We start from the raw sequence: 144,179 nt of genomic DNA on the forward strand, positions 1-144,179 counted from the left end.
CTTGCTGGGCTGAGCCGTAATTGCAGCTGTCATCTCAAAGTTGCAGTTTAGGTGATTTATATAACAGATTCATCACAAACAATTTTTTCATGGTTTGCACTAAGCATCTGCCATATCAGAGGTACAGGCAAACACATCCTGTGATCACCTCCTGCACATTAAGGGTGCATGCACACCACATTTTTGGTATACAGTTCCCGTATATGGTTTTAAGTTAAAAACTGTATGGAACTGTATAGAAAACTGAATGCATTGACTTAACATTGTAAACCCTATGTCAAACGCATCATCCAGTTTAGTCTGTTTGCATCGTATACGGTTTTGTCCTGTTTTTTACCCGTACCCAAAACCGTAGTCTACCACGTTTTTTGGTCCGGGTGAAAAACTGTATTAAACTGTATAATTTTTTTTTTTAACATTGGGGTCAAGGGGAACCGTACTTTTACTTTTTTTCTTAGAAAACGGATGCAACCGGACATCATTTTTCAAACTGGATATGGTTTTTAACTGTATGAGTTTAAATTTGTATACACGTTTTGATACAATTTAGTCAGGTTTTGAGGAATCTGTTTTTCTTCAAAAACCTGATACGAGAACTGTATTGCAAAAACGTGGTGTGCATGCACCCTAAGCAGAGTAGCAACAAATGTCGGTATTCTGTTAAATGTAACCTCATAAAAATAACCAAACCAACAACAACAGCCTACTTATGGTCTCCAATGAACAACAGTCATAATAAAAGTACAACCAAAACATCCTGCACATCAAGTTAATGTTGATGGTTTCCAGTATACATCAGCCATAATAAAGGGGCTGCCAAACATATTATGGCTGATGAGAAGACTTTGCCTTTTAAAGTGGCCCAAATCAACCCAATGGCCCATTTAAGGTAAAGTATGTATTTTTTTTTATATTGATTTTAACATAGAAGTAATTTACAAATCTGTGTAACTTTCTGGCACCTGTTGATCTTTTTTTTTTCTCTGGAATACCCCTTTAAGCAAAAACAGAAATGCAGCCTAAGGCCATGTTCACACGGCAGAATTTTCGAGTTGAATTCCATGGGATTTGGCCTTAGCAGTGTAAAATATAATTAAAGTAGTGTTGGGCGCGAATATTCGCATTTCGAATTTTTATCGCGAATATCGCAAATTCGCTATATATTCGAAATTGCGACTATTTGCTTTTTTCGCATAATCGCATATCCCTTCTTTTCACTTGTGGGCCAATTAGAATGATGCAAATACACTTGTCAGAGATCATCAACAACATCCCTAGCAACCAATAGGAAAGTTGCCCACCCCATCACTCTTTTCTTCCTCGAATATGTGAATATAACGAATACGCAATATTCACGAATATAGGATGAATATTCGTCTATATATTCACAAAATATCGCAAATTCGAATATAGGCAATGCTGCTCATGACTAAATTAAAGGGGTACTCCACTGACCAGTGTATGGAAATAAATGTTCCGAATGCTATTTTCGCTCTGTGGTGTTCGGACAGCCCCTTGTGATACTACGGCCACGCCCCCTCAATGCAAGTCTATGGGAAAGAGCGTGACAATCAGGCCCCCTCCAATAGAATTGCATTAAGGGGGGCGTAGTCATGACATCACAAGGGGCGTGTCCGACCCCCCGCAGCGCGAAAACAGCGTTTGGAACATTTAGTTCCGAACGCTGCCAGTGGAGTACCCTTTTAAGATATAAGGAGAGTGTGTATAGCCTGCTTGCTGACAATTTTCAGGTAGCGACCAGTTTTTTGCAGCAGCAATGAAGCAAAACCGATAAGTGCAGACGGCGCCAAATTATTGAAGAAATCCGTCAATAATGCTGGGTATGTGATTTACCGCCGGTAGAGTCCATGTTAGTCAGCGCCGGGGCTTTACAGGTGCCTTTACTTTTATGAATACTCTCTCAATCATGAAATCTATTAGGTTTTATTTGATCTTTGGTGCTTCATATATGGAAATGTTCGTCTTTTTGCATTATTGCGTTTGTTAAAGTCATTTTGTTTGCAGTGCACTGAGGTTTGCAGGAAATATTTGCGCGGCGCAGGTCCATAAATCTCCCTCCACTCTCCAGCGTTTTTTAGTATGCACGGTATGAGCGCTCGCCGTCTCTTCGCCCCTCATCTCCACCGGAGATTGCCTCCTGATCCCCTCGCTGAGCCAGACTGACAGTCCCGGGTAATTTATAGGGCAGATAGGAAGCTGATAGTTTTTCGGAAAGTGCCTTTATGATGTGTTATTTCTCAGCCGCGCTCCCCGCATCTCCCTAACCTGGTTATCCGTTTTGTATATAAAGACTTATGGCCGCCACTCAACGGCGTAATACGGTTATAAAGTATCACTACAGATTATTTCCATCTCTTTGCTTAGAACAATCCCTCAGCAGGACGTGAACCATGGTCCCATAAAACACGGCTCGGTAATATACGCACCTTCCGGGTTATTTGTCACCTGGTTTGCGAGGAGCGAATGACGTTAAATTATTCCGTATAATAAGGGATTTTTTTTTATAAAGATTCATTTCTCATTTTGCAATCACAAAAAGTTTGCTATGTAATTCATCTCATATTATCAGTTTGTAACCTCAGTTTGCGCCATTTTAATACGGTTTTCGCATGAATGAATGAGCAGTTGTTTAGATATCTGTTCATTAAAGGAGTTGTGTGCTCTGAACAATTCCCTTTGTTGTGAAGTTCTCTCTATGGGATCAGGATAGATAGTAGTTATACACCTCCCCTCCAGCTGTCTGTATACTGCTGCTATCTCTATAGGATCAGGATATATAGTAGTTATACACCTCGCCTCCAGCTCTATCTGTATACTGCTGCTGTTATCTCTATGGGATCAGGATATATAGTAGTTATACACCTCGCCTCCAGCTCTATCTGTATACTGCTGCTGTTATCTCTATGGGATCAGGATATATAGTAGTTATACACCTCTCCTCCAGCTCTATCTGTATACTGCTGCTGTTATCTCTATGGGATCAGGATATATAGCAGTTATACACCTCCCCTCCAGCTCTATCTGTATACTGCTGCTGTTATCTTTATGGGATCAAGATATACAGTAGCTATACCCTTACTCTCCAACACTATTTGTATACTGCTGCTGCTATCTCTATGGTATCAGGATATATATGCTAATTATACAGCTCCCCTCCAGCTCTATCTGTATACTGCTGCTATCTTTAGAAGTTATACACCTCCCCTCCAGCTCTATCTGTATACTGCTGCTGCTATCTCTATGGGATCAGGATATGTAGTAAGCAATCATACACCTCCCACCAGCTTTATCTGTATACTGCTGCGGCTATCACTATGGGATCAAGGTAAATAATAGTTATACACCTCCCCTCCCATCTATATCTGTATTCTGCTGCTGCTATCTCTATGGAATAAGGATATATAGTATATATACACCTCCCTTCCAGCTCTGTCTGTATACTGCTGCTCTCTCTATTGGATCAGAATATATAGTAGTTATACACCTTCCTTCCAAGCTCTATCTGTATACTGCTGCTGCTCTCTATATGCAAACATTTAGTAGTTATGCAAACATTTAGTAGTTATATACCTTCCCAAAGGACTAATGAAAAATACAAAATATTAAACATAACAAAGAATAAAATAATCAACAGTAAATGCTATAAATATGGAATTACAATACGAATATATAATGTGATACATTCTATAGTATAAGAAGATGTATAGTAGACACATTGTAGCATCTGGAGTCTCCTTGGATGGATTCCCTCTGAGATGATGGCGTGGAGTCGGACGCACTTGCTGATCCGATGGTCTTAGATAATATTAGAATTTTTGTAGCTCTTTGTTGAGTTTTGTTGCTTTCAGCAAATCCCTGGCAGGTTCTATTGATTTTTTTTTTTCACCTGAACGTCTCATATTCCGCTCGGTGAATGTTGAATGGTTTCCAGTCTGCACGGGCTGAGCGCTCCCACAGCCCGATCAATCAGGGTCGGCTCATTGTCATTGTCGCTGTTAAATGGAGACAACGGAAAAGGATTAAGATGTGATTCCGAACAATGAGATATTTCTCCATGTGCTGGACTGTGAGATCCACTCCAAGATTACTAACCCCGGGATAAAGGAAGGAACGACGCATCTCGCTAAACCTGAAGAGCACATGACAACACTTCCACTTCCCATAGAAAAAAAAAATATATTGTTACTTTTTATTTTTTGACTTTTGTATTTATTCAATTACAATATATATATATATATATATATATATATATATATATATATATATAAATAAATATATATATATATATATATATATATATATATATATATATATATGAAAAAAAGGTCGTCCAGCACTTGACTCACGGAACAAATACTTTATTTAGATGCCATGGAGAACGAACAGGTACATTAAAACATGTAACGCGTTTCGGCTCAAGTCACTAAGCCTTAGTCATACTTTGGTATGACTAAGGCTAAGTGACTTGAGCCGAAACGCGTCACATGTTTTAATGTACCTGTTCGTTCTCCATGGCATCTAAATAAAGAATTTGTTCCGTGAGTCAAGCGCTGGACGACCTTCCTTCAACTTCTATCTCATGGGGCGGAGTCCACGCCTGGTCCGTGCGCCTGTTACGAGGGTGAGCTGTTGCAAACTTTGCTCAAATAAATATATATATCCTGCCTGATGAAAGGGCCATCCCGGCCCTGAAACGCGTTGCATGTCTCAATAAAGTTTTTGATCACATTAAGTTTTTGCTCTTACCTCATCTTGGGGAGAATTGGCAGCGCAGGAAGATTTCCCAACCACCGCAGTGTGCTTGTCCTGTTATCCAAAGTAGAGTGATGGGGTTGGAGGTAAATGATGTGTCCTTGTTTTATGATATGGTGGAACTTACTGAGGATGCTAGCACAGAGGAGGTCCATTTACACAGTTACACAAGAAAAGCCCCAGACCAGCTCCCATCGAGGATTATAGTAACATCGATGTATTCTTGGAAGTGGTTACGAAAGCCCTAAGGTCCCTTGATACAAAAATTGACGAGCCCCAAAGTCTTACCAAAGCAGAGAGACAAGCGTTGGTATCTCTCAAACAAGATTCATTCCTGGTCATCAAATCTTCGGACAAAAGAGGAAATATTGTGTTAATGGCCAGGGAGGAATATAGAAAGATGTGCCTGCATATCCTTGATGACAGGCAATGCTATGAACGCCTGACAGAAAAGCCCACAAGGAAATTTAGTATAGAATAGTTACAGATCCTGGATTAAGCCAAACGTGTGAAGCTGATAAGTAATGTTGAATATGAGTATCTTAAAGGGGTTATCCAGGAAAAAACTTTTTTTTTATAGATCAACTGGCTCCAGAAAGTTAAACAGATTTGTAAATTACTTCTATATTTTTTTAATCCTTTCAGTACTTATGAGCTGCTGAAGTTGAGTTGTTCTTTTCTGTCTAAGTGCTCTCTGATGACACCTGTCTTGGGAACCGTCCAGTTTAGAAGCAAATCCCCATAGCAAATCTCTTCTACTTTGTGCAGTTCCCAAGACAAGCAGAGATGTCAGCAGAGAGCACTGTTGCCAGACAGAAAGCAACAACTCAACTTCAGCAGCTGATAAGTGCTGAAAGGATTAAGATTTTTTAATAGAAGTAATATACAAATCTGTTTAACTTTCTGGAGCCAGTTGAGATATAAAAAAAAAAAAAAAAAAAAAAAGTTTTTATCCTGGAATACCCCTTTAAACTAGACATTCCGAGAATAGCATGTTTTTATGCAATCTCGAAGATCCACAAAGGGTTCCCCCAGTTAAGGGGCTATCCAATCGTATCAGGGGTAGACACTTTAACACAGGCCCCTAGCCAATATACATATAGATCAAGTCTTGAGACCCGTCGTGTATTCTCTACCATCCTTTGTTAGGGATACAACGGATGTGTTAAAGGGGTTATCCAGGAAAAAGTTTGAGCAGTTTGTACAGAAATTAAATAATAACACTCTAAATCTGAAATGTACTCATACTCTCAACAAGCACGAGATTTAATTATTGAACCTTAAAGGGGTACTCCGGCGCTAAATATCTTATCCCCTATCAAAAGGATAGGGGATAAGATGTCAGATAGCAGGGGTCCTGCCGCTGGGAACCCCCGGGATCTCCGCTGCTGCACCCCGCTATCATTACTGCACAGAACAAACTTGCTCTGTGCGTAATGACCGGCGATACAGGGGCAAGAGCATCGTGACGTCACAGCCCGCCCCCTCAATACAAGTCTATGGGAGGGGGGGTGGCGGCCATCATGCCTCCTCCCATAGACTTGCATTGAGGGAGCGGGCCGTAACGTAACGAGGGGGCGGAGCCACGACGTAACAATGCACCGGCCCCTGTATCACCGGTCATTACGCAAAGAGCGAGTTTGCTCTGTGCAGTAATGATAGCGGGGCGCTGCAGCAGAAATCCCGGGGGTCCCGCCGCTGGCTGACATCTTATCCCCTATGTTTTTTTTTTATAGGGGATAAGATGCTAGGGACGGAGTACCCCTATAAGGTGAGTTTAATGCCAGATTATACGATTCAAACTACTTTACACAGAAAAGAAAGTGCTCCACCCTCACGGAATTCGAGAATAAGGCATAGGAACTGAGACACCGATTGAGAGAAAGAGGTTACCCCAATAAGGTCCTAAAGAGAGCCTATCACAGAACCCTAAAAAGTCCCAGGGAACAATTGTTAAGCCCTAAACCAAAAATGAGGGGGGGGGGGGGGAGAAGTCATTTGAAAAGGTAGTTTTATCCTTTTACATGTTGTATGACTAAGAGCATTTGACGCTTGAAATGCGTAACAACCTTTTGTTCCTGTTTAGTCCTCAATAAATGGATTTTATTTGCATCTAGAGCTGGATCCTACCTTTCTTGTTTTTCTTCATTGCTCGGTGTTGTCCAGCACCTGGATCCGTGCTCCATCAGTTCCGGGCGGGGTGAGCTGGCTGGAGTTTTCTCCTTCCCTTCCCCTAGTTCACATGAGAGATCTGGCAAATTGCAATACTAGAGGAGTTGTATATCCGCTGGGTGGCTCCTGTCCTGTCAATTATGTGGGTAAAACCTACAGGACACTTAAAGGGGTACTCCACTGCTCAGCATTTGGAACAAACTGTTCCGAGCGCTGGAGCTGGGAGCTTGTGACGTCATAGCCCCGCCCCCCTCATGACGTCACGCCCCGCTCCCTCAATGCAAGTCTATGGGTGGGGGCGTGACAGCCGTCATGCCCCTGCCCATAGACTTGCATTGAGGGGGCGGGACGTGACATCATAAGGGGGAGGGGATATGATGTCACAAGCTCCCAGCCCCAGCTTTTATTTTTTTATTTGACATGTGTCCCTTTAAATGGTAATAATTTTAGAACGCTTTTTCTTTATATAAGTGGTGCATTTTTGTTGACACATGCAGCAATTTTTGTGAAAAACTCCAAAATATTGTGAAAAACTGGAACATTTCTGGCATTTTTTATTTTTTTATGGTGTACACTGTGCGTTAAAAGTGATGTTCTATTTATTCTTTGGGTCGGTACGATTATGGCGATACCCATTTTATATCGCTTTCTATGTTCTTTTTCCTTTTCTGAGCAAAATTCTTTTTCTGCCATTCATTTTCTAACAGCCACAACTTTTTTTTATTTTTCGTCTGATGCCATTGAGTGAGGGCTTATTTTTTGCGGGATGAGCTGTACTTTTCATTGGTATCATTTTTGCGATATTTGGTACCTTTTGATCTTTTTTATTCCACACTTTGTACCAAAATTGGTGAATTTGGGCTTTTCTGTTGTTTTTTTACGGCGTTCACCGTACGGGATAATTTGCATTATAGTTTTATAATACATGTCATTACGGAAGTGGCAATAACTATTATGTATATGATTTGTGTTTTTGATCTTTTTTGGTGATAATACAGGCTTTTATTGGGAAAGGGGCTTGAAACCACAGGGCCCCGGTGCAAAAAAATTTCCTGGCCCCCTCACCCCCACCCAACCCCCAGACGACCCCCAACCTCGAACGACCTCCTTCCCCAACCACACAAAGATATTAGTTACTACAGCACTGATGGGACACAGCCAGAAGAATATAAAATGATATAAGTGATTCACAGACAGGGCTGGACTGGGACCTATTTAAGCAGACCATTTTTTTTTGTGTGGGGGTCCTACTGCTGGGACCCCCAGTGATCACATCGGTTCAAGTGGCTCTCCAGCTGTTAGAAAGCTACAACTCCCATCATGTCTGGAGAGCCTCGGACATTATGGGAGTTGGAGTTTTGTAACAGCTGTAGAGCCTCAGATTGGGGTAAAGTTTCACACATCATCCCTCTGAATATAATACTGCCACACACTGTACCCTCTAAATATAATACTGCCAATCACTGTACCCTCTGAATATAATACTGCCACACACTGTACCCTCTGAATATAATACTGCCAGTCACTGTACCCTCTTAATATAATACTGCCCCACACTGTACCCTCTGAATATAATACTACCACTCACTGTACCCTCTGAATATAATACTGCCAGTCACTGTACCCTCTGAATATAATACTGTCCCACACTGTACCCACTGAATATAATACTGCCACACACTGTACCCCCTGAATAAAATACTACCACTCACTGTACCCTCTGAATATAATACTGCCACACATTGTACCCTCTGAATATAATACTGCCAGTCACTGTACCATCTGAATATAATACTGCCACACACTGTACCCTCTAAATATAATACTGCCAATCACTGTACCCTCTGAATATAATACTGCCACACACTGTACCCTCTGAATATAATACTGCCAGTCACTGCACCCTCTTAATATAATACTGCCCCACCCTGTACCCTCTGAATAAAATACTACCACTCACTGTACCCTCTGAATATAATACTGTCCCACACTGTACCCACTGAATATAATACTGCCACACACTGTACCCCCTGAATAAAATACTACCACTCACTGTACCCTCTGAATATAATACTGCCACACATTGTACCCTCTGAATATAATACTGCCAGTCACTGTACCGTCTGAATATGATACTGCCACACACTGTACCCCCTAAATATAATACTGCCAGTCACTGTACCCTCTGAATATAATACTGCCACACACTGTACCCTCTGAATATAATACTGCCAGTCACTGCACCCTCTGAATATAATACTGCCCCACACTGTACCCTCTGAATATAATACTACCACTCACTGTATCCTCTGAATATAATACTGCCAGTCACTGTACCCTCTGAATATAATACTGTCCCACACTGTACCCACTGAATATGATACTGCCACACACTGTACCCCCTGAATATAATACTACCACTCACTGTACCCTCTGAATATAATACTGCCACACACTGAACCCCCTGAATATAATACTGCCACACACTGTACCCTCTGAATATAGTACTGCCACACATTGTACCCTCTGAATATAATACTGCCACACACTGTACCCTCTGAATATAATACTAGTACTCACTGTACCCTCTGAATATAATACTGCCAGTCACTGTACCCTATGAATATAATACTGTCCCACACTGTACCCACTGAATGATACTGCCACACACTTTACCCCTGAACATAATACTGCCACACACTGTACCCTCTTAATATAATACTGCCACACATTGTACCCTCTGAATATAATACTACCACACACTGTACCCTCTGAATATGATACTGCCACACACTGTATCCTCTGAATATAATACTGCCACACACTGTATCCTCTGAATATAATACTGCCACACACTGTACCCTCTGAATATAATACTGCCACACACTGTACCCTCTGAATATAATACTGCCAGTCACTGCACCCTCTGAATATAATACTGCCCCACACTGTACCCTCTGAATATAATACTACCACTCACTGTACCCTCTGAATATAATACTGCCAGTCACTGTACCCTCTGAATATAATACTGTCCCACACCTTACCCACTGAATATAATACTACCACTCACTGTACCCTCTGAATATAATACTGCCACACACTGAACCCTCTGAATATAATACTGCCACACATTGTACCCTCTGAATATAATACTACCACACACTGTACCCTCTGACTATAATACTGCCAGCCACTGCACCCTCTGAATATAATACTGTCCCACACTGTACCCACTGAATATAATACTAGTACTCACTGTACCCTCTGAATATAATACTGCCAGTCACTGTACCCTATGAATATAATACTGTCCCACACTGTACCCACTGAATGATACTGCCACACACTGTACCCCCTGAATATAATATTGCCACACACTGTACCACCTAAATATAATACTGCCACACATTGTGCCCTCTGAATATAATACTACCACACACTGTGCCCTCTGAATATAATACTACCACACACTGTACACTCTAAATATGATACTGCCACAGACTGTACCCCTGAATATAATACTACCACACACTGTACCCTCTGAATATGATACTGCCACATGCTGTATCCTCTGAATATAATACTGCCACACACTGTACCCTCTGAATATAATACTGCCACACACTGTACCCTCTGAATATGATACTGCCACACACTGTACCCTCTGCATATAATACTGCCACACACTGTACCCTCTGAATATTAAACTACCACACGCTGTACCCTCTGAATACAATACTGCCACACACTGTACCCTCTGAATATAATACTACGACACACTGTACCCTCTGAATATACTACTACCACACTCTATCCTCTGAAAATAATGCTATCACACACTGTACCCTCTGAATAAAATAATACCACACACTGTAACCTCTGAATATATTACTACAACACACTCTATCCTCTGAAAATAATCCTGCCACACACTGTACCCTCTGAATATAATAATACCACACACTGTACCCTCTGAATATAATACTACAACACTCTCTATCCTCTGAAAATAATGCTACCATGCAATGTACCCTCTGAATATAATAATACCACACACTGTGCCCTCTGAATATAATACTGTCACACACTGTTTCTTCTCAGTTCAGCTAAATCCCACCCTGCACTGTCCTCCTCCAGGGTCCTCTGTTTCCCCAGATCCCTAAGTCTTCCTCTCGGCTCCTCTATTCCACACCCCACCCTAAACAAGCCCCCCAAGACCCCTAAGTCCTCTTCCATGCTCCTCTGCCCCTCCATGGACCCCTAAGTCCTTTATGCTCCTCTGCCCCTTCCGTGGACACCTAAGTCCTCTTTCATGCTCCTCTGACCCCTACCCAGACCCCTTAGTCCTGCTCCAGAAAGCTGTCAGAACATGGTAGGAGTTTTAGTTGTGCAACAGCTGAAGAGCAACAGACTGGATAACACCAATCTAAGCCAATATTCCCCAACCCATCAGTGGTGTATTCTAGTTTTGTACTGCCCTAGGTCGACCCATACCCCATCACCCCCTGGCCCCCATCCCTCCGCATTGATGTACAGTATATGTATGATAGATGTGTGTATGTATGATAGGTGTGTATATGTATGACAGGTGTGTATATGTATGATTCATGTGTGTATATATATATATCTATATATATATATATATGATAGATGTATGTATGATAGATAAGCGTGTGTGTATATATATATATATATATATATATATATATATATATATATATATGTATGATAGATTTGTGTATGTATGATAGATGTGTATATGTATGATAGATGTATGTATGAAACATTTGTGTATGTATGATACACACATCATGCATACACACATCCATCATACATACTCACACATCCATCATGCATACACACAAATCAATCATACACAAAAATCAGTCATACATACACATCCATCATACATAAACATATCCATCCACAAATCCATCAATCATTCATACACACACAAATCCATCATTCATACACACACAACCATCATACATACACAAATCCATCATACACACATTCATCATACACATACACATCCCACTACCTCCCCCATACACACATCCATCATACACATCCCGCTGTGAGGAGCCCACCCAAACCCTCACCTCCATCCTCACTATAGATGCCATGATCAGCATTAATCATGGCATCTATAGAGTAAATGGCGGATATCAGCATGTTTTTTTCAATAGCTGGAGGGCCACAGTTTGGAGACCACTGCTTTATGGGAATAATACTTTAATCCATACAATATATTTTATCATAAATCTTTTAATTGTGAGTTTCCATAACTTTTTTCTATAAATTAATCTGTGGTACATGTTTGCTGTTGCAAAACTACACCTCTCAGCATGCCCAGACAGCAAAAGAATGTCTGGCCATGCTGGGAGTTGTAGTTTTAGAACAGCTGGAGGCACCCTGGTTGGGAAACACTGCATGTCACTTTGCGGCAAGGACTATAAAGTGAGCACAACTTCATAGTCATACCATGAATGTACGGCGCTGTGTGCGGTGACACCCTAGCACCGTACGTTAAGGGCGCAGTGTCTAAGGCAGTGTCATACCGGACGCGGGCACCGCAGGCTGGTCAGGGAAACATTTGCCCGGATGAAGTGTCGGCAGTATAGGCGGCTTCGGACAGGGCTTCCTGGACGGGACTTGTGTGTGCCCCACCCTCCTCCTCCTCTCCACTCACAAAGCAGCAAGGCAAGGGTGGGACAGGGCATGATGATTCCTCTGTCCTGTCCCCACCCATCCTGAGATATGTCAGGAGCCCGGGCCCTCATCTGGACTCCGCTGCTGCAGTACGGGAACATTTGGCCGCAGTGGCCGTGCTTGGACTTGAAGAATGTCCCACCAGGGCAATAACTTAAGTACTGATGGTGGCGGCCGGCCATCATGTAAATGTAGAAAGGGGGGCCCGGCAGGCCATGGCGATCCTTGCAACCTCTATAGCTAAGCCACTGGTAATAGCTGAGTAGTAGATCAGCTGTCCTGTGTGAACAAGGACTGAAACATACCAGGGAGTGGAGTCTAAGGTTCCCCTGGTTTACACCAGAACCCGCTGCAAAGTGGCATGGACTTACTGCGGCAGGCGACACCAAGGTCACCACCAGTGGCACAATCCATTCACACAGGATGCCCAGGTGAAACATAGCACAGATGATGAAGCATAGTCAGACAAAGCACGGGTCAGAAGGCAGGCAGCAAAGAAGTGTAGTAAGGCCACAGGCACAAGGTCAGAAAGCTAGCAGCAAAGGAGCGATGGTCAGGTCACAGGCACAAGGTCAGGAGGCAGGCGGCAAAGGAGCAAGGTCAGGTCACAAGCAGGAGGTCTGAAACACTAATTAGGCACACACAAGATAACGCTTTCTCTAGGATGAAAGCACAAAGATCTGGCACCATAATAGGGAGGTTCCGGATTAATATAAGATATGCCCAACAGTGGACCACGATGACGTCACGCCCCGCCCCTTCAATGCAAGTCAATGAGAGGGGGCGTGACGGCTGTCCCTGACAGTCCCTGACATGGAAAGTGGTGGCAGCAGAGAGCACTGTGGTCAGACTGGAAAGAACTACACAACTTCACGTAGAGCATCCAGCAGCTGATAAGTACTGGAAGGGTTAAGATTTTTAAATATAAACAATTTACAAATCTGTTACTGGCACCAGTTGAATAAAAAAAAAGATATTGTTTTCCACTTAGGTACCCCTTTAACTTTGTATTACATAAAGGAGAACAACCATAACATAAAGTATAGTATGGCACAAAAACAAACAAATACCTACGACCAATCCTAAATAGGGCTAGGACAGAGATTAGGGTTGGTCGTAGGTATTTGTCTGTTTTTTGTGTCATACTATATTTTATGTTATGGTTGTATATATATATATATATATATATATATATATATATATATATCATTTTTTTTTCCAGCCTTCTAATAATAAAACGAAAGCGATTTTCTGATTAAAATTCTGTCCCACATTTTCTACAGGAAGCAACAGGTCCCTGACACAGAACAAACCAACTGGGGTTATTATCAGGTTCATGGAAATAGACAGTGTAACGTAGAATATTTTCCTAATTGAAATGAAGCCTTGACCGAGGTTAATAACAACGGGAACTCGCAAATGAATTTAATTAGAAACTGATTGGGGAGCGACAAGAAAATAGCAAATCCATTCCCAATTAAACAAAAAAAAAAAAAAACAATAATAAAGGACCGTAGTCACCAAATGATACTGTAATATCACGTTTATTCTTAAACCAATTCACTTAAAGGGGAACTCCAATGGAAACAGCAATCCCCATGAGACAGTATTTCATAAAAAATGTGCCTCCAGCTGTTGCAAAACTATAACTCAGTTGTAGTTTTGCAACAGCTGGAGGCCCACTCCCTAAGTAATCTGGTTCTGCTTTTTTAATCAGCTTTTACCTATACAGATAGTTATTTATTATGTATAGAGTCCTTCTTACCCTTCTTCTCGGTTCCATACTGCCCATATGTTACTTATATATGTATGTTACTTATATGTTACATATATATTGTTCCATATGGCCGGACTTCCAGGGGCAGGCAGAGCAGGATCTGAATTTTCACCCCCGCCCCTGCCCTGTGATTCACCGATCAGTCCTGACCGGCCAATGGCAGGGGATAGGAGGAGATGGCACCCCTGACACCTCACTCCTATCCTTTAGGATGATCGGGGCTGTCTCTGACATCTCCTATCATCCCTATTTTCTGGTAGATCGGGTGATTTGCTGATCACCCCCTAGGGGTTTGCACAGGGTGCCTGCTAAATGATTTCAGCAGGCATCCTGGTCCTGTCCCTGCCCGGTGGGCGGCAAGGACCGGAATTCCCACAGGTGTACAGGTACGCCCTTGGTCCTTAAGTACCAGGACATCCGGGTGTACCTACAGAGCTTTTTGGTAAAGCACATCATTCTACTGTCACGCCCCCTCCCATAGACTTGCATTGAGGGGGCGGGACGTAACATCATGAGGGGCGGGGCTATGATGTCACAAGCTCCTGACGCTGGCTCAAGCGTTCGGAACAGTTTGTTCCAAACACTGAGCAGCAGAGAACCCCTTTGAAGCTGTGTTCAGTCATTGAGTTTAGATTCATATCTGCAACTGCAAATCCTGCGCATCAAATACGTCCAGGATGCTGGAGTGTGAATTTACCCCTAAGGAGTATCTCGAAGCTTCTTGGCCACAATGCAAAATCCATAATAGGGCCTCCGATCCGTCATGTGCCATCGAGAACAATTGGGTTTTTGGGGATTTTAAGCTATCATGCGTGATACTGTCTGTTGAGCCATTGTATCTAAGCCTATCATAATTGATATTGTCTGCTGAGTTTTTGTATTTAACTCTATCATTTGTAATATGGTGTATCAGCTGTATCTAAGCTTATCATATTATGTAACACTATGCTGATGAGTCAGTGTATCTAAAAATATGTTGTCTGTCTCAGGGCTGGTATTAGGCATACCATGGCCCTAGGCAAAATCCAAAGTGGGGCCCCAAAAGTCATAATAGTGCACTAACCAGATTTGCAAATTTTTGGTCACTTCAAATACCATAAAAATATCTAAAAAGCAATTGAAGAGTCCCATCAAAACAAAAATGGTACCAATAAAAACCACAAATCAAAGCGCAAAAAATGACCCTCACACATCCCCATATACAGGAAAATAAAAGAGGTATAGGGATCAGAATAGTACAATTTTATATTTTTGTATAGTTCCCCCGCAATAGGTGCAGTATAGTTTCCCCCCATTAGGGTTGGCAGTATAGTTCCCCCACATTAGGTAGGCAGTATAGTTCCCCCACATTAGGTTGGCAGTATAGTTCCCCACATTAGGTTGGCAGTATAGTTCCCCCACATTAGGTTGGCAGTATAGTTCCCCCACATTAGGTTGGCAGTATAGTTCCCCCCATGTTAGATTGGCAGTATAGTGCCCCCCACATTAGGTTGGCAGTATAGTTCCCCCACATTAGGTTGGCAGTATAGTTCCCCCACATTAGGTGCAGTATAGTTCCCCCACATTAGGTGCAGTACAGTTCCCCCATAGACATACAGCCTTCAGCCATATACAGTGTATGGCTGGAGGCTGTATGTCTGTGTACTGCCCCACTTCAGTGTTCCAACCACCGCTCCTTTGGTCCGGGATCATGATCTACTGCTATGGCCTATAGACCATAGCAGTAGGTCCCGGAATCGGAGGAGCGGTGGTCAGAACACCGAAGATGACGTGTGGCCAGCACGTGCTGGTGACCTACCATGCCGGCCGGCGCGTCCTCCTCATCGATGCTCCGCTCCTTTGTTGCTATGGGAGCACGCCCGGCGGCCCCTGCATTTTTAAAGTTAATGCGGGGGCCGCTGCAGAAAGGTAACTGAGACATCCTTGTGTCCCAAAAAGATCTTTTGGGACACAGGGATGTCCAGAATGTGACAGAGGCCCCCTGCGGGCTGCTCACAGTGGCGGCCACGGAACCCCCCCCCCCCCCCCCCGGGCTAAATTAGCACCCTGTGTGCATGCCTATGCTGAGCAGCCGGCAGGGGGCCCCCTGGGGGATGGGGGCCCTAGGCAATTGCCTGGTTTGCCCCGCCCCAACGCTGGCCCTGGTCTGCCTCAAATTCTGTTTGCTGAATGGCTGTTTCAGAGGCTATCATGTGTTCTAATGTTTACTGAGCCTCTGTATCTAAGCCTATTACATGATACTGTATCCTGGATCCCTGGATCTAAGCTTATCATATGATACTGTCTGCTAGACATAGGTAAATAGCCTATTATGGGATACTGTCTGCTAATCCTCTGTATCTAAGTCTATCATGTGATACTTCCTGCTGTGCCTCTGTATTTAACCTACCACATGATACACTGTACTGGACCTCTGTATCTAAGCTAATCTTGTGGTATACTGTCAGCTGACTATTACGTGTGATACTGACTGTGGATATAGTGTATCTAAGCCTGTTATATGTAATTATGTTTCATAAACTGCTGTTTCCAAGATGATCATGTCTGATATTGTCTGCTGATCTGCTGCAACTAAGCCTATTATATAATGCTGTTTACAAAACTGCTGTATCTAAGCCTGTCATGTTTGGTACTGTTGTCCGAACTGCTGTATCTAATACTATTAGAGTGATTCTGAACTGCTTTATCTAATCTTATCATGTGTGATACTTTTGTACTTGTATATCTAAGCTTAATGTGTGATACTTCCTTCTAAACTGCTGTATCTATTCCCACCCTAGACGAAAGCTAATTTTGCCACCCCTTGACCCCACCCACAGGCTCTGCCCTTTGACATGCCCCGATTGGGGTGACGTACTGTAACAAACCTCCTCCTCATGTAATCTCCTTACTACTGGGGTGACACACTGTAACAAACCTCCTCCTCATGTAATCTCCTTACTACTGTGGTGACACACTGTAACAAACATCCTCCTCATATAATCTCTTTACTACTGGGGTGACACACTGTAACAAACCTCCTCCTCAGGTAATCTCCTTACTACTGGGGTGACACACTGTAACAAACCACCTCCTCATGTAATCTCCTTACTACTGGGGTGACACTGTAACAAACCCCCTCCTCATGTAATCTCCTTACTACTGGGGTGACACACTGTAACAAACCTCCTCCTCATTTTAATCTCCTTACTACTGGGGTGACACACTGTAACAAACCTCCTCCTCATGTAATCTCCTTACTACTGGGGTGACACACTGTAACAAACCTCCTCCTCATGTAATCTCCTTACTACTGGAGGGACACACTGTGACAAACCTCCTCCTGATGTAATCTCCCTACTACTTGGGTGACACACTGTAACAAACCTCCTCCTCCTCATGTAATCTCCTTACTACTGCGGTGACACACTGTAACAAACCTCCTCCTCATGTAATCTCCTTACAACTGTGGTGGCAGGGTTTAGCTGGATGGGTGGGTGCTTCGGATGCTGGCTAACTTTATTGCGGTTGGCAGAGCGACGTTTCCCCCTATTTTGCCTATAGGTAGAACCTGCCCTGTCGATCATATAATGTTCCTAAATTTCATTCTAAAACCTTTTTTATTCCCTATTTTGCCGTTTTGTGATATTTAACCCTATGTATCCCAGAGTCATTTCTCGCGTCAGTCGGACTTTTTCTTCTGAATATTCGGTGGGATAAGATTCTGCTGCTGTGCGCTTTACATTCTATTTGTTTTCGGAGCTTTTTTTGGACGGGACATACGGGAGCCTGGACGCTTTTCATGACTGAGCAGGTTTTGCTTTTTGTATTGTAATGCAGAACACAAGGTGAACGCGCTCCGCACGGAACACTTCTTGCCGGGTCATTTCCACTCAGCCTGCACTGTGTATAGGATCTATCTATGTGACCGACCATAGACATTAGAGGGAAGCCGGCAGGTGGTTAGTTTCACGTAAAACAAATTAGTAACAATGTAGAAGGACAGTGCAATAGGCAATTTCTCCCATTATCCTCAATAGGGGAGCAACATGTAGTGTAAGTTTTCTCCATTATTATAGTGGGTCTTGTCCTTAAAGGAGTACTCCACTGCCCCAGCGATCGGAACATATAGTTCAGAACGCTGGGTGTGAGCTGTGGGGGTCGTTATGTCAGCCACACCCCTCGTGATGTCATGTCAAACACCCCTAATGCAAGTCAATGGGAGGGGGCGTGGCGACCACCACGCCCCCTCCCATTGACTTGCATTGAGTGGGGCGTGACATGACATCACGAGGGGCGTGGCATGACATCCTGACCCCCCTCTAATATACTTTAATTAAAAAAAAAGTGATTTTAAACCAGTTTAAAATCACTTTTAAATTCGGGGTCGCCCTCCTAGACTAGGGGTCGCCCTCCTAGTGGCCGAATGCATTCGGCAGTGATGTCACTACAGAATTTCGACTAATTTAAGCCTGGCAAAGAGTCGAAATTCAGTCACTGCGGTGCTCGCTCCCGCCTGTCAATCAGACAGGCGGGAGCGAGGGCTTTGAAGGAAGTGGATGCGCGCAGGCTCTCGGGGACAAGGTAAAGTGTTATGCCGGGGGGGGGGGGGGGGGGTGTTCACCTATACAGTATGCCTCCAGTTTCCCCACTACAACTCCCAGCATGCCCTGCAACATCTGGAGGTCCGCAGGTTGAAGACCACTGGTAGAGGAAGTTATACTCACCTGTCCCCGCCACTCCGGACCGTCACCGCTCGTCACCGCTGCCCTGAATGTCGCCTTCCATCGTTGTTGCCGCGTCCCCGGGGGTGTCCCCGATGCTCCGGCAAGGCCTCTGCTTCCCCGGCATCCCTGCTCTACGTCGCCGCCATCACGTTGTTACGCACGCCGCTCCTATTGGATGACGGGACGGTGTGCACAGCAATTTGATGACGACGATGGAGAGCGCTGACGATGCAGGGGATCCCGAAGAGGACGCGCCGGAGCCCCGAGGACAGGTAAGTGCCCCGAGGACAGGTAAGTGATCGTCAGCGGACCACACGGGGCACCGTAAACGGCTATCCGGGGGCAGCTGAAGCAGTCTGCACTGCCTGATAGCTGTTTACGCGATGGCCCCGACATACAAAAGCATCGTATGTTGATGCTGCCTCTGAGAGTGATCGTATGCTGAAATGATCGTATGTCGGGGCCATCGTAGGTCGGGGGGTCACTGTATCTGTTAGATGTGGACTTGTACAGCCAATAGATGTCAGGGCAAGCTGGGAGTTGTAGTGGTAAAACAGCTGGAGGCGCCCTGTATAGGTGAACTACGGGCGGAAGTGTCGGCCCCAGCAGGCATCAGTGACGTAGTGCCTGCTGGAGAGGTCTGCCTGGTAGTGAGCACACTACCAGGCAGACAAAAAGGCATTTTTAATATGTAAAAAAAATGTAAAGGCAGGGAGGGGGTTAGGGATAGATGGGCAATAGGCAGGGACAGAAAAAGAAAAAAAGTGATGGTGGGAGGTACCCTTTAAGATCTTCTGCTTCGTGTACTGGTAATGAAGTAGCACCATTGTGGTTTGGCACTGGAGCCCCATCTTCTCTGTGTATATCTTAGGACAAGTGTCATCACCGATGGAGCCACAATCTTCTATCTTCAGGCAGTTTAGCATGATAAGAATTTTACATAAACTTTATAGAATGGTCATAAATTTAGGTTTATGTTTAAACTCGATAGATTTAAAAGATGAATCAGATAAGAGGGAGGATTGATCATGCCTGGGAAGTGGGAAAAACTTGTGCAGAGCAACATCAATCATTATATTTCGGGAAGTTTTCCCTTTGCTGCCATTAACAGGCCTTTGCGATGTGCTGACAGATCGAGGAAGAACTTCAAGGTGTCTGCCCCCTAATGGAAAATCTGTAACACCCCCTCCACCCACCTATCATGTGCCATTTATAATACTAGTGTCTTAATATTTTGGACAGGGGTACCTAAAACAACAGGGCCTTTATGTAAATAGATACATCCCAGTTGTAGTATTTTCACAGGAGTGTACCATATAATGGACCTCCAAAGGGGTGGGGCATATATGCATAAAATGGGGCCTTTCTGAAAGTTTTGGTGATTGTTATTGTTTCAGGACGGACCACCCCGTAGAGCAAGGATCATAAATTTTGGCTGTTGCCAGCCTAATAATACCAGCAGGCTTGACTAAACCTGATTTTGCACGATAGCTCTGGTGCCCCTTTAAGGGGGTAGTCCGCCTCTAGACATCTTATCTCCTATCCAAAGGATAGGGGATAAGATGTTCAAATATTTAGAAAAAAAAGACCTCACTGAATTACAGTAGCACACCAAAAAAGAATCAAGTATCAATTTCATTAGCACAAATGAAAAAAACAGGCAAATTGCACAAGCGGTAATTATCAATAAATGACAAACCACATTAAAACCATTTAAAAATCTGGTTCACTAAAACCAGTACACAACCTAGGGGAGGGGCCATGAACCCCCTCACCTAAACTGACACCCGTCCTCAAATGTTGTAAATACGTATACCAATATAAACCCGGTCTAAATGTGCAATGACACAATGCTGACACAATTACTGGCGATCACGGGGACAGAGCATAGTGACATCACGGCTCCTCCCCCGTGTTATGTCAATCTCCGCCCCCTCAATGCAAGCCTATGGAAGGGGGCGTGACAGCTGTCACATGCGTCACTATGCTCCGTCCCCGTGATCGCCGGTAATCAGACCCGGAGCGAGCACGCTCCAGGGGGGTTAATTCTAACGGGGTGCGGCAGGGAAGATCATGGGGGTCCGCAGCGGCGGGACCCCCGCGATCAGGCATCGTAGGGGATAAGATGTCTTAGCGCCAGAGTACCCCTTTAATGAAATTTGGGAGGACACATCTTTGTCTCTTTATATGTTTAGACTTCCCCTTAAACTGTAATCTTTTTTTGTTGTGTTGAGCTAAATATAGGGAATGTCCCCATTGGAGATGAGCAAACTTAAAAAAAAATTGGTTTGGTAGCTTTAGCCAAACCTGAACCTTTAGATAGGGGATAAGTGTCTTAGCGCCGGAGTACCCCTTTAAGAACTCAGATTTTTCAGTATTTAGAAAAAAAAAAACCCTGTCAAGCTGCAACTTAAAGGGGTATTCCAGGCCAAAACTTTTTTTATATATATATATATATATATATATATATATATATATATATATCAACTGGCTCTGGAAAGTTAAACAGATTTGTAAATTACTTCTATTATAAATCTTAATCCTTGCAATAGTTATTAGCTTCTGAAGTTGAGCTGTTTTTTTCTGTCTAACTGCTTTCTGATGACTCATGTCTCGGGAGCTGTGCAGTTCCTATGGGGATATTCTCCCAGCATGCACAGCTCCCGGGTCGTGACATCATCATTGAGCAGTTAGACAGAAAACTTCAGAAGCTAATAACTATTGGAAGGATTAAGATTTTTTAATAGAAGTAATTTACAAATCTGTTTAACTTTCCGGAGCCAGTTGATATATATACATATATATATATATATATATATATATATATATATATATATATATATATATATAAAAAGTTTTTGCCTGGAATACCCCTTTAAATATGGATACATACAGCACAAGCAACTCCTGAACAGAGGTTAGCGGCACTAACAATAACCTTGCCCAAAACTGGATCTATTGGATCATTTGGATCATCTATTGATTAGTATAGTCTGTCCAAATTAGTTCAAAGTGCTCTGGTTGCCCAGAAAAGATAAACACTGTCCTGGGAGACCTCAGATTGTCACCTTGGACTTTTCGGGGCAACCGGAGCACTTTGAACTGATTTAGCCAGTCTAAACTAATCAACGGCCGATCTACTAGATTCAGTTTCAGGCAAGGTTACTGTAGTTTTTCTCTCCTATGCTCCTGACAGAGGTTTTAAAAATTGTTTTATTTATTTTATTATTTTATTTATTTTTTGGTAAAGTTAGTTATTTTCCACCACTTGTCTCGGGAAAGAGAGATGAACAAGTACGAAGCTGATAATGGGGAAAATGGACGAATGTGGACTCAAAGAGGATCAAAAGAAGTGGGAGGCCTCTCAGAGCTAAATATCAAGTTTCATAGTGAAATTTTAGCTTTTCCTTTGTTAAAAGTTTCTAAAATTCAGTTTTTACATTTTCATTATGGGGTATTGAGTGCAGAATGATGGTGGGGGGAAAAAAAAATTTTTAGAATTTTTTTTATCACAAGCGCAACATAACAAAATGTGGAAAAAAAAGCGAAAGAGTCTGAAGACTTTCCGATTGCTTTGAATAAAGCAAGTTTTTAGACAGTTTCTATAAATGTGTAATGAAGGCTGCGCAGTACAGTTATATGCCGCTCCGATCAGCAAATTACAGTGGTCCCTCAACATACGATGGTAATCCGCTCCAAATGGACCATTGTTTGTTGAAACCATCGTATGTTGAGGGATCCGTGCAATGTAAAGTATAGGACAGTGGTCTACAATCTGCGGACCTCCAGATGTTGCAAAACTACAACACCCAGCATGCCCGGACAGCCAACGGCTGTCCGGGCATGCTGGGAGTTGTAGTTTTGCAACATCTGGAGGTCCGCAGGTTGAAGACCGCTGGTAGAGGAAGTTATACTCACCCGTCCCCGCCGCTCCGGACCGTCACCGCTCGTCACCGCTGCCCTGGATGTCGCCTTCCATCGTTTTTGCCGCGTCCCCGAGGGTGTCCCCGATGCTCCGGCAAGGCCTCTGCTTCCCAGGCATCCGCGCTCTCTGTCTCCGCCATCACGTTGTTACGCACGCCGCTCCTATTGGATGACGGGACGGCGTGCGCAGCGATGTGATGACGACGATGAAGAGCGCCGACGATGCATGGGATCCCGAAGAGGACGTGCCGGAGCCCCGAGGACATGTAAGTGATCGTCAGCGGACCACACGGGGCACCGTAAACGGCTATCCGGGGGCAGCTGAAGCAGTCTGCGCTGCCGGATAGACGTTTATGCGATGGCCCCGACATACAAAAGCATCGTATGTTGATGCTGCCTCTGAGAGTGATCGTATGCTGAAATGATCGTATGTCGGGGCCATCGTAGGTCGGGGGGGTCACTGTATCTGTTAGATGTGGACTTGTATGGGAAAGTAGCAAGACAAGTAAGGATAATAGTGTAAGCTTCAAAAACATCACAGCGTCTCAGCTCAAGAGGTAACGTTCGTGCCAGGACGAGCAAAACAAATTGGTTGTTAAATTCTTCTGGCATCTATACCAGTCTTGGCTGAACTGTATCCCCCTGCTTGCATCTGTCAAGGGCGTTTCATCCATGCATCCACATAGCAGTGCCCAGCCATATTGGTGTGAAGGTCGCCCCCCCCCCCCCCCCCCCCATTACCTCCAGTGTCCTCTAGGGAAATCTGTGTGCCCAGTCCAGTTAATTACACTAAAAACCGTGCAGATTCCATTGCCTTGGTGCTCTCTCTCCTGATGGATATCTGAGCGCTGTCCTCACAAGAGGATGTTAATGGTATTTTTATTAACTGATGACCTGTTGACTGGTATTAGAATATAGATTGCCGTAGTAAACCAGGTCATGGTATCGAAGATATAATTAAGGTGCAATTACTTTCCGAGCCTTCTTGGCTTTTAATCAGGCCGGGCCGAGACATGTCGTGAGGCCAAACTATTTGGAAAGAGAAAAATAAAGATGGAAACATTAAAGCGATCTTATTGGTCTCGGGAACCCTGGTTGTTTACCAGTTGCGTTTGTGCATTTTAAGACTCTTTTTATAAGGCGTCATCTCAAATGACTGATGTGTTTTTGTTTTTCTCTAGTTCAATAATCCTTTTGGGGTCGCGTTTGAAAAACTTTTAATATGTTTGAAAAGTTTGGGTCAGTCAGACCCCGAGTGGTCATAAGATTAGTGCATTCTCTGCCTGCTATGTGTCGTGTGTCAGAGATGGTCACATAATATAAGTCAATGGGTCCGTCCTAGGGCCCATTCAGTTTTATATTTAGTCTGTGGCACTGACTTACTGCCTGTTACATATAACAACTAAACTCACTATTACTTATGAAGACCAGAATTCCATCTGCCTTGACTTACTGAATGTTACCAATTATGTCCAAAGTCTGCTTGTCTTGACCTACTGCCTTTTGCATATAACTAGTAAAGTTTTCCTGCTTTGACTGAAGGACTGAACTGCACCTGCCCTGACATACTTCCTGTTACCCATCAGAATCAAACTGCACCTGCCCTGACCTACTTCCTGTTTCCATCATGATCGAACTGCACCGGCCCTGACCTACTTCCTGTTACCCATCATGATCGAACTGCACCTGCCCTGACCTACTTCCTGTTTCCATCATGATCGAACTGCACCGGCCCTGACCTACTTCCTGTTACCCATCATGATCGAACTGCACCTGCCCTGACCTACTTCCTGTTTCCATCAGGATCGAACTGCACCTGCCCTGACCTACTTCCTGTTACCCATCATGATCAAACTGTACCTGCCCTGACCTACTTCCTGTTACCCATCATGATCAAACTGCACCTGCCCTGACCTACTTCCTGTTACCCATCATGATTGAACTGCACCTGCCCTGACCTACTTCATGTTACCCATCATGATCAAACTGCACCTGCCCTGACCTACTTCCTGTTACCCATCATGATCGAACTGCACCTGCCCTGACCTACTTCCTGTTACCCATCATGATTGAACTGCACCTGCCCTGACCTACTTCCTGTTACCCATCAGGATCGAACTGTGCCTGCCATGACCTATTACCTATAATGACCAAACTCTCCCTGCTAGAACTTGCTGCCTGTCACCTTTATTTACCAAGCTAAGCCTGCCCTTTTGCCTGTTATTCTTGACAACTCCACCTGCCATGACTTTTACTTGTACGACTACACCTCCTGTCTACCCCTCTCACATCTCCTTCGTTGAAAAGTCCACGCCTTCTTCACGGAAAAGTCCACACCTTATAGAAACAGAAGGTGCCTGCAGATAAGAACTTTTTTAGCCCATCTAGTCTGCCCAATAATCTGAGTACTTCTTAGGAAAGTCCACACCTCCTTAAAGGGGTACTCCACTGGCCAGCTATCGGAACATTTGGTTCTGAACGCTTTTTGTGTTGTGGGGGTAGACCACGCCCCCTCAATGCAAGTCTACGGGAGGGGGCATGGCGGCCACCACGCCCCCTCCCATAGACTTGCATTGATGGGCATGTCTGACATCACGAGGGGGCGTGCTAGACCCCCGCATCGTGCACACAGCATTCGGAAATAAATGTTCCGAATGCTGGCCAGTGGAGTACCTCTTTAATGGGAAAGTCCATACCTCCTTTATGGGAAAGTCCACACTTCCTGCCTGATGAAGCAGCTGTGCTGTGAAACGCGTTGCATTATGGGTGAATAAACGTTTTTATTCTGTTACCTGGTGGTTGAGCGCCCGTGTATCCTGTCTATACCTGGGGGATTTTATTGTTAATTTACTACATTTGATGAGACGTGGAGTGGCTGCCGACACCTCAATTATACCTTACATCCTGATCCATTGTTGCACTTGGTGGAGTGTAACCCTTTGTTATCCACCTGTATGACCTTTTTTGTGTAACAAACGGTATCACACTATGGAGCGCTGTCCACACCTCCTTCATGAAAAAGTCCACACCTGCCTCATGGAAAAGTTCATACCTCCTTTATGGGAAAGTCCACACCTCCTTCATGGGAAAGTCAACACCTCCTTTATGGGAAAGTCCACACCTCGTTCATGGGAAAGTCAACACCTCCTTTATGGGAAAGTCCACACCTCCTTCATGGGAAAGTCAACACCTCCTTTATGGTAAAGTCCACACCTCGTTCATGGGAAAGTCAACACCTCCTTTATGGGAAAGTCCACACCTTCTTCATGGGAAAGTTCACACCTTATTCATGGGAAAGTCAACACCTCCTTTATGGGAAAGTCAACACCTCCTTCATGGGAAAGTCAACACCTCCTTTATGGGAAAATCCACACCTCCTTCATGGGAAAGTCAACACCTCCTTCATGGGAAAGTCAACACCTCCTTCATGGGAAAGTCCACACCTCCTTCATGGGAAAGTCAACACCTCCTTCATGGGAAAGTCAACACCTCCTTCATGGGAAAGTCAACACCTCCTTTATGGGAAAATCCACACCTCCATCATGGGAAAGTCAACACCTCCTTTATGGGAAAGTCCACACCTCCTTCATGGAAAAGTCCACACCTGCCTCATGGAAAAGTTCATACCTCCTTTATGGGAAAGTCCAGACCTCCTTCATGGCAAAGTCAACACCTCCTTTATGGGAAAGTCCACACCTCCTTCATGGAAAAGTCCACACCTGCCTCATGGAAAAGTTCATACCTCCTTTATGGGAAAGTCCAGACCTCCTTCATGGCGAAGTCAACACCTCCTTTATGGGAAAGTCCACACCTCCTTCATGAAAAAGTCCACACCTGCCTCATGGAAAAGTTCATACCTCCTTTATAGGAAAGTCCACACCTCCTTCATGGAAAAGTCAACACCTCCTTCTCGAGAAAGTCCACACCAGCTTTCTGGGAAAGTCCACACCTCCTTCTTGGGAAAGTTCACTCCGGTTTTCTGGGAAAGTCCACACCTCCTTCTTGGGAAAGTTCACTCCGGCTTTCTGGGAAAGTCCACACCTCCTTCTTGGGAAAGTCCACTCCTTTGGGGGCTCCCCAATGTAACCCTATGCTAAATCAAAAGGAACCAAGCAGATTTACCAGACCTGACAGGTAGGCTTTATGTCACCAGTAGTTCCTACTTGTTCCCTATAGTATATTAACCTTCAAACTTTGCCCTGGAGGGCAGATCTCCTTCCACTTGTGAAACCAGTGCTAATGCTTTCTGCACAAAACAACTCTCTCAACCTGTTCTTACGTACCTAGCTAGACCCGGTAGTCCCACACTTCAGTCTACCGCACTACTTGATCTCAATAACATCCGGTAATTAGCGCTAATTCTTATTATCTCATTAAGGCGTTATCATTAGCCAAACACAACAACACTCGGGGCAAAAATCCAACTTCTCCAATTAACCCGTCTATTGCTTAACCTCAACTTAAAGTCTTGTTTTCTCGACAGACATAAATGCAAAACATTTCTTTGAATTACTTTGTCGCCGAGATAACTCTAATTATTTTATTTTCATAATGGTGACATTCATTTTATCATTAGGAGAAAATCCTGATTCGGTACGACAATGACCTTGGTCTGGAAAACACAAAAATGTAACAAAATTGACGGTATTGTTATAAAACTACATTGTGAAGATCCTTCCCCTCCCCCCGTGTTATTATCTTGTGTTTATTAATAATTAATAGGAGAATTCCTGCAAGAAGTGACTCAGGGTGCATGGGCCGGCTAACGGTAAATTCATTCCAGACATGGACATTAATCTATTAGTTGTCTCTTAGAGCAATTTGCAACAGTCCGCACAGTTTTTTACCTGTCTGCCGTCCATCTCATCTGTCTTATTTTATTCTGAGATGTTTTAATGTAGTTTAATGTAGCCTTAATCTCATTATCTCCTAAAGTCACCGGATGCACGAAACCAGAATCAACCTCATAACAAAGATCTACACTCCAATAAGAAATGGCAGTTTTTTGTGTTTTATCTTTTATTCTTTAACCATTTTGAGTCCTTGAACTTTTTATGCTAGGTACCCAGAGCTCTTTGCACCCCCCCCCCCCCCCAGCTGTGAGTGACAGCCCTAACCCTCACTTGCCATGATGATGCTTAGAAAATAAAATATTTTTTTAGGTCATGCAGCTTGTATGACTAGAACCTTAGGTATATATATATATATATATATATATATATATATATATATATATATATGTATATATATATATATATATATATATATATATATATATATATTGGTTAATGAAGTGTTTTTACTACTTTGTTGCGGTCTTTCATGCTCTCCGCTTTTAATGCAACCTGACTGCTCTTTCAGCCCTTCCTGTCTGGTGTACATCATCTAAGACACTTTATTTTTCTTCGTACACTCTAGCCAGGAATTCAGCCAACTCTATCTTTCTCCCACTATCCTGGAGGGGTTTAAGTACAGAGTTGACTGAATTCCAAACTAGAGTGAACACAGGAAAAGGAAGCCTAGAATAGGATGTAAGTTAGCATGTAGTTTGCATTGAAAGTGAAAGGAAAACATGGACAGAAAGGTTGTAAAATACATTTATTTACCAATTGTTACGCCGAGCGCTCCGGGTCCCTGCTCCTCCCCGGAGCACTCGCGGCATTCTCCTCTCTGCAGCGCCCCGGTCAGACAAGCTGACCGGGAGCGCTGCACTGTCACTACCGGTGGGGATGCGATCCGCGTAGCTGGACGCGCCCGCTCGCGGGTCTCATCCCAATCTACTCACCTGTCCCGTTCCCCGGCTGTCACGTCCTGGCGCGCGCGGCTTCGCTCTCTAGGGTGCGCGCGCGTCGGCTCTCTAAGATTTAAAGGGCCAGTGCACCACTAATTGGTGCCTGGCCCAATCAGTGTAATTCCATCTGCTCCAGGCTTATTTAAACCCACTTCCCCTTCCTGTCCTTGCTGGATCTTGTTGCCTCAGTGCCTAGTGAAAGCGTTTTTGTGTAAGCCCTTACCAGTGTTACCAAACCTTCTGCTGTTGCCCTTGACTACGAACCTTGCCGCCTGCCCTGACCTTCTGCTACGTCTGACCTCGCCTCTGTCTAGTCCTCCTGTCCCACGCCACTCTCAGCAGTCAGTGAGGTTGAGCCATTACCGGAGGATACGACCTGGTTGCTACCGCCGCAGCAAGACCATCCCGCTTTGCAGCGGGCTCTGGTGAAAACCAGTAGCAACTTAGAACCGGTCCACCGGTACGGTCCACGCCAATCCCTCTCTGACACAGAGGATCCACCTCCAGCCTGCCGAATCCTGACACCAATATATGTTCATTACTATGACAGGTAAAGAAGGCTTTATCAGTGAACAACATATCAAATTTCTAGAAAAAATGTCATGCTCTCTGGCTCCCCCTATGTATACTGGTCATATGAAGATCTAGCCATGAAACTCATACACACCTGGAAAATGACCTGAACATAGTCACTTTCTAACTACATTAGGGTCAATAAATTGAATGGGACCAGGGCTGATCTGAGCACAAATACTTTGGAGGTCAATGTTCAGATTTTGCCAACGTATCCATGCCTTGAGGCACACATTATGATGTGAATGCAGCCTTAGATAGATAAACTCTGCAAGGCTATCTTCAACAGTCCCATATCATATTAAGGAGTGGTGACAGACTTGGTGTACACTCTAGCCAGGAATTCAGCATAACAAATATGAAAAAAGGGAAAATGTCTGAAAACTTGTCAATGTGATCACCCACTGGTCATGATATGAATTGCAGTCGGTTGAGGGTGTTGTTATGATGTGTTGAATTTGTATTGAGCCCTTAAAGGGGTAAACTGCCACTAGACATCTTATCCCCTATCCAAGGGATAGGGGATAAGATGTCTGATTGCAGGGGTCCCTCTGCTGGCACCCCCTGAGATCTCGGCACAACACCCCACGTTCGGAACGAACACAAGGTTTCGGCGGCAGTGGTCATGATGTCACGCCACACCCCCTTGTGATGTCATGTCACGCCCCCCTCCATAACAGCCGTCACGACCCCTCCCATAGACATGCATGGACGGGGTTTGGTGTTACGACCACTGCCGTCGGAACCCAGCATTCGTTCAGAACGCCGGGTGCTGTGCGGAGATCGCGAGGTCCCAGCATTGTGTTGAAATTAAGGGTGGGAACACTTGTAAAATCACTTAGGTCTGTTGGAGAAGTGCCACAAAAATATCGGAAAGCGAGGTATCATAGTAAAAGCGCAATAAAACTGCAAAAAATCTATTGTTTTGAAAGCCACGTAAAATGTAGTAGGACAACAGTAAGAGTTGCGATGGCGCTCGCAACACCGTTGTAGCTTTAAATCACTATCTGGATCATTGAACCTCGGCATTCGAGTCGAAAAGAAAAACAGGGAAGTTGATGAAGGTCAAAAGCTCGGAGCCCTCTCTTAATTTACTAAGTAATAACTTCTCATGACTAATTACAGAGACGGTGGCATACATTTAATAGCATCATATCATAAATATTCATGGCCAACACAGAATTATTTTTTACCATATATTATAATAATTTATATTTAGAGCCCGTTGACAGGTCGCCGGCGCGGCAGAAAGGACAATTTAGTTGTGCATTGACCTTAGGATTAGACTTGAGGCGCTCTAAGCACAGAAAGGTGAAGACGGATAGGACTCTTACCCGGGGATCAATGCTCCCGCACTCACAAGAGCATAAATAACCGCGACCGCCGAGATTCTGTAATTGGATTGATCAAAAAATATTTTGGAAACTAATTAAATCCTGAGGAACTGTGAATTAGCTGTGGAGAATGTTCCCGATACCGTTCCATCTAAAGTGTGAGGTTTATTTAAAAGAAATTCAATGGACATCAATTCTCTGGAGACATTTGTCCTATGTGTGCGCTGTAGCTTTAAGTCAGAAATATATTGTAAAAATTAGGGGTAGAAGCCTATAGGGAAGGCGGAGCCATCTGTACATTGTGTCTATATAGGAAGTACGAGTAACTCAGGATCAGTACAGGATAAGTAATGTGCCTGCCCACGGGTCACATCCCGTTCTGCTCACCTGCCCCGTCCTCCTTCCGCCCCATCCCGGCGCGCGTGCGCCGGCTCTCTGAAATTTAAAGGGCCAGTGCACCACTAATTGGTGCCTGGTCCAATCAAGTGCAATCACCTCCATTTCCTATATAAACCCACTTCCCCTTCCTGTCCTCGCCGGATCTTGTTGCCCTAGTGTCCTGAGAAAGCGTTTTGTGTATCCATAGCCTGTGTATCCAGACCCTTGCCGTTGCCCCTGACTACGACTCTTTGCTGCCTGCCCTGACCTTTTGCTACGTCCGACCTTGCTCTTGCCTTGTCCCTGTGTACCGCGCCTGTCTCAGCTGTTAGTGGGGTTGAGTCGCTATCGGGTGGAACGACCTGAGGGTTACCTGCTGCTGCAAGTCTATCCCGCTTTGCGGCGGGCTCTGGTGAAAACCAGTAACCTCTTAGATTCCGTTCCCCTGGTACAGCCCACGCCATCACCTCACTGACACAGAGGATCCACCTCCAGTGTCCTCTCTGCATTCCAGTCCAAATCCTGACAAGTTTTACTGGATTTTTTTTCTACCGAGAGCTGGATACCCCTTTCTACTACTTTACAATATAACTCAGGATCAGTACAGGATAAGTAATGTAATGTATGAACACAGTGACCTCACCAGCAGAATAGTGAGTACAGTTCTGGAGTATAATACAGGATATAACTCAGGGTCAGTGCAGGATGAGTAATGTAATGTATGTACACAGTGACCTCACCAGCAGAATAGTGAGTGCAGCTCTAGAGTATAATACAGGATATAACTCAGGATCAGTACAGAATAAGTAATGTAATGTATGTACACAGTGACCTCACCAGCAGAATAGTGGGTGCAGCTCTGGAGTATAATACAGGATATAACTCAGGATCAGTACAGGATAAGTAATGTAATGTATGTACACAGTGACCTCACCAGCAGAATAGTGAGTACAGCTCTGGAGTATAATACAGGATATAACTCAGGATCAGTACAGGATAAGTAATGTAATGTATATACACAGTGACCTCACCAGCAGAATAGTGAGTGCAGCTCTGGGGTATTACACATTATATAACTCAGGATCAGTACAGGATAAGTAATGTAATGTATGTACACAGTGACCCCGCTAGCAGAATAGTGAGTCCAGCTCTGGAGTTTTATGCAGGATGTATTTCATGATGATCAGTACAAGATGGACACACAATTTTGGGTAGTATTTGACATTGCAGCTCGTCATCAGCCAGAGAACTATTGCGGCACTGTCTTGTAAGATTTTACTATGTTTTTCTAATCCTAGACCCCCCTTTAATTTTCCCTAATCTTGGTACAATGACATAAATCCTGCACACAAAGACTCTGCTGGTCGAAGTACAGTACCAGAGGGGCACGCTCGCTTCCCAGGTGGTAGATTGACATTTAGGCTCCGGGCACCAGCGCTGTCTGTCTTGTCTGTACTCGGCTTTACCCTGCACCGCGCCAACCATCTGATAACACTGCAGAGAATCTGCAAATATGAGGCGGCGCTCTCCAGAGCCCACTTGTTCTGACAGGTACGGTATAAGAATACGATGATGAAAAGACAAGGAGCAAGAAAAGTGAGAAGGGAAGGAAATGTGATTTGCAGCCGGACACCGGTGTGAGAGAGAGAGGTCCTCCAACTATAAAGATCCCTTTATGTAGAGGCTAAGATACCACCGTAACAACTCTGCCTGCAATGAGGTGTATGATTACCCTGAGCTACACAATGCCAAACCTGGCACTATAGACTGGCACAATATACAGGGCTACAGGTCAGCCTGAAAGCGGCTGCAGCAATTTGTATTCCCAGGCTAACAAGGCTCGTCCGCTCGGTGACCGCCTATTGAAGCAGATGCAATGGCATCTTTTATGCTGACTGGCTGGAGCTGCCAGGGAACATGTTTCCACCTATCACTTTGAGCATAGACTGGGATTTAAAGGGGTATTCCGCCTTTAGACATCTTATGCCCTATCCAAAGGATAGGAGATAAGATGTCTGATCACAGTGGACCCGCTGCTGGAGACCCCACCATCTCCCTGCTGCACCCCGCGTTCATTTAGAGCGTCGGGTGCAGTGCCGCAGGCTCGTGATGGCCACGCCCCACTAGCGACATCACAGCCACGCCCCCTCAGTGCAAGTCTATGGAAGGGAGCACAGCGGGGTGTGACTGTGACATTGCAAGGCTCCAGCCTGCATCGCCAGTCATCCGGCACGGAGCGAAGTTCACTCCGTGCACTGGATGTCTGGGGTGCCGTAGCCGAGATTGCAGGGGTCCCCAGCAGAGGGACTGCCGTGATCAGACATCTTATCCCCTATCCTTTGGATAGTGGATAAGATGTCTAGGGGCGGAGTACTTCTTTAAAGGGGTACTCCGGTGCTTAAACATCTTATCCCCTATCCAAAGGATAGGGGATAAGATGCCTGATCGCGGGAGTCCCGCAGCTGGGGACCCCCGGGATCATGCACACGGCACCCCGTTTGTAATCAGTACCCGGAGCATGTTCGCTCTGGGACTGATTACCGGCGACCGCAGGGCCGGCGGGGTGTGACGTCACGCCTCTGCCCCCGTGTGACGTCACGCTCTGCCCCTCAATGCAAGCCACCGGGAGGGGGCGTGATAGCCCCCTCCCGTCGGCTTGCATTGAGGGGCAGAGCGTGACACATTGCATACACAACACCAGACAGAGCATCACAAAATCACAAGGAATGGTAAGGAAGGGCACATATTTATTATTGTATATTAGAACCCTAAAGTTTATAACCCTCAGTCAACGCTCCATTGAAATTAACATGTAGGCATTTTTGGGTTTCACCTTGGTATCCTGGACTATCAGGTGCCGGATGGATGTGTATTGCATTACCAGAAGTGACACTTTTTACAATACATCATTGACATTGTTTAGAAAGGATTAATTGACAGATTTCTTTGAATTTCGAAATTAAATTTTGCAGACTGTAATAAAAACCCCACACCACGGTGAGAGAATTGCTCACTTCAAACGCGAAACATCTGACAAATGTTAACACAACTGTGGGCTGTGTCATTTCCGATTAATATTCAAAAGCGCAAGAGACAAACTCTTTGGTTTCTGAACCAATTAGATAACTAAGATAATTAGATTGTTAAATTCTTTTCAAAAGGCTGTCCTTGCTGTTTGCCTGAAATCTGTGATTACGCTTTAATTATACCAGGCGCTGATTATTCTTCTTCGTTTGAGGCGCTTGACATTTCCTTAGCTCTTCCCAGCGCCAAGAATACCCAGGACTGCTGCACTGCATAAATAGTGTTTTTCGTGAGTGAAACAGCTGAGCAAGAAAGTAGAGATCTACTCAGAGAGGATGTGGCGGCCACTACTGGTGGTTCTTTGCAATTGCATCTTAGAAAGTTCAGTTCTTAGAATTCTTTGGAGCACCAAATTGTGGGCAAAAAATATGAGATTTGCTCTACAGTTATATTTTTTGGTTGAAGGTTTGTGGACACCAGACCATCAAATTTGATCTATAATCAAAATTGAGGTGGGATAGAGCTGGAAGGGTATAACTGAAGCAGATGGGGGAGAGATATTCTCCCAAAAAAAGGTGTCTTCTATGGCGCTCTCCTTCAGAAGGTCTGTATCTGGGTATAGGCAATTAACCGACCAAATGCGGACTTATGAAATAAAAAAATATTTATTGTAAGCATGCAGATGAAATGACGCGTTTCGAGGGGCGGGACCCCCTCTTCGTCAGGTTTTCAGGAGACTGATGACATCACGTTCACACCCTGCTCGTGACGTTACTCCCCCTCCCATAGACTTGCATTGATGGGGCATGGCCGTGATGTCACGAGCGAGGCGTGGTCATGACATCACGAGCCTCCTCCCAGCATCACCCGCCATCTGGCACAGAGCAAAGTTTGCTCCGTGCACCAGATGTCTGGGGTGCTGCAGCTGAGATGGCGGGGGTCCCCAGCTGCGGGACCCCCGCAATCAGACATCTTATCCTCTATCCTTTGGATAGGGGATAAGATGTCTAGGGGTGGAGTACCCCTTTAAGTAAAAGGTAAAGCAGAGGTAAAGGTGGACACATGTGTAGCTCATCCATGACCTAGTTTATAGCAGGCTGTCCCAGAGAGGGGTGGTCGGTGACTAATTCCCTCCATGTATCCATATATCTTGTTTTGGGTTCTTGGGAACCCGTAATGAGACTTGCTGAGTCGTCATTAGTCGAAACTCTAGAACCGACTTTGCCGGCTCCAGAAAATGTAAATAGGAAGGGGCCAGAAGTGAGTCTAGACAGATTGCCGTGAAATTGTACCAAATAAGCCAAATAACCGGCTGGATTTATGTCCCTGATTTCTCATTTTCTCCCATGTAGGGATCATAAATAAGAGGCATTGGGAGAAGCATAGTATTTGCTTGTTCAGCACGGCTAATTCTGTTGAAGCATGAAGCGGCGAGCGTGTGGGCAGCCGAGAGACATTAGAGAGATGATTCTGTCCTCGGCTCCTTAATGCCGTCTCTTAGGTAAAGTGACCATCTCTATATTTCAAATTACCTGAATGTGTCCAATTTTATCTACACAACACTAAAGCGTAATGCCTGTTCCCTGACAACAGCAAATTATCATTTGTAACCAATGAACCTCGGGTCACCGCTCGTCTGTGGACACAACCGCCGGCCGCTCTCCGCCTCCTCCTCCGGTTTGACTGTATCACGTAATGCTTGAGATTGTTCTTCAAATAACAAGAAAAGGCTGAGTATAGAAAGATTTCTATTCATGGTTTTAGTTGGGTCAGTAAAATGAACTGGCATCTGAACCTTTCACTTGGTGGAGCAGCACTTTCTACTCCAGAGCTGCCCTTCCTACTGTAAGTTCATTTACATATCCAGCAATTCCAAGCTACACAAAATTAATAAGGGGTTGCACCATTGTCCAATTCATAGGCATACATTTTTGGCACTGGATTTGCCAACTTGCTGGATCAAAAAAAAATATATATATATATATAAATAAATAAATAAAAGCCTGGAAACTAAGCCAGATTTAAAGGGGTACTCCACTGGCCAGCGTAAGGAAGTAAATGTTCCAAATGCTTTTTTCGCACTGCGGGGGTTGGCCATGCCCATTCGTGTCATCACGGCCATGCCCCCTCAATGCAAGTCTATGGGAGGGGCCGTGAGGTGCATTGAGGGGGCATGGCAGTTTACCTCCCCCCCCCCTCAAAAGTCCATCATCTCCATTAAAGGGGTATTGCTGTGGATTTGTTTTTGTTGTTGTTGTAAATCAACTGGTGCCAGGAAGTTAAACAGATTTGTAAATTACTTCCTTTTTAAAAATCTTAATCCTTCCAGTACTTATCAGCTGCTGTATGCTCCAGAGGAGGAATTTGTGTAGTTCTTTACAGTCTGACCACAGACTGCTGACACCTCTGTTCATGTCAGGAACTGTCCAGAACAGGAGAGGTTTTCTATGGGGAATTGTTCCTACTCTGGACAGTTCCTGACATGGACAGAGGTGTCAGCAGAGATCACTGTGGTCAGACAGAATAGAAATCCAAAATTAAAAGAACTTTCTCTGTATTATACAGCAGCTGATAAGTACTGGAAAGATTAAGATTTTTAAATAGAAGTCATTTAAAATCTGCTAAACTTTCTGGCACCAGTTGATTAAAAAAAAAAAATGTTTTCCACCTGAGTACCCCTTTAAAGGGGTACTCCACTGGCTAGTGTTCGGAAGTAAATGTTCAGAACTCTGTTTTCGTGCTGCAGGGGTCGGCCACGCCCCTCATGACATTGTGGCCACGCCCCATCAATGCAAGTCTATTGGTGAGCTGAACATTCATGTGTATGAAAAAGTCAAGACAGCTGTTGGCCAATCTAATGTCTAAGGGTAGCCTTAGAGGCCCCAAAGCAAAATCCACAGCCTAATGTCTAAGAATAGACTTAGAGGCCCCCTCAGGTATCAGGGCCTGATTGCTACTGCAGCCTACGCACTCCATATAGTTATGCCTCTAGTAGCTGTATTGGACATACAGTCATAGCTACACTTTTTTCCACCTAATGCACAAGTAAAATACACCTCTCCCGCCTTTGATCTCAGTATTCTTACCAATGTAGAGTACCATCTTGCCTCTTCCCATGTTAATGCACTCGAAGCATCAAGGCTGTTGGGATTATACCAATATACAGTATGACCATGTGGCTCCCACATTTTGAAATAACCAGTTTGGCACTTTGCTGCACTGGCAGCATCTCTAAGACCACTATATATTGAGTTATTCTTTAACCCCTTAAGGACCAAGGATGTAAAAAATTAGCCCTCATACCCCCCCATACGTGGTAAAATAAAAAAGTTATAGGGGTCAGAAGATGACAATTTTAAACATATAAATTTTCCTGCATGTAGTTATGATTTTTTTCAGAAGTACGACAAAATCAAACTGATATAAGTAGGGTATCAATTTAATCGTATAAAGATTACAGAATAAATAGAATGTGTCATTTTAACCGAAAATTTTACTGCGTAGAAACAGAAGCCCCCAAAAGTTACAAAACGGCGTTTTTTTTATTTTTTATTTTGTCTCACAAAGATTTTTTTTTTCCGTTTTGCCGTAGATTTTTGGGTAAAATGACTGATGTCACTGCAAAGTAGAATTGGTGGCGCAAAAAAAAGCCATAATATGGATTTTTAGGTGCAAAATTGAAATTTTTTAAAGGTAAGGAGGAAAAAACTAAAGTGCAAAAACGGAAAAAAAAACCTGGTCCTTAAGGGGTTAAACAATATTGAAAAACAAATACAAATATAACAAATTTACAATAATTTACAATGATAATAATAATAATAATAATATGTATTATTATTTAATAATTATTAAGTAATTATAATTATTTTATAATTATATAATAATAATTATTAATAAATACCGTATTTATCGGGGTATACCACGCACCGGCCTATAACACGCACCCTCATTTTACCAAGGATATTTGGGTAAAAAAAGTTTTTTACCCAAATATCCATGATAAAATGAGGGTGCGTGTGTGCGCGTGTATACCCCGATATACCCCCAGGAAAGGCAGGGGGAGAGAGGCCGTCGCTGCCCGCTTCTCTCCCCCTGCCTTTCCTGGGGTCTAGAGCGCTGCTGTCGGCCCTTTTCACCCCCTGGTTATCGGCGCCGCTGCCCGTTCTGTCCCCCTGACTATCGGTGCCGGCGCCGATAGCCAGGGGGAGAGAAGCGGCGCCGACAGCCAGGGGGAGAGAAGGGGCAGCGGCACCCATTGCCGGCGCCGCTGCCCCGTTGCCTCCCCCCATCCCCGGTGACATAATTACCTGAGTCGGGTCCGCGCTGCTCCAGGCCTCCGTCGTGCGTCCCCGGCGTCATTGCTATGCGCTGAACGGCGCGGCGCTCTGACGTCATGCGCCGCGTCGTTCAGCGCATAGCAATGACGCCGGGGACGCACGACGGAGGCCTGGAGCAGCGCGGACCCGACTCAGGTAATTATGCCACCGGGGATGGGGGGAGGCAACGGGGCAGCGGCGCCGGCAATGGGTGCCGCTGCCCCTTCTCTCCCCCTGGCTGACGGAGCCGCTTCTCTCCCCCTGGCTATCGGCGCCGGCACCGATAGTCAGGGGGACAGAACGGGCAGCGGCGCCGATAACCAGGGGGTGAAAAGGGCCGACAGCAGCGCTCAAGACCCCAGGAAAGGCAGGGGGAGAGAAGCGGGCAGCGACGGCCTCTCTCCCCCTGCCTTTCCTGGGGGTGTATCGGCGTATAACACGCACACAGACTTTAGGCTAAAAATTTTAGCCTAAAAAGTGCGTGTTATACGCCGATAAATACGGTATATATAGTTTTAAATATATTTAATATATAATAAATGTAATACATATAATAATAATTATTTAATTCTTATTATTTAATAGTTATGTAATTATTATTTATTATTATTATTATTATTATTATTATTATTTACAATAGCAAACTGCAAAAATAATCTATATTGCGGCCTCTGGAGTATGGGGTTTTAGACTTCTTTAAAGCTATTGGCAAACGTTAAACCAAAGGCAGTACCTATAAGACAGCAGCCTTGGATTTACAATATACAAAAGCATGCAAAAAACATAGATATTGTTCTGCTAAATAGTTATTTTTATTAAAAGTTTTAATAAAAAGGCAGCACAAAGTAAAAAACTTAAACTGAAAAAAATAGTTAGACAAAAATAATTACAAAACATATTAACAACAATTATATTATACAACAAACATGAAAAAAAACACATTACACCCCCTCAGAAATACAAAATAAATAGACAACAAAGTGAAAAAATTACAAATACATCCAAAACATGCACAAATAAAATGTGTGTAGAATGTAGAAAAAAAACAAAAAAAACCTTTAGTTCCTGCTTGCTCTTTTACATTGGATAAATTACCCATCATTCCCTACTCAGCAGTTTGAATAATTTTCTGTGCTATTTCTTCCTATATAATGAGAGAGCGCCAATTCCTGGGCAAGGTTCAGTTTTTGTATATTTTTTTCCTCAGTTGAAGACAATGGTTTCAGAAATCTGGATCAATTCCTTCAGTGTTTTGACATTTTCTTTTCATAATATCAAGTGTTCACGTAAAGGAGCAAAAAGATTTTGATCTGGAGGAGATAAAATGAGGAAAAACTTTCCGAAGACATATCTGAGGAAAACAAAAAGTCTATGAGGATAAAAAAAAAAATCCAAATAAAAAGTTGACTTACAGATTGCATTAGACTCCAGAGCTGCATTCAAAATTCTGCAAGCTTCAGGGCTAAAATTGATGTGTGTGTGCGACTGGGTAACAGCTAAATTGCCCTGGGTATTCAGGCACTGCCTGTTTCTTTTAGGGGATTTCAGACTATCAATTGGTGGCAATAGTGCTGTGAAAGTCAGTCAAATTATGTCTATAGTTTACACATAATGTACTACATAGAAGAAAAATTCTGTCTATCCTTATATACATAAATTCACATCTAGAAGTTGTTCACAGAAGGGCCAACCACATAGGAAATACATCGTCTACGTATCAGCACCAATACAAAATCAACGCAAAACTGTCCAAAAATAGTGGGAAGCAATGACATATGACTCTTACAGTAGATCTATTGACATATGTGAGTGCAATTATTGTGCTTATTGTTGTCCTTTTAGAGTAACAACAAAACCTTATGACATTCCAAGAAAAGAAAAAGATTCAAGAGCTCTTGAACTGTAGGAAGCACACTACCAGTATAAAAGGAGAACTCCAGAACAACATAACTTATCCCTTATCCAAAATATAGGGGACAAATTATAGATCGCGTGGGGTCCAAGCGCTGGGTCCCCCGGGATCTCCTGGATGGGGTTGCGGCAGTCTGCAGGAAGTGAAGTTTTGTCCCCAGCAGAAAGCAGACACGCCCCCTCCATGTATCTCTATGGGGTACATGGAGGGAGCGTGTCGGCCGCCACGTCATGCGGGGATGGCACGCCCCCTTTCCAGCCTACTGCCGCGGCCCCGTTCATGTCTAACTATCTCATATCTATCTATCTATCTCATATCTATCTTTATATCTATCTTTCTCATATCTATATATCTCCTATCTATCTATCTATCTCATATCTATATCTATATCTATATCCATATCTATATATATATATTGTGACGATCCGTCTTGGGGATTAGCTCTGGGATAGTCCTGGACCACGCCACAGGATGCGTTTCTTCTCAATAAACCAGCAAACAAATGCTTATAATGCAAATCTGGCACCTTGCCAGTTTTATTAGACAGGTTGCAGGGAAATAAATAAACAAAAAGCAGGAACAAAACAAAATCCTAGACCGTCTGGTCACTGACTAAACAGATCAGCTTGTCCTGACTAACAACCGCTGAGCTTCCCTCAGCCGGTTAAACTTATGTCCCCTGCAACCTTCTACTCACAATTATGGCAGTCTCTTTGAGCCCCTCATAGCTCGGGCTGTGTACTCCTCAGCAGGCTCTGTCTCTTCCCTACAGCCCACATGCTGTCTCCTAGGAAGAGCCTAGATTAGACTGAGTCTCCATCTCATATACACTTCCCTTCCTTCCTGCCTCATTACTTAAGAAGCAGGTGAGAGCTTCTGCAGGGTGAGCCAAGGAAATACACCCTTTCCTTGCCACACTGCCACATATCCCCCCCCCCCCTTTGCTCAGACCACCGGGAAGGAGTACATGTATTTGAAAGGCAGAATCCATCTGCCTTTCCTTTCTCTTGGACAACTTTTGTCCCACAGTCTCTGAAGTCCATGACTTTTTTCTTCCGGACTTTTACCAGCCACCAATTGCAAGTCAATCGGTCACACCTCTCCAGTACCAGGTTCTTCACCCTGGTGTGGGCAGGGCTCTTGAAATTAAGGAGTGAGAGGACCGATGCTTCTAACCTTTGTTTTCTTCTGGCTTGCCGGACCTCTGCTTCTGCTTTAGAGAATCTTTCGGCCTCAGAGGCTTTACCAACCACTGTCTTGTTCTCTGTACCGTCAGAGCACCTCTGACACGGGTCCATCTCAGTTTCAACTTTAGAGGACTTCCCACCTGGTTTCAACTTAGTCTTGACTTCAGTGGATTTCTCGCGTGGTTTCACCTCATCCCTTCCAGCTTTCTCTTCAGGGGCACCAGCTTCCTCAGGTTTGGCTTCAGAGTCTTTGGCTCCTTCAGATTCTTGTGTAGAATCAGCTTCTACTACTGCAGCTTCTTCAGGCTTACTCTTCTCTTCACCTGTAGCTTCAGTTGTGCCATTCTCTTTACTCACAGCTTTTGAGGTTGACTCTGGTTTAGCTTCTGCTTCAGAGGATTTCTCTGCCTCAGCATTACCTTCAGAATTTTTGGTCTGCTCAGGTTCAGAGGATTTCCCACCTCTCTTCTCCTTAGTCTTCACTTCAGAGGATTTCCCACCAGGTTTCAGCTCAGTCCTAGCTTCAGGAGACTTCTTACAGGACTTCACCACAATCTTAGCTTTAGAGGACTTTTTCGCAATCAGAGAAAGCATAACTGTATCCTGTAACTTCAGCCCCAGAAGCCTTTCTTGAGCCAATTCCGCCATAGCTTGGTCTCTGCTCTCTTTTAGGACTTCCTGGTCCTCTTCCTTTTTCTCACATTTTCGCAGCTTACACTGGAGCTTAGCGGACTTCATCCTCTCACTGTCAAGTAACTCTGTCAAGTCCCTGACAGTATCTTCCGAAGACAGCAATTGTTTCCTCAATTGTTCATTGTCCGCCAGCACAGCCACCTGCTCGTAGAGTTGCGCTCCCAGCAAAACCAAGGCAGCTACGTGGGACCTTCTGCGCGTTTCGTTCTGCGCTTCCAGGCTCTCTTTTAAGATCTTCATGTCATCTTCCAGCTTTATATATCTCAGCTGCTCACTCTTGAGTTGTGCGGAGATCATCTTCTCACTGTCCAACAACTGTTTCTTGGACTTCACTAACTCATTGATAGATTTTCCACTCTCACTAATCAGTTGAGATAGATCTGAGATCTCCTGTTGCAAGTTCTTGTTTTCATGTTGCAGAGTCTCAACTTGTTCCAGAGCCTCCTCATACTGCTCACGGAGCAAGACATTGTCATGACGAGCAGATTGAAGAGCATGTGCAAGGGCATTCTTCACCTTGACTTCCTCCTCAAGTTGTCTCTTAGCTTTAGAGACACTCTCCAGATTGCTGGCAAGAGCCCCAGCTTCCATCCTCACTTCATTCTTCTCCTTCTCTATTTTTTCCATGGCTACCAGGCTAGCCTTGTGATCACTCTGCAGAGCCTGATATGCACCATGTAGAAGACTCACTTCTTCCTGGAATGACATCCGCTGGGCCAGACTCTGCACTTCACACTCCATGCTGGTCACAAGACCCTGGGAGCGGGACAGTTCATCCTGCAGAGCCACAAACTCACTTCTGTGATGCTCCATGACTTTTTCCAGCTGAAGCCTCACTTCTTGCTCTTTTTTAAAGTCAGCAAGTGATTTGTCCATCTCCTCTGTCAAGCGATGTACCTCTTTTTCTTTCTCCAACAACTTCACAGAAACCATCTGCAGGGTTTCTTCCAGATTCTGGATCTGCTCCAGTTTTTTCCCAAGGCCAGCTCGTCTTTTCCGAGACCTTTTACTGACAGCGGTCTCCTCACTCTCGCTGTTAGACCTTGAGACATCCTCTGGTCCTCTGTCAGACACTCGACCCAGCTCTTCTCCCTCTCTAGATGAAGTCTCCCCCTTTTCCGGGGTTGCGGCCACTTGTGCCTCATTATTATCATCCACAACAGGTGCCACTGACACCTGGCACTCTTCCTCTCCCACCACGTTGGCAACTCTGGAGACTCTCGCTAAACACTCCCGTCGGACCGGCAATCCCTTGGCGGTAAGTTTGTTGCCCCTAGCAACAACTTCAATGGCTCTTGGCACCAGCGAGTCAGGGATATTCCTGATCAGTTCCTCTGAACTGTCTCTCGGCTTCTTGGCAGACTTTTCTTTTGTCTTATCACAGTCTCCTTCACTTAGGACTCTGTCTGTGACCGTAAGTGCAGCCCCCAGCTCCACTGGTACTCTTTTCTGGAGTTTTGGTTTTTCCACAGCCATCTCTGGAGCTTCTATTCCAGTCACCACTTTAACTTGACTCGCGGACTGTTCTTCAGCTCCCCTAGTGGTCTGGCACACTCCCACCTGACATATAGCTAGGGTCTGCTGACACTCCCTGTCCTCAGCTGAGTTACTGTCCCCTGCTATGTGGTGAAAACCAAGTGTTGTGAGCCTATCAGGTGTTCCTGCTCTAGTCACCTGACTATCTTCCCACAACTGCTGAAAAAACGGAAAATCCTTCCCCAGCACTACTTCATACTCTAAGGTAGGCTCTATTGCAACCTTGTGACTTATGGTACCATAGGGAGTAGAAATACACACATTGACTGTTTTATAACCCCAAATACCGGCTTGTATAGACACTATAGCGGGGTCTGGTGTTCTGCTGCTGGTCTTTACCAGACTTATTACACATTTTGGATCTAACAAAACAGTCATCTTTTTACCTTCTATTTCCAGCTCACACAGGTTTTCTTTTGTCCTGAGAGCGGTGGGAATAGAACTCTTTACATCAGAACACATTAACATAAGTGTTTCAAGAAAAACCTTATCAGCCTGCGTGGGTTCACAATATACAGCACCATTCACACAGTCCAGTAGAGACCCCCCAGTCCTCACTCCTTCCGGAACCTTTGTGTGCGAACTCTCAGGTGCACTCTCAGCATCCCACAGCTGCCAGAAATACGGAAAGTCTCTGCCTAGTACAATTTCCACTGTAAGTTCCGCACATACCTCCATCATATGGCTTACTGTCCCAAAACATGTATCAAAGGTAATTTGAACAGTCTTACCGGGCTCCGGGCGGGACTTCACAAATGGAATTATTTCTGACATAATCCGAGATACAGTCTGGCAACAATCCAAGTCCACCCACAGTGGGATTCCGCCCACCGACAACTCACTGGACCTCGGCTTCTTCTTGGCGACCACCGGTTGTGGCCCACGTCGGTTGCTCCCAGCAACAGCCTTTCGAGGTTGTCCCATTTTCTTGAAAAAAAATTCTTGATCCGTTGCCCCTAGCAATGCTCCTCCACAGACACCAAACTGTGCTTGAACTCCTCTGCTGGGCTCCTTTGACTTGCAATCTTGCAGGGGGTTGCTCCTAGCAACAGCTCCTCTCCAATTCGCTTGTTGGTTGCCCTTGGCAACGGCGTGCCCGCATCCTCCACCAAAATGTGACGATCCGTCTTGGGGATTAGCTCTGGGATCGTCCTGGACCACGCCACAGGATGCGTTTCTTCTCAATAAACCAGCAAACAAATGCTTATAATGCAAATCTGGCACCTTGCCAGTTTTATTAGACAGGTTGCAGGGAAAGAAATAAACAAAAAGCAGGAACAAAACAAAATCGTAGACCGTCTGGTCACTGACTAAACAGATCAGCTTGTCCTGACTAACAACCGCTGAGCTTCCCTCAGCCGGTTAAACTTATGTCCCCTGCAACCTTCTACTCACAATTCATGGCAGTCTCTTTGAGCCCCTCATAGCTCGGGCTGTGTCCTCCTCAGCAGGCTCTGTCTCTTCCCCACAGCCCACATGCTGTCTCCTAGGAAGAGCCTAGATTAGACTGAGTCTCCATCTCATATACACTTCCCTTCCTTCCTGCCTCATTACTTAAGAAGCAGGTGAGAGCTTCTGCAGGGTGAGCCAAGGAAATACACCCTTTCCTTGCCACACTGCCACAATATATATATATATATATATATATATATATATATATATATATATATATATATATATATATATATATATCATATCTATCTATCTCATATCTATCTCATATCTATCTATTCAATATCCATCAATCTATTTATCTTTTTAAAGGGGTACTCCGCTGCTCAGGGTTTGGAGCAAACTGTTCTGAACGCTGGAGTCGGCGCCGGGAGCTTGTGATGTCATCGCCCCGCTCCTCATGATGTCACGCCCCACCCTCTCAATGCAAGTCTATGGGGGGGGGGGGGGGGGCGTGACAGCTGTCACATCCCCTCCCATAAACTTGCATTGAGGGGGTGGGGTGTGACATCATGAGGGGGTGGGGTTATGATGTCACGAGCTCCCGACGCCAACTCCAGCGTTCGGAACAGTTTGTTCCAAACACTGAGCAGCAGAGTACCCCTTTAAAAGGATAAATAGATTGATGGATATTGGATAGATAGATGGATATGAGATGATAGATAGATAGATATGAGATAGATAGATAGATAGATAGATATGAGATAGATTAGATAGATAGATATGAGATAGATACATAGACAGACAGATAGATAGATAGATTCTGTCTCTCCATTGCTCCTTTGTTGTATGGCTGCCGGTGATCACAGATATACATGTATGGCTGTATGGCTGCCGGTGATCACAGATATACATGTCCTCACATCCTTTACCTTATTATCTATGCTGTTTACTTCCCCAGCAGATAGTGGCATGGCTCCAGGGGCTCAGTGGGTATTGCATAGATGTCAGTGGACGTCAGGCAGGGAATATACAGCTCAGGCTTGGCATATTTTATTTTCCGTTTCCAAATGTTATAACATTGACTACTGGCACACAGGGTCTCATCCATCAAGAGAAAGTTCACAACTGGAGACACCGAGAAACTTCACTGAAGACTCCCTCCTCCCTGTATAATCCCCCTGGGCCATCAGAGATAAATCACACCACAGACCTGAGAAACAAACACAACAAGGCTCTGTACACAATGGCCAAACCACACACATATATAAAGAAAGAACAACAGTCCAGAAAGACACGCAATACTGACCCTGAGTTATACTCTATACTCACTATTCTGCTGGTGAGGTCACTGTGCACATACATTATATTACTTATCCTGCACTGATCCTGAGTTATATCCTGTATTATACTCCAGAGCTGTACTCACTATTCTGCTGGTGAGGTCACTGTGTACATACATTACATTACTTATCCTGTACTGATCCTGAGTTATATCCTGTACTATACTCCAGAGCTGTACTCACTATTCTGCTGGTGAGGTCACTGTGCACATACATTATATTACTTATCCTGCACTGATCCTGAGTTATATCCTGTATTATACTCCAGAGCTGTACTCACTATTCTGCTGGTGAGGTCACTGTGTACATACATTACATTACTTACCCTGCACTGATCCTGAGTTATATCCTGTATTATACTCCAGAGCTGTACTCACTATTCTGCTGGTGAGATCACTGTGTGCATACATTACATTACTTATCCTGTACTGATCCTGAGTTATATCCTGTATTATACCCTAGAGCTGTACTCAATATTCTGCTGGTGAGGTCACTGTGTACATACATTACATTACTTATCCTGGACTGATCCCGAGTTATATCCTGTATTATACTCCAGAGCTGTACTCACTATTCTGCTGGTGAGGTCACTGTGTACATACATTACATTACTTATCCTGTACTGATCCTGAGTTATATCCTGCATTATACTCCAGAGCTGTACTCATTATTCTGCTGGTGAGGTCACTGTGCACATACATTACATTACTTATCCTGTACTGATCCTGAGTTATATCCTGTATTATACTCCAGAGCTGCACTCGCTATTCTGCTGGTGGGGTCACTGTGTACATATATTACATTACTTATCCTGTACTGATCCTGAGTTATATCCTGCATTATACTCCAGAGCTGTACTCATTATTCTGCTGGTGAGGTTACTGTGCACATACATTACATTACTTATCCTGTACTGATCCTGGGTTATATCCTGTATTATACTCCAGAGCTGTACTCACTATTCTGCTGGTGAGGTCACTGTGTACATACATTACATTACTTATCCTGTACTAATCCTGAGTTATATCCTGTATTATACTCCAGAGCTGTACTCGCTATTCTGCTGGTGGGGTCACTGTGTACATATATTACATTACTTATCCTGTACTGATCCTGAGTTATATCCTGTGTTATACTCCAGAGCTGTACTCACTATTCTGCTGGTGAGGTCACTGTGTACATACATTACATTACTTATCCTGTACTGATCCTGAGTTATATCCTGTATTATACTCCAGAGCTGTACTCACTATTCTGTGTACATACATTCTGTGTACATACATTACATTACTTATCCTACACCGATCCACTCTGTTTTGTGGAACTACTAGTCCCAGCATATCCTATTTTCCTTTGTCTTTAGCTGTACCCCATCCTGGGGATGTCTCGGTCTCCTATGATTGTACATGGAGGGTGCTGGGCACTATTTGACCCCCACACACATAGTGAGGATCCTAATCTCCCTTCCTGACGGTTTTCCTCAGATGTTTCTTACTGCCATTCTATAAGCAGAATATTGGGCGATGGTTGGCGCGGGGAGCGCAGGGGGTGTGATTATTTTATAATCAAGCAGCTTAACTTCTGCTCTCTGTTAATCTTCCGACCACGGATATTTAATGCTGTTGTTCTCCAAACACTGAGTTATAAAGCAGAACTGAACAACTCTGCTCAGTATGGAAGGAAATGTGTAGGTTTGAAGAAGCACTCAATGAAATTACGTTTTTTCCTATGTAGTGCAGCACAGGCTATTATTAGAGAATAATGGAGAGGTTCTTGTGCGTACCTTGTACTTACCTGTTTTAGCTGATGTGGCAGGCATGAGGTTTTTAGCCATACTGATTTTAGTTCCATCACTGAAATGATTTCCTAATGTTGCCTTCATTTTCCATGAATCATCCAACTTTACTGAAAGAGGGGGTGGAGTCTGATCACTGCTAGTGTTGAGCGGCATAGGCCACATTCAAATTCACGATATTTCGCGAATAAATGGACGAATATTCGTCATATATTTGCTAAATTTGCATATTCGTAATATTCACGTTTATTTTCGCATATTCGAAAATGCACATATGTGAAAATGACCATATGCGAAAATTAGCTTAAACGAAAATTAGCATATGCTAATTTTCACATATGCGAGAATTTGTACGCCATTCTCACACAGTAGAATTAGAGCCTTCTTTACACCACACAAGCTGGAAGCAGAGAGGGATGATCACTGTTATGTGTACTGTGAAAAAAAAAATACGAATATTCGTAATTGCGAATATATAATGCTATATTCGCCGATATTCGCAAATAAAATTAGCATTGCGAATATTTGCGAGCAACACTAATCACTGCATCTGGTTATCTCATTAAGCTGCTGGTCCTGGAGGTCACCAAGGTGAACTGTCTTAACTCATAAGTGGGTTGAGGTCAGTTCACATTATGAGCAGTTTTGATGCTTTTTCTTATTTACATTGACATTTTTGTATAGAAATATTACAATGAGGCAAAAGTAATTTGACCTATAATAACAGTCATGTATTTTAGGAAAATTATGAAAACTTTTTCTGCATTGTTTCAAACACTTTTACATCATTTTGGATGTTTTTGCTATGGTGTTCTTAAATTTCAGTGAATGCTACATATTATACCTTGATTTGCACAATATCTGCAAAATAGCACTATTTTTTGAACAATTTTAATAAAATCACAGCAAAACCAATAATGGTGTTTAACTATTACATATCCTGATCCCATAGAGATTGAAGCAGTATACAGATAGAGCTGGGAGGTGTATAACTACTATATATCCAGATCCCATATAGATAACAGCAGTAAACAGATTGAGCTGGGAGGTTTATAACTACTATGCATTCTGATCCCATAGAGATAGCAGCAATATACAGATATAGCTGGAGTTGAGGTGTAGTATACAGATATAGCTGGAGGGGAGGTGCATAACTACTATAGATATCTTGATCCCATAGAGCTAGGGGGATGGGATGGGGGACGGGATTGGAGGGATAGGATGAAGAGACGGGATGGGGGACAGGATAAGGGGATGGGGGGACGGGATGAGTGAACGGGATGGGATGGGGGACAGGATCGAAGAGATGGGATGGGGATGGGTGACAGGATAGGGGGGATGGGATGGGGACAGGATCAAAAGGACAGGATGGGGAACGGGATGGGGGACAGGATGGGGAACGGGATGGGGGGACGGGATAGGGGGTCAGGATGAGTGACAGGATGAGGGACGGGACGGGGGATGGGATAGGGGGATGGGATGGGGGGATGGGATGGGGGGATGGGATGGGGGACGGGATTGGAGGGATGGGATTGGGGGAAGGGTGACTGGATATGGGGACAGGATGGGGGGACGGGATTAGTAAATGGGATGGGGATGGGATGGGGGACAAAGTCGAAGAGATGGGGATGGGATGGGGGACAGGATCAAAGGGGCATGATGGGCAACGGGATGGGGGGACAGGATGGGGAACGGGATGGGGGGACGGGATGGGGGGACAGGATGGAGGACGGGATGGTCCACTTGTGCTAATGGTTATTGAACCACATGGTTCCCTGGCATCTTTTCTTACAGTTGTCCTGTTCTTCATTAGGAATATACCAAAATAATCCGGGGCACCAGGGACCCGCCGGCCCTGTCACCTCCATTACTCTTATAATTATTTATTGATGGTTTTTGGAAACAATGGATACTCACTTCCCTTTTCTGTATACAGATAAAAAGTCAGTCCTGAAATCCATCTCACCAACCTGTAACCCCGCGCAATCTATAACAGTGTTTTGCTTTTATTTTGCCATGTCATTTAAAGGGGTAATCCACTGCCCCAGCATTTGGAACATTTTGCTCCAAGTTCTTGAAGTGGGTGGTGTGGTCGTGACATCATGGCCGTGCCCACTTGTGACGCCACGTCCCCTCAATGCAAGTCTATGGGAGGGGGTGTGGCATCCTCCCATAGACTTGCATTGTGGGGGGATGTGATGTGACGTCACAAAGGGGCGTGGCCGTGAGGTCTCTACCACATCCTTTGGATAGAGGATAAGATATCTAGGGGCAGGGTACCCCTTTAATAGTCAACCATGTTTATGGCAGAAGTCGCTGACTGCACATAGAAGCTTCCTCATCTACATGTCCCATCATACCTTGCCAAGGAATTATTTGCAGATGTTATTTAATAGCTACTGTATTTACCCCGGCCATTTAAAAAGAAATTAAACACATCATAGATACGTGCTAATCAGTAGTATGAAATGGGGGAAGCATGCAATAATGCGCTTCACTCCTCAGCTCACAGCAATCTTATAACAGGGTCACTGATCAGAGATTACATGGAGTCGGGGAGTGAAGCTGCCAAATATGTCTCCTTGCTCATCCTCCTGATTGGTGGAGGTCTCAGCACTGAGACCTAGACTAATCAAAAACTTTTGACATGTCAAAGTATTTTTTTTTTATAAATTACATTATTATTTTAACCCCTTAAAAGCTTTTAAAGGCCTTATAAATAAAATGTAATTATGTATTCATTCATTCATTCATTAATTCATTGCATACATAATGTGTTAGCTTTATTTAAATTATTTATTTATTTATAGGAAACAGGATAAACATAAATAAAAAATTATGCCATTGACTTTTTAATTAATTTATTAAATCATTCATTAATTAATTTGTTGATTACGTTACTGAGCTAAAGTGATACTGTGGAGAAAAAAATATATTAACTTAAAAATTGGACATATTATTAACTTACTTCTATTTAAAAATCTTAACCCTTCCAGTACTCATCAGTCGCTGTATACTGCAGAGGAAGTTATGCAGTTCTTTCCAGTCTAACACAGTCTCACACATTTTTGCTGCCACCTCTGTCTATGTCAGGATCTGTCAGGAAGTTGTCTCTAATATGTGGACGTCCACATGTTGTAAAACCAAAGCATGTCATTGGCTGTCTGGGTATGATGGGAGTTGTAGCTTTGCAACATCTATAGATCCACAGTTTAAAACTACACAACTTCCTCCAGAGTATAACTTCCTGGCACCAGTTGATTGGATTTTTTTTTCCATATGGGATAAACAACTTGATAATTAAGTAAAATTATAAATGATTAAATAAATAAATCAATAATATATAATATATATATTTTTTATGCTTATTATTTTTTAACCCCTTAAGGATCATGTTTTTTTTTTTTGTTTTTTTTTTCCATTTTTGCCCTTTTGTTTTTTCCTCCTCATCTTCTAAAAATCATAACGCTTTCAGTTTTCCACCTACAAACCCATATAAGGGCTTGTTTTATGCGCTACCAATTTTACTTTGTAATGACATCAATCAGCTCACCACAAAATCTAAAACAAAACAAAAAACAAAAATAATTTGTGGGACAAAATTGAAAGATTTAACAATGCCCTTTTGTAATTTTTGGGGGGCTTCTGTTTCTACGCAGTGCACTTTTTGGTAGAAACTACACCTTATCTTTATTCTGTTGGTCCATTCGAGTAAACTGATTCCCAATTTACATAGGTTTGATTTTGTTTGACTTCTGTTAACCCCTTAAGTACTCAGCCCATTTGGCTGACATAACTCTTTATATTTTCATCCACAGACTAGTATGAGGGCTTGTTTTTTGAGCGACCAGTTGTCCGTTGTAATGCCATCACTCACTTTACCATAAAATGTATGGCGCAACCAAAAAAATACTACTTGTGTGGGGAAATTAAAAAGAAAACCGCAATTTTGCAAATTTTGGAAGGTTTTGTTTTCACGCAGTACAATTTATGGTAAAAATGACATGTGTTCTTTATTCTTTGGGTCAATACGATTAAAATGATATCCATGATTACATACTTTTCTATTATTGTTGCGCTTAAAAAAAAATCGCAAACTGTTTAACCAAATTAGTACGTTCAAAATCCCCCTATTTTGAAGACCTATAACTTTTTCATTTTTCCATATAAGCGGAGGTATGAGGGCTCATTTTTGTGCCATGTTCTGTACTTTTTATTAATACCATATTTGCTCATATAAAACTTTTATAAATTTTTTATACATTTTTTGGAATAAAATGTTATAAAAAAGCAGCTATTTTGGATTTTTTTTTTACGTTAAATTGTTCACCATACGGTATCATTAACATTTTATTTGAATAGTTCGGATATTTACACACACAGTGATACCAAATATGTATATACATTTTTTTTTACACTTTTTGGGGGTGAAATAGAGAAAATGGGACAATTTACGTTTTTATTGGGGGAGGGGGGTTTTCAAATTTTTTTACTTTTTAAAAAAAACTTTTTTTACTTTTATTTTTACACTCTAATAGTCGACTATTTATAGCAATAATTTGATTGCTAATACTGTTCAGTGCTATGTATAGGACATAGCACTGATCAGTATTATCGGTCATCTTCTTCTCTGGTCTGCGGGAAGGCAGATCAGAGCAGGAGACACCGGGAAGGCAGCGGAGGCTGCCATTCTGGATGATCGGAGTGTCGACATCAAAAGGCATAACAATGATAACATCGGTAAAGTGTCTCCATGATCACATTGTCTCCCAGGGAAGTCACTACTATTCGGAAGGGCTTTATGTGTTGTCCCAGTTAGTGGACCCTAAGAACCACACGAAGTCCACACGGATGGGGGGAAATCAGATGTGTGTGAACAACCTAGTCTATTGCATAGGTCCGTATGGACAAGGTAAAGTCCAGTGGAGGACCGTTCAGGTCTGCGAATGGTCTACGCACCCTAGGAAGCTTTCACGGGTAGGTGATGGCAGACCGTGAAGAAGATAATATTCTCCTTGGGCTTCAGTAGGGGGGGGACCTACCCACAATAGAGCAATGTTAATAAGATGTGCGAAGGGTTAAGGCAGGAAAAAAAACATGCGGAGGAGAAAACAGCAAGATAGAGGGAAAGAAAGGACGAGGAAGGTGGGAGGGAGAGAGGACAAGAATAAAGCAATGTATATATTCAACGTTCTGAGGGAAAACTCAATCCGGATACGGACTCCAGCATCACCCGGGCATCTTGTCGAGGGGATCGGTGCAAACACCGAATTCTAGTAGGCAACGGCAGCAGGCAGTATATCATGGAGCTACATACAGATTTTCAAAACCATGTGAGGACATTAACTCTCACCAGGGTCTCCAGATACAATAAAAGCTGTCTAAGTGATTACAGGAATCTGCCACAAGTTCTTCCATCCTATGCGAGATGGGAGACTTCTTTAAGCCAGTCCGAGACTGAAGGAGGCACACGGGATCGCCATAGGCGAGGGATTACAGTCCTAGCAGCTAATAGGAGGAAATGGAGTAGTCTGGAGGTAGGTTTGTGTAATTGTTCCGGAAAAATGGACAGTAAGATCATCTTGGGTTCCTTAGTTACCCAAGATGCTGTCAACCTGGATACAATGTCCAAGGTCTGATCCCAAAAGGACGCCAGAGCAGGGCAGTTGAGCCAGATATGGGTCATGGTGCCACCGGGTTCATATGCTTATTTTTATTATGTTTACATATTTATTTATTTTTTAAATGGGAAAAGGGGGGTGATCCAAACTTTTATTAGGGAAGGGGTAATTGACATTTAATAACTTTTGTTTTTACACTGATTTTTAGTCCGAATAGTGGGCTATAAAATACAATTGTTGGATTTCACACACTGTTCAATGCTTTGCCATAGCATAGCATTGATCAGTGTTATCAGTGCTCCATTGCATCAGCCTGCCATGGCTGACTGGAGCTCCAGAGCGCCGATCGGACGGTGAGGAGGCAGGTAAGGGCCCTCCCGCCATCCACTTAGCCGATCGGGATACCGTGGTTTTACGGCAATGGTCCTGATCAGCTCCTCTGAGCTGCCTGGACTGTTTAACTTTCATTTTAATTGCTGCAATAAACTTTGATCGCAACATCTCAGGGGTTAATGCCGGCAATCACTGTGATTGGTGATGTCCGGCATTAGACACGGGTCCAAGCGGCTAATATCCTCAGGGACCACCCTGCTATAATGCTGGATCTGCTCCTGAGCCCGTGTCAAGGAAGGGGAGCGGGTGCAGGGTTGACAGATACACCCTGCGTCCTTAAGGAGATAGATTAGGTATTTTTGATGGTAACTTTGATGGAAACTTTTTGTTTAATTAACCTACTCTACACATCATACCACATGCTACACTAACATTCCTACACATACTGAAAAACAAAGTAAAAAAAAAAAACAACACATTGCAGACAGTGATAGGGGATGGGGGTTAAAGAAAGACAGGGCATGCTGGGGGCTGTAGTATTGCAACAGTTGGAGGCACACTGGATGCCCTACACTATACATCATACCACCTGCTACACAAACAGTCATGCAGCACACATTGCAAAACAAGGTAAAATAATAAAGCATTGCAGACAGTCATGGTGGATAGGGGTTAATGAAAAACGGGAGCACGCTGGGGGTTATAGTTTTGCAACAGTTAGAGGAACACTGGTTTAGAAACTCTTCTTTTCGCTTTCATCATACCACATGCTACACTAACATTCCTGCACACATTTCAAAACAAAGTAAAATAATAAAGCATTGCAGACAATCATAGTGGATGGGGGTTAAGGAAAAACAGGAGCATTCTGGGAGTTGTAGTTTAGCAACAGCTGGAGGTACACTGGTTGGAAAACACTGCCCTACACTAAACATCATACCACATGCTACACTAACATTTCTGCACACATTACAAAGCAAAGTAAAACAACAAAAGATTGCAGACAATGATAGAGGATGCAGAAAGACCGGGGTGTGCTGGGAGTTTTAGTTTAGCAACAGCTGGAGGCACCCTGGTTGAGAAACTCTGCCCTACATTAAATATCATACCACATGCTATATTAGATTCTTATCCTGGTTGAAAAACTCTGCAGTATAGAATAGCAAAAGATTTCAACATTTCCCCCGGTCTGGATGATACTTTCTACCATCTGATGCTTCAAACAAATATTTTTAAACACTTTTAAAATAAGTTGTAAAGATTTAAGTCTTGGCAGAATTTTCCTGAGATGGCGATAATATTAATATTTTTCCATGGGGATTGCTAGTTTAAACCATGTTGTTCTTCTTTACCGTATATTGCCTATTAAAACCATCCGTCTCCCCCGTTATGACGCATTTAATCTATATTCAATTATGACTTTATTTGTTAATTACATTGCTGCTGCGGCTGGCAGCGTTCGTGCGCGGGGAACACCGTGCGCAACATTAATATGCGTCCTCCCCATCACCGAGAGTAAAATTGTCGTGTAAAATGAAAGGCAATGTATAAGGAAAATCTGCATTGCAAAAAAATGTTAATGAGAGCAGAGGCCTCCAGGAAATCTCTACGGTGACACGCTTTGATCAATGGCGCCTCTGACTTTTTCACTTAATTATCAGATTCTTTGGTAAATGGTTGGTGGATAGGTGGGATGGGTGGGAGCGGGGGATGGGAGTAGTCACAGTCCAGTCCATATAGTTTATCAGAAGATATAATGTACTGACTTGGCGGCTCCGGCTGTCGACATAATAAGATCAAATGGAAATTGCGGGTAATAAATCGGATATAGTCCATGATTAATTCATGCCTCGCTGACATTCAGATTGATAAGTAAGGACTGTTTAATCTCCTCGTACAATTAAGGCTTCATTGTGGGACTTTTGTTCGAGATGAGATGGAGATGGTGGAAAAATTTTGTCGCCTTAAAGGGGAAAATGTAACTTGGGCTGTGCACCCTATGGCAGTATCAACCTGCATAAACAGTGGCATCAGTTGAATCTTTGAGCTCTGATGGTTCCTATGACTGGTGAACTGGGTACTTGTGCCCCCGATCCTGCACTTTATGTCAGAACTGATAGGACACAGATATGTTGGTAAGATTAGTAATTATTAGTCAATTCACAGTTGCCCATGGAAAAATGCTTTATCATTTTGGGCTCTATATATTATCTGGACACTATATCATTGTGTTGGGCTCTATATATCATCTGGACACTATATCATTGTGTAGGGCTCTATATATTATCTGGATACTATATCATTGTGTTGGGCTCTATATATTATCTGGGCACTATATCATTGTGTTGGGCTCTATATCTTATCTGGATACTATATCATTGTGTTGGTCTCTATATATTATCTGGACACTATATCATTGTGTAGGGCTCTATATATTATCTGGACACTATATCATTGTGTTGGTCTCTATATCTTATCTGGACACTATATCATTGTGTTGGGCTCTATATATTATCTGGGCAATAAATCATTGTGTTGGGCTCTATATATTATCTGGATACTATATCATTGTGTTGGTCTCTATATCTTATCTGGATACTATATCATTGTGTTGGTCTCTATATATTATCTGGACACTATATCATTGTGTAGGGCTCTATATATTATCTGGACACTATATCATTGTCTTGGTCTCTATATCTTATCTGGACACTATATCATTGTGTTGGGCTCTATATATTATCTGGGCAATAAATCATTGTGTTGGGCTCTATATATTATCTGGATACTATATCATTGTGTTGGGCTCTATATATTATCTGGACACTATATCATTGTGTTGGGCTCTATATATTATCTGGGCAATAAATCATTGTGTTGGGCTCTATATATTATCTGGACACGATATCATTGTGTTGGGCTCTAAATATTATCTGGATACTATATCATTGTGTTGGGCTCTATATATTATCTGGACACTATATCATTGTGTTGGACTCTATATATTATCTGGCCACTATATCATTGTGTCGGGCTCTATATATTATCTGGACACTATATCATTGTGTTGGACTCTATATATTATCTGGGCACTATATTATTGTGTTGGGCTCTATATATTATCTGGACACTATATCATTGTGTTGGACTCTATATATTATCTGGCCACTATATCATTGTGTCGGGCTCTATATATTATCTGGACACTATATCATTGTGTTGGGCTCTATATATTATCTGGACACTATATCATTGTGTTGGACTCTATATATTATCTGTGCACTATATCATTGTGTTGGGCTCTATATATTATCTGGACACTACATCATTGTGTTGGACTCTATATATTATCTGGGCACTATATCATTGTGTTGGGCTCTATATATTATCTGGATACTATATCATTGTGTTGGACTCTATATATTATCTGGGCACTATATCATTGTGTTGGGCTCTATATATTATCTGGACACTATATCATTGTGTTGGGCTCTATATATTATCTGGACACTATATCATTGTGTTGGACTCTATATATTATCTGGGCACTATATCATTGTGTTGGGCTCTATATATTATCTGGACACTATATCATTGTGTTGGGCTCTATATATTATCTGGGCACTATATCATTGTGTTGGGCTCTATATATTATCTGGATACTATATCATTGTTTTGGGCTCTATATATTATCTGGACACTATATCATTGTGTTGGGCTCTATATATTATCTGGACACTATATCATTGTGTTGGGCTCTATATATATTATCTGGACACTATATCATTGTGTAGGGCTCTATATATTAACTGGACACTATATCATTGTGTTGAGCTCTATATATTATCTGGATACTATATCATTGTGTTGGGCTCTATATATTTTCTGGACACTATATAATTGTGTAGGGCTCTATATATTATCTGGACACTATATCATTGTGTTGGTCTCTATATATTATCTGGGCACTATATCATTGTGTTGGGCTCTATATATTATCTGGACACTATATCATTGTGTTGAGCTCTATATATTATCTGGATACTATATCATTGTGTTGGGCTCTATATATTATCTGGGCACTATATCATTGTGTTGGACTCTATATATTATCTGGGCACTATATCATTGTGTTGGGCTCTATATATTATCTGGGCACTATATCATTGTGTTGGGCTCTATATATTATCTGGGCACTATATCATTGTGTTGGGCTCTATATATTATCTGGGCACTATATCATTGTGTTGGGCTCTATATATTATCTGGACACTATATCATTGTGTTGGGCTCTATATATTATCTGGACACTATATCATTGTGTTGGGCTCTCTATATTTTCTGGACACTATATCATTGTGTTGGGCTCTATATATTATCTGGATACTATATCATTGTGTTGGGCTCTGTATATTATCTGGACACTATATCATTGTGTTGGGCTCTATATATTATCTGGATACTATATCATTGTGTTTGGCTCTGTATATTATCTGGACACTATATCATTGTGTTGGGCTCTATATGTTATCTGGGCACTATATCATTGTGTTGGGCTCTATATATTATCTGGGCACTATATCATTGTGTTGGGCTCTGTATGTTATCTGGATACTATATCATTGTGTTTGGCTCTATATATTATCTGGACACTATATCATTGTGTTGGGCTCTATATATTATCTGGACACTATATCATTGTGTTGGGATCTATATATTATCTGGATACTATATCATTGTGTTGGGCTCTGTATATTATCTGGACACTATATCATTGTGTTGGGCTCTATATATTATCTGGACACTATATCATTGTGTTGGGCTATATATATTATCTGGACACTATATCATTGTGTTGGGCTCTAGATGTTATCTGGACACTATATCATTGTATTGGGCTCTATATATTATCTGGACACTATATCATTGTGTTGGGCTCTATATATTATCTGGACACTATCATTGTGTTGGGCTCTATATATTATCTGGACACTATATCATTGTGTTGGGCTCTATTTATTATCTGGACACTATATCATTGTGTTGGGCTCTATATATTATCTGGGCACTATATCATTGTGTTGGGCTCTATATATTATCTGGACACTATATCATTGTGTTGAGCTCTATATATTATCTGGACACTATATTATTGTGTTGGGCTCTATATATTATCTGGATACTATATCATTGTGTTGGGCTCTGTATATTATCTGGACACTATATCATTGTGTTGGGCTCTATATGTTATCTGGGCACTATATCATTGTGTTGGGCTCTATATATTATCTGGACACTATATCATTGTGTTGGGCTCTGTATATTATCTGGATACTATATCATTGTGTTGGGCTCTATATATTATCTGGGCACTATATCATTGTGTTGGGCTCTATATATTATCTGGACACTATATCATTGTGTTGGGCTCTATGTATTATCTGGGCACTATATCATTGTGTTGGGCTCTGTATATTATCTGGACACTATATCATTGTGTTGGGCTCTATATATTATCTGGGCACTATATCATTGTGTTGGGCTCTATATATTATCTGGACACTATATCATTGTGTTGGGCTCTATATATTATCTGGATACTATATCATTGTGTTGGGCTCTGTATATTATCTGGATACTATATGATTGTGTTGGGCTCTATATATTATCTGGACACTATATCATTGTGTTGGGCTCTATATATTATCTGGGCACTATATCATTGTGTTGGGCTCTATATATTATCTGGGCACTATATCATTGTGTTTGGCTCTATATATTTTCTGGGCACTATATCATTGTGTTGGGCTCTATATATTATCTGGGCACTATATCATTGTTTAGGGCTCTATATATTATCTGGACACTATATCATTGTGTAGGACTCTATATATTATCTGGGCACTATATCATTGTGTTGGGCTCTATATATTATCTGGGCACTATATCATCGTGTTGGGCTCTATATATTATCTGGGCACTATATCATTGTGTTGGGCTCTATATATTATCTGGACACTATCATTGTGTTGGGCTCTATATATTATCTGGACACTATATCATTGTGTTGGGCTCTATATATTATCTGGGCACTATATCATTGTGTTGGGCTCTATATATTATCTGGGCACTATATCATTGTGTTGGGCTCTATATATTATCTGGACACTATATCATTGTTTAGAGCTCTATATATTATCTGGACACTATACCATTGTGTTGGGCTCTATATATTATCTGGACACTATATCATTGTGTTGGGCTCTATATATTATCTGGGCACTATATCATTGTGTTGGGCTCTATATATTATCTGGGCACTATATCATTGTGTTGGGCTCTATATATTATCTGGATACTATAGCATTGTGTTGGGCTCTATATATATTATCTGGACACTATATCATTGTGTTGGGCTCTATATATTATCTGGGCACTATATCATTGTGTTGGGCTCTATATATTATCTGGACACTATCATTATGTTGGGCTCTATATATTATCTGGACACTATATCATTGTGTTGGGCTCTATATATTATCTGGGCACTATATCATTGTGTTGGGCTCTATATATTATCTGGGCATTATATCATTGTTTTGGGCTCTATATATTATCTGGGCAATAAATCATTTAGTTGGGCTCTATATATTATCTGGGCACTATATCATTGTGTTGGGCTCTATATATTATCTGGGCACTATATCATTGTGTTGGGCTCTATATATTATCTGGGCACTATATCATTGTGTTGGGCTCTATATATTATCTGGACACTATATCATTGTGTTGGGCTCTATATATTATCTGGGCACTATATCATTGTGTTGGGCTCTATATATAATCTGGACACTATATCATTGTGTTGGGCTCTATATATTATCTGGGCACTATATCATTGTTTTGGGCTCTATATATTATCTGGGCAATAAATCATTGTGTTGGGCTCTATATATTATCTGGGCACTCCATATGCGGGATTCTGTGAGAGGAGATTCCAGTCATAATCCGTAGTGTGAACATACCCTTAACGTTAACGCAGGGCCGCAGAAAAGTAACTGGGACATGCTTGTGTCCCGAAAAGATCTTTCGGGACACAGGGATGCCCTGAATGTGAGGGGTGGAAATAATCTTGAGGGGGGAGGGGGGGGAATCGCCCCGTCAACCCCCCCCCCCCCTTCCTTGATCCGACACGGCCTTGGACTTGTGGTAATTTTGGGAGAAGCGCCATCCAGAGATAATTTATTTATGTATAGATCCAACATATCCCAGTGATTGGTACGAGCCTGAGATTTAGTTTGGATGGATCTATAAAATCACATATCTCCAATCCTCCATCCTGAGCCCAACTCTTCTGTGCAATGGATCCAGTATTGAGGGACCTTATAATTCACAATCATAAAGTCCTGGAAAGGAAGGAGGAGAAGGGTCGAGGCTGAGGAGTCGTCTCATGTGATGTAAGGATATAACATACAAGATGATCCTCCTCCTTATGTCCTTGTCATATACAGATCATTATTCAGAGCCCTGAGAAATATATTCTGTGCCAGCGCTCATCCATAATACCAGAGATGTCCTGGCACAGAGGTGCCCACTGTCCCATTTGCCAGCTTTCCCCTGGTGCTCCATCTGCCCATTGTTCACCTTCCTCTGCCAGATCAAACTTTACATCACCAAGTTTTTAAAATAAAGTTTGACCTTCCATGTATTCCATAAATGAATGCTTATGATAACTCCAGTTATTATACAGTATAAAACAAGCTGAATGGCTGTGTACTTACATTACTGATCCTGTACTGATCCTGAGTTATATCCTGTATTATACTCCAGAGCTGCACTCACTATTCTGCTGGTGGGGTCATTGTGTACATACATTACTTATCCTGTACTGATCCTGACTAATATCCTGTATTATATTCCAGAGCTGTACTCACTATTCTGCTGGTGAGGTCACTGTGTACATACATTTCATTACTTATCCTGTACTGATTCCAAGTTATACCCTGTATTATACACCAGAGCTGTACTCACTATCCTGCTGGCGAGGTCACTGTGTACATACATTACATTACTTATCCTGTACTGATTCCAAGTTATACCCTGTTTTATACACCAGAGCTGTACTCACTATTCTGCTGGTGGGGTCACTGTGCACATACATTACATTACTTATCCTGTACTGATCCTGAGTTATGTCCTGTGTTATACTCCAGAGCTGTACTCACTAATCTGCTGGTGAGGTCACTGTGTACATACATTACATTACTTATCCTGTACTGATCCTGAGTTATATCCTGTATCATACTCCAGAGCTGTACTCACTAATCTGCTGGTGAGGTCACTGTGTACATACATTACATTACTTATCCTCTACTGATCCTGAGTTATATCCTTTATTATACTCCAGAGCTGTACTCACTATTCTGCTGGTGAGGTCACTGTGTACATACATTACATTACTTATCCTGTACTGATCCTGAGATATATCCTGTATTATACTCCAGAGCTGTACTCACTATTCTGCTGGTGAGATCACTGTATACATACATTACATTACTTATCCTGTACTGATCCTGAGTTATATCCTGTATTATACTCCAGAGCTGTACTCACTATTCTGCTGGTGAGGTCACTGTGTAGATACTTATCCTGTAGTGAATCTCAGTGTTACTGTGCTGTTGTTGTCTCAGGTATATGAGATTTTCCTTATATAAGAATAGAAGTTTTCTAAAAACTTTGCACCATTAATAAATCGCTTGTCGTTAACCCATTACAGTCCCTGATTTTCTGCCGACACCTTGACAGTGAGGACAATGGTAATTTCACACTTGAGGAGATGTTAACAGAAGAAAAAAACCTTCCAATGAAGAAATAGACGGAGAGAATAGAATTTTCTCGTGGAATATATTCTAGCCGGGACCAGATAACAGAATTTCTAAACCAATTGATTTTATGGCATAAAAGATGAGGCTGATAGCGACGGCTGCGGCTCCTCGTGATCAGTATCGTCACCTGAGAAGCAGAATGTCCTATCTGCTGATGTAAGAAGCTGCAGCTCTGTCTTTAATGCAGAGAATAAGGAGGACAGGGGGAAAGATTTCATTCTCTTTCTCCTAATAGCCCAAAATAGGATTCACTCAGTGACACAAAGTATCCACGCCTGCACCGCAACAATATGGGGAGGATAAGAAAAATGTGAATTGTTTCCTTCTGAGCAGAACTTTCACTTTACAATGTACAAAGAGATATATTTTTGTACATAGGAGACAGTAATATAGAAGTTATATTCTTTATATAAGAGCAGTATTATAGTAGTTATATTCTTGTATATAGGAGCAGTATTATAGTAGTTATATTCTTATATATAGGAGCAGTATTATAGTAGTTATATTCTTGTATATAGGAGGCAGTATTATAGTAGTTTTATTCTTGTATATAGGAGCAGTATTATAGTAGTTATATTCTTGTATATAGGAGCAGTATTATAGTAGTTATATTCTTATATATAGGAGCAGTATTATAGTAGTTATATTCTTGTATATAGGAGCAGTATTATAGTAGTTATATTCTTGTATATAGGGGCAGTATTATAGTAGTTGTATTTTTGTATATAGGGGCAGTATTATAGTAGTTATATTCTTGTTTATAGGAGTAGTATTATAGTAGTTATATTCTTGTATATAGGAGCAGTATTATTGTACTTATATTCTTGTATATAGGAGCAGTATTATAGTAGTTATATTCTTGTATATAGGATCAGTATTATAGTAGTTATATTCTTGTATATAGGAGCAGTATTATAGTAGTTATATTCTTGTATATAGGAGCAGTATTATAGAAGTTATATTCTTGTATATAAGAGCAGTATTATAGTAATTATATTCTTGTATATAGGAGCAGTATTATAGTAGCTATAGTCTTGTATATAGGAGCAGTATTATAGTAGTTATATTCTTGTATATAGGAGCAGTATTATAGTAGTTATATTCTTGTATATAGGAGCAGTATTAAAGTAGTTATATTCTTGTATATAGGAGCAGTATTATAGTAGTTATATTCTTGTATATAGGAGCAGTATTATAGTAGTTATATTCTTGTATATAGGAGCAGTATTATAGTAGTTATATTCTTGTATATAGGGGCAGTATTATAGTAGTTGTATTTTTGTATATAGGGGCAGTATTATAGTAGTTATATTCTTGTATATAGGAGTAGTATTATAGTAGTTATATTCTTGTATATATGAGCAGTATTATTGTACTTATATTCTTGTATATAGGAGCAGTATTATAGTAGTTATATTCTTGGACATAGGATATAGTGGTATAGTAGTTATTTTCTAGCACATAGAGACAAGTACTGAATCAGTTGTCGCTGATGTAGATACAAGTGTTTAGCTTAACCTTCATGGTAATATATTTTACTTATTAGTGTTTACCGTCTGTACTGATATTGTTATGAATAGTTACCGCCATCTACTCTTACAATCCTACCTGCTCTAGTTATAACCTGAGCTTCTCGCTGTCTGTCCCTATTCCTATTATTTCCAGTACAGATTATTCAATCCTCAATCCTTCTCTCTTGTAACTCGGTAAAAGTTGCATGAAGGTGGAGGATACTCCCCCATACATCACCTTCTATTAGAATATGTATTTTCCAGATGACTCTCTTAATACCTGTCTGAACGCTCGGCATCTCTTCAGCAAATTTGCACATGAAAACTGTTCTGCTGCATTATACATTCTGCCTGTTAAAGCGCCTAATCCTGACTTTAGAAAGCGTTGGCGAGGCCTCCTGCCGCCGCTCGTCTTGTATCTGGACTGACAGCGCTATAGATGAGGCTGATGCGCTCACCTGCCTACCCCATACACTCCTATGCATCAACCTGGCGGTGAAGCTCTCCGGCACGGACGGCTCCTCACGGTAAGTGGAAAAGGATATCGGAGGCTCATGTGACCTGGAAAGGCCAGTAATCATCTCCCTCTGTGCTTTTTTACTGCAATCTTTTTTACTAAATGATTATATAGATCCGACATTACAGGTCAGAGGTATTTATTACATCTCCAGCTGGTGCCAAATTTCCCAATTCAGGAGCACAACACGGAGCTGGTGCACCTTGATGATTTAGGATGGGATTTATTTCGGAGCCTGGATGTGGTTCATTGTGTCGTTTCAATGGAGCTAAATTGCAATCTGTAGTAGTTAAATTATTATAATTTTTTTATTTAATTTTTTTTTTTTTATTGAATTTTTGTTTTGTTCTATATAATGAGAAAACCACGAATAATAAAACAATAAATAATAAAACTAGCTGATTTCTTCCAGAAATAGTGCCACACCTTTCCATGTATTTTTGGACTGAGCTGCACCATGTGTGGCACCATGTCTTAACATCCTTGTTTTTCTTGTCCCCTTTCCATACTCCTAATAAGAAGATGCAACAAACAAGTGAGTGACCCAGCTCACCTTCCCTGATGTACGGTGCTCGGACCGGTGCCTGGCAAGGTATCCAATATTGAAGAAAGAAAGTATGGAGGGTCCAGCACTTTGTTGCAAGCAGCTTTATTGAAGATACATCACACCATAAAAACGACAGTCAGTCAGACATGTTTTGTGCGCAAGCACTCTTCCTCGGTCACCGAGGAAGAGAGCTTGCACTCGAAACATGTCTGACTGACTGTCTTTTTTATGGTGTGATGTATGTTCAATAAAGCTGCTTGCAACAAAGTGCTGGACCCTCCATACTTTCTTTCCTAATAAGAAGACCTGACAAAGTGAGGGTTACTCCTCGCGAAACACGTTGTCTAGAATTTTATACACTAAAAAGTATTTTTAATTTACTATCCCTGCAGAGAATCTGTTTTGTTCCCAATGGGACAATGGGCACCTCAGGTGCTATTACTGCATCCTATTTTAAGGACCACATGGGATCCCCACCTAAACTTGCACTCTTACAATAAAGCATGTAGACATCTTGAACCCTCTGGGACATCCTTGTGCCCATATGGTCAAGCTTACCAAAAATTTAGCACCAAATGCTTTATGAAATTGGTATGCATGGTGGATACCCTCCACCCAAGTCTAAGACCAGTATGCTCAATGCCAGGTTTCCCCTGGAGGGTTGTAAAGCCCATCATTACTTGACTGGAGCATAGGCAACGTGCTCTAAAGTGGTGAACCACCTCTTCTGATGGTAGATGACTTTGGGTTTGGCAGATGTCCGAAAAATAATCTACAGGAGACCATTAAAGGGCTTTCCAAGGTCTAAAATGTGTAGGATGAGGTGAAAGGGGTATTTCACCAATGTAATGCTATCCCCTATGCACAGGTGAACATTGACAAGTGCTGCTACACAAACAATATGTGGAGCACTGGCCGCATATGTGTGGGCTGCATCTTTTATTGCCGGGGACATTTTTCCCACCATTAAAGTTTAAGATCGTGGGGGGTCTGACAGCTGGGATCCCCTGCAATATCCCGTATGGGGCTCTGGCTCTCCGGCCAAAGCGGTGGCCGACACATCCCCTCAATGCAGGAGATTGCCGAATGCAACGCTCCGGCTCTCCTATAGAGTTGTATTGAGGGGGAGTGTCAACCGCCGCTTCGTATGGGGGTCGAACACGCCCCCTTTCTGAAGACTGTCAGGGCCCATATGGGAGATCGCAGGGGGTCCCAGTGGTCGGACCCCCCCCGCGATCTGATACTTATCCCCTATCCTTATGATAGGGAATACATTTTCATAAAAAGGAGTATTCCTTTAATGCTTCCTCTCTGCTCTGCTACCATCATAGACAGAGGTGTCCTTCCTTATGTTTCCTCTTGGCCTCGCATACTCTGTTGGGAGTTGTTTATGATTGTTTCACACTCCAGTCTTACGTAGACCTCTGCCAACTTGAATTATCAGTAGTAGACTGATGTGCCTGTTTCCTTTCATCATTTTGAAATCCTTCATAAAAACATATTTAAAAAATCTAATTCAGATTCTTCCGAATTTCTGGTAAATTGTTGGGAAATTTTTTATATTTCAGGATCACTTTGCTCATCACTAGTCCTAAGGCAATGTGTACTGGAAAAAAGATAGTCCGGCACTACAGAGCTATGGTTGAAGTGAGACAGGTGACTGACGTGGGAAGCATAAGGATTCCCAGGTAATAATGTAGGATACGGCGGTGCATAAATCCACTAAGATGCAAGAACAATGTTACAAAGAAGACAAGGACGGCACTCACCGTTCATACAGCGTTTACTGGTGTTTGTCAGGCATAACAAGCTGGTGCAAGAGCGGAGGCGGGGGACGTTACGTCCCCCGCCTCCGCTCTTGCACCAGCTTGTTATGCCTGACAAAGTCCAATAAACGCTGTATGAACGGTGAGTGCCGTCCTTGTCTTCTTTGTAACACTAGACCTAAGGCTTCTTCTCTCTTTCCTACCATAGAGATAAAGGGTTTGCCTTGAGCAAAGTAATATCCAGGTAAATCTTGATCTAAAGAAAATTGGAAGGAAAATGGAAAATTCCAACATTATATGTGATACCGTGTGTTATTCTTTTTACCAAGGATGAGGAGACAAGGATCGGACTCTTCCGCCCTTTATGGCTCGTGCTCCTTTTTACACATCATTTTAGGAGACAATGGAGTCTGTATTCTGTAGAGATCTTCCGTACGATACAATAAGATCGTATTTGGATCTTGATGGTACTTTCTGCGCCTACCATGGTGACCACGGGTAACGGGGAATCAGGGTTCGACTCCGGAGAGGGAGCCTGAGAAACAGCTACCACATCCAAGGAAGACAGCAGGCGATACAATAAGAGTAAATCAGTGGTACTTAAAGGGGTTATCCAGGAAAAAAACATTTTTTTTTTATATATCAACTGGCTCCAGAAAGTTAAATAGATTTGTAAATTACTTCTATTAAAAAATCTTAAAGGAGTAGTCCAGTGGTGAACCCAGTGGTGAACAACTTCTCCCCTATCCTAAGGATAGGGGATAAGTTTGAGATCGCGGGGGGTCTGACCGCTGGGGCCCCCTGTGATCTCCTGTACGGAGCCCCAACAGCCCGCGGGAAGAGGGCGTGTCGACCTCCACACGAAGCGGCGGCCGACACGCCCCCTCAATACAACTCTATGGCAGAGCCAAAGCGCTGCCTTTGGCAATCTCCGGCTCTGCCATAGAGATGTATTGAGGGGGCGTGTCGACCGCCGCTTCGTGCGGAGGTCGACACCCGCAATCTGGCCGGAGAGCCTGGCCCCCGTACAGAGAGATTGCAGGGGGCCCCAGCGGTCGGACCCCCCGCAATCTCAAACTTTTTCACCACAGGACTACCCCTTTAATCATTTCAGTACTTATAAGCTTCTGAAGTTAAGGTTGTTCTTTTCTGTCTAAGTGCTCTCTGATGACACGTGTCTCGGAATATGCCCAGTTTAGAAGATTTGGCGATTTGCTTCTAAACTGGGCGGTTCCCGAGACATGTGTCATCATAGAGCACTTAGACAGAAAAGAACAACCTTGACTTCAGAAGCTAATAAGTACTGAAAGGATTAAGATTTTTTAATAGAAGTAATTTACAAATCTGTTTAACTTTCTGGAGCCAGTTGATATATATAAAAAAAAGTTTTTTTCCTGGATAACCCCTTTAATGTGATGGATACTTCTTAATTCTCAAAATGACTCTGAAGACATGTCCAGCCTGTTATGTCCATCCATATATATATATATATATATATATATATATATATATATATATATATACATATATATATATATATATATATATATATATATATATATATATGATACTGTTACGGTGTAATATTAATAACATTGACAATTAGTCACAAGATGTAGAGGGGCTCATACATGAATAGTGATGAGCAGCATTGCCCATATTCAAATTCACGATATTTCGCGAATATATAGACGAATATTTGTCTTATATTCGCGAATTTCGCGTATTCGTTATATTCGCATATCCACATATTTGAGGGAGAAAACCGTGAGGGGGTGGGCAACTTTAGTATTGGTTGTTAGGGATGTTGTTGATGATCTCTGACAAGTGTATCTGCATCATTCTAATTGGCCCACAAGTGAAAAGAAGGAATATGCGAATATTCACATATGCTAATACTCACATATGTAAAGTGAATATTCATATCACAATATCCGCAAATTTTCGATATTTGCGATAAAAATTTGAATATTCGCGCCCAACACTATACAGTGGTCGCTCAACATACGATGGTAATCCATTCCAAATGGACCATCGTATGTTGAAACCATCTTATGTTGAGGCATCCGTGCAATGTAAAGTATAGGACAGTGGTCTACAACCTGCGGACCTCCAAATGTTGCAAAACTACAACTCCCAGCATGCCCGGACAGCCAACGGCTGTAGTTTCCTGTGGATAGGAGATAAGTTTTTGAATGCTGGAGAACCCCTTTAAGACTCTTGCACTTGTTAACCCCTTAAGGACCAAGGGCGTACAGGTACGCCTTTGCTCCCTGGTACTTAAGGACCAAGGGCGTACCTGTACGCCCGTGGGAATTTCGGTCCCCGCCGCGCGCCGGGCAGGGATCGGGCCGGGGTGACTGCTGATATCTATCAGTAGGCACCCCGCGCAAATGCCCAGGGGGGTCATTAGACCCCCCCATGTCGGCGATCGGCGCAAATCACAAGTGAATTCACACTTGCGATTTGCGCCGATTCCGGGTCATACGGGTCTATGGTGACCCGGTGACCCGGAATAGAAGGGGGATCGCGGGTGTCCTAGACACCCACGATCCCCCTGTAGCGATAGGAGTGAGGTGGCAGGGTTGCCACCCCTCCTATTTCTGCTTTTGGTGGTCTAGACCCGACCACCAATAGCAGATCGGGGGCGGAGGGGTTTACTTTCGGTTTCCCCATCCTGCCCACCCACAATAGGCGGGGCAGGACGGGGAAACCGACAGGGACCGGCGCCGAAGATCCACTTACCCATCGGCGACGGCAGCGGGCGACGATCAGCGACGGCAGCGGGCGACGATCGGCGTAAGAAGAGGACCGCGACGCAGCTCCCTGGATCCAACGGAAGCCGGTAAGTTACTTAGCAACATCTGGAGGGCTACAGTCTGAGACCATTATAGTGGTCTCTAAACTGTAACTCCCCAGATGTTGCAAAACTACAACTCCCAGCATGCCCAGAGAGCTGTTTAGGCTTGCTGGGAGTTGCAGTTTTGCAACAGCTGTAGGTCTACAGTTTGAGACCACTGCAAAGTGATCTCTATACTGTGCACCTCCAGATCTTGCAAAACTACAACTCCCAGCATGCCCAGACAGCAGTTTGCTGTCTGGGCATGCTGAGAGTTGTAGTTTTGCAACATCTGGAGGTCCACAGTTTGGAGACCACTGTGCAGTGGTCTCTAAACTATAGCTCTCCAGATGTTGTAAAACTGCAACTCCCAGCATGCTTAAACAGAAAACAGCTGTCTCTGCATGCTGGGAGTTGTAGTTGTGATCCCTCCAGCTGTTGCATAACTACATCTCCCAGCATGCCTTTCGGCGATCAGTACATGCTGGGAGTTGAAGTTTTGCAACAGCTGGAGGCACACTGGTTGGAAAATACTGAGTTAGGTAACAGAACCTAACTGAAGGTTTTCCAACCAGTGTGCCTCCAGCTGTTGCAAAAGTACAACTCCCAGCATGCACGGTCTGTCAGTACATGCTGGGAGTTGTAGTTTTGAAACAGCTGGAGGTTTGCCCCCCCCATGTGAACGTACAGGGTACATTGATACTGGCGGGTTTACAGTAAGTTTTCTGCTTCAAGTATGAGCTGTGGCAAATTTTTCACCGCAGCGCAAACTCCTAGCGGTAGTTGGGGTCTACACCAGCCTGTTAGTGTAAAAACTAAAAAAAAAATTTACACTAACATGCTGGTGTTGTCCTTTACTTTTTATTTTCACGGGAGGTAAAAGGAAAAAAAGACCCCCAAAATTTGTAACGCAATTTCTCCTGAGTAAAATGCTCTGCGGACGCACAACAAGGCTCAGGAGTGAGAGCGCACCATGTACATTTGAGGCCTAAATTGGTGATTTGCACAGGGGTGGCTGATTTTACAGCGGTTCTGACATAAACCCCAAAAAATAAATACCCACATGTGACCCCATTTTGGAAACGACACCCCTCACGGAACGTAACAAGGGGTATAGTGAGCCTGAACACCCCACAGGTGTTTGACAAATTTTCATTAAAGTTGGATGGGAAAATGAAAAAAAAAAAATAGTTTTCACTAAAATAGTTTTCACTAAATTTTTCATTTTCACAAGGGAAAATAAAAAAAAGCCCCCCAAAATTTGTAACCCAATTTCTTCTGAGTAAGAGCATACCCCATATGTGGATGTAAAGTGCTCTATGGGTGCACTACAATGCTCAGAAGAGAAGGAGCGCCATTGGGATTTTGAAGAGAAAATTTGTCCGGAATTGAAGGCCACTTGTGTTTACAAAGCCCCCATGGTACCAGAACAATGGACCCCCCCCCATATGTGACCCCATTTTGGAAACTACACCCCTCATGTAATGTAATAAGGGGTACAGTGAGCATTTACGCCCCACAGGTGTCTGACAGATTTTTGGAACAGTGATCCGTGAAAATGAAAAATTAAATTTTCCATTTGCACAGCCCACTGTTCCAAAGATCTGTCAAACGCCAGTGGGGTGTAAATGCTCACTGCACCACCTATTAAATTCTGTGAGGGGTGTAGTTTCCAAAATGGGGTCACATGTGGGGGGGGTCCACTGTTCTGGCACCACGGGGGGCTTTGTAAATGCACATGGCCCCTGTCACGATTCGGCTTACAGGTAGAGGATCCTCTGTGTCAGCGAGGGATTGGCATGGACCGTGCTGGTGGACCGGTTCTAAGAGGCTACTGGTGTTCACCAGAGCCCGCCGCAAAGCGGGATGGTCTTGCTGCGGCAGTAGCAACCAGGTCGTATCCACTAGCAACGGCTCAACCTCGCTGACTGCTGAGAAGGCGTGGGACAGAAGGACTAGGCAGAGGCAAGGTCAGACGTAGCAGAAGGTCGGGGCAGGCGGCAAGGTTCGTAGTCAAGATGGATAGCAGGAGTTCAGGTAACACAGGCTTTGGACAACACTAAACGCTTTCACTGGCACAAGGCAACAAGATCCGGCAAGGGAGTGCAGGGGAAGTGATGTGATATAGCCAGGGAGCAGGTGGAAGCCAATTAAGCTAATTGGGCCAGGCACCAATCATTGGTGCACTGGCCCTTTAAGTCTCAGAGAGCTGGCGCGCGCGCGCCCTAGAGAGCGGAGCCGCGCGCGCCAGCACATGACAGCAGGGGACCGGGACGGGTAAGTGACTTGGGATGCGATTCGCGAGCGGGCACGTCCCGCTGTGCGAATCGCATCCCCGACGGCCATATCAGTGCAGCGCTCCCGGTCAGCGGGACCGACCGGGGCGCTGCAGGGAGAGAGACGCCGTGAGCGCTCCGGGGAGGAGCAGGGACCCGGAGCGCTCGGCGTAACAGTACCCCCCCCCCTTAGGTCTCCCCCTTTTTTTGTCCGACAACTGCTTTACCTGGGACGAGGACACCGGGAAAGAATGGAGGGTTTCCTCAACGGCAGGCAGTACAGCAGGAGTGGGAATGGGGAGGGAGGGCAGAGGGTGAAGCTTGGCACGGGGCAGGGTGACACCAGGACGGGGGCCATGAGGAGGCACTGGGGCTTGCCTGACGGGACTGGGAGGGGGGGAGAGGCATTTCTTGTGGCAAGCAGAGTTCCAGTTCTTGATCTCCCCGGTGGTCCAGTCAAGGGTGGGAGAATGAAGCTGGAGCCATGGCAGACCGAGGAGGACCTCAGAGGTGCAGTTGGGGAGGACGAAAAATTCAATCCTTTCGTGGTGGGGTCCAATGCACATTAAGAGGGGTTTTGTGCGGTAACGCACGGTACAATCCAATCTAACTCCGTTGACCACGGAAATGTAGAGCGGCTTGACGAGACGAGTCACTGGGATGCAGAACTTATTCACCAAAGACTCCAAAATGAAATTCCCAGAGGCACCAGAGTCCAAGCAGGCCACGGCTGAGAGGGAGGAATTGGCTGAAGGAGAAATCCGCACGGGCACCGTGAGACGTGGAGAAGCAGACTTTGAACCAAGAGACGCCACACCCACGTGAGCTGGGTGCGTGCGTTTCCCAGACGTGGAGGACGAATAGGGCAATCCACCAAGAAATGCTCAGTACTGGCACAGTACAGACAAAGATTTTCTTCCCTACGGCGATTCCTCTCTTCCTGGGTCAGGCGAGACCGATCCACTTGCATGGCCTCCTCGGCGGGAGGCCCAGGCGTAGATTGCAAAGGATGCTGTGGGAGAGGTGCCCAGAGATCTAAGTCTTTTTCCTGGCGGAGCTCCTGATGTCTCTCAGAAAAACGCATGTCAATGCGGGTGGCCAAATGGATAAGTTCTTGCAGGTTGGCAGGAATCTCTCGTGCGGTCAGCACATCCTTGATGCTACTGGATAGGCCTTTTTTAAAGGTCGCGCAGAGAGCCTCGTTATTCCAAGATAATTCGGAAGCAAGAGTACGAAATTGGATGGCGTACTCGCCCACTGAAGAATTACCCTGGACCAGGTTCAGCAGGGCAGTCTCGGCAGAAGAAGCTCGGGCTGGTTCCTCGAAGACACTACGGACTTCAGCGAAGAAGGACTGGACTGTGGCTGTGGCAGGATCATTGCGGTCCCAGAGCGGTGTGGCCCAAGACAAGGCCTTTCCTGAAAGAAGGCTCTTTACGAACGCCACCTTAGACCGTTCTGTAGGAAACAAGTCCGACAACATCTCCATATGCAGGGAACATTGAGACAGAAATCCACGGCAGAGTCTAGAGTCCCCATCAAATTTGTCCGGCAGTGACAAGCGGAGGCTAGGAGCGGCCACTCGCTGCGGAGGAGGTGCAGGAGCTGGCGGAGGAGATGGTTGCTGCTGTAGCAGAGGCAGAAGTTGCTGTAACGTGGCGGTCAACTGCGACAGCTGCTGTCCTTGTTGGGCAATTTGCTGCGATTGCTGAGCGACCACCATGGTAAGGTCAGCGAGACTTGGCAGCGGCACCTCAGCGGGATCCATGGCCGGATCTACTGTCACGATTCGGCTTACAGGTAGTGGATCCTCTGTGTCAGCGAGGGATTGGCGTGGACCGTGCTGGTGGACCGGTTCTAAGAGGCTACTGGTGTTCACCAGAGCCCGCCGCAAAGCGGGATGGTCTTGCTGCGGCGGTAGCAACCAGGTCGTATCCACTAGCAACGGCTCAACCTCGCTGACTGCTGAGAAGGCGTGGGACAGAAGGACTAGGCAGAGGCAAGGTCAGACGTAGCAGAAGGTAGGGGCAGGCGGCAAGGTTCGTAGTCAAGATGGATAGCAGGAGTTCAGGTAACACAGGCTTTGGACAACACTAAACGCTTTCACTGGCACAAGGCAACAAGATCCGGCAAGGGAGTGCAAGGGAGGAGATCAGATATAGCCAGGGAGCAGGTGGAAGCCAATTAAGCTAATTGGGCCAGGCACCAATCATTGGTGCACTGGCCCTTTAAGTCTCAGAGAGCTGGCGCGCGCGCGCCCTAGAGAGCGGAGCCGCGCGCGCCAGCACATGACAGCAGGGGACCGGGACGGGTAAGTGACTTGGGATGCGATTCGCGAGCGGGCACGTCCCGCTGTGCGAATCGCATCCCCGACGGCCATATCAGTGCAGCGCTCCCGGTCAGCGGGACCGACCGGGGCGCTGCAGGGAGAGAGACGCCGTGAGCGCTCCGGGGAGGAGCAGGGACCCGGAGCGCTCGGCGTAACAGCCCCTGACTACCATTCCAAACAAATTCTCTTTCCAAAAGCTCAATGGTGCTCCTCCTCTTCTGAGCATTGTAGTTCGCCCGTAGTGCACTTCAGGTCCACTTATGGGGTACCTCCATACTCAGAAGAGATGGGGTTACAAATTTTGGGGGGTATTTTCTGCTATTAACCCTTGCAAAAATGTGAAATTTGGGGGGAAACACACATTTTAGTGAAAAAAAATATATATTTTTTTACATATGCAAAAGTCGTGAAACCCGTGTGGGGTATTAAGGCTCACTTTATTCCTTGTTACGTTCCTCAAGGGGTCTAGTTTCCAAAATGGTATGCCATGTGTTTTTTTTTTTTTTTTTGCTTTTCTTGCACCATAGGGGCTTCCTAAATGCGACATGCCCCCCGAGCAAAATTTGCTCTCAAAAAGTCAAATATCACCCCTTCTCTTCAGAGCATTGTAGTTCGCCCGTAATGAACTTCATGCCAACTTATGCACTTCATGCCAACTTATACTCAGAAGAGATGGGGTTACAAATTTTGGGGGGTATTTTCTGCTATTAACCCTTGCAAAAATGTGAAATTTGGGGGGAAACACACATTTTAGTGAATTTTTTTAAATTTTTTTTTACATATGCAAAAGTCGTGAAACACCTGTGGGGTATTAAGGCTCACTTTATTCCTTGTTACGTTTTCCAAGGGGTCTAGTTTCCAAAATGGTATGCCATGTGGGTTATTTTTGCTGTTCTGGCACCATAGGGGCTTCCTAAATGCAACATGCCCCCCAAAAACCATTTCTGAAAAAAGGACTCTCCAAAATCCCCTTGTCGCTCCTTCACTTCTGAGCCCTCTACTGCGCCCGCCGAACACTTTACATAGACATATGAGGTATGTGCTTACTCGAGAGAAATTGGTCTACAAATATAAGTATACATTTTCTCCTTTTACCCCTTGTAAAAATTAAAAAATTGTGTTTACAAGAACATGTGAGTGTAAAAAATAAAGATTGTGAATTTTCTCCTTCACTTTGCTGCTATTCCTGTGAAACTCCTAAAGGGTTAAAACACTTACTGATTGTCATTTTGAATACTTTGGGGGGTTAGTTTTTATAATGGGGTCATTTGTGGGGTATTTCTAATGGGAAGACCCTTCAAATCCACTTCAAACCTGAACTGGTCTCTGAAAAAAAGCGAGGTTCAAAATTTTGTGAAAAATTGGAAAATTGATGCTAAACTTTGAAGCCCTCTGGTGTCTTCCAAAAGTAAAAACACGTCAATTTTATGATGCAAACATAAAGTAGACATATTGGAAATGTGAATTAAAAAATATATATATTTTGAATATCCATTTTCCTTACAAGCAGAAAGCTTCAAAGTTAGAAAAATGCAAAATTTTCTAATTTTTCATCAAATTTTGAGATTTTTCACCAAGAGAGGATGCAAGTTACCACAAAGTTTTACCACTATGTTAAAGTAGAATATGTCACGAAAAAACAATCTCGGAATCAGATTGATCACTAAAAGCATTCCAGAGTTATTAATGTTTAAAGTGACAGTGGTCATATGTGCAAAAAACGCTCTGGTCCTAAGGTGTAAAATGGCCTGGTCCTTAAGGGGTTAAAGAGACAGTGCACAGTAAACAAGTTGACACCACATTTTTGGCACAGTGTTTCTTTCACTCAGTTACCCCTGTAATAGATATACTCATCCCCGTCTCTCCTCCCGGTTTCGTCTGGCATCATACGATTAGAAATCCTTCCAGCTCCCTTAGTTATGCAGACAAACCCTCTTAATCCTAAATGAATATTAATTGAGGCTTTTTTCCCTTTTTTTTCTTACCACCCAAGCGATTAATCTCTCCCCTGCAAAAGCTGCTCCTCATCTGCAAAACAGGCCCAGGAGGAGGAATGAGCGAAGCCGCAGCCATCTGAGCTGACAAACATAGTGTGACAAGCCCCGCAGACTGAGCCGGCCTCGTACGTGGAGATGACACCATGGAGCACTTCACGCATTTTCCCCCGTCTTTCTCCTGCACAGAATTGTTCTTTCTACCAGTCCTAATCCCTGAGGTGGCTAAAGCTGGATCAGACCCGCAGCCCCTCAAACCTGAGCCTCTGTAGCCCCCCTTATATAAACAGCAGACACTATGCTCATAATGAGGCTTATAATGTAATCCTTTGATTTTGGTTTCTAACAGTGTGTTAATGTTGATAATCTGTGCAGAGGCCGGCTGTCATGTATGGGCAGGGATACAATGCTCTCTAGTTTTCACCCAGAACCCCTGTCCCTGCCTATTGCATAGTCGCCCTAAATGTGACTCCACAAAGTGGAAGACGATCCCTACTCTGTATAAGTGCAGGGTCGTCACAGGTCAAAACAACAAACTATAGCAAAACAGTAAGGTCAGGGTAAACTGTCAGAACACAATAGGATAAAATGCCCAAAATACAATACTAACAAGGACAAAAACAAACAGAAAGGATGACCAGCAGGCCGGATCAGAAAGCCGAGAGGACAACAAGAGTACCGGATTGAGTATCAAAGGGAATCCAATAAACAAAACCGAAGTCACAAAACCTGAATGCAGGATCAGATACAGGTAAATGATAGCTTCAGAGTGAACCTCTTTCCCAGACAAAGTCTGAGACAACTGAGAGCTTAAAGGGGTATTCCAGTGAAACACTTTTTTTTTTTTTAAATCAACTGGGGCCAGAAAGTTAAACAGATTTGTTGATTACTTCTATTAAAAAATCTTTATCCTTCTAGTACTTATTAGCTGCTGAATACTACAGTGGAAATAATTTTCCGATTGAAACACAGAGCTCTGCTGACATCACGAGCACAGTGCTCTCTGCTGACATCTCTGTCCATTTTAGGAACTGTTCAGTGTAGGAGAAAATCCCCATAACAAACATATGCTGCTCTGGACAGTCATGATATAAAAAGTTACCAAAAATGCACTATTTTGGACTTTAGAATTTTTTTGTGCGTACGCCATTGACAGTGCGGTTTAATTAACGATATATATTTTTTATAATTCGGACATTTCCACATGCGGCGATACCACATATGTTTATTTTTATTTACACTGTTTTTTTATGGGAAAAGGGGGGTGATTCAAACTTTTATTAGGGAAGGGGTTAAATGATCTTTTATTCAATTTTTTTCCCACTTTTTTTTTTGCAATGTTATAGCTCCCATAGGGACCTATAACACTGCACACACTGATCTTTTATACTGATCATTGTTATACCATAGGTGGGCTATAACACTGCACCCACTGGTCTTTTACATTGATCATTGTTATCCCATAGGGACCTATAACACTGCACACACTGTTTTTTATACTGATCATTGTTATACCATAGGTGGGCTATAACACTGCACCCACTGGTCTTTTATATTGATCATTATTATCCCATAGGGGACTATAACACTGCACACACTGATCTTTTATACTGATCAATGTTATCCCATAGGGGGCTATAACACTGCACACACTGATCTTTTACATTGATCAATGGTTTCTCATAAGAGACCACTGATCGATGATTCTGCCACTTGACTGCTCATGCCTGGATCTCCGGCACTGAGCAATCATTCGGCGATCGGACAGCGAGGAGGCAGGTAGGTATCCTCTGGCTGTCATGTAAGCTGTTCGGGATCGCGGCATCCCTGAGATAACCAGCATGGTTTTACTTTCACTTTAGACACGGCGTTCAACTTTGAACGCCGCGTCTAAAGGGATAATACCGTGCGGCACCACGATCAGTGCTTTGCGCTATTAGCCACAGGTCCCGGCCAGGCCCAATCCGCTATGATGCGGGGCCACGCCGTACCGGTAAGTCATGGGTCCTTAAGGGGTTAAGGTGATGCCTGATACAATGACCACAATTACATTACCTGTGAAACACTAAGGAAATCCTGAAAACATGACCTGTTGGGGGGACTTGAGGACTGCACTTGTAAACACTGATTTTATTGGACCCCAAAAAAAATTCAGGAAATTTGCTAATCTCTACCTATTACCAATGGAGAAGAAGGATGGAGCAACTCAGTTTTGCTCTCGTCCCTTTATAAGCCTCATAGTAGCCATCTTGGCTGTCTTTATAGAAGATTTGTCACAATTATATCCAATCCTCTGTACAGTAACCTCACCGGCAGCCTAATTCTCTTTTATTGGATACAATGTTTCAGAACAAGTGGGATTGTGGGATTATTAAGCCTGAAAACAGTAATAATAACAGTTTCTATAAAGACAGCAAAGGTGGCCTTTTTGAGAATCATAAAGGGAGGAAGCCAAAAATGAATTTCACCATCCTTCTTCTCCATTGGTAAAGGTTAGAGATGAGCACACTTTTTTAAAGTTTGGTTCTGCCAATTCGCCAAACTCTGGCAAAAAGTTCTGGTTCTGACCTAATTAGTTCTGTCAAGAATTTTCAACAGGTTTGGGTTTCTAGTATGTGCCCAAAAGAGGCACAAAACCCTTTATGCAGCTTTAGCACCTTAACCTCTTCAGGACATAGGGCGTATGGATACGCCCTGCATCCCGAGTCCTTAAGGACCGAGGGCGTATCCATACGCCCGTGGGAATTCCGGCCCCCACCGCTAGCCGGTTGGGGACCGGAGCCGGATGCCTGCTGAAATCGTTCAGCAGGCATCGGGGCATATCGCCCGGGGGGGTCATTATGCCCCCCCATGTCGGCGATCGCCGCAGATCGCTGGACAATTCAGTCCAGCGATCTGCGGCGATTCCGGGTCAATCGGGTCTCCGGTGACCCGGTGACCCGGAATTACTGGCTGTTCGGGGCCGTCTCTGATGGCCCCGAACAGCCAGAGCCTGCAGGGGTGAGGTGGCACTGGTGCCACCTCACGATCGCCCTGATTCGTCGGCCGGATTACCGGCCGACCAATCAGGGCGCCTGCTGCGGGTGTCACTCCCGCACCCGCTCCGCCCCTCTTCTGGAGGACGTGAGCGGGTGCGGGAAGACGACCCCCGGTGCTGGGGACCCCGATCCCCGGCGCCCCTGTTGGGATCGGGGCCCCAGGAGCAGCTGCGGCGGCGGGACTGACCTGCAGCGTCTGGATCGTTGGAGGTGAGTGACAGCCTCCTGCTGTTGCTTAGCAACAGCTCCCAGCATGCAAAAAGGGCATGCTGGGAGCTGTAGTTATGCAACAGCAGGAGGCAGACCACCACAACTCCCAGCATTCCCTTATGGGCATGCTGGGACTTATGGTTTTGCAACAGCTGGAGGCACATTCTTTCTATGGAAAAGTGTACCTTCAGCTGTTGTATAACTACAACTCCCAGCTTGCACAAACAGCTAAAGTGCATGCTGGGAGTTGTAGTGGTGCATCTGCTGGTTGCATAACTACAACTCCCAGCATGCCCGTTGGCTGTCGGTGACTGCTGAGAGTTGTAGTTTTGCAACAGCTGAAGGCACACTGGTTGTGAAACTCAGTGTTTTTTTTTACCTAACTCAGTGTTTCACGACCGGTGTGCCTCCAGCTGTTGCAAACTACAACTCTCAGCAGTCACCGTACACCATGCACCATACATGCTGGGAGTTGTAGTTTTGCAACAGCTGGAGGCACACTGGTTGTGAAACACTGAGTTAGGTCACAAACTCAGTGATACATAACCAGTGTGCCTACAGTTGTTGCAAAACTGCAACTCTCAGCAGTCACCGACAGCCAACGGGCATGCTGGGAGTTGTAGTTATGCAACAGCTGGATGTTCCCACCCCCCCAATGTGAACGTACAGGGTACACTCACATGGGCGGAGGATTACAGTAAGTATCTGGCTGCAAATTTGAGCTGCCGCAAACTTTCTGCTGCAGCTCAAATTGCCAGCGAGAAACTACTGTGAACCCCCGCTTGTGTTACTGTACCCTAAAAACACTACACTACACTAACACAAAAAATAAAATAAAAAGTAAAAAACACTACATAAACACATACCCCTACACAGCCCCCCTCCCCTCCTCAATAAAAATGAAAAACGTCTGGTACACCACTGTTTCCAGAACGGAGCCTCCAGCTGTTGCAAAACAACTCCCAGTATTGTCGGACAGCCGTTGACTGTCCAGGCATGCTGGGAGTTTTGCAACAGCTGGAGGAACCCTGTTTGGGAATCACTGGCGTAGAATACCCCTATGTCCACCCCTATGCAATCCCTAATTTAGGCCTCAAATGCGCATGGCGCTCTCACTTTGGAGCCCTGTCGTATTTCAAGGCAACAGTTTAGGGTCACATATGGGGTATCGCCGTACTCGGGAGAAATTGTGTTACAAATTTTGGGGGGTATTTTCTGCTTTTACCCTTTTTAAAAATGTAAAATTTTTGGGAAAACAAGCATTTTAGGTAAAAAAAAAAAATAATTTTTTACATATGCAAAAGTCGTGAAACACCTGTGGGGTATAAAGGTTCACTTAACCCCTTGTTACGTTCCCCGAGGGGTCTAGTTTCCAAAATGGTATGCCATGTGGTTTTTTTTTGCTATCCTGGCACCATAGGGGCTTCCTAAATGCGGCATGCCCCCAGAGAAAAATTTGCGTTCAAAAAGCCAAATGTGACTCCTTCTCTTCCGAGACCCGTAGTGCACCAGCAGAGCACTTTTCACCCCCATATGGGGTGTTTTCTGAATCGGGAGAAATTGGGCTTCAAATTTTTAGGGGTATTTTCTGCTATTACCCTTTTTAAAAATAAAATTTTTTGGGGAAAACAAGCATTTTAGGTAAAATTTTTTATTTTTTTTTTACATTTGCAAAAGTCGTGAAACACCTGTGGGGTATTAAGGTTCACTTTATCCCATGTTACATTCCCCGAGGGGTCTAGTTTCCAAAATGGTATGCCATGTGGGTTTTTTTTTGCTGTTCTGGCACCATAAGGGCTTCCTAAAGGTAACATGCCCCCCAAAAACCATTTCAGAAAAACGTACTCTCCAAAATCCCCTTGTCGCTCCTTCCCTTCTGAGCCCTCTACTGCGCCCGCCGAACACTTTACATAGACATATGAGGTATGTGCTTACTCGAGAGAAATTGGGCTACAAATACAAGTAAAAATTTTGTCCTTTTACCCCTTGTAAAAATTCAAAAATTGGGTCTACAAGAACATGTGAGTGTAAAAAATGAAGATTGTGAATTTTCTCCTTCACTTTGCTGCTATTCGTGTTAAACACCTAAAGGGTTAAAACGCTGACTGAATGTCATTTTGAATACTTTGGGGGGTGTAGTTTTTATAATGGGGTCATTTATGGGGTATTTCTAATATGAAGACCCTTCAAATCCACTTCAAACCTGAACTGGTCCCTGAAAAATACTGAGTTTGAAAATTTTGTGAAAAATCGGAAAATTGCTGCTGACCGTTGAAGCCCTCTGGTGTCTTCCAAAAGTAAAAACTCATCAATTTTATGATGCAAACATAAAGTAGACATATTGTATATGTGAACCAAAAAAAAATGTATTCGTAATATCCATTTTCCTTACAAGCAGAAAGCTTCAAAGTTAGAAAAATGCTAAATTTTCAAATTTTTCATCAAATTTACGGATTTTTCACCAAGAAAGGATGCAAGTATCGACAAAAATTTACCACTATGTTAAAGTAGAATATGTCACGAAAAAACAATCTCGGAATCAGAATGATAACTAAAAGCATTCCAGAGTTATTAATGTTTAAAGTGACAGTGGTCAGATGTGCAAAAAACGGTCCGGTCCTTAAGGCCAAAATGGGCTCCGTCCTGAAGGGGTTAAAGGGGTATTCCAGGCAAAAACTTTTTTTTTTATATATGAACTGGCTACGGAAAGTTAAACAGATTTGTAAATTTCTTCTATTAAAAAAATCTTAATCCTTCCAATAGTTATTAGCTTCTGAAGTTTTCTGTCTAACTGCTCAATGATGATGTTACGTCCCGGGAGCTGTGCATGATGGGAGAATATCCCTTGCATGATGGGAAAATATCCCCATAGGAGCTGGACAGCTCCCGGGACGTGAGTCATCAGAAAGCAGTTAGACAGAAAACAGCAACTCAACTTCAGAAGCTAATAACTATTGGAAGGATTAAATTTTTTTTAATAGAAGTAATTTACAAATCTGTTTAACTTTCTGGAGCCAGATGATATATAAAAAAAGTTTTTGCCTGGAATACCCCTTTAAGTGTAAAACACATAAAATACTGTGACAGGCTAAATTTCCATTTGGTTTTTTAGTGGCCCAAAAAAAAACCAAAAAAAACGCCAGAAAAAAAACAAAAAAAAAAACACCACAGCATTTTCCTGTGTTTGGTGTTTTTTTTTTTCTGGCGTTTTTTGCCTTTGAGTGGAAATTGCATATTTGGCCCCTTTGACGCAGAATGCAGTAGTGATGGAAATGTTTTTTATTTAAAGGGGTACTCCGCCCCTAGACATCTTATCCCCTATCTAAGGGACAGAAGATCGTGATGTCACGACTCCGCCCCCGTGTGACGTCACACCCCGCCCCCTCAATGCAAGTCTATGGGAGGGGGCGTGACGGCCGCCACGCCCCCTCCCATAGACTTGCATTGAGTGTGACGTCACACGGGGGCGGAGTCATGATGTCACAATCTTCCTTCCCAGTGGTCGGGAGGAATTAGCCTGAGAACCTCCAGCGCTTCCGGAAGCAGATACAGGTGGGTGCTGCATGCTATATTGCGGGGGTCCCCAGCGGCGGGACCCCGGCGATCTGACATCTTATCCCCTATCCTTTGGATAGGGGATAAGATGTCTAGGGGCGGAGTACCCCTTTAACAAAATTTATATTTTTTATAGCAAAAAAAACGCCAAACTTAAAAAACGCAAAGTGGAAAGAGATTTTGGCAATTTCTCATTGATTTACAACTTTATTTTTTCAATGAAGCAACACCATGGGGGCCGTTTTGGCGTTTTTTTTGGGGGGGGGGAAGTGGAAACTTAGCCTATTCCCATAGACTTGAATTGAGGGGGCGTGGCCATGACGTCACAAACCTCCACCCCGCATCGCCAGTCATTCGGCATGGAGCGAAGATTGTTCTGTGCACCTGATGTCTGGGGTGCCACAGCCAAGATCGCGGGGGGTCACCAGCAGCGGGACCCCCGCGATCAGACATCTTATAGCCCTATCCTTTGTTTAGGGGATAAGATGTCTTAGGGCAGAGTACCCCTTTAACAAGCACCTCTAATTAGAATGGCATGGACCATCATCGAAGGGAGAGTGACAATAAGCTTACATGGCGTCAACCACAGCTCTGCTTCATGTCGCTGAATATTCTCATCAGGGGTCAAGTCCTGGGAAAAAAGCGTGGGAACTCACGCTAGATTTCCACTTAAAGGGGTACTAGACATCTTATACCCTATCCAAAGGATTGGGGATAAGATGTCTGATCCCGAGGGTCCCATCGCTGGGGACCCCCATGTTCTCCCTGCTGCTCCCGGTGTTCGTTTAGAGCGTTGGGTGCAGCGACAAAGGCTCATGACGTCACCGTAATGCCCCCCTCAATGCAAGTCTATGGGAGGGGGCGTGATGGCCGTCACGCCCCCTCCCATAGACTTGCATTGAGGGGGCATTACTGTGACATCACGAGCCTCTGCCCTGCATCACCAGTCATCCGACAAGGAGAGAAGTTCGCTCCGTGCAACGGATGTCTGGGGTGCTGCAGCCGAGACCCCCGCAATCCCCGCTATGGATAGGGGATAACATGTCTAGGGGCGGAGTAACCCCTTAAGGGCTAGTCCTGCAGGAGTCCTGCTAATAGGAACTGCGTTCCTGCTGTGGAAAAAGTGCAGGAACTCCATTCCCATCAGTTCCTACAGGACTTGAGCCCTGATTCTCATTCACTCACAGACAGAGATTATTACCATCGGCGAGGAACTGATACACAAAGCCTATTAGAAAGTTGCAGAAGTTTTCAATACACAGCGATTAGGCTTCAATTCTATAAAGCGGGAGACGCATTTTACATATGGAGAAGAATGTATGAGCGGCTCCCCATCACTTAGAAGGTAATTTCATTGCGATCGTCCCTAATACATCCCATTTGCTTTACCATCTTGTCACAGCGCAGAGGCTTATTGAACGCGTCAGGTCGGCGAAACAGACGTGAAGTCGTTTTTGCCTTCAGTCTAAATACAGCATGACTCGGTTCGCGTAGACACTGAGGGGGTTAAGTGAAGCCCTTAAAGCACTTAGAAAGGCTTCTTGCCGAGGACCACACCAGACCAAGCGTGGAAGATTGGATTTCGACCATGTTGTGAATACTCAATTTTTGCCTTTGCGATGCCTGGATGATGCCTCGGGGGTGACAGCGTCTGCCCCCCCCACCCATCACCGCCCCCTCTCCCGACCATAACACAAAATCAAATAAAGAAAGAGACGACGGCCAAAGCCAAGCACAAAATTGGATTAAGGGGTTCACTTAAATAGGAACATTGTCGGCTTTCATTTGAAAGTCAATGTTAGTGAAAGATTCCATTGGTATTCGGAATGAGCAAAGCAATTTCCCTAGATGCATTAGAGCCGGCTCTTCAGTTTATCAGCGGCAGCATCGCGGCACTGCAGAGAAGAATTTATTTCTCCACCGCGTAGCTGATGCGATAAGGCAGCCATAGATATATATATATATATATATATATATATACCAGCCGCCACCGCCGCCACAATAATGGCTTGTTGAAATCGGCACAGGTGCTGCTGACATGAACGCAAGATAGGCTGCCGGACCCTCACCGGTGGACGGCAATTTCAACCACAATAAAAGGTGTTCTCCCAGGTGCCCCAGTACTGATCCCAGCTGGAATCTGTGGAGGAAACCAATAGCAGGTGGTCAATTTCCCTGCAGTGCCTCCACAGGAGAAGTAAAGAATTGCACAAAAATTGTTTCTAAATGGGGGTCTTTTCCTCCTTTATTAAAGAAGCACTCCAGATTTTGTGCACTGCAGATGACATCATCACCTATCCCTCCTGGCATCTCCCAGACTCCTCCCCTCCAAGCTCTATCTGTATACTGCTGCTATCTTTATGGGATCAGGAAATATAATAGTTATACACCTCTCCTCCAGCTTTATCTGTGTACTGCTGCTATCTCTATGGAATCAGGTTATATAGTAGTTATACACCTCCACTCTAGCTCTATCTGTATACTACTGCTGCTATCTCTACGTGATAAGACTATGTAATAGATATACACCTCTCCTCCAGCTTTATCTGTATACTGCTGCTATCTCTATGGGATCAGGCTATATAGTAGTTATACACCTCCCCTCCAGCTCTATCTTTATACTGCTGCTATCTCTATGTGATCAGGCTATGTAATAGTTATTCACCTCTCCTCCAGCTTTATCTGTATACTGCTGCTGCTGCTATTTCTATGTGATCAGGATATATAGTAGTTATACACCTCTCCTCCAGCTCTATCTGTATACTACTGCTGCTATCTCTATGTGATCAGGCTATGTAATAGTTATACACCTCTCCTCCAGCTTTATCTGTATACTGCTGCTGCTGCTATTTCTATGTGATCAGGATATATAGTAGTTATACACAGTGTTGAGTGTGAATATTTGAAATGCAAATTTTTATCATGAATATCGCCACTTCGCGATTTTGAGAATATTTAGAATATAGTGATATATATTTGTAATGACAAATTTTTTAGAAAATATGCGAATATGTAAATATGCAAATATCGGCACTTCCAGTCAGAGGACACTGATCCATCCCTTCTTTTAGCTGAACGATGGAATCGCGCATGCGCACTTTGAAAATTTCATTACGAATTTTTGCATGAAAAAAAGAGAACAAACATAGAGAAAATGCAAATTTCGCGAACATAGGACAAATATTCGTTCATATATTTGTGAAATATCGCAAATTCGAATATGTCCCCTGCTGCTCATCACTAGAATTATACACCCTCCTCCAGCTCTATCTGTATACTGCTGCTATCTCTATGAAATCAGAATATATAGTAGTTATACATCTCCCCTCCTGGCTCTATCTGTATACTGCTACTATCTCTATGGGATCAGGATATATAATAGTTATACACCTCCCCTACAGCTCTATCTGTATACTGCTGCTGATTTCTTTATGGGTTCAGTAAATATAGTACGTTCACTCCTCCACTTCACCAGCCAAAAAGCTGTAAAAATGTAAGAAAAATGCAGTGAAAATTTTTCAAATCTTCATAAAGCACCTCACTTGCGATCATAAACACCTCGCTTGCGATATGGCAATATTTCTTTAAAAAAAAAACACTTTGAATGAGAAAAATGCATCAAAACAGCACATAATGTGAACTGACTCCAACCCACTTATGAGTCTAATCAGTTCACCAGGGTGACTTCCAGCACCAGAAGCCTAATTAGATGACCAGGTGCACTAATAAGACTCCACACCCTCTCTCTCCAAAGCCAGAGAATTCATGGGAAATGTAGACAACATAAGAAAATATTTTTAGTGCTGGAATTAGAATCAATATGGCTGAAAACCCCATTCCTGCCACATCCGATAAAACAGGTAAGCACTAGACATACACAAGAACCTCTACATTATTCTCTAATAATAGCCTGTGCTGCAAGAAAAAATAACACTACCCAGAATTCTTCTTTATCTAAACTAGACAACCCTCTAACCCTGTGCCCTGGGATGTAATATATGGCACTGGGAACCAGTACTGCATTTGTGGGAACCATGGTTGTGTGATGGTTGGTTAAAATTTCCAATCCCAATTGCCAGAGATGATGGTTTTAAAGGAGGGGTTAATCTAGAAATAGAAAAACAGAGCTAGTTTTTTCTTTTCCCCTAAAAACAGCGCCACCACTGTCCTCAGGTTGTGTGTGAGATCACTTAAATTGAGCTGCAATTCCCCACACAACCTGTGGACAGGGGTGGCGCTGTTTTTAGAAGAATTAAAGGGGTACTCCGGCCCTGAGACATCTTATCCCCTATCCAAAGGATAGTGGATAGGATGTCTGACAACGGGGGTCCCGCCGCTGGGGACCCCCGCAATCTTGCATTTGAGACCCACCTCTTTGAGCTGCACGCCGTGCTGCCAGCTCACAAACTGCCGGGTTCCGACCACGGGGTCGGAGTATTGTGACATCATGACTCCGCCCCGTGTGATGTCACGCCCCGCCCTCGCTATGCAAGTCTGAGGGAGGGGGCGTGACGTCCGTCACGCCCCCTCCCATAGACTTGCATAGCGGGGGCGGGGCGTGACGGCACACAGGGGCGGAGTCGTGACGTCACGATACTCCGGCCCTGTGGTCGGCACCCGGCAGTTTGTGAGCTGTCAGCGCAGCATGCAGCTCTAAGAGGTGGGTGCCAAATGCAAGATTGTGGGGGGACCCCCGCGGTCAGACATCTTATCCCCTGTCCTTTGGATAGGGGATAAGATGTCTTAGGGCCGGAGTACCCCTTTAAGCTCTGTCCTCAGCAGCAAAGATTATTTCCAGTTTCACGTAAACTAAGCTTCATCACCGTATATTGAATTTTCTCTAATATTCTGTACGTTTCAGTTCCTCGCCATTTTCATTACCTCTGTGCGCTGTCAGTGAATGGAAACATTCCTATTTATATCAATAAGCCAAAGGCTATAGGGACCCAAAGCTTCTCACAGCTTGTTACAATTGTATCCAGTCAATATGATCCTAAATGCATCCACAGCACAGAACTCTCTACAGTCCTGATAAGTTCGTTACAATGTATCAGTGTAAATTAATATATCAGCCTGAATCCTAGACTGGACAATGGGGATTGTCTTAGATTGGACACAATTGTATCTACCTCTCCATTGTGAGATATATGAGTTGTTGTTGTTGTTGTTTTTGTGCTGTTGCTATTCATTGCTTTAAAAAAAAAAAAAATCTAAAAACAATATGGAATCTCGCCTCACACCGCGCCAAAATCACAGACATTAAAAAGCCATTTATTCCTGCACGGCATGTCCCTTAAACAGACTGCTTGAGATGGCGCCTTCAGTGCATGTCGTACACCTCTCTGTATGCAAAGCGATGTACTCCTTGCCATTTACGAGAATGAAATAGAGAAATATTCGGATTTAACTCTTTCGCTCCCGGTGGGGTCTGGACATCGAAAAAGGCAATCATAGAAAAGACACATCTCCCCTTTTTACCGTCATATCACTCATGATGCTGGTACTGGACCATTTTCTTATTATTAGAAATTAATGTAGAGGTTCTTGACTTGTGCATACCTGTTTTGGATGATGTAGCAGGCAGGGATTGTCTTTTTTTTTTTCTATATGTATATTATTAAGTAACAGCATATAGAGATATGCTTTATGGCAAGTCCAATGGATATATACACAACGAACATGTCATGACCCGCAGGCTTGTAAGCATGTGACAGTCATTGCAGAGGTAAGTCTACAGGGGAGAGGGAGGCTGAGCTACTAATGTCTTCTTTATCTACTGGTGTTACCTTTCACTGTAATGCTGTACTATCCAGCAGTTTTCTCACCATCATCATAAACCAATGTTTTCCCACCTGCATGTCTCCAGCTGTTGCAAAACTACAACTCCCATCATGCCCGGACAGCCTGTAGCTTTTTTGCAACAGCTGGAGGCATGCAGGTTGGGAAACAGCTGGAGGCATGCAGGTTGGGAAACATTATCACAGCCATAAAAAAAAAAAAAGAAAGTAGTTTTAGGCCTAGTGGGCAAAATGAAAACTACATTTCCCATTAAAGGGGTACTCGGCTGGAAACAATTTCTTTTTAAATCAACTGGCGCCAGAAAGTTAAACTGATTAGTAAATTACTTCTATTAAAAAATCTTAATCATTCCAGTACTTATCAGCTGCTGTATGTTACACAGGAAGTTCTTCTATTTTTAAATTTATTTTCTGCCTGACCACAGTGCTCTTCGCTGCCACCTCTGTCCTTGTCAGGAACTGTCCAGAGTAGGAGCAAATCTCCATAGCAAACCTCTCCTGTTCTGGACAGTTCCTGAAATGGACAGTGGTGTCAGCAGAGAGCACTGTGGTCAGACAGAAAGGAAATTTGAAAAGAAAAGAACTTCCTGGGGAGCATACAGCAGCTGATAAGTACTGGAAGGGTTAAGAATTTTTTAATAGAAGTAATTTACAAATCTGTTTAACTTTCTGGCAGCAGTTGATAAAAATAAATACATAAATAAAAAAGTTTTCCAGCGGAGTACCCCTTTAATCATATGGCTTTGCAGAGAGAGGGTGTGGAATCTCAGCTGTAACTCACTGTCCAACCCATGTAAAAGCCTTTAAAGTGTCCTAGTCATTGGAATTATATTTTCACATGTTGCCCAGTTTAACGGGTCAATGGGTCCCACTCCTGAAACCCGATGTGATTGGGCGCTAAAACTCCACTCCCCAGCCAGCTGCTCCATCTGACTCTTTTTCTCCACAGACTTATGCAGTGAAAGTTTCAGGCTTAAAGAGGTACTCCACCCCTAGACATCTTATCCCCTTTTCAAAGGATAGGGGATAAGATGTCTGATCACGGGGTCCCAAAGCTGGGGACCCCTGCAATCTCGGCTGTGACACCCCAGAGATCCAGTGCATGGAGCGAACTTCGCTCCTTGCCGGATGACTGGTGATGCGGGGCGGAGGCTCGCTGGGGACCCCCACGATCTCCGTGCTGCATCCAGTGTTTGTTTAGAGCGCCGGGTTCAGCGCTGGAGACTCGTGACATCAAGCTCATGCCCCATCAATGTAAGTCTATGGGAGGAGGCGTGACGGCAATCACACCCCCTCCCATAGATTTGCATTGAGGGGGCGCGGCCGTGACGTCAAGAACCTTCGGTACTGAACCCCATGCTCTAAATGAATGCCAGGTGCAGCACGGAGATTGCGGGGTTCCCCGGCGATCAGACATCTAATCCCCTATCCATTGGATAGAGGATATGATGTTTAGGGGCGGAGTACCCCTTTAAGTGACAGCCAGGGGGTGAAGCGTCCTATCCTGCACTTCATCCAGCTGTAACGCACAATCACAGCGGATCTTAGGAGTGGGACCCGGTGAGATCTAAAATATTGATAAGTCTGGAAAAGTTTATTCTCAAGACAGTCTTTCCCAAAAGGAAGAGCCACCAATCTTTAGACAGATGTTTTTGGGGTTCTTGCACCTTATTAGTACAATGCAGGGTGCTGGGTGACTAGTTAAGACATTCGGTGGACTTTTCACTGAAGTCTTATGGGAAATACTTTATCAGAAAATAGTATGCAAATGATCCCTCCTCCAGAAGGAAGAGAAGGGTCTCTCCATTGTCATCTATAGGTTACCACAATGAAAGTCAACGTCCAACCATTATAAGTGTCTTTCACAATGACTAATGGTGATGGATAATGTATCGATTCCATTGGCTTTAATGGGTCGTATTCTATTTGGACAATATGGATCCACATAAGAAGTTGTATGGTCTAAGTAAGAACTGTAACGAACTGCACCTGGCCGCGATGTGCATGTTGCTCTCAGGTCAGGTAAGAGTTATAGGCCCGGGCCAATCAGCAGCGGAGGAGGGGTATTTGTTTCCGCTTCAGCCTTCAAGCTGGTAACTTTGTTATAGCCATGGCCTTTCTAGTTTAGTTTTATATCTGTCTGTACTCTGCTTGGTTTATTTTGTCTGTTATGAAACCCTGTTCTATGTGATCCAGTACCGAATCTTGACCCCAATTCAGACCTGTTTGTTTGTCTTTTCCTCCATGGTTGCGTCCTTATCCATATCTAGTTTTTCCTTATTTAGTCTGTTACCTGAAACTGTATCTTGACCTTTGTTCAGACCTGTTTGCCTTTATTGTAGTTTGTCTTTTCTTGTGTGACCCGGATCCAGTGTATCCTGATCGATATAGTGTTCTGACTTCAGTTAACCTCTTCACTACTTTCATTCCTGATGAACCTTTCCGCTTTATTTCATTTTATCCTGTTTATTGCTTTGGTTCTTAGGCTGCTGTCTGTGATATCTGTTTGTTACTATTTTGCATTCCTGCCATTATTTAGTATCCTGATTCCCTGTAGGTTTCTTCGCTTGATAAAGGGGTACTCCGCTACTCAGTGTTTGGAACAAACTGTTGTGAATGCTGGAACCGGCGACGGGGGCTCGTAACGTCCTATCCCCGTCCTTTCATGATGTCACTCCCCGCCCTCTCAATGCAAGTCTATGGGAGGGGGCGTGACAGCTGTCACGCCCCCTCCCATAGACTTACATTGAGAGGGTGGGGGCATGACATCATGAGGGGGCGGGGATAGGATGTCATGAGCTCCTGGCGCCAGCTCCAGCATTCGGAACAGTCTGTTCTAAATGCTGAGCAGTGGAGTACCCCTTTAATCCTTTGTATCCTGACTTGTATCCCCAACCTTGTACAGTTAAGTATATTGTTTGAGCTCATGTCACCCCTGCATTTTAGTTCAGCGGAGGGACTGGCGTCCAGTTGTGGAATCATCACCTAGGCCGATTTCGTAAGTAGGCAGGGAAAGGTCAAACAGAAAATGGTGTGTTCCAGCTCCCCTTAAAAAAATCCAAACTTTATTAAATCTCTTTATTAAAACAAAACTTGTTAAAAGCTAAATGAAATGCTGACGCATTTCGGTTTATCAAAAAACCTTTATCATGGCGATAAGCTTATTGTGATAACATATACCATATACCTTATACCAAGTGTGTCTATTAGGTTCAGGGTCCCCCCACTGTTCGGCCATATTCGGACATATACCTTTTTAAGTAGATCAGTTTTACCATCACAATATGAACATAAGAATTAAAGGGGTATCACAGGATTTTTTTTTTTTCTGACTATAGCAACAGGGCCTTTAAAGTTAGTGTAGTTCATAATATAGTGTCTGTACCTGTGTGTGACGGTTTTCTCACAATTCTTATGTGATTTTCACCCCGATATTTATTTTCATAAAGCATACAAAATGACTGTTGTCTCGGATTTTTCCCAGGTTGGAATGGGGCCGAGACTTGACCACACTAGTCAGCTGATGACAGGGAGCCTGTCTGCTTCAATGGGCGGAGCGATCATTTGGTGAGAGAGAGATCAATCTGCAACTAATGCAACAGCTTTTGGCACGCTGATTGGAAAACACAGGTCTTTTGAACGGATGCAGTTCATTTGTTTCAATGGATGGGGTGGCTGATGTGTGGGAGGGAGGGAAATGGAATCATGGGCTTTGTAAGCAAAAAAGAAAACTCAAACAGGAAATACTGTATACAGTGTTATGGTAATCTCACAACATAGCCATTTACCCTAAGACAAATGCAGATCCTTCCTAAGCATGACCATTACTGTCTGCCAGGTACATACTAAAATCCCCTTATGGTGGAGGAGAACCCCTTTAATAGATGTAAGCCAAGTCATTTCTATAGCTCAGAACTTTTTGGTGCCCAGATACAGAGAAAGGGATTGTGGGTAAGCACAGGGCATATTATTCCCTGCCCTACGTGACCTGACAGGAGCCAGTGAAGTTGCATTATGCATCCGTACAGGTGGATGCCACTGACTTCTATAGAAATCTAATATTATGAATGGTAGTTGGAGGACCTCTTACAGGTTGTGCATTTGGCGGCCATTATGCTACAAGTTCCGTCTTGTATACTTGCGTATCATGGTCGTAATTATAGGTAATGAAGGGGTGAATGGCCAACCAAAGATTCATAACGTGCCACCGGCTTGGCTGCTCTTATGACGGCTACAACAAGACTTCCCGGTGTCTTCAGGTCTTTGTGTCGACATCTTCTTAACCTCATTACTGAAAGGATCAGCGGTTGCGGCTGATAAAGTGTTCGCTCCGCGTTAATCTCTTAATTACATGTATAGCCAAAAAGAATGGAGAAAAGAAACAAACATTTGTATACAGAGTAACACGGGCCCCCAAGGCAACATAGGAACCCGAGCCTAAGCCAAGCACCTCCCAAGATGGATGAAGGGGGCATCTACAGACGGCGATAAGCGCCGCAGGTCTATAGGACTCTATCTAACATGGCCACATGCTTGAAATACAACCGGTGCCGTAGAGAGGGAAGCAGGAGGGTAAATAATGGAGACGATATCTTTCTATGAGCTGCCGATAAACCTCCGGGGGCCCTAAATAACCGCAGGGCGACTCTGTAATTAACAGACGCGTTTCTTGGCAGACCTGCCCTCAACCGCGCATATGAAGCTGTATAGAGAGCCAGGAACGTTCCAGGGCACCGTATTTCCCTAAACCATGGCTGATCTATTAACACTTTCATATATGGAAAATAGTGAAGGAAAAAAAAGGAGACTCATACTGTTAAAGGGGTACTCCACTGCCCCCGTGTTTGGAAGATTTTGTGCTGAATGCTGGGTGCGGGCTGCGGGGGTCGTGACGACATGGCCACACCCCTTGTGACATCACCCCTCAACCCCTCAATGCAAGTCTTTGGGAGGGGGCGTGGTGTGACATCACAACCCCCGCAGCCCACACCCAGCGTTCTGCACAAGATGTTCAGAACGCTGGGGCAGTGGAGTACCCCTTTAAAGAACACGGAAGGCGCAAAACTCTCCATTGGAACATATATAGATAGCAAAACAATTCATACAGCTCCTGTTCACCTCTTGAGTACCTGGCCTTACCCAGGGAACAATGATATCTAATAGACCGGGATAGCTAGGTGGCAGGCAGTACACAGTACAGGATTAACATTACTTCCCCAACTTTCCCAGTCTCCTGAAGAGCTCCAAATTTATTTATTTTTATTTATTTTTATTTTTTTTTACCTGGGGGAGTAATGTGAGCCCTGTGCTCTGTATTGCCATCAGCTTTCACAGTCTGAAATATTTGTCTGGTAAAACAGCCATAATGGAGCTCTTCAAGAGATTTGGAAAGCTGGGTGGCAGCTACTCCTACTGTAAGTGGGTTGGGGACAGTTCCCCTGATGTGCAGTTTTGATGTATTTTCTTATTCAAAGTGTGATTTTCAGAGGAATATTGCCATAAGGCTTATTTGTGAATACATTTTTTGGTTCCCACATTTTATTTTATTTTTTTTATTTTGTTTATTTTTTCACACAGGCACAAAACATTAAAAGAAAAAAGTTGCCTGTTTTTAAATAAATCAGTTTAAATAATCAGTTGTTCCTCCTAAACGGTTGTTGACAGGGGCTTAAAGAATTCGAGCTTTGACTTTATAATGATGAGGGGTGTGGCTAATTAGCCATGGGGATGCAGGTGTATGAATAAATAAAGCATACCTGTCATATCACATAATATATATATATATATATATATATATATATATATACCTCCCTAGGTCATGCAGATGCTTTACATGTCTTCTTTTATGTGTCTAGCTTCTGTATTTGGCTCACAAATCCCTCTGTCAGAGGCAAACGCTGAGCCTGTCCTCACTCACCATGCATTCACTTCCTCCCTGAGTCTACTGTGCTGTGCTGGGTCTCTTTATCCAATCACTGCAGGCTGCTCTGTAACCCCCTCCTCTCTGTTTACATGCTGCAGCCTTATAGGACAGGAGTGAGCACAGAGGATTGCTAGTCCCACCCTCACTTTTTGGACTTTGTCCCAACCTGTGCCTCAGCTGGGACAAAAAATTATGCTGCAGCCGGACAGGATTATGTTCTCAATAGTATGGGGAATATAAAATGCAAATATAAAATGTAAAGCAACAAGCATAAATAACATAAGCCAAAAATGCTTAACAAATATTTATAATATAATAATAGTAATAGTAATAATAATAATAATAATAATAATAATAATAACAGTAATAATGATAATATTTTAAATATCTGTTTAGTTACTTTTCAATTATTATTATTATTATTATTATTATTATTATTATTATTATTATTATTATTATTATTATTACTACTACTACACTACTAGTAGTTGTAGAAGTGGTAGTAGTAGAAATAATAATAATTATAATAATAATAATTAATAATAATAATATGAAAGCCATAAGGAGAAAAATAAACTAAACTGATATTTATAATATAATAATAATAATAAAAATAAAAATAATAGTAGTAATAATAATAATAATAATAATAATAATAATAATAATAATAATAATATTTTACATATATGTTTAGTTACTTTTCATTGATCACTTTAAATTTTAGGTTTTTAAAAATATTATTATTATTATTATTATTATTATTATTACTACTACTACTATTACTACTACTACTAGTAGTAGTATTAATAATAATCTTTTTTTAAAGCATTTAAAGTAATCAATGAAAAGTAACTAAAGAGATATTTAAAATATTATCATTATTATTAGTATTACTATTATTTATTATTATTATTATTATTATTATTACTACTACTACTACTACTAGTAGTAGTAGTAATAATAACAATAACAATAATAATAATAATAATAATAATAATAATAATAATAATAATAATAAAAATAATAATAATAACAATAACAATAATAATATAATAAAAGCCTAAAATTTTAAGTAATCAATGAAAAGTAACATAAGGCAAAAATACTAAACAAATATTAAAATTATTATTATTATTATTATTATTATTATTATTATTATTATTATTATTTTTAGTAGTAGTAGTAGTAGTAGTAGTAAATAATAATGATAATAAATAAATAAATAATGAAAATGTAAAAAAAAAAAAAAATACAACCAATATGTCAGGATTATTTTATGCCGCAGAAAAGTAAAAAAGAAAAAAAAAGACGCCAAGAAAAAACACTTTATGAACATAATACAAGATGTACAGATGCAGCGGTGTTTCCAAACCAGTGTGCCTCCAGCTGTTGCAAAACTACAACTCCCAGCATGCCCGGACAGCCTTCGGCTGTCCGGGCATGCTGGGGGTTGTAGTTTTGCAATGGTTACTTGGGAGACAATGAGACAAATAATCAGACAAGTCATGCAAAATACTTTCACTGTGACTATTTATTTCTTGTCAAATGTATCAATTAGTAACTAAGTAAAATAATGTGAATGTATAGAATGTTCAGCTCTAAAACTAAACTAAAATAGTGATCATAAGGCAGATACTTCTTTCTGGGCCATTTATAAACGCAATAGTCTTTCCAATCGTTTTTTTTTTTCTCCCCATTGGTTGATAACAGATAACAATAGCACTCGGGCGATGGTTTCCTTTTAACACTGTAATAAATAATCCTCCACCTGCGTCCACATCCACTGGATTGGCGCCTTTTCTGCCTCTATAATATGATCCTTAAGCGGAGTTATTTAGGCAGGCACCTCCGGGCCGCGTCCTGAGTCTCCAATCAAATTTACAGTCTGAATGCGGCTCCTAAATATATTCTCCCTTAATTTCATATCGCATTATTGTTTTCGCTAAGGTATTTAGCGGAATAAGGCGCCATTTACATTTTGATGTGAAGCTTTTTGATATAGAAAGGCCCGGGCAATCAGATTCTCATATTCTCATTAGATGAAAGTGCTCGCTAAGTGCCCCGGGGCTGGAAACAGATAGCACAGACAGAGATGTAGCAGAGCCCATCGCGTTATTTAACCTTTTTTGTGCCGCCTGCATCTTAGAAGCATTGGCCAAAGAGGGATATTTAAGATAACAAGGAATTATTGAGAATTACAAAAACATAGCTGCTTTCTTCCACAAACAGCGCCACTCTTGTCCTTAGGTTGTGTGTGGTATTGCAGCTCAGTTCCGTTAAAGTGAATGGAGCTAAGTCCCGATTATCCCCCCCCCAAATGACCGACACCACAATTTTAACCACCTTAGATGCTGCAGTCAACTTTGATCGCCCCATCTAAAGGGGTTATCCAGGAAAAAACTTTTTATATATATATCAACTGGTTCCAGAAAGTTAAAGAGATTTGTAAATGACTTCTATTAAAAAATCTTAATCCTTTCAGTACTTATGAGCTTCTGAAGTTAAGGTTGTTCTTTTCTGTCTAAGTGCTCTCTGATGACCCCTGTCTCAGGAACCGCCCAGTTTAGAAGACGTTTACCATGGGGATTTGCTTCTAAACTGGGCGGTTCCTGAGACACGTGTCATCAGAGAGCACTTAGACTGAAAAGAACAACCTTAACTTCAGAAGCTCATAAGTACTGAAAGGATTAAGATTTTTTAATAGAAGTAATTTACAAATCTGTTTAACTTTCTGGAGCCAGTTGAGATATATATATATATATATATATATATATATATATATATATATATATATATATATATAACGTTTTTTCCTGGAATACCCCTTTAATGTCTGACATTGGTGATCACGGTGATGGCCAGCATTAAATGGGTACTCTGGTGGAAAACATTTTTTTTTTTTTTTTCTAATCAACTGGTGCCAGAAAGTTAAACAGATTTGTAAATGACTTCTATTTAAAAATATTAACCCTTCCAGTACTTATTAGCTGCTGTATGCTCCACAGAAGGTTGTATTTCTTTCTGGCGTTCTGACCACAGTGCTCTCTGCTGACACCTCTGTCCATATCAGATAAAGTTTATGCTTGTTCTCTGGACAGTTCCTGACATGGACAGAGCTGTCAGCAGAGAGAACTGTGGTCAGACTGAAATGAACTACACAACTTCCTGTGAAGCATAGAGCAGCTGTTAAGTACTGGAAGGATTAAGATTTTTATCTAGAAGTCATTTACAAATCTGTTCAACTTTCTGGCACCAGCTGATTTAAGAAAAAATAGTTTTCCACTGGAGTACTCCTTTAATGGTGCATAAGCATGCTTCATACACTCTGACCATGGCCAGGGTGTATATGTAGGCCCTGTGTTGCCTAAGGGGGAATTGGGCACTGTCTTTGAGAACTTCTTTAAAGGAGCAAAAATGTTTTTAAACCATCTGGTGCCAGAAAGTTATACAGATTTAATCCTTCCAGTACTTATCAGCTGCTGGATGCTCAACAGGAAGTTGTGTAGTTCTTTCCATGGACAGAGGTGGCAGCAGAGAGCACTGTGGTCAGACTGGAAAGAACAGTCATAAAAAAAGCACATATGCTATAGTGAATGCAACAGTTCTTCTTTCTTTATATATGATTCATAAATGTTACAAAAATCAAACCATAGGTATTCACCCAAAGTGTGTTAAAGGGGTACTCCGCTGCCCTTCTTCCGGAGCTCCGCTCCCCAGCGTCCGGAAGTTTATTGTTCTCCGGTGTCCGGGCCTCGCTTTCTGGTGACGTTATTACGTTGCAGCGCCAGGATGGCGTGTGCAGCAACGTAATAACGACACCGGAAAGCAAGGCCTGGACCCCGGAGAAGATGCAGAAGACGCCGGAGGATCGCGAAGTGGACGCGGAGCAGCGGAAATAGGTAAGTGAACCTGTCCGGGATGCTTAAACTGCTATCCAACAGAAGCTTAAGCATTTTGCGCTGTCGGATAGCAGTTAATGCGATGGCCCCGACATATAAAACCATCGTATGTCGATTTGATCATATGTTGGGGCCATCGCATGTCGGGGGGTTACTGTATAAAGAAAGAAGAATTGTTGCATTCACTATAGCGTATGTGCTTTTTTATGACTGATGTGATACTGGGCTTAGAGAGCACCAAGCCACTACGCTCTCACCCTAATACCACCTGTCTCACATTGTGCATTGAAAGACTGTCAGACTGGAAAGAACTACACAACTTCCTGTGGAGCATACAGCAGCTGATACGCACTGGAAGGATTGAGATTTTTTTAATAGAAGTAATTTAAAAATTGGTTTAACTTTCTGGCACCAGTTGATTTAAAAAAAATAAAAAAAATTCCCCTCCGGAGTACCCCTTTAAAGGGGTACTCCGGCCCTAAGACATCTTATCCCCTATACAAAGGATAGGGGATAAGATGTCTGACCGCGGGGGTCCTGCCGCTGGGGACTCCTGCAATCTTGCATTCGGCACCCACCTCTTTGAGCTGCACGTCGTGCTGCCAGTTCACAAACTGCCCGGTGCCGACCACAGGGCCGGAGTATCGTGACGTCACAACTCCGCCCGCGTGTGATGGCACACCCCGCCCATGCTATGCAAGTCTATGGGAGGGGGCGTGACGCCCCCTCCCATAGACTTGCATAGCGGGGCGGGGTGTTACTTCACATGGGGGCGTAGTCGTGACATCAGGATACTTCGGCCCCGTGGTCGGCACCAGGATAGGGGATAAGATGTCTTAGGGCCGGAGTACCCCTTTAATGTAGTATATTAAGCTGTATCACTACCAGCTGTATATCAGAAGTTGTGCCCAATGACAAGCTCAGCTCTTCCACACCTAGAGGAATAAAAACCTTAAAAATTAAACCCCCGTCATGTCAGGTATTAGGAGAAGATTGCAGAAACATTGCACTTAAGATAATTCCGTTCCTTAGGAGCTCATGACAGGATGTTCGGATAGAAGGATCATAGGAGACAAAAGAACCTGAATACAGATGTACAATTTAAAGAACCCTTGTCCCCTATGATGGCGGATTGAATTGAGGAGGCACGGCATTAATCGTCCATCTCGGTGCCCACATAGCAGTGTCACGCCACCGAACCTGATGGGGCAACATGGGGCCTCCAGTGGCCTGCAGCAGTGTGGAGTGGGGCAGAAGGTGTTCAGTGTGAGATGAGCTATGATTGACTAAGGCTGCACACACCCCCCTCAGCATTTCCTGATTTTGGACTTCTGACAGGCCAGCAGGAGTCCAAAGTCTGTACAAGAAATATTCTCTAGACAAATAGGGAGACACCTAGTGGCAGCTTTTTTAAACATGGATAGAACATAGAAAACTTTTTTTTTTTTTTTAAACAAAGTACATTAGAAAGGTTTTTTTATTTACCATAAGGAGTGCAATAGCTAAAAATAGTTTTAATGACAGTGTCCATTTAACTCTTGATGTAAAAATATACTGATAACTTCTCTGTAAGAAGATTGTTTTAAAGACTAGGCACAGATTCCTCCCCCTTATGGAGGCTCCTTCTCTGACAAATTTATATATTTTTTCTTACAGGACATTTAGTCCGTTGGGATAAGGGGTCATAGGAGACTGGTTAAAAAATAAATAAATAAATAGACAGTACACTGCAATTGAGAGGTATTGCAATGTACCATGCAAATTTCCTAGAATTTGTTTTGGGTCAGATTGGGGTAGAAAGTGCCACAATTGCTCTGACAAGTTGTGTATAACATTCTGAGGTCTTAGTAGGACTGTATCCAACTGTATCCAAGCTTTTTAAACAGGATTGCGGGGGTCCTGCTGCTGGGGTCCCCTGCGATCTCCTGCAGCACCCGGCACTCTAAAAAAAACGTTGGGTTCCTGCAGCGGTGGTCGTGACATCCCATAGACATTAATGGAGGGGGCGTGGCGTGATGTAACGATCATGGCCTCCGGCTTCGAACAAAATGTCCAGAACGCTCGAGCACCGGAGTACCCCTTTAATGCCAAGACAGAGTGACTCCTAGGGCCCACGGACTATAGAAATTCAGCAAGGAAATTAAAAAGTGAAAACTAAAGAAATCCTGACTTATCCAGTTTGGCACTAAGAAAAAGTACAGCCGACCCCACGATAGTATAGAAAGGAGATAATAAACAGTAATAGGGGTCAAAATAGGTCATGGAAAATACGTTTTTGTTTTGTAAATTTTAACAAAAGCTATATGTAAATTTGGTAAGGGAATAATTGGACCCAATTGCAGAATAAATTTTAACTTATTAAACTTTTTTTTTCTCCAACCTCCTCATTCCCTTTCCAATGCTTTATACGGCTCCGTTAGTGGAAAATGTAATGGAGATAAGCCCTATCATAACCAGAACACTGTGTATAGCTGTTTTGTTGTGTTTTTAGCTTGTGAGCCTGTATATGCTTTAAAGGGGTTCTCCTCCACCATAAGGGGATTTTAGTACGTACCTGGCAGACAGTAATGGACATGTTTAGGAAGGATTTGTGCTTGTCTTGGGGCTAAATGGCTATGTTTGAGATTACCAGAACACTGTGGCTAGATTTTTGTGATATGTTCCTGTTGGAGTTAATTCCCTAAAAACTACAAGTCCCAGGATTCCTTGTTTGTAAGTGTGAGGTCACTTTTCTCCCTCCTACACATCAGCCACCCCACCCATTTAAACACACCTGTGCTTCCTTCCATACAATAGACCGTTGTTTTCTAACCAGGGCGCCTCCAGCTGTTGCAAAACTACAATTTTTGCAGAAGGGTGTCACCCCCACCCTGTGGTCGCTCCACCTATTGAAGCAGACAAACACCCTCTGATCACCTGACCAGTGATGTAATGTCTCGGGCCACACTGCAACCTGGGAAAACCTGAGACGACACTCATTTTTTATGCTGTTAAAAATAAATATTGGAGCAAAAATCACAGAAGAATTGCGAGACCACCATGAAACACAGGTACGGACACTATATTATGAACTGCACAACTTTACAGCCCCTGTAGCATAGTCAAATTAAAAATAAAAATTCCTGGAATACCCCTTTAAACTTGATGTAACTTATACCCACCTAAATTTATAAACTGTATGGTCTGTTTTTCTTAAGTCTTCTTAATTTGGCAGTTAATGAATATTAATTAGATGACCCCGCCCCTGCTCAGTAATCTTCTCTACATGCTGCCAGCTGATTGGCTTATCATGTAACCCCATACAAACTGCTGAGCAAGAGTCAATGTTCCCCAGGACTTCTTTCTCCTTGGGAAAATAAAAAACAACAACAACAATGTGACAATCGCCCTTAAAGGGGTACTCTGCTGAAAAACTTTTTTTTAAACAAACTGGTGCCAGAAAGTTAAACAGATTTGTAAATTACTTCTATTTAAAAATCTTAACCCTTCCAGTACTTCAGCTGCTGTATGATCCATAGGAAGTTCATTTCTTTTTTAATTTCCTTTCTGTCTGACTACAGTGCTCTCTGCTGACACATCTGTCCATTTTAGGAACTGTCCAGAGTAGGAGCAAATCCCCATATAAAACCTCTCCTGCTCTGGACAGTTCTTAACATGGACAGAGGTGTCAGCAGAGAGCACTGAGGTCAGAGAGAAAGGAAATTCAAAAAGAAAAGAACTTTCTCTGTAGTATATAGCAGCTGATAAGTACTGGAAGGATTAAGATATTTATATAGAAGTAATTTACAAATCTGTTTCACTGTCTGGCGCAAGTTGATTTAAAAAAAAAAATATTTTAACCGGAGTACCCCTTTAAAGTAAATCTGTTTACAGACAGAGCTTTTGACATGCCCAAGTGACACGTCAAAAGCTTCTTTCAGTCGGGGTCTGACAGAGAGGGGAGAGAGGCGTGCAGACTTCTCCTGGGTTGATCTTATAATCGGTCGAATGTTTTCCAGTGGAGTACCCCTTTAAACTCTCACAGTTTGCAAAAAGTATATATTAGTATGGGCAATAGGTAAAAAAATTCTAGCAGTCAAGTAACAGAGAGAGTGAGTGTACTATGGCTATGAACAGCACTGAGTGTGATAAATGCACAAGCTCCGCCCTATAGACTCACTCAGAGATAGACACGCCCCCATGACTCCTCACATGCTAATACCAAAAAATATGGTATAATTTGTCCTTTAGTGAACAATATCAGCATAAATAACAGAGAACTAAAGACAGCAATAAAGTAAGCGAGCGCGTGTACTGCGGGACCCGGTTAATATCGGATGCTTTTTAAATAACTGCATCAAATTGAGCAAAATGATATTTGATTGTAGCCGCCCGGATATTTCCTCCTCCCGGCGGCTGCACCTTAATTACCTGCTTATATATCGCAGCATGAAATTCTCCATTCTTAATTGAATCGTAATCTATTGCCGGAGAATACACAATAGATGTGTTCATGAAGTTTAATAGAATGGAGGAGCCAGATAGAGACCACCCAACCCCCACCTACCCCAACCCCCCCATACACCTTGTCTGGTTTCCTCTCGACCACCCATCACCATCATTCTCTGCCCCGGATTACTCGGCCCCTTGGCCTACTTTCCTGCCTATGGGGAAATCAAAAATCTACAAGTATGAAATTGCCTATTTCAAAGCAAACATGGCCCTTCAATTAAAAGGTCAGTCCATGAGAGAATGGTGGATTTCTGCTCCTCTCCCCCAGGGGCCCCGGGACAAGGAATATACAAAGATCCTTCTATATTACAGGTAATTCTAATTAAGTGACGCCAACAATCCGTGTTCTACTTAATCACAAACAAACACATAGCGATACAATGTCCTCGCCTTCTGTGTTAACTACCAAGGTTCCAGGTTGCGGAGGAGACCTACCATGTGGCATCTATAACATTAGTACCTTTATGTCTTCTCAGACTGGGCTGGTCTTACGATGGATGGTGTTCTTTATGGAAGTGTCTATCCGAGTACCCTCCCCCCCCCCCCACCATATGAGGGGCCAAATAATAATTATTCAATATAGTTGACTGAATGCTGGTCAACTCACACTGCACACACAGGGCTTAAAGGGGTACTCCGCCTCTGGACATCTTATCCACAATCCAAAAATAGGGGATATGATGTCTGATCTTGGCTATGGCACCCGAGTCATCCAGTGCACGGAGCGAACTTCACTCCGGATGACTGGCAATGCAGGGTAGAGACTCGTGACGTCATGATCACGCCCCGCTTGTGATGCCATGGCTATGCCCCCTCAATGCAAGTCTATGGGAGGGGTCGTCACGCCCCCTCCCATAGACTTGCATTGAGAGGCGTGGCCGTGACGTCACGAGCAGGGCGTGGGCGTGATGTCACAAGCCTCCAGCGCTGAACCCAACGCTCTAAACTAATGCCGGGTGCAGCATGGAGATCGCAGGGATCCCCAGCGGCGGGACCAGCGCGATCAGACATCTTATCCCCTATCTTTTGGATAGGGGATAAGATGTCAAGGTGTGGAGTACCCTTTTAATTGACCAAAATGTTGGTTAGTAACTTAAATTGTCTTTGGCACTTGGTCTGATTCACTAGACTGAGCGGATAGAGAATTGCGTGGCTGAGCGCTTCGCTCCCTGTTCTCTGTGCTGGCAACCGAGACAATCCCATAGACTTACATTATAATACTTGTCTCGGTCACATGACACAGAGATTGGAAACACTTGTTCTCGAGATCAGTCGGGGTCTTAAAACTCAGACTCCAACTGATGAAAACTTTTTACTGAGCCATATGTGGTGACTTACGGGATGGCTTGTGTAGTGAATTTTACTAATAGTAACTCGGATAAGATTTTGGAGCTAACACACACTGGCTCTTTATAGGGAACCCTGTGTTAGGGCTTAACATCAGGGTGGACTAGCTCAGACCAGAGTTGCTGGAGGCTTTCTCCCTCATATTCTCTTATTTTGCAAATGCTGCCTGGTTCTTCTCCCCACTGTGGATTTGGGTCTGAACTTGAATGGACAGACTTGCTGGATGTATTGGATGACGAGATCCTGTGAATGGTGATGTTGCTCAGGAACAGATTGATGCAGCAACTTAGGCCTGCCCTCATGTGGTGAGGTACAGGTCAACAGCAGAGGTGTGGAGTTGACCTCCACTCACTCTCCTCTCATTCCCTAGACTAACTAGCTCCTTCTCATCAGCCTGATTGGCTGAAGCAGTCATGTGATCCCTTAAACATCCTTCTGCACAAACAAGTTAACTTTGACAATAAATATGACAATAACAGTAAAATCATACATCAACACACAAATAAACCTGAGCAGAGACGTTAGGTGACATCCACCTGACATTCAGGAAGCAGGTGTGTTCTGAACCGGGGCACCACACATAAAATGTTTAAATAACATTACAATGTGATAAAGATTCATGTTGGTCACAAGTCTATGGTGGCATTCTCAGCCCCCCCAAAAAAAGACTGATGCATTAATGTGTGATCACACCCCCACACCCCTTTATCTACATCTCAGTCATGTTCTACCATTTTGAGGAATAGATCAGAGAATATCTAAATATCTAGGTAGATTCTGCGCTTCTTTGCTGGCTCATTATTTTGATAGATCACTGAACACTAAGACCCTGAGCGAACAAATCTCTCGACTTATCCCATAGGGTCATGTTGTGGGAAAAAATTGTGGGAACTCACCCAAAATTTCTACTCAAGGGATGGTCCTGCTGAAGGAAACAGTGTCCTTGCTGTGGAAAAAGTGCAGTAACTCCGTTTCCATGCCTTCCTGCAGGACTTGAGCCCTGCTTGTCCCAAGTACAGAGACACTTTAAAAGGGTACTCTGTCGCTAGACATTTTATCCCCTATCCAAAGTATAGGGGAAAAGATGTCTGATCGCGGGGGTCACTAGGGACCCCTGCGATCTCAGCTGCTGCACCCCAGACATCCAGTGAACTTCGTGTCGGATGACTAGCGATGTGGGGCGGAGGCTCGTGACGTCATGGTCATGCCCCGTTCATGATGTCATGGCCACGCCCCTTCAATTAAAGTCTATGGGAGGAGGCGTTATGGCCGTCACACCCCCTCCCATCGACTTGCTTTGAGAGGGTGTGGCCGTGATGTCACGTGTGGGGCATGGACGTGACGTCACGAGCCTCGGCCACTGCACCCGATGCTGCAAACGAATGCCGGGTGCAGCAGGGAGATCGCGGGCATCCCCAGCAGCAGGACCCCCTGCGATCAGACATCTTATCCCCTATCTTTTGGATAGGGGATAAGATGTCTAGGGGCGGAGTACCCCTTTAAGTTACATACTTATAGTTAAAAAACCAAAATTGGGCCATTTAAGCCCCACCCTCAGGACCATTTGGGGACACCATCCAGGCCCAGTTTGCAGGATGGTTCCACCAAAATCGGGACTGTTGACAAGTAGTCACATTCTACAACCCATTACACATGAATGGTCTCTACAAAATGTACAATTCATCCTGAAAGAAACAAGACATTTAATATAATAAAAAACAAAAACAAAAAAATATTTGGATGGATAAAATTTTTGCCCTCAGGGGGTTGGTTAGCACTTTATGCCCCTCAGCTCGGCGGTACTTTTGGCCATTGCCTGTATTGCAGTGTGTCACATGACCGCGGTGCATCGCCCTACACTGCGATGTTCTAAAAATTAATTTGAGCTTCATAAAATCGTAATATTGTTCTCATCTCAGGCAAGAAATAAATCTTTATAAAGTCTGCGGTGGAGGAGCGGCGGCTCTCATTGCTCTCAGTTCATTACCCCCAGAGTGCAGTATCCGCGCTACTGGAGAGCCTCTCTGATGCCAACGAGAAGCATCACTACGTCAATACTCCGGGCTCTTGGGGCCTCCATTGAATTTCTATTGATCAGCTGCACAAATATTATTCCGAGCTCTTGAATCACATTTCTTGGCTAGTGATACAAATTGTATAAATTGTTCAAGATTCACTGACTTGGAGTTGTGATATCGAGCGGTCAGATACTGTAAGAGCCGAGGCTGGTCCCTTGTCAGACTCTCTTCATCAATCTTTGGATTCTTTGTTTTTTTTAAGCTCCATTTACCCCCAAATATACCCTGGGAATGCCAGGTTACGGCCAAATCAAGTCCTCCGAGACAACTCCTATTGGCCCCATTTCTCCCCCAAGTGGCATTGTACCATATATCATGCAAATAACCATACCGAGCCATGCCCAATACAGTATGGTGCCACTACTACAATGCCGTGGGTAAGCAAAATAACAGCTGACAATAAATAGTGCCATCACTATCTAAGACTATATTTACACATAGTGTATCGGTGTGTATTTGGAAGTATAAAATGGTTGTTTTACTTTTTTTTTCTTCCATTGAAATAAAGGGATTGTGCAACAAATAAGCCTATTTTCAACTGTTTAATAAATAAACATTTATTGGTTAATAAAATTATTTTCCTACATTTCTGTGGTCTTTCATGCTTTCCTTCTGCTTCTGATGCAAGGAGTATTTCTTGTCTTCTGCCCAACATCCTGGCTGGTGTACATACCATAACTGACTTCCTGTTCCTGTGTACACTATAGTTAGGAATTTAGCCAAATATATCTTCCTCCCACTGCACTTTCTTGACTATAAACCCCCTGAATTCTCATGTAAAGTACTCTGTACACAGATACAGGAGGGCTATAGATTTGGCTGAATTTCTAGCTAGAGTATCCTATCTACAGGACGATATAGAGTTTGATAAATTTCCAGATAGAGTGTCCTGTCCAGGGATGGGAGGGGCATTGAGCTGGCTGAATTCCCAGCTTGGGTGTCCTGTACAAAGGAACAGGAGGGATATATATATATATAGATATATATCTGTAGTTCTCCCCTCAAGGAAACAGCATGAATCACGAGGTCCGGGTTGAAATGCAGGTTAAAAATCTTTATTGCATTAGAGCATAAGGTGCGACGTTTCGGCTAACAAGCTTTTTTCAAGCATGCTTGAAAAAGGCTTGTTAGCCGAAATGTCGCACCTTATGCTCTAATGCAATAAAGATTTTGATTTTTAACCTGCATTTCAACCCGGACCTCGTGATTGGGGCTGTTTCCTTGAGGGGAGAACTGTTTGTATATCCAGCCTGGCAAGCTGGGGGATACCTGCACCGCACTGATGGCCATCCTGTGCTGAAATTTTTACATATCTCTCTATATATGTGTGTGTGTGTATGTGTATATATATATATATATATATATATATATATATATATATATATATATATATATAGCTGAACTTCTGGATAGAGTGTATTGTACACAGGAATGAGAGGGATATTGAGCTGGCTGAATTCCCAGCTAGATTGTCTGGTACCCAGGGATAGAAGGGAGACAGAGTTGGCTGAATTTCCATCTATACAAGAACACAAAGTGCATTACAGGATGTAAACAAGACAGGACATTGGGCTAAATACAACAGAGTAGACAGATGAATCAAAAGCAGAAGGAAAGTATGAAACATATATAAAACACTAAAAAGGTAACAAAATAACTTTATTTAACAATACTTATTTACAAGACAGATTAAAATGGGGTTCATCATTGAACAACCCCATTAAATCACATTTTGTGGGGAAAAACACTTGTCAGCTTACATGTAGATTTATTTATTTATTACTTTGTTTATTATATCTGTAAAATGTGGTATGTTTGGATATAATGACAATTATATAACGCTTTACATGCAAAAAATGTATTATTGTTTTGTTTTTATTTTGCATGGCTTTTGGTACAATATCTTTTGCACCACAACATTCTGCAAAGCCATCATCTGCACAATTTATTTTAATGTATTTTATTTCTTTATTTTTGAGCCTCAGAATACATTGAGTAAACACCTCCTAAGGCTATGCTCCCTTACTGGGAGATGTAATTTGGCAACAGCTGGAGACCTACAGTTTGGAGACCACTGCTATAATCTGCACATGGGACAGCTCTTAGCATCTAATGGGTTTAGCTCTCAAATGATTGCCTCAAACAGTGTTTCTCATTCAGGGTACCTCCAGCTGTTGCAAAACTACAACTCCCAGTATACTGGGAGTTGTAGTTTTGCCACAGCTGGAAGCACTCTGGTAAGGAAACACTAGCCTAAAATAACACATTGTAGCAAACCATCAGCTGTGTCAGACAGAAAAAAAAATCCTAATGGAGTCTCCGGGCCCAACAAATCTCTGTTCTGCACAACCCAATGGGATATACAGTGAGGGGATATATAACCCAATCGGGTATACAGTAAGTATATACTGGGAGTTGTAGTTTTGCAACAACTAGAAGCACTCTGGTTGGGAAACACTAGCCTAAAATAACACATTGCAGCAAACCTTCAGCTTTACCAGACAGAAAAAGATCCTAATGGAATCTCCGGGGACCAACAAATCTCTGTTCTGCACAACTAAATGGGATATACAGTAGGTGCACGGGAGGGTATGTACAAGGGAGGGGCACTGCTAATGCTGCCCATTGGATTATTAGAGAGTGAATACAACATGATGAAGAATGCCTAAAGACATCCCAGTGGTCCCCACCCCATAATAATAATAAATAATAATAATAAATATTAATAATAAATCATAATAAATTAAACAGAGATTATAATAATGCAAGTGTTGTTGTTGTCTCAGCAGCTCCTCTTGCTCCTCCCTCTGTCTTGACAGGAAGTGATGTAGTCCTTCTCATTGTCAGTGTGGTGTTGCATGATTTGCCATTGATTCATGTCTATGGGAGGGGGCGTGAGAGTGATGTTACAACCACGGCCGACCAAAGTCAGCGTTTTGGATAAGGGATAAGATGTCTAGGGGCGGAGTACCCCTTTAAATCTGAACAACTGAATCCTATAGGAGCTGAGTATCATATACACGTGGTGGTTATTATCAGGTGTCCCTATGATTAAAGGGGTTATCCAGGAATAAAAAAACAGGCCTTTTTTCTTTCAAAGAGAGCGCCCTCCTTGTCTCCACTTTGGGTGAGGTATTACAACTTGGCTCCATTCACTTCAATGGAACTGAGCTGCAGGACCACACCCAACCTGGAGACAAGGAGGGCGCTGTCTTTGAAAGAAAAAAGGCCTGTTTTTAGATTTCTGGATAGCCCCTTTAAATACTGTCATACATAGCACCTTTTTATCATTCTCCAGTGTGGATGTTTGCACATTCATGGTGAGTTTCGTCAGAAACTGCATTCTCTGTTAGGCTGCGTTCACACCACGTTTTCGCTACACAGTTCCCATATACATTTTCAATTTGAAAACCGCATGGAACCGTATTGAAAACCGTACGCATTGACTCTTCATTGAAAACCGTATGCCAAACAATGCATTCGGTGGCATCCGTTTTTGCCACTTATACGGTTTTGTCCATTTTTTTTTCCCCCCGCACCCAAAACGATAGCCTACCACGGTTTTTGGTCTGGGTGAAAAAACATGTTTTTTTAACATGGGAGTCAATGGGAACCGTAGAGAACTGTATATGCGTACGGTTTCATTCAATTTGCACCATACGGTTTTTTGACTTTGCACAGGTTTTTTTACTTGGAATTTCAATCAAACGAGTGAAACTTTATTCATAATGGAGTGAAAAGTTAAAAACATATACATTTTTATTTTCTTTAAAAAAAACGGATGCATACAGACATCATTTTTCAAACTGTATACGGGTTAAAATTTGTACACACGTTTTGATACAGTTTAGTGCGGTTTTGAGGAATCCGTTTTTCATCAAAAACCTGATATGGGAACTGTATTGCAAACACGTGGTGTGAACCCGGCCTTACCCATCATTTTTGCCAATTCCATAATTTTTTTATACAATGTATCTTTCTGTGTTGCGAGGATGTGATACATTTCTATTTACAGGCTGACTAATGCCTTTCAGGCCCCAAAGCACATGAAGGATTATAGGAGAGAGACAAAAATGATGTTCATGAAAAAAAGAAAGTGCCCCTCTCTCCTAATGTCCCAATTTTTCAGGTTGTCACTGCAGATTTGTATAATATATCCAATGCGCGGCTCAATGGCGTGTTACTTTTAAATCTGATTTCCCAGCGAGCCGTTTTCTTTTTCTAAATCATTTCAAGTGACGTGAAGACTCGGTTGTGACCTGATCCATTTCTGTGGGAGAACAGCGACTGTCCCGTACCAGCTCGTTACAGATGGGAGATTGAATGCTGCAGACTGACATTAGGATTTATTTATTTTACCTGATAAACAATAAATCTCATCTTGGGGGGTACAGTGACCCCCCCCCCTGACCTACGATGGCCCCGACATACCATATATATACAGTGACCCCCCGACCTACGATGCCCCCGACATACCATATACATACAGTGACCCCCCCGACCTACGATGGCCCCGACATACCATATACATACAGTGACCCCCCGACCTACGATGGCCCCGACATACCATATATATACAGTGACCCCCCGACCTACGATGGCCCCGACATACCATATACATACAGTGACCCCCCGACCTACGATGGCCCCGACATACCATATACATACAGTGACCCCCCGACCTACGATGGCCCCGACTTACCATATACATACAGTGACCCCCCGACCTACGATGGCCCCGACTTACCATATATATACAGTGACCCCCGACCTACGATGGCCCCGACATACCATATATATACAGTGACCCCTGACCTACGATGGCCCTGACATACCATATATATACAGTGACCCCCCGACCTACGATGGCCCCGACATACCATATATACACAGTGACCCCCCGACCTCCGATGGCCCGACATACCATATATATATATACAGTGACCCCCCGACCTCCGATGGCCCGACATACCATATATATATATACAGTGACCCCCTCGACCTACGATGGCCCCGACATACCATATATATACAGTGACCCCCCGACCTACGATGGCCCCGACATACCATATATATATACAGTGACCCCCCAACCTACGATGGCCCCGACATACGACCATTTCAGCATACGATCACTCTCAGACGCCATCGCATGGTGAAGGCAGCATCAACATACGACGCTTTTGTATGTCGGGGCCATCGCATAAACGGCTATCCTGCAGCGCAGACTGCTTCAGCTGCCCCCGGATAGCCGTTTACGGTGCCCCGTGTGGTCCGCTGATGATCACTTACCTGTCCTCGGGGCTCCGGCGCGTCCTCTTCTGGATCCCCTGCATCGTCGGCTCTCTCCATCATCGTCATCACATCACTGCGCACGCCGTCCCGTCATCCAATAGGAGCGGCGTGCGTAGCGACGTGATGCGGCGACGGAGAGAGAGGATGCCGGGGAAGCAGAGGCCTTGCCGGAGCGGATGGGACACCCCGGGGACGCAGCGACAGCGATGGAAGGCGACAACCAGGGCAGCGGTGACGAGCGGTGACGGGTCCGGAGCGGCGGGGACAGGTGAGTATAACCTCCAATACCAGTGGTCTTCAACCTGCGGACCTCCAGATGTTGCAAAACTACAACTCCCAGCATGCCCGGAGAGCCGTTGGCTGTCCGGGCATGCTGGGTGTTGTAGTTTTGCAACATCTGGAGGTCCGCAGGTTGTAGACCACTGTCCTATACTTTACATTGCACGGATCCCTCAACATACGATGGTTTCAACAAAGATGGTCCATTTGGAACGGATTACCATCATATGTTGAGGGACCACTGTACTCCGGTGGAAAACATGTTTTATCTTTCAAATTAACTGGTGCCAGAAAGTTAAACAGATTTGTAAATTACTTCTATTAAAACATCTTAATTCTTTCAGTACTTATCAGCTGCTGTATGCTCCACAGGAAGTTGTGTAGTTCTTTCCAGTCTGACCACAGTGCTCTCATGTCAGGAACTGTCCAGAGTTGGAGCAAATCTCCATAGCAAACCTCTCCTGCTCCGGACAGTTCCTGACATGGACAGAGGTGGCAGCAAAGAGCACAGTGGTCAGACTGGAAAAAAAAAAAAAAAAACTACACAACTTCCTCTGGAGCAGCTGATAAGTACTGGAGGGGTTAATATTTTTTAATAGAAGTAAGTTACAAATCTGTTTAACTTTAAGGCACCAGTTGATTTGAAGAAAAATAAAATGTTTTCCACCAGTGTACCCCTTTAACCCCTTAAGGACGCAGCCCTTTTTCACCTTAAGGACTGAGCCCTTTTTCACAATTCTGCCCACCGTCGCTTTACGAATTAATAACGCGAAAATGCTTTTACCGAATATTCTGATTCTTAGATTGTTTTTTCGTGACATATTCTACTTTATTTTGGTGGTAAATTTTCGGCGTTACTTGCATCCTTTTTTGGTGAAAAATCCCAAAATGTCATGAAAATGTTGAAAATTTTGCATTTTTCTAACTTTGAAGCTCTCTAATTGTAAGGAAAATGGATATTCACAATAAATTTTATTTTTTTTATTCACAAATACAATATGTCCACTTTATGTTGGCATCATAAAATGGACATACTTTTGCTTTTTGAAAAAATTAGAGGGCTTCAAAGTAGAGAAGCAATTTTCAAACATTTCATGAAAATTGCTAAAATCTGAAGGGACAGATGTTACAGAACTACAACTCCCAGCATGCCTGGGCAGTCCAGGCATGCTGAGAGTTTTAGTTTGGCAACATCTGGAGGACTACCGTTTGGGCACCATGGTAACAGTGGTCTCCAAACTGTGACCCTCCAGATGTTGCAAAACTACAACTCCCAGCATGCCCAGACAGCCTTTGGCTGTCTGGGCATGCTGGGAGTTGCTGTTTGGCCTTCCTAGTGGTTGCCACAGTAAAGATCACTTTACTCTTTACTTTCACTTTCAATTACCCCCCCCCCCCCCCCCCACACACACACACACCACCACCGTTGATTCCCTACTTGAGCCAGGATCCAGCAGTCTCCAGCGAAGATCGGGGGGTCCCAAGGCATCTTCTCCTGCAGGTACCGGCCTCCATCTTCTGTCCATGTTCCCCTCGACATCCAGGGGTGGGCAGAACGGGGGGTTGCCATGGGAACCCACTGTCCTGCTCTGCCATTGATCAGAATCCGTTCTGACCAAGGCAGCGGATAGGAGGAGATCACAGCACTGCGACCTCACTCTTAGCCCTTAGGATGATCGGGGCTGTCCCTGACAGCTTCGATCATCCCTATTTTCCGGGTGATCGGGTCACCAGAGACCCGATCAGCCCGGAATTGCAGAAAATCGCATGTCTGAATTGACATGCAATTTTCTGCGATCGCCGACATGGGGGGGGGGGGGGGGGGGGTCTAGTGGTGGGGACCAGAATTCCCACGGGCGTATGCATACGCCCCACGTCCTTAAGGACTCGGGATGCAGGGTGGGTGTATGCATACGCCCGGCGTCCTGAACAGGTTAAGGGAGACAACAAGGGAATATTGCATTAAAATAATGGAAACTAAGAGGCATGGCTGTTGGTAGAATTCTGTGTTAAATGGAAGGTATTATGTTTTTTAATTCACTTAATTTTATTTAAAAAATATATAAATTTTATGTTTCATTTAATGTATTGTTTATGTTGATGTATTTTTTTATATGAATATCATAAAAACATATACTATTAATACTGCTACAACTGATATGGATTTTTATCAGTGCTCTTGTAAATATCTTACTAGAGCCCACAGCCCCCCTTCCTGGTGGGACCTATTCATGGGCCTCCAGCTGTTGCACAACTAAAACCCCTCTCAACCCTTGTACTTTCAGAGATAACTAGGTCTAGTATTAGAAAGGGGAAATCGTCTCCCTCTCTTCGTCTGAATTAGCTAATTCAACAATAATCCATGGACACATTAAGAATAGTGTTGCTCGCGAATATTCGCAATGCAAATTTTATTTGCGAATATTGCATATTCGCGAATTTGCGAATATTCGCGAAAATAGCGCTATATATTAGTAATTACGCACAGTACACATCACAGTGATCATTCCTCTCTGCTTCCAGCTTGTGTGGTGTAAAGAAGGCTCTAATACTACTGTGTGAGACTGGGGCGCGAATTTGCGCATATGATAATTTTCGCATATGCGCATTTTCTCTTATGCTAATTTGTATATATTCTAATTTTCACATATGTTCATTTTCGCATACGCGAATATTCTCATTTGCGAAAATAAAACGAAAATATTTCGAATATGCGAATATTCGTGAATATATGACGAATATTCGTCCATATATTCGCGAATATTTGCAAATTCGAATATGGCCTATGCCACTCAACACTAATTAAGACAAAACATGACACATATACCACATATTCAACCAGTTACTATGGGAAGAGGATCCAGATGATATGTTATTTTTGGGGAGTCCCTGGAAATATGTTATTTTAGGAGTCCCGTGTACCGTATACACACTGTCCTAGATGACAGTCTACCCCAAAATTCAATTCCCCCAAGGGACTTAGGCCTGTTTAATCGGCGTCCTGCACCAAAACTCCACTGATACCCTCTCTTTGGATCATCAGCTCACCCCAAACAACTCAATCCTCCAAGGTGACCAAGGAAAGAGTCCCTGGAAATCTCTGGAAAGAGACATTGTACCCCAAAAAATGCAATTCCCCCAGGCGACTCAATCAACTCCTCCCCAACAGGATCCTATTTATTCACGCACTCACACTTCATACACACTCGGGCAGTAGCTTTGTCACAAACCAGTCAACTCAAGGCATCAAGATAAACCAAAGGAGAGACAGGGGCACTGTGCCTGCGTACATAGGAACAGTATTATAGTAGTTATATTCTTGTATATAGAGCAGTATTATAGTAGTTATATTCTTGTATATAGGGGGCAGTATTATAGTAGTTATATTCTTGTATATAGGAGCAGTATTATAGTAGATATATTCTTATATATAGGAGCAGTATTATAGTAGTTATATTCTTGTATATAGGGGCAGTATTATAGCAGTTATATTCTTGTATATAGGGGCAGTATTATAGTAGTTATATTCTTGTATATAGGAGGCAGTATTATAGTAGTTATATTCTTGTATATAGGAGCAGTATTATAGTAGTTATATTCTTGTATATAGGAGCAGTATTATAGTAGTTATATTCTTGTATATAGGAGCAGTATTATAGTAGTTATATTCTTGTATATAGGAGCAGTATTATAGTAGTTATATTCTTGTATATAGGAGCAGTATTATAGTAGATATATTCTTGTATATAGGAGCAGTATTATAGTAGTTATATTCTTGTATATAGGAGGCAGTATTATAGTAGTTATATTCTTGTATATAGGAGACAGTGTTATAATAGTTATGTTCTTGTATATAGGAGCAGTATTATAGTAGTTATATTCTTGTATATAGGAGCAGTATTATAGTAGTTATATTCTTGTATATAGGAGGCAGTATTATAGTAGTTATATTTTTGTATATAGTAGCAGTATTATAGTAGTTATATTCTTGTATATAGGAGCAGTATTATAGTAGTTATATTCTTGTATATAGGAGATAGTATTATAGTAGTTATATTCTTGTATATAGGAGCAGTATTATAGTAGTTATATTCTTGTATATAGAAACAGTATTATAGTAGTTATATTCTTGTATATAGGAGCAGTATTATAGTAGTTATATTCTTTTATATAGGGGGCAGTATTATAGTAGTTATATTCTTGTATATAGGAGCAGTATTATAGTAGTTATATTCTTGTACATAGGAGCAGTATTATAGTAGTTATATTCTTGTATATAGGAGACAGTATTATATAAATTTTATTCTTGTACATAGGAGCAGTATTATAGTAGTTATATTCTTGTATATAGGAGCAGTATTATAGTAGTTATATTCTTGTATATAGGAGCAGTATTATAGCAGTTATATTCTTGTATATAGGAGGCAGTATTATAGTAGTTATATTCTTGTATATAGGGGGCAGTATTATAGTAGTTATATTTTTGTATATAGGAGCAGTATTATAGTAGTTATATTCTTGTATATAGGAGGCAGTATTATAGTAGTTATATTTTTGTATATAGGGGCAGGATTATAGTAGATATATTCTTGTATATAGGAGCAGTATTATAGTAGTTATATTCTTGTACATCGGATTGGAGGCAGTACTATAGTGATTATTTTATTTATAGTGACATGTAATAGATATAGTAGTAGCAGAAATCTCATTACTTTTTGTCGAGAATATTAAATCTGTTTTTTACCCTTAGGCCTGTGAAAAAATATTCAAAACATTTTTGGCGGAATCTGTTTCACAAATGATGTTAGACAGATTTCTGCATTACTTTGATTTTTGATGTGCTTTTTACATTTACACTTTGTTTCTTCTTCCTCACTATGTCCCCAATTTTTCTACCAATGCCACCATTAAAAGAAGAAGAAGAGTCTGGGATTGTTCTAAACCTCTTACTTGTTGCGCACATTTCCCGTCAGTCACATGTCGCGTGTTATACGCAGCTTATAATGATCTGCATATTACAAAGATCATTCAGTCCCAGCAGTCATTGCATTGTCCACCGCTGTCCCCAGGCCGTCCTGTGCCACTCGCTGGCAGCTCCCCTCGTGTCCATGAAGTGCGCCAGTATAATACCTGGGGATCTCATTCGTCCGTAACAAAACCGTTATTTTATAATTATTGAATTGCCATGGAAACAGAGCTATCACTTGACACACTTACTCAGAAATACGCCAGATACAAAAGCGCCGGCTTTCTAAAGAGCTGCTATTGTTGCCTGAGCCTTGCGGTTCGATTGGGAAGCGTATACAGTACAGGAGAGCAAGGCCTGGACCTCTATAGTCAATTGGCAGATGAAAAAGATGTATGTGTATATGGATTATTATAGGGAACTACAATGGGCTCTTTGTAACCAATGATGTCATTATGATCAGACTCAACACACGTTCATATAGATTTGGCGCTATATATTCTAGATATGGTACTGTACCAGTATTTTCCAACCAGTGTGCCTCCAGCTGTTGAAAAACAGTTGTACAGCCATGAAATGTTCTAGTTAGCCCATTTAACTCCTTCCCAAGACATAAAGGGGTACTTCGGTGGAAAACATTTTATTTTATTTTATTTTATCAAAAAGTTAAACACATTTGTAAATTACTTCTATTGTAAAATCTTAATTCTTCCAGTACTTATCAGCTGCTGTATGCTCCTCAGGAAGTTGTGTAGTTCTTTCCAGCCTGCCCACAGTGCTCTCTGCTGACGCCTCTGTCCATGTCAGGAACTGTCCAGAGTTGGAGCAAATCTCCATAGCAAACCTCTCCTGCTCCGGACAGTTCCTGACATGGACAGAGGTGTCAGCAGAGAGCACTGTAATCTCACTGGAAATAACTACACAACTTCCTCTGTAGTATACTGCAGCTGATAAGTAGTGTTGGGTGTGATTATTCGCATTTTGGATTTTTATCGCAAATTCGCGTATATTGCGATTATATTCGCTATATATTTGAAATTACGAATATTCACTTTTTTTTCGCATATGTGAATATTCGCATGTTCCTTCTTTTCACTTGTGGACCAATTAGAATGATGCAAATACACTTGTCAGAGGTTATCAACAACATCTCTTGCAACCAATAGGAAAGTTGCCCACCCCCTCACTGTTTTTTTCCTCGAAAATGTGAAAATGCAAATATGCGAAGATAACGAATACCTGAAATTCGTGAATATAGGACGAATATTCTTCTATAATTTGCAAAATGTCACAAATTCAAATATGGCCAATGCCGCTCATCAGTACTGATAAGTACTGGAAGGATTAAGATTTTTACAAAGATGTCATTTACAAATCTGTTTAAAGGGTACCTCTCATCAAAATAACTTTTGATATATTATAGATTTATGTATGCAGAATAACTTTACAATAGCATGTTATTAAAAAAAATATGCTTCTTTCTATTTAATTTTCCACTTTAAAGAAATGACCAGTAGGGGTCTCCCTACCAGTCCTGGCAGCAAGCATTTCAGACTCATGCTGGAGTCCTAAACACTATGAGCTGCCCGTCTGCTTTGTTCACAAAGGAGAACACTCAGAGCTACCAACCTGCTTTGTTCACAGCCTGTTTGGCTGTGAACAAAGCAGGCTGGCAGCTCTGAGTGTTTAGGACTCCAGCATGAGTCAGAAATGCTTGCTGACAGGACTGATCGGGAAAAATACAATAGAAAGAAGCATATTTTTCATTAACATGCTATTGGAAAGTTATTCAATATTCATTCATCTAAAATATATCAAAAGTTTATTTGATGAGAGGTATCCTTTAACTTTTTGGCCCAGTTGATAAAAAAAATAAAAATAAAATGTTTCCCACCAGATTACCCTTTAAAGGGGTTATTCAACATGAGGGGCCTCATTTACTAAGGCTTTTCTAAGTAGACTTTGTAAGGTTTTCTTGTGTCTTATGTGTCATACGCCAGAATTTCTGACAAGATATCCAAAAAACTCTACTAACTCTCCACTTTACTTAGAAAACCCCTACAACGGGGTGTGGCCATCATGGGAAAGGGGCGTGCCTACAAATTTACTTATCTTTCCACATAAAATGTGGTGTATTTAAGCTTTGGTAAACCAGACAGCTAAGAGCATGTGTAAAAAGAACAAAACTTAATGAAAATCCCCAAATACAAGATACAATAGTAAAAACCAAGGAAAAATACCTGTCAGAAACAAAAACCCCAAAAGAAAACTAGACTTCACTCTTAGTTAATGAGGCCCAAGTGTCTTTACTAATTACCTGTCATACAGTAATGGACATGCTTAACAAGGATCCATGCTTGTGTTGGTGGGAAATTGCCGTGTCCTGTGTCCCCATGGGTTTTGTGTGTGAACTGGCTATTTCCTGTTTCTGTGCCCTCCATACAACTACAATCCCCAGGATTCCTTGTTTCTAGGCGGAAGGTGACTTATCTCCTTCCCACATATCACCCACCTCACCCATTGCAGCATAACTAGGCTCTCTTCAATGCGTACTGTGTTGAAACTACAATTCCCTGTAGCCGTGTGAAGAAGGATCTCCCTCCCACCACCCATCAGTCACTCCCCCATTGTAGCACAGACACGCTCCCTTTCAACACCTGAGCAGTGATACATTGCCTCAGGCCACTCTGCAACCTGGCAAAGGCAACAGTCGTATACTGCTAAAAATTACATTGGGGGCAAAGATCACATTAGAATCACACTAACTCTGCAGCCTCTGTAGCACAGTCAAGTAAAAAATAATCCAAGAATGCCCCTTTAAAGTGTTATTCCTTACATTTCCTTAACATGCCCTGAGATGACTGTCACAACATTAGCAGCTTTTAAAAAAAAATATTTGGATGGAATAGAATCAGGAGTTCTTTTTGCTATATGTGTCTATATGTGGCCATCTAGTGGTCAAAATGGGAATTTCAGCCTGTTGAGGGTTTTGCTTACATGTTGAGGTTTTGTACTGAATTGGTATTATGGGAAATTGAACTCCTTTAATGGCCAAAGTGATGATCATATTTGTAAATTGCATCTTTCACAAAAAATAAAAATAAAATGATTCTTACATTAGAAAGCAGTTTTAGAGTTATGGCAACTTTGTGTCTCTTTTACTCACTATCTGTTGGTAGAGGAAATCTGTCTCTAGTAACACCCTCAGCAAGACAGATTATAAGCAGTAGTGGTAGGGCTTAGCTATGGTCTATGTGCTGAAAATAGGAGATTATGTGTACCTGTATCTGTAACTGTCCAAAGGATCTGCACTGTCTATGCAAGATAAATCATGGCTTTTGTATTCTCCCAGCAGCTCATTGATTTCTGTAACTCTTTCCTTGCTTTTCTGCTGTTTATTTCTGCTCATAACAACTTGCAAAGCCAGTGCATCAGTAACCCCTTCTCCTCCCATGAGTAATCAGTAGTTGTAAACTGTATAAATCCTCCCCCACTAGAAAACCAACCTTTTTAGTGCTAAGGGTAACCCTTTCCTTGCTGTCCTGCTGTTTCGTTCATGTCTGCTCACATAAAACATTGGAAAGGCCTAGAAAATCAATAACACCTTCTCCCTCCATATGCTATCTATAGTAGTGTACTGTGTAAATTATTCCCGAGCACAGTCAGTGGAGTCTCTTCAGTACACTTTAACCAGCACTATGTTATAGCATAGTAGAGAGGAGTATGTGATATGTTATGTAGTGCTGAAATTAGTTAAAGTAAGTAAGGGAGGAAGTAACTACGTGTGCACTGCTAGCATACAGTGCAGCTCTGGTCCAAACCCCAGAAATGTTTAGAAATAGCTGTGGACTACAGAGGGGACTCTCAGGGGCTCAATACCAGCAGTAAGAGCACTAAAAACATGTTATCACTCATTTGAAGGGTTAATCTAATAAAATCAAGGTTTTTATACATTTTTGAAACAATAATTCACTTTTAAGGAATGGTGAGGGTGGACACATGTGTAATATGTCAAGGTAGGTTCATAGGAAGTCGAGGCAAGGACCTTGTACTATTATACCACCAGTGCTAAAACTGGCAGCCGGACTCATGCCACAACTACCCAGATCTGAAAAAACATATTGATTGGCAGATTACATGTTCAGTGCATGCTCCTAGGTCCTTATGAAGGTACAAAAAGAAGGGAGGAGGGGGACCCCCTATATGAAATTACTATCTTTGGACACACTGTAAAGACAGCATGGCAGCGCGCAGCTGGTAATCAGCATCCTCAAGGGAAATATACTGGTATACACTGAAAAATACATTATCAAAATAGAAAAATAAAAGTAGTGAAAATAAAATGTATTAACAATATACATAAAAGAAAGCTAAGATAAATAAATAATACAACATAATTTAGAAAAATAAATAATAAAAAAAGAATTAATAATAAAAAATGTTTCTCGCACTAAGATTAAATAAATACAAAATACATTCTACCATCAATGTAGTCACAGTAGTCATCTTCCAAAACACAGGTCCTATATTATTATCTTTTTTTCATGAACAGCCAGACAGTAATTCATAGTAAATGGACCCCATGATTATCTGTAAATGGCTGCACTCAGATGTCGAGGAATCACATCCAGATCGGCCTCATCTCGGGGCTGGAAGCAAAAGATCAAAGTGACTGAACAAGCAGAGGTCAGGACCGGACAATAGCGAAAAAATACATCAATAGGATGAACGAGACAGATTACAGAAGAACAATATAATGTAATCAACAAAAATAACATAAAATATTCCGAACAAAACCATCATGCCCTCCGGTCGCTTTACGCTGTATTATCTATTGTACAATAGAGACAATCATTTCTGTATAGCAATTAAATAAAGACTGTTATTCAGTGCTATGGGTCCTGGGAAGCAGGGGTGTAGAGAGCGCAGGGAACTGATGAGGGTAGTTGTCCATTAAGGGCATGTCATGTGACTGATTGACCCAATGTTCCTTTGTATACCACACAATGTCCTAATGTATATATATATATATATATATATATATATATATATATATATATATATATTTATCCTGCTTTAAGATAAAGCAAGAAAGCCAGGAATGAGACCTCCGAATCCAGGGTTACAGTCAACAACTTAATACTTTACTTAAAGGGTTTCTCCGCTACTAGATATCTTATCACCTATCCAGAGATATAAAACGGAAAAAGAACAAAAAAATGGGGTGCTCTCTCGTTTTATGTAGTCAAATGAAAGGGGGGGGGGGGACCCAGCTCCTCACCTAATGTGCTGTACCAACCTGCTGAGAGGATGCAACAGTGCACGCCCAACACTGTTGGGAGGCATGGGTGTAGATCAGTGGATGCAGTATGCAGCTCTATCTCCCCTATCCGTGTCCCCTAGGGTAAAGAATAGTGAAGGAAGAATAGGTAGATAAAAGTGGGGAATTTGTAGAGTGCTCCTACTATCAAAGGACAGACTCTAAATGCCATGATTGCACAGGACGATTTATTAAAAAAAAATTCGGACAACGCGTTTCAGCGCTCACATGCAGTTTCATCAGGTCCACAAACAAATAAGTTAGGTGCGTCCTCAGGACGCACCTAACTTATTTGTTTGTGGACCTGATGAAGGCGCATGTGAGTGCCAAAACGCGTTGTCCAAAAAAATTTCAATGAATTGTCTTGTGCAACCGTGGCATCTTGAGTCCATCCTTTGATAGCAGGAGCGCTCTACAAGTTCCCCACTTTTATCTGCCTATTCTTCCTCCTATCCAAAGGGGATTGGTCCCCCCACAATCTCCCACAGTACCCGGCATTCTAAACAAATCCAGAAAAATTTGGTTTGGTACGAATTTATTTGCAGCAAATCGCTATTAAAAATGACTATTTCTGGGCTACAGAGAGCCTCAATAGGGGTGTAGAACACTTTGCCTTGTTGTAACACTCATAGGGAGTGTGCTGGGGTAGTGAAATAATACTGTTATTCAGTATGACATGCAGATTACAGGCGTCGCTATTAGAATCACTGCCGCACAACGTCTGCATGTGGCTGCAGGGAGACCATATGACATCACAATTTAAAAGATTTAAGATATTTTTTTTATGTCATTTTTATTTAATTTAACTTGAATATGTATGTATATATATATATATATATATATATATATATATATATATATATATATATATATTTATATATATATATATATATATATATATATATTATTATTATTATTATAATTTTTTTTAAATCCTTTTTTGAGGACCCATTCTGGTGAGCATCGAGCTGGCGGTCCGCCGCGAGGCGAGCTACTACCTGTTCCAGCCCCTGCCTCTCAGCCCCCCCCCCCGACTGTGAAAGTGCAAATGTTTAATTTAATCAGTTATGATTCATTGTTATCGCTGTTTCATTGGATTCTTGTTTTATTGGATTCTTGTGATAATTCCACAGGTAATATGACGTCGACGACCATAGGGTCTCAGTCTTGAAAATATTGCATCAATTTTTTATTTTATTTAAGATTTTGCTTAGATTCACAAGTTTAATGTCTCGGGTGCCGGAAGCGTTTACTTCGGGCACCCGAGACATTAAACTTGTGGCCAAACTAATACTGTATGACCACAAAACCCAATATAACAAAGAGTCACATAGTGGTATAATGACAGGGCCTAGTGGTGGCAGCAGCCCGACGAGCATAGGGCCTCACAATAGAAAAGATTAAAGATATTTTGTAAAATTTAAATTGAAGATTTAAAATAGATTAAAAAATTTAAAAGTTTAATTTAAGGTGCCAACAGCATGATGAGACCATATGGTGGCACAATGAAACAGCCTGGAGGTGGCAGCAGCATGAGGAGACCAAAATGTGGCAGAATGACACAGCCTGGAATTGGAGGCAGTAAGAGGAGACCATATAGTGGCAGAATTACCAAGCCTGGAGGTGGCAGCAGCCTGACAAGACCATAGAGCCTCACAATTGAAAGATATATTTTAAAATTAAAATTGAAGATTTTAAATAGATTAACATAAAATTATGTGATGTGCCAGCAGCATGAGGAGACCACATGGCAGCACAATGACACAGCCTGGAGGTGGCACCAGCATAAGGAGACCAAAATGTGGCAGAATGACCAAGCCTGGAGGTGGCAGCAGCAAGAGGTGACCATATGATGACAGAATGACACAGCAGCAAAGCAGGTGGTCTACCCCATTCACGTTTGGCTCCAGACTTCCCATTTCTGCCACCATGTGCTGACTGCCAACCATGCTGCCACCTTGCTGGCTCAGCTGCTACCTAACGGGCAACCTGCAACCCTCTTCTCCTGATGATGATGAAGCCCCTTCTGCACCCGTCTACCAATTGCAATCGGCTTCATCATTATCGAGTTGTGTCTTCAGGTCACTGATGTCCTCCTCAGATTCCTCAGCAGTGTTTGTGTCACGATGCCGGCTGGCAGGTAGTGGATCCTCTGTGCCGGAGAGGGATTGGCGTGGACCGTGCTAGTGGATCGGTTCTAAGTCACTACTGGTTTTCACCAGAGCCCGCCGCAAAGCGGGATGGTCTTGCTGCGGCGGTAGTGACCAGGTCGTATCCACTAGCAACGGCTCACCTCTCTGGCTGCTGAAGATAGGCGCGGTACAAGGGAGTAGACAGAAGCAAGGTCGGACGTAGCAGAAGGTCGGGGCAGGCAGCAAGGATCGTAGTCAGGGGCAACGGCAGGAGGTCTGGAACACAGGCTAGGAACACACAAGGAAACGCTTTCACTGGCACGATGGCAACAAGATCCGGCAAGGAAGTGCAGGGGAAGTGAGGTGATATAGGGAAGTGCACAGGTGATCAGACTAATTGGAACCACTGCGCCAATCAGCGTCGCAGTGGCCCTTTAAATCGCAAAGACCCGGCGCGCGCGCGCCCTAAGGAGCGGGGGCCGCGCGCGCCGGGACAGGACCGACGGAGAGCGAGTCAGGTACGGGAGCCGGGGTGCGCATCGCGAGCGGGCGCTACCCGCATCGCGAATCGCATCCCGGCTGGAGGCGGTATCGCAGCGCCCCGGGTCAGTGGATCTGACCGGAGCGCTGCAGTGAGGAGAGTGTAGCGAGCGCTCCGGGGAGGAGCGGGGACCCGGAGCGCTCGGCGTAACAGTTTGCTTCAGGACCCTGAACGCTTGCAACACCACCTCCCACACCAATCTCCTCATCACTACTTGCCCACCTAGGTGAGGAAGCGCCGGATGTCTCCTCCCCTTCTTGGCTGGGCAGTAGCTGCTGACTGTCCTCTAGTGGATTGTCCTCAATAAATAGCGAAGCTGAACCCACAGCATATGATACTTCTGTGGGGGAGGGAACAGCATAGGACCGAGGCAATGGGAGGACAGGGACTGCTCCCGGGCCATGCCAACTGAGGGTTGTGTCTGAGGAACCCACTGACTGTTGTCTGGGGGTGTCAGATGTCACTTGTGATGAAGTGGATGACCGTGTTAACCAATCGATGACAGCAGATGGATTGCTGGTCGAGACACGACAGTTAACTGATACTGGGAGCTCAGGCCTCTCGCTGCTAATCCTGCTGCCACTCGCCCTAAGTCTGCTGCGACCTCTGCCTGCGCCTGAAGTGTTTAGGCCTCTGCCACTCCTCTGTGCACATCCTGGCACTTCTCTGCCTGACATGATTAGTGCAACTATGAGGGGAGTACAATACACTCCACTACACTTAAAAAAGTATTTGTCTACAACACCAGCAGGTGTATACTTTTGGCTGGCCTTTCACAGTAAGTAGGCCCTTAAGACTTTCACAGGAATAAAATGATACACCACCTATGTACGCACAGGTTACACTTAATAGAGGACAATATGCTCTGCTACTCAACCAGTATTAGGCACTAATATCAGGTGATTATGGCTTTTAGTGCTCTGCTCACCCTAACTGGCGGGCTAATATTAGCTTTTCAGTTGTTGTACACACCAGTGCTGCTGCACACAGTCGCTGTGTAGTACACACCAAATTGCACTTTCTCTCTCAATCTCTCTCCCTTCCCTATCAGTGCTTCAAGGCTGGATTTGGCCTTGGGGTGAATCTCTGCTGAAAAATGTTTTTCTGTGCAACACACACTGCTCTCTGTCCCTCTCTCTCTGCAATAGAATTCTGATGTGACTGGCTGCAAGATGGCTGCCGATTATATAGGGCTGGCTGCTGATAGGGTGCATCCTGCATGTGATTCAGGGTCATCCCGCTTACCCGTGTTCCCGCCTTCCCAGAGTTTCTTGCCCCATGTCCTGACATGTGGAGCCACCATCTTAGATGCCCAGGAGCCTGGACCGCACTAAATAGAGTTTAATGAAGCGATATGTGCGATCGAATTGCGGCGATATTCGGATTCATTGCGAAGCAAATTTTTCCTCAAATTTGCAAAGAATTTGGATTCATCAGATTCGATTCTCTCATCCCTAGTTGCAACATCACGGCCACGCTTCTCGTGGCTTCATGCCATGGCCCTACCATTCGTATCTATGGGAGGGAGCGTGTTGTCCGATACGCCCCCTCCCATAGACATGAATGTAGGGGACGTGGCATGTCATCACGAGGGGGCATGACCATGACATTATGATCACGGCCTCCGGCTCCGAGTGTTCCAAACAAAATGTCCAGAACGCTTACAGGGGTATTCCAGTGAAAAACTTTTTTTTTCATATTGACTGGCTCCATAAAGTTAAACAGATTTGTAAATTACTTCTATTAAATAATCACAATCCTTCCAGTACTTATGAGCTGCTGAAGTTGAGTTGTTCTTTTCTGTCTGACAACAGTGCTCTCTGCTGACACATCTGTCTGTCTCTGAAACTGTCCAGAGTAGGAGAGAATTGCTATGGGGATTTGCTCCTACTCTGGACAGTTCCTGAGACAGACGGAGGTGTCAGCAGGGAGCACTGTGGTCAGACAGAAAAGAACAACTCAACTTCAGCAGCTAATAAGTACTGGAAAGATTAAGATTTTTTAATATAAGTAATTTACAAATCTGTTTAACTTTCTGGAGTCAGTTGATCTGAAAAAATATGTTTGTTTGTTTTTTCCACTTTTTTTTTTTAAGCGCCGGAGTACCCCTTTAACTCCTGTTGCAATCCATTACAATACATAGGCCTGAATATAACTTGTACATAATTCAAAAGAAGAATTTAGTGACTGTCCCTTTAAAGGAGTATTGTGGCTGGACTTTTTATGCTCCTTTTGTGCCAGGGCTGCAAAAAGTAAAAAAAAAAAACGATAGCGGCGCAACAGGGGAACGGAGGAATGTGAGTTAATGTTTGTTTTTTTACACAAAACGCCTGTCCACAATACTCCTTTAATGGACTGTTGCTTTTACAGTTTTGCTTTTGCAGAAATATACATTTTGTGCCTTTTCATGTGAACTTGAATATGTCAGATGACAGGCTGGCACTAGTCTGAACCAAAGCCAATAGTAAAGCCAGTAAAACAAAAGCAAGGCCCTTGTTTAGCTCTATCCTTGCTAAACCTCTTGCACAAATATCCTTATAGCAGAACTTGGGCAAGGCTCAGTAAAGATTTTGTTGTAGACAGGATTGGTGACTTAAAAGTGGTCTATATGTAGGAGGTGCACCTAAAATTAGTACCTAAGTAAAGAAGTAGCTCCTAGGCTGATTACTTTAGTCTCCTCAGTAAGATGACAGAGCTCAAGGACTGACGTGTTCCTGGTTATGGCCAGGAAAGAACTCATCTAAAAATGTTCAAGGTTCACCTCTTTTCTCAGGCTAGAGGGTACAGTTTGGGCTGGCTACTAGCATTGGCTAGGAGTCCTACATGTGACTAGATTCCTGTTCAGCTTTACAATAAATGCAATGGAATTTTTTCAGTTTTTTTTTTTTGCCTCCCATAGAAGTTAGAATGATATAAAAACATCACGTTTTCCTGAAAATAACACCATACCCTCTGCGATCTTGGAAAACTAGTCAATAGCCAAAAAATAAATAAAAAATGGAATGTATGGGTCTAGCGTTTCTTACATCCCTATTGACTATACGACCAGCTAAGTTTTGGCTGCAGAATTTTTGGCCAAAAAAAAGCATATTGTGGGGATTTTTCCCTCCAAAAAGGAAAGTGGTCTCCTAGTCTAAAGGATGCAAACCACTAGGCCTAGCAAAGCGTGCATGTGTATAGGGGAAATTGGATTGACAGCTTTTTTTATGTGTGTGGTCACAGGGCTGGTGAAAGGACCCACAGGGCTAGTGCAAGTGTTACGCCGAGCGCTCCGGGTCCCCGCTCCTCCCCGGAGCGCTCGCTTCACTCCCTCCGCTGCAGCGCTCCGGTCACGTCCTCTGACCCGGGGCGCTGCGATCCTGCTGCCAGCCGGGATGCGATTCGCGATGCGGGTAGCGCCCGCTCGCGATGCGCACCCCGGCTCCCCTACCTGACTCGCTCCCCGTCTGTTCTGTCCCGGCGCGCGCGGCCCCGCTCCCTAGGGCGCGCGCGCGCCGGGTCTCTGCGATTTAAAGGGCCTCTGCGCCGCTGATTGGCGCAGTGGTTCCAATTAGGGTTTTCACCTGTGCACTTCCCTATATTACCTCACTTCCCTTGCACTCCCTTGCCGGATCTTGTTGCCTTAGTGCCAGTGAAAGCGTTCCTTGTGTGTTCCTTGCCTGTGTTTCCAGACCTTCTGCCGTTGCCCCTGACTACGATCCTTGCTGCCTGCCCCGACCTTCTGCTACGTCCGACCTTGCTTCTGCCTACTCCCTTGTACCGCGCCTATCTTCAGCAGCCAGAGAGGTGAGCCGTTGCTAGTGGATACGACCTGGTCACTACCGCCGCAGCAAGACCATCCCGCTTTGCGGCGGGCTCTGGTGAAAACCAGTAGTGGCTTAGAACCGGTCCACTAGCACGGTCCACGCCAATCCCTCTCTGGCACAGAGGGTCCACTACCTGCCAGCCGGCATCGTGACAGTAGATCCGGCCATGGATCCCGCTGAAGTTCCTCTGCCAGTTGTCGCTGACCTCACCACGGTGGTCGCCCAGCAGTCACAACAGATAGCGCAACAAGGCCAACAGCTGTCTCAACTGACCGTTATGCTACAACAGTTGCTACCACAGCTTCAGCAGTCATCTCCTCCGCCAGCTCCTGCACCTCCTCCGCAGCGAGTGGCCGCTCCTGGGATACGCTTATCCTTGCCGGATAAATTTGATGGGGACTCTAAGTTTTGCCGTGGCTTTCTTTCCCAATGTTCCCTGCATCTGGAGATGATGTCGGACCTGTTTCCCACTGAAAGGTCTAAGGTGGCTTTCGTAGTCAGTCTTCTGTCCGGAAAAGCCCTGTCATGGGCCACACCGCTCTGGGACCGCAATGACCCCGTCACTGCCTCTGTACACTCCTTCTTCTCGGAAATCCGAAGTGTCTTTGAGGAACCTGCCCGAGCCTCTTCTGCTGAGACTGCCCTGTTGAACCTGGTCCAGGGTAATTCTTCCGTTGGCGAGTATGCCGTACAATTCCGTACACTTGCTTCAGAATTGTCCTGGAATAATGAGGCCCTCTGCGCGACCTTCAAAAAAGGCCTATCCAGCAACATTAAAGATGTTCTGGCCGCACGAGAAATTCCTGCTAATCTACATGAACTTATTCACCTAGCCACTCGCATTGACATGCGTTTTTCTGAAAGGCGTCAGGAACTCCGCCAAGATATGGACTCTGTTCGCACGAGGCGTTTCGTCTCCTCGGCTCCTCTCTCCTCTGGTCCCCTGCAATCTGTTCCTGTGCCTCCCGCCGTGGAGGCTATGCAGGTCGACCGGTCTCGCCTGACACCTCAAGAGAGGACACGACGCCGTATGGAGAACCTCTGCCTGTACTGTGCTAGTACCGAACACTTCCTGAGGGATTGTCCTATCCGTCCTCCCCGCCTGGAAAGACGTACGCTGACTCCGCACAAAGGTGAGACAGTCCTTGATGTCTACTCTGCTTCTCCACGTCTTACTGTGCCTGTGCGGATGTCTGCCTCTGCCTTCTCCTTCTCTACAGTGGCCTTCTTGGACTCTGGATCTGCAGGAAATTTTATTTTGGCCTCTCTCGTCAACAGGTTCAACATCCCAGTGACCAGTCTCGCCAGACCCCTCTACATCAATTGTGTAAATAATGAAAGATTGGACTGTACCATACGTTTCCGCACGGAGCCCCTTCTTATGAGCATCGGATCTCATCATGAGAGGATTGAACTTTTGGTCCTCCCCAATTGCACCTCGGAGATTCTCCTTGGACTTCCCTGGCTTCAACTTCATTCCCCAACCCTGGATTGGTCCACTGGGGAGATCAAGAGTTGGGGGTCCTCTTGTTCCAAGAACTGTCTAAAACCGGTTCCCAGTAACCCTTGCCGTAACTCTGTGGTTCCTCCAGTAACCGGTCTCCCTAAGGCCTATATGGACTTCGCGGATGTTTTCTGCAAAAAACAAGCTGAGACTCTACCTCCTCACAGGCCTTATGATTGCCCTATCGACCTCCTCCCGGGTACTACTCCACCCCGGGGCAGAATTTATCCTCTCTCTGCCCCAGAGACTCTTGCCATGTCCGAATACGTCCAGGAGAATCTAAAAAAGGGCTTTATCCGTAAATCCTCCTCTCCTGCCGGAGCCGGATTTTTCTTTGTGTCCAAAAAAGATGGCTCCCTACGTCCTTGCATTGACTACCGCGGTCTTAATAAAATCACGGTTAAGAACCGCTACCCCTTACCCCTCATCTCTGAACTCTTTGATCGCCTCCAAGGTGCCCACATCTTCACTAAATTGGACTTAAGAGGCGCCTATAACCTCATCCGCATCAGAGAGGGGGACGAGTGGAAAACGGCATTTAACACCAGAGATGGACACTTTGAGTATCTGGTCATGCCCTTTGGACTGTGCAATGCCCCTGCCGTCTTCCAAGACTTTGTCAATGAAATTTTTCGTGATCTGTTATACTCCTGTGTTGTGGTATATCTGGACGATATCCTAATTTTTTCTGCCAATCTAGAAGAACACCGCCAGCATGTCCGTATGGTTCTTCAGAGACTTCGTGACAACCAACTCTATGCCAAAATTGAGAAATGTCTGTTTGAATGCCAATCTCTTCCTTTTCTAGGATATTTGGTCTCTGGCCAGGGACTACAGATGGATCCAGACAAACTCTCTGCCGTCTTAAATTGGCCACGCCCCTCCGGACTCCGTGCTATCCAACGCTTTTTGGGGTTCGCCAATTATTACAGGCAATTTATTCCACATTTTTCTACCATTGTGGCTCCTATCGTGGCTTTAACCAAAAAAAATGCTGATCCCAAGTCCTGGCCTCCTCAAGCAGAAGACTCCTTTAAACGACTCAAGTCTGCCTTTTCTTCGGCTCCCGTGCTCTCCAGACCTGACCCTTCCAAACCCTTCCTATTGGAGGTTGATGCCTCCTCAGTAGGAGCTGGAGCTGTTCTTCTACAAAAAAATTCTTCCGGGCATGCTGTCACTTGTGGTTTTTTCTCTAGGACCTTCTCTCCAGCGGAGAGGAACTACTCCATCGGGGATCGAGAGCTTCTAGCCATTAAATTAGCACTTGAGGAATGGAGGCATCTGCTGGAGGGATCAAGATTTCCTGTTATTATCTACACCGACCACAAGAACCTCTCCTACCTCCAGTCGGCCCAACGGCTGAATCCTCGCCAGGCCCGGTGGTCTCTGTTCTTTGCCCGATTTAATTTTGAGATTCACTTTCGTCCTGCCGATAAGAACATTAGGGCCGATGCTCTCTCTCGTTCCTCGGATGCCTCAGAAGTTGATCTCCCTCCGCAACACATCATTCCACCTGACTGCCTGATCTCCACTTCTCCTGCCTCCATCAGGCAGACTCCTCCAGGAAAGACCTTTGTTTCTCCACGCCAACGCCTCGGAATCCTCAAATGGGGTCACTCCTCCCATCTCGCAGGTCATGCGGGCATCAAGAAATCTGTGCAACTCATCTCCCGCTTCTATTGGTGGCCGACTCTGGAGACGGATGTTGGGGACTTTGTGCGAGCCTGCACTATCTGTGCCCGGGATAAGACTCCTCGCCAGAAGCCCGCTGGTTTTCTTCATCCTCTGCCTGTCCCCGAACAGCCTTGGTCTCTGATTGGTATGGATTTTATTACTGATTTACCCCCTTCCCGTGGCAACACCGTTATTTGGGTGGTCGTTGATCGATTCTCCAAAATGGCACATTTCATCCCTCTTCCTGGTCTTCCTTCTGCGCCTCAGTTGGCTAAACAATTTTTTGTACACATTTTTCGTCTTCACGGGTTGCCTACGCAGATTGTCTCGGATAGAGGGGTCCAATTCGTGTCTAAATTCTGGAGAGCTCTCTGTAAACAACTCAAGATTAAATTAAATTTTTCCTCTGCATATCATCCCCAGTCCAATGGACAAGTAGAAAGAATTAACCAGATCCTGGGTGATTATTTGCGACAGTTTGTTTCCTCCCGCCAGGATGACTGGGCAGATCTCCTTCCATGGGCCGAATTCTCGTATAACTTCAGGGTCTCTGAATCTTCCTCCAAATCCCCATTTTTCGTGGTGTACGGCCGTCACCCTCTTCCCCCCCTCCCTACCCCCTTGCCCTCTGGTCTGCCCGCTGTGGATGAAATTTCTCGTGACCTTTCCATTATATGGAGAGAGACCCAAAATTCTCTCTTACAGGCTTCTTCACGCATGAAGAGGTTCGCGGATAAGAAAAGAAGAGCTCCCCCCGTTTTTTCCCCTGGAGACAAGGTATGGCTCTCCGCTAAATATGTCCGCTTCCGTGTCCCTAGCTACAAGTTGGGACCACGCTATCTTGGTCCTTTCAAAATTTTGTGTCAAATTAATCCTGTCTCTTATAAACTTCTTCTTCCTCCTTCTCTTCGTATCCCTAATGCCTTTCACGTCTCTCTTCTCAAACCACTCATCCTCAACCGTTTTTCTCCCAAATCTGTTCCTCCCACTCCTGTTTCCGGCTCCTCGGACGTCTTCTCGGTCAAGGAAATTTTGGCTGCCAAAAAGGTCAGAGGGAAAAATTTTTTTTTAGTTGACTGGGAGGGTTGTGGTCCTGAAGAGAGATCCTGGGAACCTGAGGACAACATCCTTGACAAAAGTCTGCTCCTCAGGTTCTCAGGCTCCAAGAAGAGGGGGAGACCCAAGGGGGGGGGTACTGTTACGCCGAGCGCTCCGGGTCCCCGCTCCTCCCCGGAGCGCTCGCTTCACTCCCTCCGCTGCAGCGCTCCGGTCACGTCCTCTGACCCGGGGCGCTGCGATCCTGCTGCCAGCCGGGATGCGATTCGCGATGCGGGTAGCGCCCGCTCGCGATGCGCACCCCGGCTCCCCTACCTGACTCGCTCCCCGTCTGTTCTGTCCCGGCGCGCGCGGCCCCGCTCCCTAGGGCGCGCGCGCGCCGGGTCTCTGCGATTTAAAGGGCCTCTGCGCCGCTGATTGGCGCAGTGGTTCCAATTAGGGTTTTCACCTGTGCACTTCCCTATATTACCTCACTTCCCTTGCACTCCCTTGCCGGATCTTGTTGCCTTAGTGACAGTGAAAGCGTTCCTTGTGTGTTCCTTGCCTGTGTTTCCAGACCTTCTGCCGTTGCCCCTGACTACGATCCTTGCTGCCTGCCCCGACCTTCTGCTACGTCCGACCTTGCTTCTGCCTACTCCCTTGTACCGCGCCTATCTTCAGCAGCCAGAGAGGTGAGCCGTTGCTAGTGGATACGACCTGGTCACTACCGCCGCAGCAAGACCATCCCGCTTTGCGGCGGGCTCTGGTGAAAACCAGTAGTGGCTTAGAACCGGTCCACTAGCACGGTCCACGCCAATCCCTCTCTGGCACAGAGGGTCCACTACCTGCCAGCCGGCATCGTGACAGCAAGGATACAAAAAAAAATTGGTGCCCCCACCAGACCCACCGCAATTACCTGCTTCTTCCCTTCCCATTCTGGCGATACGGCCATAATGAGTAGTCCTGCTACCAGTCCACAACCCCCACAGCCTAACCCATTCCGGTTCCCCCAATACTGCCTCAAAGTAGTGTCCAATTCTCCTGCCAGTGAGTGGTTGAGGATTCAGATTTTTCTGCCCCTACTGGCTCGGCGCCCTGAGCAGCTGCCTTAGCTGCCTTATGGTAGCACCGGCCTTGTGGGGTCAGCTTTACTCCAGTCAAGCCACGCTTCTCCTTTCAAAATTTACAAAAAAAGCAAAACTAGCATACAAGCTGCAAGCATGCGCCCGAAAGTAGCGCAAAGCAGTAATATTGTAGTGAAGTTGGCGATGAAAAAAAATGGTGCAATTGATTCCAGAACACAGGATGATACATTCCGCCCTTCGTGTTCCGTTCTCGCGCCTACGTTGCGAAATAACAAAGCTCATCCCGATCCGGTGCTCAGAAATCCTCCATGGCGGCAGAAGCTTTCCTAATGCAGAATTATTGAGCAATCTGTCTTCGCCGCTATTAAGCAGATCAGCGCTTAGGAGAACACGAAGAAGAGTCCTACAGGGAAGGAATTACAAAGCCTATCGCCACCATCTCCCGCCTCCCGCGCCGCTCGCACATTTCATAATTAATCCATTTATAATTACATTTCACCTCCACGTTTCGGTTCCTGCTCTGTTTGTGAGTAAACAGCCCGAGGGCACCTCTGATAGACACCAACCCTCCCGAGAGACAGACGCTTCTCTTTGTTTTCCCTTTTTTTCACCATTTTGCTTAATTGTGATTATTACTTTCGTTAGCGCTACCTCCCGGACGGGTTTTTGTCTCCATAAGGAGAATATTAAGGAGGCGAGCCCTGCGCAAATTATAGGCTGAGAGGAAACGCCCTGATGGAGATCCTGGAGCCGAATTACAGGGTGTTAATCCCCGGGACGCAGAACAAAAGCCGACAATATAGATGGCAATGTATGACTAAATCCACATTAGTAACCATTTTACTGCTGAAGGTTGAAAAACTACAAATCCCAGCAGACAAAGGGTGTCTGGACATGCTGGGAGTTGGTGTTTTTCAACAGCTGGAGGCCCACAGTTTGGAGAATCAATGATATGCAAGAACTTTTGTTTGTTTTGTTTATTTTTATATTTTTTTTTAACTTTTTTTAATTATTTGTACATTTTTTTACTCCATGTTTACTCCATTTTTACTCCACTCCATTTTTTACTCCACTTTTTCCCTTACGCCAATATCACGTGCGTCGGATGTTTCGAATTGTCACTTGCCCATTGAGCACACCAAGATTGCTTAAATCATGCCCCCTTGCAGATATTGCATTTTTCAAAAATAATTATAGTAGTAATCTTCATCATCATCATCGTGGTAATAATCATTATGACATTAATAATAATACTATAACTACTTCTACTTACTACTATTTGCTACTGCTTCTTACTACTACTATCTACTGCTACTTATACTACTTACTACTACTACTACATGCTACTACTACTTATACTATGTACTATTACTACTACTATTGCTACTTACTACTTATACTACTTACTACTACTTATACTGCTTATTACTTCTTATTCCTACTACCTACTACCAACTATTTCAACTACTACTTACTACAACTACCAACTACTATTATTACTAATACTTACTACAACTGCTTACTACTACTTATTAATACTAACTACTACAACCAACTACTACTTACTACTACTAGTAACTACTACTACTTACTACTACTACTACTACTATTACTACTACTACTACTACTACTACTACTACTTAGTACTACTAAATACTACTAAATACTACTTCTTACTACTACCACTTACACTACTTATTACTACTACCTACTACTACTACTAATTACTATTACTTATACTACTACTACTTACTACAACTACCTACTACTATACCTACTACTAATACTACTACTTACTATGGCTACTTACTGCTATTACTACTACTACTTACAACTACTGCAACCTACTACTACTTACTACTACTAGTAACTACTACTACTATTACTACTACTACTACTACTACTATTACTACTACTACTACTACTACTACTACTACTACTACTACTTAGTACTACTAAATACTACTAACTACTACTACTACTACTACTTCTTACTACTACCACTTATACTACTTATTACTACTACCTACTACTACTACTAATTACTATTACTTATACTACTACTTCTTACTACAACTACTACTACTACGTGCTACTACTACTTATACTATGTACTATTACTACTACTACTTACTACTTATACTACTTACTACTACCTACTACCAACTATTTCAACTACTACTTACTACAACTACCAACTACTATTACTACAACTACTTACTACTACTTATTAATACTAACTACTACAACCAACTACTACTTACTACTACTAGTAACTACTACTACTTACTACTACTATTACTACTACTACTACCACTATTACTACTACTACTACTACTACTACTACTACTACTAGTACTTAGTACTACTAACTACTACTAACTACTACTACTTCTTACTACTACCACTTATACTACTTATTACTACTACCTATTACTACTACTAATTACTATTACTTATACTACTACTACTTACTACAACTACCTACTACTATACCTACTACTAATACTACTTCTTACTATGGCTACTTAGTGCTATTACTACTACTACTTAAAACTACTTCAACCTACTACTACTTCTACTTACAAAACACTTTTTGGCAGTCAAAATGCCATCAGCTTTAGTCAAACCACAGGACTAATACAAGCACAGGTGTCGGGTGAAGTTCAGCATACAATACCCGGCAGGACAGCAATAAAAGGGCAAAACGCTCTGGCTGACATTTTAGCAGAACCAGTACACTGCACAAGGGGTGCTACGGTTTTGAAAAACATATCCCCTATCCAGAGACTGCTGGGACCCCTTGCAATCTACTGAACAGGGCTCGGGTCTCTCTGTTCATCTCACCAGTTTGCTGCTTCTACCCTGAGCGCTCGCCCCCCACCTTCAGTGATGCACTCATGTTGAACATCAGTGGCGGCCCGCTCAGCCAATCACCGATCTTGTTCACGAGATCCAAGGGGGGGGTACCAAAAGATCACTTTCCTGTGGTTGGAAATATGTTTCTTAAAACAAGAGTGCCCAATTATGGCCACCAATGACCCTACTGAAGATCCTCATTCCTGTGCTTAACCACGGCGCCCACCCCTATTCACCACCATGAGGTTTAAAGTGATGTTCCAGAATTTAAAAATGTATCCCCTATCCAAAAGATAGATCTCCAGAACAGGGCCCTAGCTCTTCTGGCTGCATGAAGCGGTGTGTCGGCACGTGCTCCATACACTGTCTATAGAAGTACCAGAGTACAGCGCCCCCCATGATCAGACATTAATCCCCTATACTGTGGATAGGGGACATGTTTTTAAGTGCTGGAGGCCCCACTTTTTCTTAAAGGGGAACTCCGCCCCTAGACATCTTATCCCCTATCCAAAGGATAAGGGATAAGATGTCTGATTGCGGGGGTCCCGCCACTGGGGACCCCCGCAATCTCGGCTGTGACGTAACGGCCGCCCCGCCTCAATGCAAGTCTATGGGAGGGGGCGTGACGGATGTCACACCCCCTCCCATAGACTTGCATTGAGGAGGCATGGCCATGACATCACGAGCGGGGCACGGCTGTGACGTCACAAGTCTCCAGCGCTGCACCCTACGCTCTAAACGAAAGCCGGGTGCAGCAGGGAGATCCCGGGGGTCTCCAACAGCGGGACCCCCGCGATTAGACATATTATGCCCCATCCTTTGAATAAGGGAAAAGATGTCTAGGGGCGGAGTACCCCTTTAAAATTAGTCCACCAGAGCCTTCCTGAAACTTCCACCTGACTCCTGAACAACCAAATCAAAGCTGTAACAGTTTATAAAATATGCAGCGTATTTTATTATTTTATGTGTTTATTTTTATATTGCCATGACCGTACCAACTGAAACAATGTGTCCAGGAAAAAACTATGAAAATTGTGCAAAACTCATCCTCTAGTATCCAGTGGAGGAAACCTCTAGGGAACATGGCTGAAGGTTTGCCTTTCCCTCGGGCTTAGAGGGTTTTGCTGCCTTTAAGTCATCAAATAAAAAAACAACTGTATAAGTTACAAAATATATATAGACAATAATATGTACACCAATGCATGCACTATTATACAGGCAATAGATAAACAGTTGTAGAATAAATAATAAAATAGGATAGGTACTGGGAAATGTGGGAAATAAAGAGGAAGAGAAAGATGTCAAGTCACTTAAAGGGGTACTCCACTGGAAAACTTTTTCTTTCTTTCTTTTTTTTTTTTTTTTAAATCAACTGGTGCCAGAAAGTTAAACAGATTTGTAAATTATATCACACAAATGAAGAAAGAAACAGAAGGAGAGAAAATCTGTATATGAGTGGTACCAATATGAGGAGTCAGGGTCCAGTTACTCCGTAATACCTGCGGGGTGCATGCAACTAGGTAAAGTATCAAAATGTAACAATAGAAGAATGTAGCATCCACTCACCGCAACAATGGTACCGATGTTCCCGGCTATAGGGGATCGCGGGTCGGCGTCTTGTGGACTTCAGGAGCGCTCAGGGGCTACAACCGGTTTGTTTCACGCGCTGTTACACTCTTCGTCCGGCCTACGAAGCGCGCAACAGCGCGTGAAACAAACCGGTTGTAGCCTCTGAGCGCTCCTGAAGTCCACAAGACGCCGACCCGCGATCCCCTATAGCCGGGAACATCGATACCATTGTTGCGGTGAGTGAATGCTACATTCTTCTATTGTTAGATTTGTAAATTACTTCTATTAAAAAAATCTTAATCCTTCCAGTACTTATCAGCTGCGGTTATCATCCACAGGAAGTTCTTTTCTTTTTGAATTTCCTTTCTGCCTGACCACAGTGCTCTCTGCTGACACCTCTGTCCATGTCAGGAACTGTCCAGAGTAGAAGCAAATCCCCATAGAAAACCTCTCCTGCTATGGACAGTTCCTAAAATGGACAGAGGTGTCAGCAGAGAGCATTGTGGTCAGGCAGAAAGGAAATTCAAAAAGAAAGGAACTTCCTGTGGATCATAACAGCAGCTGATAAGTACTGAAAGGACGAAGACTTTTTAATAAAAGTAATTTACAAATCTGTTTAACTTTCTGTCACCAGTTGATAAAAAAAATAAAAAATAAATAAAAATAAAAGTTTTCCAGTGGAATACATCTTTAATCCATTCAGCTTTAGGTGCCCAACTGGTGTGTATACTGTGTGACTTCTTGTGCGCCCCTAGTGGTGAAAATGTATTTAACATTGGCCTTAAAATGAAGGAGAATAAGAGAATATTACTGTCATTGTCTATAACTAGAAATGATGGGGAGGGGGGTAAATACTTATCAGTCACTGATGTCTGTTCACTTGGATTCTTCCTTTTATGTATCTCAAGTGGTTTGAGATATTATCTGTCATGTGAATAATTACACAGTTTTTTTTTTTTTGTTTTTTTTTAGCACAACAACTTCTCTTTGTTCTTTGTTTCTATAACTGATACATTTTCAGAAACAGCATGATAGATATTGTAATGGATGTACATGATGTCCAGCAGCAGAATAGTGAGTGCAGCTCTAGGGTATAATACAGGATGTAACTCAAGATCAGTACAGGATAAGTAATGTAATGTATGTACACAGTGACCTCACCAGCAGAATAGTGAGTGCAGCTCTGGAGTATAATACAGGATATAACTCAGGATCAGTACAGGATAAGTAATGTAATGTATGTATACAGTGACCTCACCAGCAGAATAGTGAGTACAGCTCTGGGGTATAATACAGGATATAACTCAGGATCAGTACAGGATAAGTAATGTAATGTATCTATACAGTGACCTCACCAGCAGAATAGTGAGTACAGCTCTGGAGTATAATACAGGATATAACTCAGGATCAGTACAGGATAAGTAATGTAATGTATGTACACAGTGACCTCACCAGCAGAATAGTGAGTACAGCTCTGGAGTATAATACAGGATATAACTCAGGATCAGTACAGGATAAGTAATGTAATGTATGTACACATTGACCCCACCAGCAGAAAAGTGAGTACAGCTCTGGAGTATAATGCAGGATATTACTCAGGATCAGTACAGGATAAGTAATGTAATGTTATGTACACAGTGACCTCACCTGCAGAATAGTAAGTACTGCTATGGAGTATAATACAGGATATAACTCAGGATCAGTACAGGATATGTAATGTAATGTATGTACACAGTGACCTCACCAGCAGAATAGTGAGTACAGCTCTGGAGTATAATACAGGATATAACTCGGGATCAGTACAGGATAAGTAATGTAATGTATATACACAGTGACCTCACCAGCAGAATAGTGAGTACAGCTCTTAAGTATAATACAGGATATAACTCAGGGTCAGTACAGGATAAGTAATGTAATGTATGTACACAGTGACCTCACCAGCAGAATAGTGAGTACAGCTCTGGAGTATAATACAGGATATAACTCGGGATCAGTACAGGATAAGTAATGTAATGTATATACACAGTGACCTCACCAGCAGAATAGTGAGTACAGCTCTGAAGTATAATACAGGATATAACTCAGGGTCAGTACAGGATAAGTAATGTAATGTATGTACACAGTGACCTCACCAGCAGAATAGTGAGTACAGCTCTTTGGTATAATACAGGATATAACTCAGGATCAGTACAGGATAAGTAATGTAATGTATGTATACAGTGACCTCACCAGCAGAATAGTGAGTACAGCTCTGGAGTATAATACAGGATATAACTCGGGATCAGTACAGGATAAGTAATGTAATGTATATACACAGTGACCTCACCAGCAGAATAGTGAGTACAGCTCTTAAGTATAATACAGGATATAACTCAGGGTCAGTACAGGATAAGTAATGTAATGTATGTACACAGTGACCTCACCAGCAGAATAGTGAGTACAGCTCTGGAGTATAATACAGGATATAACTCGGGATCAGTACAGGATAAGTAATGTAATGTATATACACAGTGACCTCACCAGCAGAATAGTGAGTACAGCTCTGAAGTATAATACAGGATATAACTCAGGGTCAGTACAGGATAAGTAATGTAATGTATGTACACAGTGACCTCACCAGCAGAATAGTGAGTACAGCTCTTTGGTATAATACAGGATATAACTCAGGATCAGTACAGGATAAGTAATGTAATGTATGTATACAGTGACCTCACCAGCAGAATAGTGAGTACAGCTCTGGGGTATAATACAGGATATAACTCAGGATCAGTACAGGATAAGTAATGTAATGTATGTACAAAGTGATCTCACCAGCAGAATGGTGAGTACAGCTCTGGAGTATAATACAGGATATAACTCAGGATCAGTACAGGATAAGTAATGTAATGTATGTACACAGTGATCTCACCAGCAGAATAGTGAGTGCAGCTCCAGAGTATAATACAGGATATAACTCAGGATCAGTACAGGATAAGTAATGTAATGTATGTGCACAGTGACCTTACCAGCAGAATAGTGAGTACAGCTCTGGAGTATAATACAGGATATAACTCAGGATCAGTACAGGATAAGTAATGTAATGTATGTACACAGTGACCTCACCAGCAGAATAGTGAGTACAGCTCTGGAGTATAATACAGGATATAACTCAGGATCAGTACAGGATAAGTAATGTAATGTATGTACACAGTGACCTCACCAGCAGAATAGTGAGTACAGCTCTGGAGTATGATACAGGATATAACTCAGGGTCAGTACAGGATAAGTAATGTAATGTTCCAATGCTACAGGGTCACAGGAAGCTGTGATTATTATAGGGCTCATGGGGCCCTTTCTGTTGTTCACTCCTTTGGCTTCAGTCTCGGATTCTTTGCAGTATTTCTGGGACAAATACCATCAATGTCCTAATTTTGCCTCCGACTGAAAGTGATGCTTTGTTGCTTTAGAGCATTATATTTTCTTTCGTATTGATATCTCGTACTGATAACGATCCAACAATTACAGGACTGTGATAAATAGGACTCATCCAGGGATCATTGAATATAAATGGAACAAATCAACTTATAGGAAAAGCCCTAATGTAACTCCAACCTGGAATCACAGTGGATTCTGCATTTTGTCTGTTGCCCCCTGGTGTCTGGCGCTGGACTTGCACCTGTAGTCACATGGTATCAGATCGCAGTCATTGTGCATGGTCAGCAGCGCTGAATGTTATTTCCCGCATTCAGATGAACCGTTGTGAGATCTGTGGATTCCTGGAGAAGTATCTGGGGAGATGTTCCCAAGATGCTGACAGAAGCTCCTCATGTCTGACTCTAATCTTATCTGAGGGGCGCTGACAGGGAAGACAGTCCTGAGAACAGCAGGGAAAGTAGCTGTCAGACGGCTGCTATATTAACCCCCTCACAGACCTGGGCCCAGACCTGCAGTAACTCAAGGTGAAGATGAAGATTCATTACTTACAAGATTGGGGAACTGTCCCCCCCACCATCTGCTTAATTTCTATTCTATCACAAACATTTACTCATGGGGGGGTTTGAATAATGTAAATGTGCCCACCCTTAAAGGGGTACACTACTTCTCAGCCTTTGGAACAAACTGTTCCGAACGCTGGAGCCAGTGCCGAGAGCTCTTGACGTAATAGCCCCGCCCCTCATGATGTCACGCCCCGCCCCCTCAATGCAAGTCTATGGGAGGGGGCGTGACAGCCGTCACGCCCCCTCCCATAGACTTGCATTGAGGGGACGGGGCGTGGCATCATGATGGGGTGGGGCTATGACATCACGAGCTCCCTGGGCCGGCTCCAGCGTTCGGAACAGTTTGTTCCAAACGCTGAGCAGTAGTGTACCCCTTTAAATGTCCTTGAATTTTAAAGGGGTATTCCAGGATTTTTTTTATTTGACTATGCTACAGGGGCTGTAAAGTTAGTGTAGTCCATAATATAGTGTCTGTACCTGTGTGTGACGGTTTTCTCACAATTCTGCTGTGATTTTCACCCCCATATTTTTTAACAGCATACACAATGACTGTTGTCTCAGATTTTTCCCAGGTTGCAATGCGGCCTAGACCTTACATCACTAGTCAGCTGATGACAAGGAACCTGTCTGCTTCAATGGGTGGAGGGAGATCAATCTGCAACTAATGCAACAGCTGTAGGCACCCTGATTGGAAAACACAGGTCTTTTGAATGGATGCAGCTCATTTATGTTTCAATGGGTGGGATGTCTGATGTGTGGGAGGGAGGAAAATGGAATTGTGGGATTTGTAGTCAAAAAAAGGAAAGTCAAACAGGAAATACCAGTTCACAAAAAGCTAA

The sequence above is a fragment of the Hyla sarda genome, chromosome 2, assembly GCF_029499605.1.
Source record: "Hyla sarda isolate aHylSar1 chromosome 2, aHylSar1.hap1, whole genome shotgun sequence".
Lineage (NCBI taxonomy): Eukaryota > Metazoa > Chordata > Amphibia > Anura > Hylidae > Hyla > Hyla sarda.